This window comes from Rissa tridactyla, chromosome 2 (assembly GCF_028500815.1).
Source record: "Rissa tridactyla isolate bRisTri1 chromosome 2, bRisTri1.patW.cur.20221130, whole genome shotgun sequence".
Classification (NCBI taxonomy): domain Eukaryota; kingdom Metazoa; phylum Chordata; class Aves; order Charadriiformes; family Laridae; genus Rissa; species Rissa tridactyla.
In genome coordinates this window covers 43,538,079-43,682,257 of record NC_071467.1, presented here as the reverse complement: position 1 = coordinate 43,682,257, position 144,179 = coordinate 43,538,079, and the positions used below count along the sequence as shown (strand labels likewise).

The window sequence follows — 144,179 nt, the reverse complement described above, 5'->3', positions numbered from 1 at the left end:
GGTTATATACTGAGGGCTGGCGAATGGGATTTGTATTTGTAAACGGAAGTCTTCATAAGCTAACCATAGATAATACTACAACAAATAGAAATTGTGAGCAAGAAGATTCTGTAATGATTGGTACTTCTCATGATTTTTGCAATAGTATCTGCAATTGTTATTTTAACTTCAGCTTTTGTAGCCGTTATTGCGCTTACTGAATCTGTCCTGACTGCTAAGGTTGTAGGAGAAACTTTTTCTAATGTAACCAAAGAATTAGTTATGTTTAGTATGCTGTTTGCCGTGTTTAATAAGCATTATACGATCAGTTGTAGGTGCTGCTTTGCATCATACCCTTGTACAAGTTGTAGAATATGTTACTGTAAAAACTGTGTGTGTATCCATGAGAACCTGACCTTCAAAGAAGAAAATAACAAGAAGGGAGTACAACAAGGTAGTCACGTATCAGACAGCCGCTATTAGCAAAGCTGGATCATGAGTCTGGTGAGACTTGCTGCATACGCTGGCCACGCATGCAGCGACTCTAGCCTGTACTTCTCCACTCAATCCAATGCAGGATATAAGGGGGCTGTCTCGGGCTAGAGAGGGAGAGAGACATGAGCACGCTTCGAAGATACAGGGGATGCCCTGAAGCACTGTGACTGCCTCCCCCTCCCATAGGTATGACACTGATATGCATGAACGCATAGATGAAGAAATATTAACCAAATTACAAGCCTTAGAAGCAGCAGTAATATGGATAGGGGATGAGCAAAATGCGTTAAAAACATGTCTTTCTCTGTATTGTGTTTGGGAGTACAACTCTCAAAGACTTTGTGTTACATCTCTCCCCTGGAATGCATCGCTACATGGCTGGGAAATGGTTAAATACCATCTCCAAGGTGCTTTTGACATGTCATTGCAACAAAATATTCTTCCTTTACATGGTCACCTAAAAGCTCAAATACTAAAGATTCAAGACTTAATGAACCACAATGGATTTGAAACATTACAAAAGGATCTCTCGTAGGTAAATCCAAAAAAATTGGCTTTTTGGGCTGAATTTAGGAATCTGGGTATTTATTGCCCTGGCAGGGTTGTTTTTGATTCTGTTTTTAATTGTGTTTAGTATGATATATAACCTGCTAAGAGCGTCACGATGACTAGAAGCACAAGTCATGGCGGCCTTGTTAATAAATGGTCTGGTGTTAAACAAAAAAGGGGGAGATGTAGCAGATCTACGAGCAGAGGCCTGCGTACGGCCAAAGACCCAGTGAGCAGAGCACACAGAAACAGGAACACAGGTGTCGATACGGATGGAATGAAGAGGAACTGGTCCAATGTAAACATGGATCGAGAAAACAGCTTCGCGTGCTTATCTTAGTGGGACCTGAGTAAGGCGACTGGGTTAGTGATCTGAAATATGCGTTTACTTGCCTAGGAGGTGCGTGGAAAGTTTTAGAGCTTGGGTATAAAAGCCAAGGCTTGAGAAGCAATAAACTATTTCGTGCTTATCACAGCCGGAGTCTGTGCCCTCATACACCGCAGGGGTCAGCACCTGGATGTGCAGAAGGAGCACCTTTCTCTGTGAAATTGCTGCAGTACCAGGTGAAATAAAACCCACGCCTGACTTAAAATAAAAAATATAAAAAAATAAAAAAATCCTCTAACTTCATCCTTTCCAGCAAAAAAAGAGTAGGTCAGAGCAGTACCCTCTTGGAGGAAAAAGGAAGCACTGAACAGACAGTAAGCCTGGCCAAAGGACAGAAAAGAAGGTGGTTACCTAAACCCCAGCAGTAACTCTGCCAAAGTCAGACTTATTACCAGTGCTTATGCAACAGCATTCTTACTATACGATGACTTCTAGTGCTCATCAAGCCAAATGCTGGAAGAAAGCGTTCTCTCATTGTTCTTAATTTTTCTCCTCAGCACTTACTGGATTTCTCTGAAAAAAGACAGAGATGCAACCACAAGGTCACTCACAAGAGGTGCTATGGGGACAGATGATGTTATCCCTACCTTATATCTGCAATGCTGAATTGTCAAAACTTTTGACTCTTGGCAGAAAAAAAATGTTGGTTTAAACATATTGTTCAACTTGAAAAAAGACTTAAACTTTCAAAAGAGATAGAATATCCCATGAGACACTTTCAAAATGGAAACTTGTGTCTCGCCATTTATAGTAACATTTCATTGGACGTTTCAGCTAATTCTAATAAAAATACTAATTTAAAGTATAAAATTATTAAAACTGGTAGTATTTTAAAATGATTAATAAATTAAAACATTGATTTGTTTTGGTGAACACTAACATATGTATGAGCTTGACTTTCTGCTGTCTCCAGGATAAGATTTTTTAAAAGGCTCCCGAATGCTTTCCCACAGAAGGAACACTATTATTTGTCTAGCTCTCATTACAACAGCATTGCTAATGTCCAGAACTATAAACGATGTTTAAATAATTATTTGATTGGAAAGTTCACAATAATTTAATATTCCTCCTAATTTTTATGTGTTTCTCCCATCCCTATTTTGAAAAGCACAAAAAATAAGTAGTGCATGAATGTTGACAAACAGAAGGCAAAAGCCTGGCAGCCCTCTATAAAGTTAAGAGAAATAATCTATTAATAATCTACCTGGAGTCTTAGCCTTTATATTTAGCTTGTCTCTATCCGCAGACAGGGCTGCTGCTCGTGTGGTGTTTTCACTGGGGCTGGAAGGATTACCAGTAGACCATCTGTTCGGTCGGCGAGAAAAAACGTGATTGACAGGTGCCACTGACCTAAGGCAGACATCTCCATTTGGCGCTGCCTGCAGAGTATGACTACGTGCTGGGTTGCTTCTTCCTTCAAGTTGCAAGTGTAATACGTTCACTCTGAGGCGATAAAACGTGTTTCATGATTGTTACAGCCTGTCTCTCTGACATGTATTCTACCACTTCTTCCTCCTTTTCAACTTACTAAAACCTACAAAGTCGTAAATCTAATCTCTAAGCTGGCACGGTGCTGAGGGGATGAGGCACTGCGGATATTTGAGGGCAGATAATCCTGTTTGTCTCCAGAACTGTGGAGGCTGCAGGAGGAAGTGGCAAGCTGCAAGAGGCCCTGACATTTGCCCATCAGTGTAAGGACGAGCCATCTCTATGTTGTTGTCATTCAGCCCCATGTCTGGGATATGGTTTTGTTTCATCGTTAAATAAAAGCTGTGCTTTTCCAAGAAAGGTAATTTTAAAATTGGATTCAGGAACAGCCTTTTCATTTCTCGATGTGGAGGCAAGTTTTGCTCTACTTCAGGACGCACAGCTACCATGCAGACAACTGTCAAGCAAAGGAGACCCTCCAAAATGAAGATGAAGAGGATATTAAAGCACCACAGTGGATTTTCAAGGTAAGACAGAATCCCGGGTTATCCAAATGTCCTGAGGGAGGGGGGAAATGGTGTATCTGGAAAGAAGCAGAAAGAAAGCATTAATGCCATGTATAACAACCGTAGACTATTTGTCACCAAGACACCCATATTCATGTAGTTTTCCTTTATTCCTGAGCATCCTCCTCTGCTCTCTGTTCCTTGGTGTGTTACAACCACAGTGACAAAGGAGGTGGTGATCCGCCTTCCTGTTAAGTGTCTGTTTTCAAACAACGTATTAAACACTTGCATCTAACTCATAAAAATGATTCATATCTTGCGGAGCTCATCTGTGTTAAAAGGGTGAGGGAAAACATGTTACTTCATGGTGTTTAGACACTGAAGATGTCTCCATTTTTTACCGACGCTACCTCAGATTATTCTTATTGGTAGTTAACAAAAGAAGATATCCCAAAGAAATCAAACAGACCATAATACTAAAATCTATTAGGGTCATACAGTAAATCCCCTCTACTGAACCTACCTTCCTTAGTTGAAAACAGCAGTGATCTATTCTCTAGATTTGGTCAAAAGCCTGAAAGCTGCCTGAGGGGTGAACCAATGTTATTTATGGTGAGCAGCACTCTCCTGTGCAGCTCAACAGAGCAAGAGAGACAGGTGCAAGAAACCGTATCTTATGAACACTTTGGTGCAGAAGTGGTGCACGCTGGTGCATGGTACAGAAGAGAATGTGACAGCTGTCACGCACTCTTGGTTTGGGTTTTTTCGGACTAATTTAGCACCACAGTGGAGAAGGACTAAGGCAGGCAGTCAAGGTTGTTGGCAGGGTTGGGGGAAGAAGCCGTTCCCCATTCCACATCTGCCCTACAGACATTCAAGTTAAAGCAAGAATTGGCTTCTCCATCCCATCTCCTTAGTCAATGCACGTCCGTTTCCAGGAGGCCATTTCATTTGAATTACAGGAATATGCTTATCAGAAATCCTAAATCATTTTTGCTGAGAGAAAATAATCAGCCTGCTTTGCCACTATCAGGAGACTGTTTCTGGTAATGAACCAAGTACGATCCTTTCAGAATTTCATGTCATTCTGTCTCGTTATCTGTCCATTTAGCACACCAGCCTGGGGACTTCTTGGCCTTCTTGAAGGCAGAGGAGGTTTTGTCACAGGCATGATGGCTCCTGAATTTAACCCTTGGTATTCATACCTGATGGAACCCATATACCAAGTTCTTCATGAATCCATTCATCCCGGGTGAATTGTTCCTTTCAGCTTGGTGATTGCTTTTACAGCTCTCGCCTGAAATCGTAGCTTGTTGACAAGTCTCTGAGAACACGGTGCACAGGACTGAGTCAGGGCCTCACAGAGGACAACATATTGTTTCTCTGCTCTGTGAAAGGATTTATCTGCAGCGGGACCTAAATGACACTGCAAGGTTCAGGGCCACTTACTGTCCATAGTTCCTTAAACACCAGTGCTGCCAGCTTCCCTTCTGCTGGCTATCTGTCCCATTTACTTTGTTCTGTGCTTATGTTTCAAATTGCTGCTGCAGCTCTGCTGATGTGACTCTCATCTCTGGTAGCAGGGACAGCCCAGGAGATGCTCTGTAACCAATTCATGAGCTCAGCTGAGGTGAAATTGCTGATATGTGGAAGCTCTTGTATGAGGCTGTATGCTCTGGGGCAACGTGTCTCCAGAACTTCATAAACCCTACCAGCAAATGATCCTTTCACACATGTAACGTAAGCAATGTTACTGTTAATTAATGAGTATACAAGGACTGTGTTAGTGATAGGAAGTTAGAAAACTTACACATCTAGAAACGCGTACAGCTCTAAGGCTGGAGAACTAAAATAAATTGCAAGGTTTACTTCACATAGGAAAGACATACCTTTCTTTTTTACTGATAGGGAGCCACGGCACAGAGAGTTTACATGATTTCCCAGGTCTTAGGAAATAAACTTGAAGTTCACAACGTTAAGACCGGTTTGTCACTTACACTTCCAGAATAGACAAGATCATATTAAAACTTTTTTTTTTTCTGGTGACATTGAAGCCTGCAGAAATTCAGATTTTTTTCTTCTGCAGATCCCTGAAGAAGTTCAGATTTTTTCTGTTAGAATTTTTCTATGTGTGACACTGATTGCTATAGACAAACTATGTCTTTAGACCAGAAAATTTGCTTGACAGACAGAGACTTTGATCAGACTGATTTCCTGGTCCTTATTAATTCCCATGTTCCCTTCCACATTAGGTGAGGTTTTGAATTTGACGCTTCTGAATGTGAGTGGTGGCTGCTTCTGAGTTGCCATCTAATTGAACATGCCAAAGTTGAAATATTGAATAAAATAGGATTTAAAAAAGAAATCTTTTAACAGAACATTTGAATTAGGCTTATTTATCCTTGAACATGCTTTCAAAGAGAAACTGAACTATAAGAGAAATGTTTTTGAAAAGTGGTAGGCAGAATTTAAAGGCCTTTTAAATTCTCTTCATGACATTTAAATTAACTCAGTGAGTTGTTTATTTCTAATCTCCATTTGCATTACTTAAAAAGCATTTCCCTCTGACATGTTTGCACCTTGATTTATAAAAGTGTTAAAAAGCAAAAGTGAACAAACTTTTTGCAAGTCTCAACACAAAGATGCAAGGGCTTAACTGAGCCAGAGCTAACACAGACCCATTCCCATGTGCTCCCAATGTACTTTTTGTTAGTTAACAAAATAAACACCCCAGAAATGTTACACCGAGCAGGGAGGTAGTGAGAGGTTACACAGACATCACAATATTTTCCTAATGACAAAATTTGGCCAAAGTCCTGTTACACAGAGCTCACTGCCATCATTTCCTCAGAAGAGGATGAGAATGTTCTCCACAAAAATGCTCCATTTTAGTTCACACCCAGGTTAACATCTGAATAACTTCTATAACATAATTATGGTTTCTAAGCATACAAGCTCCAGATTTGATTGCTTTTGCATGAATAATACACCTACAGACAATAAGCAACTGGACAAGCACAGATATGACAGCAAAGTCAGGACTCTGAGGGCACTAATAACTGCTGGTCAGGTTAATGGCCCTGACCAGCCTCACCTGTGGCCTCCATGCTCACCCAAGGACTCAGCAGCTCTATTGAAGCTCAGCCCTGGTGACCTGCTCCTTCCCTGTCTGAGCTGTGCTGAAGGAGTGCTGATCTCAAGCTGAGGGACAGCCATGCCCCATTTGGTGATGGAGCCACCTGGTTGAGACCTCAACCCCCACCCTGGACTGACTTCCTGGCCTCATCTTGGCTGTCTGTTGTTGGTGTGAGCGTGCCTGGTGATTGGACCTGATCAGCAGGGGCGGGGGGGTTGCTTTCCACCTTGCTGTGATACTGCATTATGATCTAGACCTTGCTTGGGCCATCTGCATGTCTGTCCTGTTTGCCTTGCTCAAGTTCTGTAGGATGGGCTGTGGGATCCCCTTGGCTTCCAGTTCACCTTGCCTGAGGGAGTGGCCCTGTTTTTGCTGCTCCCTGGCAAGCAGAATGCTCTCCAACTCCTGTTGAGATTTGCCTTACCTGTAAGGGCTTTCTGTCCTCTGTTCCCTGAGGCATGGAGCAAAGAGGTGAAGAAAAGCATAGTGTGAAATGAGACATGTGCCAAGGAAAAGCAGAGAGCACCTGTTAGGCTTTCTTTAAAGTCAACCCATAAGCTGAGGCCTAACGAGACCCTGGTCATGCCAGCATTGCCTTTCTGCTTGCCAAGTCCTACCTGTTTGGGTTCTGTGTGGGAAACCAGGCAGAAACTGAAATGGCCACAAGCACACTGTCTGGAGGAGCAGCTCAGGGGAAGTATGGCATCCTTTTTCCTTCATCTACCTAATCTCTGCTCTGCAGAAATCCTTTGGGTTTGGAGATGTCAAACATTATTCCATGAACTGCATGTAATGCGGAAGTCACTCATGACCATGCATAGCTCATCTAAATTATTCGGCAACTGCTATGAATCATGAGTTGCTTGATAAAATAAGGATCCATTCACAAACAACTTGAGAAAGGTCAAAAAGATGTTATTTGCAAAGGACAGCATGCCAGTTGTATGGTGGCGCTGCTTTGCCAAGTGCTCTAGTGTCTTTAGGTCACGGGTGCTCTCAGTCATTAATTACTATTACTGTTAACAGTCCCTCTGAAGTCAGGTATTTTCTTTATCTTTTATAAGAGTAAGAAAAGTCCTGATATTAGTAAATATACTCACCCTTTTCAGTCAATATAATCTCTCCCAAGGACATTTTCATGTCAGGAGTGTTTATTTGGTGAAGTCTGTGTTTCATAGTTAGTCACGGTAGCATTTATTTGTCTTAAAGCTTGTGATTGTGTCATAGGGTGTCAGGAACAAACCAAGCAGTAACTTATACCAAGAACACATTCTTTCTGTTCTTTTGAACAGGTGTTGTGCTTAGTTAAATAGGCTGAAACATAGTTTAATAGTCACACTTTATCTAATTCTTATGATTGAGATGGGCAGGGGATGCAAACTGTATGGCTGTGGGTTGAATCACTTGGCAGCTAGCATTCTTTGTCTTTGCCAAGATAGTTATTCTTACACAGCAGATGTAAAATTTGAGACACATTTGATGCTCTGCTTTATTCGGGAGCAATGTTTCAAAGGGGACAGAATTCTGGGAGAGAAATAGGAGTATTACAGGGTATTTAGGACCACAAATTATGAGCATGTAGTCTTATTGACAGCTTCTTTGATGATGCAGGATGATTTCAGGTAGGAAAAAGAGTGTGTATTTTGCTGAATAGTTATAGGTTAAGATAATGAGGTAAAATCATATGCAGTTGGTTTTAAAGTTAAGCAAAATTATTTCTAGGACAAGCTGGAGAATGTTATCTCTCTGTGGTCTTCTATGCTAGTTAATTTTGTGTTCTTCACATGTATCCTTTAAAACAAGGGTTTATCTTGTCCGTGAAGTGTTTTTACAAGTTAAGAAAGGGCTACTCATGCATATTTTTTACAGACTGTATCAATCCTAAAGTATGAATCTTTTTGCTGCGGTGTCCAGCAAAATATTGGTGCGCATCTCATCAGCAGACCTATTAGGAGGATTAAGGCACGTCAGCCCCCAACCCTGCGAGAGGGGTCAGGTAGAAACTGGAAGTCGTTTCTCTTGTTTGCAAGAGAATTCCTCCAAGGAAAAGCTTGTTTTGTGTACTGTTGCTTTCAGAAGTCACAAAGCACTCCTGGGGCACAGGAGGCAATATTTCAGCATTACTCCATACCCAGATCTATAGCACTTAGTAGGCTCAGGTCATCCATGCTGTGAAAAAGATTGCACTAGTCATTTGGGGGGTTACAGTCCTCCCTTTCATCTGGTCATCCAAAGTAGGAGATGTTAGCTTAACTATAGTACTTGTGACTATGATAAAGACATTTTATCTTTGGAGGATTTACATTCATCAGGGTACGAATCTGCTGGTTGGGTAAAGCGCCTACAGTTTTCTGTATTGGGTGAGGGAAGTAAAACAAACAAAAGTTGAAAGCAAAAAGTACAGGACCAGAATCCAAAATAAATGTTAGTAGCTATTTAATAATTATTCTCACAGTTTAAAAAAAAAGGACAATCCACAACAGGCCACAGTTAGTCCAGTGACCAGCATCACTTAGTGCTGTGTTTGGGTGCACTGGTGTCCCCTAGAGCCCACGTGTTTGAGCTGGGGGCTAGGTGTCTGCGTATATATGAGCAGAACTGAGCGCCTAGGGATAGGATTCAAAAAGCCACCATTCTGGAGAGGTGGCCATCAGCAAAAACACCAAATGACATTAAAGATAGGCTTATCTTTCTATTTACGAATCACAGATCTGTACATACTACTGAAATTACACCTCCCTGTCCTGACACAGGACAGAGGAGTGCTTTCTCATTTGACAGCCCAGCACTTCCTGCTGTTGCCCAAATTACGGGAAGTTCAGGTTCAAAACCTTCCCCTGAGGTGACTTGAAACCACACACTCCAGATGAATAACCTAACTACTTACTGCAATGTGTCCGTGATAAGGACAGCAGGTGTCCCTTCCTTCCCTTATGTGGAAAGCATTCTTTGTTGTATAATACTTTAATATTCCTTGTATAGAAGGAGTGGTGATGCTTTACTGTGTTTAAGGCGCTTCCCACACAAGGGTCTGAGATTCAATAAGAAATACTTCCATTTTCCTTTTTAGCGGGTACTCAGTGAGGCCCAGACCAAAATCCACAGGTCCCTTGCAGCTAGATTGGAATGTCGTCCTCCTCCCCCTCCATCTGGTTAGCTGGGTCCAAGCCAAGGAAGGTACTTCTGAAAGCTGAGGCTGACAGACCACCTCCAGCGGCTGGTCCACCAGTCTGGGAGATCAACTCATGCAAATTCAGAGCCTGTATCTCCAACAAATATGCTAACAGTGGCATTCAGACATGTTTGTGGGTGGGGGCTGGGTGGTATCTGGGGCTGTGGCTCCCAAATGAAGGGTAGCGCACATAGAGCATCAAATCAGGCCCATAACTTTAAAGAAAGATGCAGCATAATTTTTTTTCTGCAATTGAGAGTTTTCTCTGTCCCCGTGAGGCAGCCCCCTGTGCAGTGTGTTGGCATTTTTTGGGTGGCGTCTTTAGATACCAGGTCTGTCCATGCAGGATGAGGGAGCAGGTGCTGGTGCCTAATTCAGCTCTGTGTGTCTGCTGGGAGCTGTGGAGAAACACAATGTGCTGTGAATGGCGCACCCTTTAGCAGGCCTAGCCCTGAAAGACATGCAACAAGCTAATATCAGTGGCTAGGACTCACTTTCATCCCTTGCTTGCTACCCCTGGGCAGCCTTGGAGAGACCTTGTATGTTTGGTTTGGGGTTTTCTTCTCCCCATGTCTCCTCTGAGTGTCCTTAATATACTACTCTGCCCCAGGCAGCTCAAACTGCTAAATACAACTCCTTTAGAACCTAATATGCTTTAATCTTTAGCATAATACTCGAATGTAAGAACAGATGAATGTGGCTTATGCAGGAATTGTTCTATCAGGCAGAAAAAGTTGTTTGTTTGTTTTTTTTACTGTGGGGGTGGTTGGACAGCGGGACAGGTTGCCCAGAGAGGTGGTGAAGTCTCCATCCTCAGAGGTATTCAAACCCTCCTTGGCACAGTCCTAGGGGCCTGAGAGCAGGAGGTTGACCTAGACAATCTGCAGAGGCCCCTTCCAACTTCAACTATTCTGTGAAAGAAAGAGCTCTTTGCAGCGTCTTTCTTTTTAAACTACTCTGTAATTACATGGCACAATAATATTTTTTTAATTCATAAAAGATTTTTCTTTTGCCTCCAGAAACACTTTTCTGAGAATAGCTAGCTGTGTTGCTCAGCGTTGTCTATGAGCCAATAATAGCTGTGCAGACAGCAATCAGAGGGCATTCTTTTGTAAAAGTTGTCAAAATAATAATGTAGTACACATTAATGGGTGGGTTACTTGCATACTAATGGCGTGCAAAGTTTCTAGTCTTCAGAGATAATTTGTACTCATTTGCAATCCTGTGTTTTTCCAATTTAGTGATTTACATATTTTACATTTGGAGTAGCCCTAGAACTTCCTCTTTAGCTGTCCACCTTTGAAATGGAAAAATGCGGAATCCTGGGCTGATTAGGACACTACTGTCAGAAAAAAATTAATGAATATAAAGACCAAAAGATAAACTGTTGTAACGCTAGTTCCAGAAATTTTTTAGCAAAACAATCCTAGACTGACCTGAATTACAGAGAATGTTTTCATTAATATAAGATGACCTTCTTTAAGTGGAACAAAATGTCATGCTGGTTAATAAGTAACCCACTCAGTCTAAATCTAAATCAACTAATTTGAGATATGGGCAACTTGAGATTTACAGATATAGTAATTTAGAATATCCTTCCACCAGCAAGAATCAACAGTTTAGATGAAGGATACTGGGAAAAAGCAATGTTTCTCTGAAGACCATGAAGGCCTTCTTAAAAAGGCATCTAGTTTGGGTGTCTGTGAGTCAGGAGGAATTGAATCGACCTTTATTCCATGATATGTCACCCCCAGATTGATGAAAGTAAATGATTTCCAGTAAAACCCAAACCAAAAATGAAGTACATTTGTTCATCACCAGCCTCAGAGTGATAAGATATAATACAGTCAGTGTTGCTCTGGTTTATGGTTTCTCCTACAGGCCATCATATGATAGAGATCACCTGAGCACAGTGTTCCCATCACACCCTGCTTTATTCCCAATACACCTCAAGGCCAATTGAAAGAGGAATTGTGTGGTTTTTTTCAGCTTGGATTTGTCAGGGATTTCTGAGTGCCAGAGGAATCCTTAAGTGCCAGAACAAGTTGTGCCCGGGTTGCAGGTATCAGGCAGTCCACTCTAATTATCAAATCCTTCCAGTGACCAGGAGAATGACGTGGGGTACAGTATCATCAAAGGCGGTTTGGGGTGGGAGCTTGAAAAAGTCATCTGACCTTTGCTGCTAGGATCAACCGTCCTGAAGTCCTTCCTCTCCTGCTCTTTAAAACCTCACTAACACAGACTCTACAGTTTAGGCAGCCTGCTCCAGTGCTTCACCATCCTACCATTAAAACCCCATATTTAACCTAAATATCCCTGCCTGCGGTTGAAATCCATTACTGCTTGCTGTCAGTGTAGTGGGCATGAAGAGTAATTCACTCCTTCCCCTTGCCTGTTTATATACGGCATAGACTACCTGATATGCCTTTCCCATGAGTGGTGCAAAGGCACAAGTCATGAATCACATACATGCTTTTTCACAGCAATTTCTTCCACAAGAAATTCAGGCTCTAGGGGAAAATAAATGTTTCTTTCAAGCCATTTAGAGCTTACTTAGTCCTACGTTTTGCTGGCCCCTTCTGTGCAATAACAGGACAAATTTTTACTCCCAGTTATTTGCATCTCTCTATAAATCAGCTTCATCCAGTCAAAAGAAAGATCCAAAGGGAGATCAGAATATCCTACCACAAAGCCCAGCTCCAGATTGCTAGGTGACAGCTAGGTGCATCCTCCTGACAGCAGGTCAAAGCCAAAGCCCCACCAAGCCAGGAAACACAAGGGAGAAACCATCACTTTTCTCCCAGGGGCCACACAGGGGATGAAAGCACCTTGTTTATGTACAATGTGAGTAACTATGTTTCATCACAAGCATTAAAAGTTAACAGTGAGGCAGGCAGCATGTTATTTTTCCATCAGCCACATCCAAAAGCTTTGCTGAAGGGTAGCACTTGGGAAATGTCAAGGATCTGTGAGCAGGCAAACTGGTGAAGCCTGGCTTGCAGTGGGTCTGTGCCTGCTTACAGACTGATTTTGATGTCTCAGGAGGCTTGGCCTTTCCCACGGCCCATCCCTACACTGGGCACTGACTCCAATTAAACTTTCAGGGACTTAGATGTTGAGATCTTTAACTTAACAGATCTTCAGTCTACCACCAGATGTGGTTGGAAACAGCTCAGGAGGCTCATTGTCCTCAATATTATACTTTTAGTGTTATTCTCAAAATAAAGCTAATATAAAATACCATATTGACGGTTAAAGGTAAGAACACACTACAACAAACCAGGAGCTGCCTGATGTTGTCATCCAAGCAGCAGCTGATGAGCTTACAAAATGTCACATCAGTTTTCCTGGTTCACTGCTGCAAGCACTTGATTATGCTCACAAGAAGGATGAAAATTATTCTCAGGAGTCAGGTGTAGGCTGAGGAATTCATACAGAAAAAGGGGAAGGTCTCAACTTTATTTCATTAATTATTCGGTTCTATCTGTGAACACAGCCTAATTTCAGAAAGTAGCTGTGATTTTTTCCTGTGACATCTTGGGTGATTTACTTTAGGTATCTATAAAAAACAAAACAGTTCTTACTGTTCTGTCGACTTCAGTTTCCTTTGAGGGTAGCCCAAGTTAAGAGCACAAACAGTGGATCAGATTTAGACCAAGACAGGGTAAAGTATTTTTTCTCAACTGCATAACGAATGACATTTATTATGAGAGGTAGGAGGATTATAATATTTTCAAGTATTAATTTGCATTGCAGTGCTTGATTTTGTAAAATCCATGGTCTTCTCTTTTTATTACCAAACTGATTTGTTTAAACACAAACATTCTTCTGGGAGGGATGTCTTTGGGCAAGAGAATCTCCTTCTAGGGATTTCTTGCCAATCCTGGAGTTCAGTATCCCAAATAAGCTTTGGCACTCACACCCTTTGTGCCTTCTGATACCTGGAACTTGTGCTGATTCACACGGGTGCTCAGACAGCACCAGGAGAGTGGACGAGTTGCTCCTCTCTGTCCCTTTGTCCTGTTTTTTCATTTGCAAATTCTTACTCCACTTACTGACCAGTGTTACCCAGAATTCTGCATGTCAATAAATGGGGCATCTATAATGTCCATTTATTTATAATGTCCATCTGTACTGTCCATTTGTAAAATTGTCATTTGTTCATTATAATGTAATGGACATCTATCCATGTTCATATGCAGACATCTATATCTATAGAGTCCATATATTTAATATGGACTTTAAATAAGAGGATTAAAGGGTGTTTGATCTTTTGGGTGGTTCGGCATGGAATAGTTGGATAGTTCTCCAGTCAGAAGACTGATAAAGTGAGTCACAGCCCGAAATGCCAGGGACGTTTCTTCAAACTAGCATATCTTTTATGTTCACTGAAATTTCTGATTCTGAAAGATGGTTGCTATTTTTATGACAGACTAGCCTTCCTCACTGCACTGTTTATTCCATTCATACAGACCCTGTGCAGATAAATGCATGCGCTTCGTTTAAGCACAGGAATAGCATCTGCTTGAATGATTTACCAGACAAACAGTGGCATACTCAGGCTATAAAATTGTGTCGGATTCATAAAAAAGCTGTGCTCTCTCAAGTATCATACTGGGTTGTAAGCAGACACACTTTAAATAAAAAGAAAAACCAAAGAAAAAGCCAAAGAAAAATCCAAAAAGAAAAGCTGGTTTCTTACCAGCCTTTCCAAAATATCAGGAGGAGCTAAAGGTACTACAGATCAGAGAAGAAAGTATAGGCTATTGCAGGCAGGACACTTTCAGTCCCATTTTGTCTTTTCTGTCAGGAGGAAGGTCAGGAGGCCAGGAGGAAGGTTTGAAAAGAAGTGCAGAAAGGAGATAGGGAGGGACGTTCCACCCACCCAGGAGGAGGACATGGTCTTTCAAAACAGTAGTGTAATGAGGGAAACCTCCACAAAAATAGTCTGTTAATGAGTTGTTTTGAACAACGGTGCATAAAGATGTGATATAAAAATAGGTTTGTCCAAATTTCTACCCATCTGGACTGCCATTCTCCCTCTCTCAGGACACTTCTAGAATCTGCAGCAAAGTGCAGTGTCTTTCCAATTGCCCGAAAACACGACAGACAGCCCCAGAGTGGCCAGAGGAAAAGGTCCAGCCTGCAGAAAGGAGTGTCAGTCTCTGAGTGTCATGGTTTGGGCTGGTCTGGCCACTAAAACGAAAGACAGATGCTCTCTTTTGCCTGAGCAAGCCAGAATCCATGACAGGAGAAACATGGTTTCACAAGAACACATCTAGTGCCTTTCCCAAAAGTTCAGTAGCTCTGAGCTTTTTTCTTCTTCTTTTTTTTCTCGAGGTCCTTTGTATCTATAACCTGTAACTTGGTATCTGTGGTGTCAAGGGAGACCTGGGAGCTGATACCATTTGTAAGTCTGCTCCTAAGCCTAAAGCAAGCCTGACATTTAGCCACTCATTTGTGCTATCTGTAATCACAGTGTCTCTAATCCGGCATGCACTTCTATATGGGTAAGAGCATGTAAGGCATCTCTGAGAAGATTAGTAAGAGATTCTGCACAGAAGCCCCAGACCTTTCCACTCACTTCCACGAAGGTATCTACATAACAGGGATAACCGGACCTCTCTAAATCAGTATTTGTTCAGTTCCACTGATAATTTAGTATGCTGGGGTAGACATCACCTGAAGTTTTCCCATTTCCCAAATATTTTCACACCTTCTCCTCCCCATCATTCTTATCAGATCAGCTCCACTTCCTCCCAACATTATTCAAAGGTCTTTTTAAGATGCTGGAGAAATACTCCTGGTCACCAGCTCAAACTGCTCTGTAATGAGACAAATACAGAGTTTGCTCTTCGCGCCAGCATCTATCAGCCTAGAGCATTCTCATTTCTGATACTATTCTTTTTAACCTCATACTCTTTAGCAATCTGTCATTGCCTGCTCTTTATTCTTTTGTTCTTATTTTTCAAAGGAATTATAGTGCATTTTAGCTCCGATGTCTTTTTGTGTTCTCCGCCACATCCTGTGAGTTGTATTTTCTCCCATCAGCCTTAAAACATGGCTGCATAATTCCCCCAATTCCTCCAGATTTTCTAAGGTCCAAAATCTGATCGAAAGTCAATGGCAGAAGTCACAGTGGCTTCCTCAAGAATCTTGTCAAGCTGGAATGTTACTGTGCAGCCACATTGTGCAACCGGGCTTTCAGATACACTTTGAACTACTCTGAAATCTCACACTGTTCGGGAACATCGATTCCAGATTGCCCCATTAATCTTCCTTTCCGAATCAGCTCTGGAATATAACTACAAACTACTTTGTATACCTAAAAATTGCAGTCTTATCATTTTTGGATTCTTCTTTAATTTAGTTATATTTATTACTTACCAAGCACCTATGTGGTAAGGATCCTGTGTAATAATTTATATGTGACCCAGAATATCAGGAATGTTCCTGCAGGTCATGGTGGGATCCACTCTTGACTGACATGGATACTATGAAGTTATTTTTCCTTTTCTAATCATGAAAAGAGGAAAATATTTGTGTCTCGTTTTAGTTAATTTAATTTCCATTATAAGCAGAGAAGAGGACTTCTGATAGCACAAGGAGGAATAGTGCTTTGGCACTTACCCTCAGCTGTTGAGGTTCCCCATTCAAATTGTAGGTGCACAGTGACACCTTCTGGAAGCTTGCAATGAGAGTTACTGAGCAGATTCCTTCCATCGTCTGGAAATTCACAATTTGTACATGTAGAATCTAATCTTTTTCCGGTCAACATTTTGCCCAGACCTTTGGTACAGGTTCTGTGATGTCATCGCGACATACACTAACACAACGTTTTTGTGAAGGGGGAATATTTTTTTTTTTTAAATCAACCCAAACCTGTAGGTTTTTTTAATGAGTCCAGATAATTTAAACTTCTATGAAAAAAAAAAATTAGAGGATAGAATTAGAGATGTATGTTAACCTCATGATTTTAAAAAAATGTAGTTGGCATTACATTTTTAACTATTTATTGGCATACGTAAGGTGAGATGTTCAGACAGAATATAGTGAGCCTTCAATTTGCCAAACATGGCAAATGAAATGAATGAGATAGTTTCTTAATGCAGTCCTCTTTCAGCAAAGATTTCATTTTTTGTATGTGTCATATTGCAATTTCTAATTAGACCTTCTTTGCCGCTTCCTGGGTAGTCTGTCAATCTGCCAGAAACTCTGAGTCACCGAGGACTTTAAGCACATGAGTTGTGCCACAGAACTCCATCCCAGGGCTCACGAACCCCGCAGTGCCTGCATGCATCAGCTGGACCGGGGCCAGAATGAGGAGCAGAGCCGTCACTGAGCTCACTCTGATGCTCTAAAACCCAGCATTCGGTCCTGTTACTGGAAAACATCTCCTTATTTCTAATATTTAATTCTATCTCAAAGATTATTTCTCTTTAAGCTTCCTCTTCCTTAGGAATAACAAAGAGGTGATACGTAGGAGCGGAAAAGGGTTGTGAGTGGAGACAGCAGAGGCTCGTTTCCAGACTTCCCGAGACTTCGGAGTAGAAGATGACTGATAGAAACACTGAGGCTGAAAGTTTTGGCAGAACTGGGGTTGGCCAACCCTGAGAAAGTACATCACCCTAGAAAATAATTTTACGGTGCTGAAATAATTAGCAAAGTACTAAGAGGAGCCATCCACAGCAAACAATTCTGGCTGTACTGAGATTTAAGCTGAGTCTAACCATAACAATAACTTTTCAAGCATTAGTCCTAACATAATGCAATCACGGGTTTTAGCAGAGGACCTTGAGGAAACTTAGTCCTCCAGCAAAAGACTGAGAGAAACCCTATGCTCTACCTACATGCTACTGAATGGTTACGTTTTGAGAGTATGAATGACATGGCATCGGGAGGAACTTCCCAGGGGCACTTTCACACTTGGGCTTATACAAAATAAATTCTACTGGTGACTTAACACAATGCTATTAATGTTTACGAAAAAATGAGAAACTAACAGGCATCCCCACACGTGGGATAAGTGAATGCTCTGTGGGCTACTCCATGCAGTTCTATGGCTAGTTTTACATGTTCGAAGACTCCCATGTTTATTCTGCCTCCCATCAACGTTGAACCTACATCTTCTATTTGAAATCAATTACTAATAGATCCATTAAGAAAAGTTTCTTACATCTGTACATAACTAACGTTGAAAGAATACAATTATTTAAAAGTTCAAGAAAGCTGTTTCCCGTAATATCACTGGCATTGTGTTCACTTCAAAATGGGGTTGCTTAAAATGCGTCTTTTAAATCTATATGTATTTACATTTTAAGTTTTTATTAAGGAATAATATAAAGCAAATACTAGAATACTGCTGATCTATATATTTAAAAAAAAAAAAAAAAACAAAAAACAAAAACAAAAAACAACTAAGTTCAACTGCAGTCCCTGGAAACTCGTTTTACTTCTGAAAATACCTCCTCTCCCAGAAAAGCCTATCAGTCTTCAAAGGGATTTGTAACAAAGGCACTTTCAGGTCAATGAAAATAGTCAAAAGTGGCTTCTTACTTTCTGTTTGAAAGTAAGAATTTACTTTTTACTAATTTACTATGAATCAGCTCCATTCAGTGGTCTAGAAACTCTCTATTTAACAGTCAAAGTGAGCGGGAAATGCTAAAATAGACTAGTGTCCATAAGCCACCATACAAATTGTATGACCTCTCCTTGGGCCAGGAGCAGAAGTTCAGGTGTGAGGCCCAGCAATCTGTCCTAACTCCTTAAAGCAAAACAGACCCCAAAAAGCTAATGTGTGCATTATGTCACCCACTGAAGTGTGATGGCAGGAATGTTGGAATATGACGTTATTAAAATACAGACACATGTTCTATATTGCCTTTCTTATAACCTGTTGTTAAAATTTTCGAATTTTACAAATAAAAAAATTACCATACATGTTTGTAGTAATAATAACAACAACAGCAATAACATGTTCCTTTATTCTCACAAAGACAAAATGAGGAAAATATATTAACTAGACAGATCTGCAGACAGAGAGAGGCTGGCGTCTAAGAAACATTCAAATATTAAACAGCAAGAGCACCCTCAGATAAAGTCACTCCTTTCTGACATAGAATAAAAGAAAACTACTTAGCTTATGTAGACATAATATGAAATGTTAGGGAAAGTCTAGTAAAAGATTTTTTTTTCTAATGCCTTATACAGTAGCAGCTAATATCAATATTTACATTGAGTTGCAATTTAATATTTACCTTGTACGTTACACACAAAAGTGCCGCTATATGGGATAATTGTATTAAATAAACAGTTCACGCATAAACACTCCATTTTCCATAATGTCTTTTTGGTACAGAACCAAGACCCAGGCCCAATACTCCCATGCCTAACTAGATTGTCAAGATGTACACATTTTCACTTACTCCCTGTCCTAGTGAAGTTGAATTAACCTGCACAAAGTGGGGCAGCAGTTGGGACTAAGAGTACGGTCACAGACATGCCCGCACAGGGCAAGCTACTCTGATGACTGAGGGAATTTTCTTCCACGCAAGAGAAATGCATGCTCAGATTCCTTTTAGGCAGAGGAAGGGATTCAATCTGTGTCTCTCAGCTGTTAAAGTCCCTCATCTTTAAACCTCATTTCAACGAATTCCAAGCACTTGTTTATGTAGTTCTGTATTATGCACCTGGACACTGGCCTGCATCTAATAGTCAGGGAGAAAGGAGAAGGTGCCTGTTTTACCAATTCTGAGAGGATTTTAGGCCTCCAAGCTGCTCAGTAGTTTCAGGATTTAGGTGGTTATGTACATATGCAATGATGCAGATGTACCTGCCTACAGAGCTAAGTAGAGTTGTCTACAAACATGAAGCACTGGGAGATTCTCAGCTTAGGTGGCATTTTTTGTCTAACACCATTCACACTAGCGAGAATGAGTACCATCTTTTTATACAATACTATGCACTATCACTGTGCATTATTAATGCTGAAAAAACTAGCCATCTAATAACGTGTTAGTTGATCATGACCCTCCTGAGAGAAATGCAAAGGATGGAGCAAGACCATACCTTCCAAAGGGGTTACACTGTGCCAGCATTTTAAACCTGCACTTGTTCAAGCATTCCTGCTAAGATTTAGAAAGCCACCTGGGACTGTAGTCTAGAGAAGGCATAGGGGGGAGAAGGCATCCACTCACTGGTCTGAGAAATGACTGCCCTTCCTGGCAGTGTGACTGGAGGAGCTGGATTCAAAGGCCAGTGGTGTTAACAGGTATTTTGATCTTGATCTCAGGACACGTGAAGAAGCACCTTCGTACACTTACTCTCCTTTTCTCTGCCAAGGAATGAGGCAGGATCATATAATCCTAATTGTCAAGCCTGTAATATCTCCATGGGTCCTATCTGGGACTTGACAATTGTAATCCAGCACAAAAGGGTATTTAACATCCCAGCCACGTGCTTTGTGCCACGACCAAAAGGGCAGAGATTTGCAGAAGGGCTCCTTGCCGCTGGCCAGGAGAAATACTAAGGTAGAGGAGGAGGAACCAACCTTTCTATTTTTTCTGCTCTCCTGGGAACATTGACCAGCTTCCACCCTAGTTCAACTCTCCATACAGACCTAGAACTCTCTGCTGCTAAGCAACAGCAAGCTCTCCTTATGTGCAGGAATGGCAGCTTTCCCTGCAGCTCTCAGCTCTAACGAGCACCTTCCCCTGGCACCAACAGCATCACAGCCTTGTTCTCTCCCTTGTTCTTCCCTGTGACTTTGGCCCTCAAGGGTGGCACCATCACAGTGGGAAAGGCCTTCTTCACACTGTGCAGACTTCCGTTCCTGTCTCTTTGATGTCAAGAGATTGGTTGTAGGCCAGAAATGGGGAAGATGTTTTGGGAAGGGCTGGGCCTCATGAAAAAACGGAGCCCTGAACAGGAACAGGCAGAAATCAGCTCTAGAGAAAAGGGAGGCAGAGCCCGAATGGCAGTGATTCCTGTCTATTCCTATTCCGGGCTCACACTCCAGTAGGGTGTATTCCTCTCCAGGACCATGAGACTCAGCAAAGAAGGGGAGGACCATGATACCCTGCCGCTTGCAGACCGGAGCGGGCTCGCCGAGCCGCCCGGCCAACACCGAACCGCGGAGCGGTTTCAGAACCCTGGACAGGGGCCGCCGGCAGCGGCGCGGGCGGGGGGCTGCGCTCAGCTCCGCGGGGACCCGCCCGCCGCCGCCGCTCCTCCCGCCGGCCATGGTTGTCTTTTTGGGTGGGTTTTGGGTTTTTCTGGGGGCGGGGGGAGGTTGCTCTTTGTGTGTAGTTTTGTAAGTGGTCAGCCTCGTCCCCGTGCTCGTCTGGCACTATGGCCAGCCCTGAACCCCAAGGGGTGCTGGCTCGGTACGGGAAGTCTCCTCCGCTCCGCACCTAAAAGGGGCGGCTTAGAAAAGTTGAAAACCCAGAGCGTGCCTGCGGGGGCGGGGGGGTGCTGAGGGGGCAGCCCCGAGCACCCAGGGACCGAGCGGTGGGGGTCCAAGGCGGACACCCCCCGGATTAGCACTGCGGTGGAGGGGCTCCGCTCGGGGCTGGGCTGCGCAGGGCTCCCGCCTGCCCCTCCGGTAATGCTTATTTTGTGTTTTTCTCTCTCTCTTTCTCTCTCCCCGCCCCGTCCCCCCGCTCCCACACCTCCCCCGCACGCCGCAGCCTCCGAGGCCTGCCGGGCCCCTCGCCCCGCTGTCAGCTCTGCTCGCCAGCCCCTTCCTGCGGCCGCAGCTCCCCGCCCGCCGGCCCTGCCCGCGCTTCGTCTCGGCGCCCCGTCGAGACGCCCCGGGGCCCCGCTTCGGCCCCGCGGGCTTGGCTGCACTGCTGGCCGGGAGCGGGGCGGCCGCCCGCTGCCCGCTCGCCGCCCTGCTGCGGGGCCGCTGGGCTGAGCAGCCGCCGGCCCCCGGCCCGGCCCCGGCGCCGCCGCCGCCCAGCCGCCTCCCCCCGGAGCGCCGGAGATGCCCGGCGTGCCACGGAGCCGAGCCGCCCGGCGCTGTGAGTACCGCTCGTGGGGCCGCGTCCGCAGCGGGGAAGTCGCTGTCCGCCCACGTCCCCCCAAGCCGGCACCGGCGTGGGAGCGTCGCGGGCGCTGGGTGAGCTCCCCCGGCTGAGAGCCCCGGGCTCCACAGGCAAAGCCCGCCGCTCCGCAGCTGCCATCCCCATCGCTCCCCGGGTCCGCTGGCTCCTGCCGCCGCCGTGCTCCGCACCCGGTGCGCAGGCGGGAAGGGAGCAGCCCCGACGGCAGGGCTGCCCGCCAGGTCACCCGGTAACCGGGAGCCCAGCTCCGGGAACCGGGAACGCGCAGGGCGTTCATGCACCGGCTCAGTCTCGGTTTCGCGGGAAGACCGTGCCGCTCTGCCCGGGGACGGCGGTGACACAAGCAGCGGAAGCCGTCCCGTTAACGGGCGCTGCACCGTCCCGGCAGACGGCGTTTGGGACTGCCCGGGGGGCCGCGGTGGCGGGACGTTATGGGTGAGGTAGTCCCCAAAACGCGGCGGCGTTGGTAAGGGCGCTGCTGAGAGGGTCGCACCGGAGGAGCGGGGTGAGGGCCGAGCCCGGCGGCTCCTGCCCGCCCGCCGCAGCCGCGTAACATCGTGCTCCGCTTTAACGGGAGACCTAGACCAGAGAGCCCGGCGGCGGTGAGCTGTGCGGCTCTGGAAGACGGGAGGCGGCTGGGGGGGAGGGAGGGAAGATCCATCCCTGCAGTTACTTAAAATGCAAGCGTGCTCCAGTCCCGGGTTTATAAGCACGGCGCTCATTTAAGGCATCTTTGAACATTAAAGCAGCAGTACCGAGCCCCGCGGGGGCATCGCCGCCTCTTCAAGCCCTTCCCACCCCCTCCCCCGGGCGCGCACGCACCCACACCTGCTCACTCCACACGCACGCTCTCACGCCGGTTTCTCCGGCATTTCTCCCCCCGGCGCCGGCCCCATGGCTCCCCCCACGCCCTCCCCAGCCCGCCGCCCCGCTGCGGGCGCTGCGGCGGCTGCTCCCCTTCCAAACCGCCCCTGAGCCGCGGCGGCCCCCGCTGCTGTTCTCGCCTGGCCGGGGGCGGCCCCGGCGGCAGCCCGCCCCGTCGTGCCGGGGCCGGGGCGAGGAGCGCTGGCTGCCGGCCTCGCTCCCCCCGGCTCCGGCCGCGGCGAGCGAAGCCCACCCGCGTCGGCGGCCGGCACCGTGAGACGAGCCCGCGAGGGCCGGGCGCATGCGCGGGGCCGCCGAGCCGCCGTCCCCGGGCGCCCAGCCCGCCGCCACCGGAGGGGAAGCGGGCGAGGACTCCCGGCGGGGCCCCGCCGCCGACACCGTAAGTACCGCTCGGTCCCGCCCGGCCACCGCGGCCCCGCGCTCCGGGCAGCCGTGACCCCCGACCCGCAGCCGGGGCCGCCCCGGGTGCCGCGGGACGGGACGGGCGGCGTTGCCGGCGGCGGCCCCGCGGCCGGGGTGGGCGAGGAGCCGCGTCCGCCCTTCCCGGGAGGAACCGGAGGGACCCGGCGCAAAATCGCTTCCCTCCCGCGTCCCCCAGAGGGTCGGTGGCCGCCGGCCGGGAGCGCCCCACGCCGGAGCTCGCAGCGCCCCGTCCCTCCCCGGGGGCTCCCGCCGCTCCCACCGGCTCGGCAGCGCAGGGCACGGGTAGCACCGGGATAACCCCCGGCTCCGGGATCCGGGGCACGACCCTTCCCCGCGGGCTCGGCCCCGCCGCTCCGCCGGCCGGGATCGCTCCGCGCCGCCTCCCTCGCCCCGGAGCGGGGAACACCTGGGCTCGGCTCCCGCCGCGCCCCCGGGGGCCCTTCCTCCTCTTTGTACGAGTAGGGATGAAGATCAGGGAGCATCCATCACCCCACCGCCCCTTCGTGAATGGAGTCCCCCGGGCCCTCGGCTGCCCTGCGAAGTTGGAGAGATGAGTAGCAACAAGCCAGTTGTTCCATATACACTCCCCAGTATCAGACTTCCTCGGGTGAGAGGAAAGCTCTCCCTGAGCTCTGTCATTAGCTAATGTCAGTAGGTAAGAAAAAGCAGGTAATGCAAATCAGACACAACTGCAGAAATTGAAATAAGATTATCCTTGTACATGCCAGTAGGAGCTACGGTAATTTAATACCGATGTAATTGACTTGGTGCAACCATTCCGTTATTTCATTTTTGCTGTTGAAAAACTTAAGATCAAAACTTTTTGTACCATGCCGCCGGTGTGATGTAAGGGGTAAGGAGTCTCCTTGTACCTCAGTGCTCGCTGCACAGTCAGAACATCAGCGTCAGCTCCAGCGCTCTGCGGAGCTGTTGTACCATGGTGCCAGTTATGCTGTCACTGTACTACAGGACCAAAAACCAGTAACCACTAGCTCAGCTAAACGAAGCACCACAATCGCTATCAGCTAGGAGAGTCCTGGTTGTGATCAGGTTAAAATTAGGAGCATCGTGTTAAAATTGGGAATGTCTTTCTAAGCTAAGAGCATGTTCACGCCAACCGAATATGAAGCTAGCGCTATCTTTTGTAAAATGCCCTAAGATGAGAGAATGGTTACTTTATTTCCCCTTTAATTTCTTATCTACCCATCGATATGTATTTTGATATCTTTCCTCTGGGTCCCAAATAATCCTGGAAGCATCCCCTTAGCTGTTACATACCTCTTTATCCCTTGGAAAGGACAGTGCACGTTTTTCAGAGTGAGTAGTGATTTTTAAGGGCTCAGCTTAAAGTACCAGGAAGGAGTTGTCAGAGTTCAAGGTTTGTGTGTCTCTTGGAGCCCAGGTCACAAGTTGATGAACCTGAAGCCTGGGAAACTACCAGTACTCGGTCACTTCGAAAAATTCATTCTCTCTTTGCGTCACTAAAAGTTACCCCAAGGAGGCAGCGGGTCTTGGAAACACTGCGGAGATCTCCTGGCATTCAGAAGCAACAGGGTATTCTTAGCTAGAGGCTTGTTACTCTTAACTTTCTGTCTATAGGCATGTTTCAAAATTTGTCAGAGCCAGGTGGAGCAAAGTCATCCAGGGAGCGTCACAACCGAAATGACAGCACGCTAAGTTGAATTCTGACCTTACTTCAGCTTTAAATCGACTTTGGTAGTACTCCGCTTGGCACTACAAAGGGCAGCTGCCCCAGAGCCCGGGCCCTGCCGGAGCAGCCTGGTGCTGGTGTAGTACAACGTGAAGTGAATCGCGACAATCGGAATCAATAGGAAACGGTACGTGAATCACTATTTAATGCACTCCAGGGTGAGTCATCCCGATTCAAACCAGCTTTCGGACCAGTACAATGTCAGTCAGCTCCTCGCACAGTTCGATGTGAGTCAGATCTCGGCACTGAGTACAATATGAAATGAGTCACCGCCTAACACAGCGCCATGTGACTCCGATACCCAGCGCGAGTTGTCAGAGCTCTGTGTGATATGAGTCACTTCATAGTACAGTAAAATGGGCTTTTTTGGAGACCATTCATAATTAAGCACGATGCAACCAAGCGCTCAGTCGGAGACGATGGGAGTGAGCAGAGCAATCTGCTGTGTGTACCACTTTCACTCTTTGCATAGTAAAGAGGTGTGTAAAATATTAGGCTGAATGAATTATTTTTATTTTTTTTTTTGTAAAGCGAGCTGCGTAAAAATAACTAGAAGCAAATACTTCCCCTGACAGTAAAGCCAGCCAGAGCAGGGCTGAATCAGTGGTAGAACTCCCGTGATTGGAGAAGCCTGGGGTTTATTTTGTTTAATTTTGCTTCTGAGACAGCCGATCAGCCAGTGTGAACTGACATCCATCCGCTGAGGCTGACTCCAGCTGCCACGGAAGACGAGGCAGGGGATGCCGCCAGTCTGTGCAGCGCAGAGGAGAAGGGCTTGACGCTGATTTAACTTAATTGCGGTTTGCAGTGACCTAGTTTGTGAAGGGACTCAGCATGGGATGAAGTTACATCCATACTCGCATTTTTACTGCTCCACTGTCACAGCACCCGCATAAATGGCTGGACCTGAGCGGCAGGTTGCTTTTGTTGCTTTTTCTATGCAACTGGTAAAAAATTCTCTCGTGTCTTTCCCATATTGCAGGAGAAATAATGACAGAGAGCGACCCTGCTAACTGCATGTTAGAATAACATTTTCGGTGAGGTCTCTTGTGATAAAATCCAAAGTAAAGAAATACTTTACAATACTACCAGAGGAGATACAGGGCATCCCTCTAAAAAAAAAAAAAATACAAAGAAATTCCACTGAAACCCCAAGTAACTACGTTTCTTAACAGGAAAGTCAGATTTTACTAAGAAAAATACTTCAGTGCAGGAGGTGTTTTTGCAGACAGCGGGCTGATCTGGCGGCCAAATGTGCAGCACTGAATAGCAAAGAAAAAGGAGCAGAAGACATCTAAGCCCTTGGGAGAAAAGGACCTCAGTTACAGGTGACATGATCAAGGCACCATTACCTGTTACTCTGGGGGTGTGATACCTTTTCAGCCTTTGCCTTTGAAATGTAAAGCAACGCGTTCACCTGAATAGATGAACCCAGCTCCTCTGAGCTGCTGCTCCTCTGGAAAAATAAATTAAATAAAACAGGTAAAGGCACTCAATTTCTGGACATTTTACACAAAAGCATCCCAGAGTTGTTATTTGAACTCGTGGAAGGATACTACTTTCTCTTGCAATTTTATCCACTTAAGCCTTTGATGGACTCAGGCGCAGCAGTGACATAAGAAGCTGCTTTATTCTGCGTGGCTGCCAGCCTCCTGGCTGCCAGCCTCTGTCTTGCATTTGTAAATCCTCAACCATTTCAGTCACCCCACTGCAAGATGCCAGGTCTCCAATAATAGAAAAACTCCGAGGAGCTCTTGCTCTTCACTCCCTAAGTGGGCAATCCGATAACTATGCCTAAAGCATGTGCAGATGTGTGGGTGAGTTCATTAACATATATTAATTCTTCGCTCTCCAAAATTGTACGTTGCTTGATGGCAGAAAGCCTGCGTGTCAAATTTGTCAATGAAGAGGGAGAAGCACGAGCATCAAGCTTCCCGTTCATATTTCAGTTGACAATAAGCTGCCACAGGCTTCAGTGGGAGTATGTTGCAGCTCCAAATATTTCGAAATTAATGAAATATAGGTCCAGAGGTTCACTTGGAGCTTGACCCCAGTTGCAAGCCTCTTATGACATTAGTAGACAACGACAGAATCTCTTTCTTCCAGCTCACTGGTGACCATTACTGGGGGGATCCGAGCAGCAATTGCGAGATTTACGTAACCTCACTTAAAGCCCGCTGAAACCAAGAGGCGGTTTCCATTGTTTTAATGGCGTTTGGATCAGGCCCAAAGCATTTACCAAAAAATATCTAGACTATGATGATCCACGTCCGTGCACTCACTCCGGTTGGCTGTCAGCTAGCATTAGAGCACAGGGCTTCACGTGGCGATTGGATGGTTACTGGGAAAGCTCCATGCTCTGGCCACGCACATCAGACCCCAGCACGAGTTCAGGTTTGCACACTTGCCTAACTGTAACGTGTACGAGGAGCACGCATCACGTTCAAGTAATAGTATCTTTGCACTTTGAGCTGAAAAAATGGCCATTATGCTTTAGCATAAGATGAGGATAAAAGTATAAAAGCTTAGTCTACAATCTTCTTCTCTATGTATTCTCGTATTTTGGTTTTGTTTTTTTTTTTTTTTTTATTTGGTGCGGGTCTTGTTTTTTAAATGTGACATTCGTGGCTCAGATTTTAAATATTCCTCCTTTGGGAAGGCTATTTTCTTGGTAGCCCACCTTTCTACTGAGAGATTAGCAAATACTATAAATGTTACAACTAAGCCAAATATGATCCGAGGTGCTTTTAACCGGGGAAATAACTTTCATTCCTGACCTTCACACTCATTTGCGTTCATAAGGTTACACAGAGAAATGCCTCATAATCTGAATGTCAGACGGGCATGCCTTGGAGTGGAACAGGTATGACAGATGTACTTATTCCAGTACTTCAACATTACTCTTAAGGCATAGAGTAGTTTTTCCACTATTTTCAAAAGTAGCTTTTCAGATGCTGGCTTAAATCCCTGGACTTTTTTTTCCTTCTTCTTCTTTTTTTTTTTTTTTTTTTAAGTATTTATTTAGTAATACGAGCATGTACTTTTTATATGAATCATAGGTGCTGTCTAGCTGGATAAGAAGCAAGAACATGTATGTGCCATTATTTTTCCTCTATTTTTGGTTCATTGCTTTTTAGGGACATTTTTGTAATGGACTAAATTTGTTGTTACCATTATATGGAGGAGGCCCCCAACTCCCTGGGAGATCCAGGAACTCTGCACTTAGGCATCTGCATAGATGCTACGTTAGGTTGGCTTGAAACAGTGAACCAACCAGACACAAGCTGATCAAGTCCTACTCCCCTTTCTCAATTAAGTCTTTAACTAATCGCTGCGCTCCATGTGGGATTTGGATAGTTCTGTGGATTCCTCCAGGCAGGACCCGCTGTGCCTAGACAGGTTTCTTTATGTTTCAATGTGCTGATTAACATCTGGAGTGGAGAATATGGTCCTTCCAGAGACTCCAAGGCTGCAGAGTTGATGCAGCTCTACACAGATTGCAGGCAGTCAGAGGAGACTTGTAAGTAGCCAGAAGAAACTTCCCGCGGATGCAGAAATGATCACGTAGGACAGCCTTTTGTACACAATTCAGGTAGTTAGGAGATGTTTTGTATGTAGCTCAAGATAATCACTAGGGATGGATCATGCCTGTGCTGGAGCGGTCCCAAGGAGCACGGGCCAGCTGGGTGTAAGAACTGCACAGCAAAGCACAATTCAGAGTCTCATCTGGTCCATACACACCACCACTACAAGGACTTTTGCAACGTAAGTTCTCAATACCATCTGGACACTGACTGACTGTCCTGTTCAAGGATTTGATTCCCCACAGTGACTTGATAGTAGCAAAATCAGATCCAATTGACTACTCAGAAACTGGCAGAATAGCACCTTTTAGTCCTTCCCTATCCACATGAACCAGAAAGTCATATTTTTTCTATCAAATTATGGCTACTCAAGCCCTCACCAAGCAGACGTAGGTGTCTTTGGCAGTGCTGTCATTACTTTGGGCAGTCAAACTGATCTAATCGGACAGAGGTACATTTCATTTTACATCCAGCAGCTGGCTAAAACTGTACCCAGGCTGGGGTTAAACAATGCTGGAGATGGTAGAGGTTAAAAGCCTTTGTTTAAAGGTATCTCACCTCATTCCATCACTCGTCTAAAAATACATTTGGATTCCTTAGAAAACAGGTACAAGATAGCGGTCCATCTCCAGTTTTTAAATCTCCTGTGTTTTCTTCTCAAACCCATTTTCAAGGAAGGCACGTATCTGCTCCAGATGGTGGAGACAGAGAAGGCAGACCCCAATTCTCAAAGCGCAGAGAGCATCCAGCACAGAGGGTTCTCGCACAGTTTGTTCGTTCTCATAGCACCTTCTGAGAGGTCTGGAAATCTGAGAAGATAAACGAGGCAGAGGGAGTTTAGAACAGTGAAATCTCCATTTTGGTGTGAGGGAGATAACGTAGAGAAAGAAAAGCAATTTTCGATTGGCTTATTCTTCCTCAGCAAGGCAAATTTTAGGGTATGGATCTCTTGTAGAACAGCATCCTAGTAAGGAAGTTTAAGGTGCTAGGGAATTAAACAAGAACGAGAGACCAGGAAGCATCCAAGGTTTTTGATATCCAGGTGTATTAGAGGATAAACGTGTCACAAACTAGGCTGATGAATCCCTCCATTTGGGCTCAGAGGTGAGGTCTCCTCCTGGACCTTCCTCTCTTACCTTGAAGAAGCAGCATAACCTTGCCTGAATACTAAACAGGGAAAGCACTAGAGCTCAATGTGACTACCAAAGTGACTCAAAAAAAAACCCAACCAAAACCAGAGCAGTAATTTGAGCTTGAAGCTGGGAGATGTCGGTCTTCCTGAACTTGTGAGGACCTCAATGAGAATAAGAGGAGAACTGCATCTCATAGGCCTGAATCTTTAACTAGTTAAAGAAACGTATCTAAAAATGTAAAACATACTTACACTACCTTGGAAAAAATAAAAAAGTCCATCTCTAAATTTACATTATAGTCAAAACAGTAAGAGTTCTCTCAAAGAATAAATACAAAGCTATCCAGAACAGAAATAGAGAACAGCAGTTTATGTGCACAGACACACATTCACCCTCTGCATTCTCTTAGTGAGATGGAAAAAGCCACTTTCAGCGATAAAACTCTCACTGTTTGTAACCATCTGTGTAAATGCACTCGGGAAGCAGAAGGAGGATTTTAAAACAAAACATTTATACAAATTTTGAAGAAAGGCATTTCAGACAATTCCTAACACCTCTGCTTAGCACTGCCTGGTATGAAGTCCAACCCGAGGTATCAAGTCACTTTTCTCTGTAGCATAAATACAAGTGCCAGATCAGATCCTCAGCTGGCATAAATCCCTTTCTCTTCACTGGCCAACTTTTCAGTAGCTGAAAATTTGACATACGCTACATGTAATCAGCATTAATACTTCAAAATTGAATGTATAAAAACTAGGATGGAATTTTCTCTCATCACAACGAGATCTTGATGTTCCTAAGAAAATACCCTCTTTGTTGATTGATGTACTTATATTTGATTGTCCAGGGAAACAAAACAGAAAATACTTGACACTGGCCAGTGTCAAAATTCATTTAAAACCAGATACTAATTGCATGCCATGCGAACTGAAAACCATAGAAAGAACACCTCCATCTTTTTTTTATTTCAGATTGTCACCTGACCAAATAAGCGACTGTGCTGGGAGGCTGGTGTGACAAGCAGCTCTATTTACCAATTGCCATTTTCTAAGTGCGCATCTAGGAATAAGGAACAGAATATTTTGGGCTGATGGAAGAACTGATGTTTATAGAAAATGCACCTAATTTATTCATTTTTTTCTAACTGCAGTATAAAATTTCTTTACGAGGAGAAATCTGTCCAGTTCAGTCACAGGTTCTTTCCCACTTCGATGCTTCCTGTCAGATTTGAGTGATCTGCTTGACAGCAGCAGGGGTAGGAGGACGGCTGTACGCCTTGTTTTCCTCAGGAATGCACCCTTTTGTTCTACAGCCGAATAATAGCTCTGAACTATCCCTCACCCTTGAATGCACTTTTATACAAACTTCAGCTCTCGGGGCTCCTCGAGCTCCAAAGTCTTCCAGCTACTGCTACAACTAATGCTTTCCCTGCCCAGCTCTGAACATGCATTTCTCTTGCAACATCATACTACTGGTGTAAGAAAACAGAGATCGTTATTTAAGCATCAGTGTCAGTTTGTGGGGACAAGTTTAGGCCACCTCTTACGCTATTTATGAAATGCATCAGCTGGCGGGGGAGCAATACCCACGTGCCTCTTACCCTGCTTCCCCACTCCACCACCTGTGGGTCTGCCGAATGTATTCTCAACTAGGACAGGGAAAGAAAAATATTTAGCTGTCAACATGTGTCATTCCCTTTAAGAACTTTAAGGTAAGCTATTAGTTAAAAATGCTGTTGCTGATTGAGATTTTTCATTATTGAAACAAACTGATCACCCACAGCATCAGTCTAGGAAAAAAAAGGAAAGCCCTCTTGCAAAATTAGCAGTCACACGTCTACTGGTTTTGATTACAGTTGTTTGAGGCTCTTTGACCTAATACTGTGGAATAATAAACTTGAAGAGGTCACCAGTCACTGGTACCATGTACTATAGCCGTAGGATCCACAGGTGAATAATCCTTCAACTAATACATACTGTTAGTCTCGTCACTGATGCAAAGAACAGAGGCACTAGATTCTCAAAGTGGTTTTACACCTACTGCATGACCCACTCAGACCATCTGATATCCCAAATTAACAACAATAACATTATATGAACAGAAAACCTTTTTACTGGGATGTCTAAAAAAAACCCCTCTCCTTTTTGCCCTGAGCACCTGAAGTCTACTGAAGGCAAAAAAATAGCGGCCTCCATCCCCACAGATCCACAAGTCAGTCAAGCAGTTGTTTAAATTGTTGCTAATGTGGGTTGTACTGTAAAGAAGCAAGGAATTTTATGAATTCCTACAAATAATATTCACTGGAGTTGCTGATAAATTTACTGTCCATTCCTGAATACAGCACAACTCAAACCAGTAACTGGAGCATTACACAGCTGTGGTGGCTGCAGCAAGAAGCAGCAAAGTGTGATGGAGAACTTTGAGGACCCATTGTGAAATTTTGGATATACTAAAGGTAGCAGAAAAACAACTGTGGACATAAAATAAGGCTTTTCTGTTTGCGCCCCATTAGTGGCTCTGTCATTATTAGCTCACTGCGTGATCTCAGACAACTTGCTTCACCTCTATGACTTTTTTCCCCATACACCTTCCAAGATTGTTATACTTCCCTGGGTACAGTCATACTCGGATAGTCTCGATGCTTTTCAAGGTACTTTTCTTTGAAAATGAATCCTTAGCTGACTCGCACAAACTCAGTGTCTGTGCCTTTGCCTCTATTCCAGCCAAGGAGGAGTTTATGGGAGTGTTAAAAACATCAGACAGGTAGCTTGTGGTGAACTTCTTACATCACCATGTACAGACAGGGTTTGTGTTTCCCTGGTTTACCTTTTTTTTTTTTAATTACATTTTTTTTTCAAAGCAAAGAAATCTATAAAGCCAGTGTTTATCCATGAATATACATACGAAATTATGACACATCCTTTAGGCAGCCTATGTGTGTTCAGGCCCCACGTCTGGCATTACACGGTCTCAGCACGGTCACAACTGGGATATAGCTTTGCAACAAATTGTTCCGCAAACATGAACATTTTTAATTTGTTTTGCAGTTCTGGTTAGAGGATGAACCACAAAAATCTGGACTTTTAATATGTAAGATACCAACTTCTCCTGCAGATTAATCATTCTTATGTAGCCATGGGGAGTTTGTCCAGGTAGAAGGGTGTATAGAACGATGTGCTTGACAACAGTTTGGTTTAGAGCCAGAGCTGCATTAAAAACAAACAAACAAACAAAAAAACCCCAACCAAAACCGGGAAGAATGAAGTTAGAAAAACCATGTTGGGATGGATCACTTACTCATTGCTTGTTCTCTGAACCTGCACCAGCCGGATACGTTTTTGTCTTTTGGGTCTTAATAATATCTGTGCCAAAGGAGTTTATACAACTTTGTAATAACCTGCATCGCTGCCCAGCTCTCCATCTTGCTATCTCATAAAATCGAGCCTAGATTTTATTTAGCCTAAGCTAAGTCATTATTTATCTCTGAAAGAAACAGAGAACAGTAGAACATCACAACCTTTTACTGACCAGAAGATCAACATGCTTCTCAGTTCCCCTTCCTAGATTAACAATCCAAACTCCTACAGTCTTTCTGCATAAACGTCTTGTTAGGTGATGAGACAGGTGTTCTATCTTTTTTAGAACATGATACCCATAGTACTTGCGCAGAGGAGGACATTACTTCCTGTATCTTGCCACAGTATTCCTGCTAATACACTGCTGAAAGTCCCATCCTGGTTAGTTTGCGATCCACTCCAGACCTCTATTTGAATGTACAATGTGACTGTCAAGGGCCACAGGAAATACATGCACGATAATCACTAGAGAGCTCTGTAATTCAAAAAGCTTGAGCCGTCTTTAAGCCAACAGATATATTCCAGTCCTCTTTCTCTTATTTCCCATTACTCTAATACAGCTCTGCTATCATGAAAGCATGCTTTATCTGCTAAAAATATCTTTCAAAGCAAATCTTCATCACGTAAATGACCAAAAACTACTTGCTTATTCAATGAGAAAGTTTGTATACATCTGCCAAACCGGAATGAACATGCATCATTTAATCTGAAAAAAACGCATCTCAAATTTTTGTGTTGCGCAATCCTTCATTTTCCATAAACTCTGTGAGAAATCATGCAATGATGAACATTCAAAAAAAACTATAGTGCCAGAAAACTTCTAAGGCATACGATTCACCAATGAAACACAGAACATAATGCTGCTGGGCAGTTTTTGCCATACAGCTACTTACGTACTCTTCCCTTGCATTTAAGATGTCAAAGAACCATTCTGAAGAAGAACCTGAAATGGTATAACAGTGGATCCAGAAAGGTTTTTTTTTTTTTTTCATTAAGTGGGATGAGATGGGGAGGAAGTATGTATTCTTTCTATTTCCACCGTCTTTACCTTTCTTCTTGGAAAAACAACAAACAGGAACCAGCTTTTCCACTCAGACCACCATCAGTTCAATTGTAATACGGATTAGAGGTAGGACCATGTGAACTAGCCACATAAAGCATCTCAAAAGTAAGACTGGATGGATTAGGCTCTATAAACTGGACGTATCTGAATCCAAGTTACACTTTTTTGATCAATAATAATTGTTTACTGTCCAAAGAAGCCTGAAATGTTGTTAGATATATTACCCTTCCAATAACGCTTTACTTGCTATCACTTTCTAACCAACATAAGAAGATGCTTTATTTTAATAAGTATAGGTATCCGAAAGGAAATTAATACTGAGGGGTTTGTTCTATTCCTATGAATTTGAAACCCTGAAGGAAAGAAACCCGAATCTGCAAATGTGTTCTACATTTCACATTTGTTCTTCCACATTTTGAAACGAGAAAGGTTGTGGGGTTTTGGAAGCTATGTTCTTTTTCCGGGCACTTCGGTATTACTTGTCAGATTAGGTCTGCAGTGTTACAAAATGGGTTATCGTTTCTATCATCTGTCCTGTTGTTCTTATATTTTATTCCTCCTGGAAAACAGGTGCATCTTCTGCCCAGCATGTCATGCATTCTTCTCTTGGGAGAGTGGGTGGTTCTCACAAAAACAAAAACTATTAAGCTCTATAGGAGAGGAAAAAATCCAGCAGAAAAAAAATCCAGCACAATTTAATGCTGCACTCTGCTAAAATAATCTCCTTTCTTCTCCTGACACTTCTGTCAAGTCTGTGACAACGTGCATTCTCCCCCAAGTTACAACAATAGTATTTCCTAAACCTGGCTAAACGTTGTAGAAAGGAAGGCAACTTTTAACCCTCCAGTATTCAGCTCATCAGATCTTTTTTATTGATTATTTAATACCAGACTTGAAACAAAGAACTCAAAATCTGTGGCAGCTAATTTTAGTTCCCCTGCAATCGTCATGGCCTCAAAAGAAGGTTTAGCAACATGGAAAAACCTACACACAAAGGGATCTCGTGATACAGGAGGAGGACTAGTTATGTATCCAAAAATCAGATACAATCAAAATGAAGAAAGACATACTCATCTTTGTACAAGCTGGCATTTCATCTGTAGAAGACATCTGTCACTTAGGTATGGCATTACCCTCAGCACAAGAGGGAGAGCGTTACCAAGTGCTGTAGAGCAAGTTTGAAGCTCATAGAAAGATAGGTCAGAAAAGGACAGGGACTTCAAGGGGACTTGTCCTTTCATTGACACCACTTCTTTGAACAATCTGCAGAATTCAGGCTCTCAAAAGGTTTCCTAGACCAGTGCAAAAACCACAACCAGTGCTTCCACCAAAAATTGTTTCATGCCATCTTCAGCTGGGGGAGGGCAACCAAAACCTGCATGTTAAATCTGAATGCTGTACTGTCATGTGTTTTCTCCACAAGTAATTCTTCATCTTCAAAGCAGCACTTGATTCCTTCTTGGGAGAAAAACATTTTTAAAAACTGTGGCAATTAGACTATAGTGGACAGATAAGTGTTGGCCTTTCCTCTTTGCTACAGGGCAACCAGCAGATTTGAGACATCCTCAACAGTCACCAAAGAACAGATTTTTAAGAGAGCTCAAGTGTCTCACTCAGGCATCACTAAGCCTTTGCACTGGCTAATCAACAGAAAGAAAGTAAAAAAAAAAAAAAGAGGCTCCAACTACCTCAATTCTGTAACATTTTCTTTAGGACCGACCTTGAAGTCAATACCTCAGGAAACCCTTTTCAACTCCGAGGTTTATATACCACTGTCCTAAGAGCTGCAGCTCTCTGAGACCCCTCACTTCCACCTTTTGCTCTCACCATCACCACTCTCTTTGTATTCCCACCCACGTGCAGAATTCATTAGCCACTTGCCTTCCATCACAGCACTTCAATAAAATGAGTGAATTTTCCAAAGGATTCAACACATAAGAGCTTTTGTGGGGGAAAACCAAACATTTAGCTTTTCAGTTTCTTTGGAGCTGTGGCCTTCGGCAGTTCTTGGTAAGACTTTTTAAAGGAAATAAAAGGAAAAGAAAAAAAAAATAAAGAAGAGAAATGTTTCTTACTTCCCCCTTCTCTTGCTGTCTTGCAGCCCATGGGATCAGAGCGGATGGAGATGCGCAAGCGGCAGATGTCTACGACCCAGGAGACCCCAGGCGCTGCACAGGCTCAGCACAGCACAGGAAATCGCGGGTCCAACGCCTGCTGCTTTTGTTGGTGCTGTTGCTGCAGCTGCTCATGGTAACCCCGCTCCTTCAAGCCTCTGGGGAACAGAATATTGGGGAGGGAGAGGGGAAAGGGGTAACAGCCAGTGCATAGGAAACAAACCAGTTGAGTAGTTATGAGAGTCTGGGACTAAGAGAGATGACTGTGCTCTACTACTAGACATAACCTTCTACTCCACTTCACACTCTTTTTTTTCTTTTCCCTGCCATTGAAATAACAGATTTAAAAAAAAAATAATCTGTACAGTATCTCTGTTGTACTTTTGTTGTCAGTACTGTGTAATGGAAGGTCTGTTTCGTGCAGGACTGGTTCTCCTCAGCCTTGAGCTTCACCAGAGCTTCCACTAAAAACTGAAAGCGATACCAGAATATGTAACAGCTTTAGATTTAGGACTGGGTATTAAGAAGGAGCACAGGCTGTGTTAAATGGAATTAGGAGAAGGCAAAAAAATGTGTAGGTCAGAAAATGAATAACCAGGTGCCCAGCACTGTTCTTTTGTTTCAAAAGCAACTGGATCTGTCACCATTAATTAGTGTTGGCAACTCATGTCACCTGCAATTCATATGAAGTTAACCCTTGGGATCAGAGACTTTAAACATTGTTGGTATCTGCTGAAGATGAGGAGTTAAGCAGAACATAATTCAGAAGAACTCCCATTACAAGGTGTTAAGGAGGAAAATTTATCAGGGAAGCAAAGCAAAAGAGGAAAAGGAATCACTTGATTCCTTAAATTAATGATGTGTTCACCTTCTTTCTCTTACCAGCTCCTCCAGATCCAAGTGATTTCATTCAAAATTGAAGTAAAGCTTCCCACACTCAAAAGACCTGTATCTGTTTGGGGCCAAGTGTTAATTAATGGGCAAGACCAGAACTTGCACTGAAATAAAGTCTTAAACGGGCATAGGAGTTCAACCAAAACACTGACAGAAAGTTGAGTGCTTATTATAGCACTATCCACCACATAAACACTTCAGAGCAAGCAGACCCTTCGCTGAGGTGAAGGGAAGAAGTTGTGAATAACCTGACATGTAGCAGAGTCTAGGAATCTATTCCACCATTATTTTTTTCCAACAGCAGCTGGTAGCAAACCCTTTGGAGAACACCTTTAGAAGGCAAGGGAAGAGCAGGCCGATGGTTCCTCTGCTGTTGGTACTCAGCTCATCAGAAGCTGAGATACCCAATTCTGCCTCTCTGATGCAAATAGTGAGTATTTTGCAAGGACAAGAGGCTACTTGGAATTTTTTTTTTTTTTTTTTTTTTTTTTTTTTTGCAAGATGCCAAGTACTCTGGCTCTGATCCTACCAAGCTTTTCAGCAGGTGCTCAGAGGTAAACTAAGGTAGAGTTTAAAGAGACGGCAAGTACTGTGCCTGCAGAGGATCAGAGTTTGCTCCCTTGCAGAACGGCATCTATGTTAAAGCATCCCATACAAATACCAACGTCACCTGAACAGTTGTCCAGTGCAATTGCAAACGGCTCAGTCCAGAGCTGCATTGCACAGACGTGCCTTTCCATAAAAGGAAAAAATAAGGCACATTCACCTACTAAGTCAGAGTACATAAAATCTGCATTATCTTTTAAATTGTTGATAAAGTGCTTTTTTTTTTTTACCGTTTTACCTGATGTTTTCCAGGATGCTCATTTTCTGTGCACCTCACTACTCCAACAGTTCCAAGAAAGCAATTTACTCAATAAGGTGTGTGAAAGTAGCCAAATTTCATGGTGCTTAAAATTCCTATTTGCATTTCAGAATCATCTGGGAAAACCAGTACAGGCTCCAAAACAGAGCAGCTTATTTTAGCTTTAAAATAATTTCTGATTTTTTTGAGAGCAATTGTTTTCTAGTAGCAAGAAATGCAAAACAAACCACAATTAAGCTATTTATATTCCCTATTCACAGAGCCTTTCCTCAAAATAGCTCGAGTACTTTGAACAGAAAAATTATGAATAGGAATAAAAATAACAGTCTACATGAGTCATGCAGCTGAGCTGCTGAACATCCAATATTCAGCATGCTCTTAATAGTAGATTTAGAATGAAGAAACAGTGAAATGAGTCTCTCAGCTGGATGCTCAGAGCCTGTGTTCATTCCTACAGCCAGAACTCAAGGCTCCAGCCTGTTACTCCTCCAGATCCTGAGAAGATGCAGTGTTGCACTAGTCTCTTCATTTACCTGTACATTTCCAGGGAAAGAGCTTTCCCACGAGTCATTTTTGAGGCACGTCATGTTCTCTTAAGGAAGCTTTTGTTATTTCTTTTGTCTTTCTCCCTTTTAGTGCACTATCCTCTGAAGATGTAATCCTTTCTGTTGGATCTGTTGGTTCCCCTCAATCCAGTAATAACTCTGACAGCCGTATCACTTCTTGTCTGTGTGAGAGGAGTACATAACGTATCACTTTTCATATTAAAAAAAAGGCCAGAATCACTGGTAAAAAGGGTAGTAAAGGATTGAGACCTATACACCCCAAAAGAATAGAGAACTAACATTAACTGCTTACTTTTTTGGGTTTGTGGGGTTTTTTTTCGGAAAAGGTGAATTGAAATAGTTCATTTGTTTGAATGTATGGTTCATACGTTGCAGAAAAAAAAAAATTATATGTGTTTGCAATATCTGCCCTCTGTCTTAACAGTAGGAAAGCTTCCCTACTGCTTCAGTGCATGGACTGCCTTGGCAAAGGGAAAAGCAGGTCTCTGCAGATTACGGACTAACAGTAGAGAAAGCAAAAGAAGGAGATAACCAGTAAACAGTGAGGCTGCAAATAAGCCAAAGCCATGAGTTTAGAAGGCAGAAAGGACAGAAAAATCAACTGGTTTAACAAAAAGCCTCACTAGGGATCAATGAGATTCTTACAGATTAAGGCAACAAAACAGTTACAACATTAGCATTAAAGAAAGGTAAGACACAAATGAAGAAATTATGTTTGGTATTTTCCTAGAAGTTTTAACAAAAATAACCGTATTGCTTTATTTCAGCTAGAGGACCCATTTCATACAAATTACAGGTTATAATTCATGGGACCTTTTCTCCTTGACAAATTTGAAGCCGCTTTACCGATGATATGAACGTATGTGTGTGTGCGCACATGCGTTTCTCACTAAACTATGATAGCCTGTGAACTGGAACGTAGTCTCCATTCCCTAAAAAGAAATATGTGTATTCTCAAATCCAGTCTCAAATGAAAAAGAATCATCTGCACCTACAAAATTAATTTTTTAAAAATAGAGTTATTTAAACTAACATCTGACCAAAGCAGCAGGAGTCGACAGCTACCCTTCCATGGGACGTGAAAAACTCTCTCTCAGTGATCATTAGCGATTGCAGCAAACATTTATCTTTTTTTGTAATTCTACAAACAAGTTAATACTTGTTTTCAGTCAGACATACTGAAAATGATATTCAGCCATGGTATATCTGCTCTTTGTGCTCCAGGCCTCACGTTTTGAAGCATATACTATCACTTTCTTGAAGTTGCAATCACTTACCACGCAATCTGGCTATATCTACATCTGAACTCTGAAAGATGCTTATACTTCCAACATCACATAGAGACGTGTCTAGCTTGCTTAAAACTTGTGCTCCAGCTTCTGAACTCTGGCTTTCTTGTAACATGGTATCACCATTCTAAACCAGAGTCTTGACTCTCATCAGGCCCTATGGATATGAAAAGTATCGAAGGAGAAAAAAAAAAAAAAAAACAAAAAAAAACCACAAACCACACAACAAAACCAAACACCAAAACAACCAACCGTGAAATCTAACTCACATAAAACCAGTGCATCAAGTCTAACTTAAGTAAAAACATTGCATTGAGCATACACAGTATAATAAGCCTCAATGGAGAACAGATTTCATATGTGATAAAGGGTACTCCCATATATGCAGGCAATTGGACTCGATGGTGCTTACGGGTCCCTTCCAACTTGAGATCTTCTACAAATCTCTGACCCCTGAATAGAAAGGTTATGTGATACAACATTGAACGGCACTGAGCTACATTAAAGTTTGCCAGGTTTATACAACTGTAAAATTCACGTCAGAGTATCACTAAGGGCAATGTGGCTATTGTTAGCTTCTGTCCTTTTAGATGATCTTTTTTTAAATATCGGAGGAAAAGCATCTGGTGTACGTTCAGCCTTTTCCTTTATAAAGTTGACTAAAATTTTGTTTGCTACCTTGCAGTCTTACTGTTAGAAATCAAGACGAAGAGAGAGCAAGGAGAACATCGCACGAACTCCAAACAGAGGGTATTCCAAACTGCGAGGAAAGGTACAGTCTTTATAAGTGTTCTGTCAAGCTAAAAGGAAACAAACCCAGCAAACCGTACTAAATAAAGTGAATTACCTGAAATATGCAAATAACTATTATTATTTATTTGTAATTTATGCTGAATTTGCAGTCACCTGTCTCTTACATCCTAAGGGAGCAAAGGTCTGATCTATAATCTTTTACATTATTTATATGCACCCTGTAAGCACATCCCCACTTCCATAACACGGCAGATCAAAACCAGCATTGTAACCACAGTCTCCCTTTTTTCTGAAATAATTTTTAAATACATCCTGTTCCCACCCAGCACCTATGTGATGAAGCTAACTGGCAGTGCTCGGCCATACAAAAATAGTAAATATAAAGAGGAGCTCAGATCCTCCCAAGAGTCAGGCTCCTCTTCAGAATTGCTTGAACAGGTAGCAGCACCTGTAAAGCACTAACAGACAGCAGGGTGCCTTTTATGGGGTTTGAATCATTGCTTCTTTCTACATATTTTCATTCAATTTTTAAGAAGATTCAACAAGGACTATTGGGTATAGGAAAAAAAATGCTTAGCTGTTGCAAAGGGACTTTGTTGCAATTACTCTGAGCACTAAACTGCAATTTCTGCATCAAAGTGGAAGCAGTAATCTGCATTTGAGGTTTTGATAAGCACACTTTCAAAAAGCATCTCATAAATATGTTTACTAGAGTTTGCACTTGGGTAGTTCTGGTGAGGAATTAAGAGCCCCATGAACCTTGCGATTTTGTTCCATCGTGATGCCAGATGCCTCCTGCCAGCTGCAAACAGCTTCAGTAACAATCATTCATTTCTCTCTTCTTGTCCTCTCCTTCCTCCTCAAGCCCTGCTCCTACTCTTGAAGAAGTAAATGCCTGGGCTCAATCATTTGACAAGTTGATGCTTACTCCAGCTGGCAGAAATGCTTTTCGTGAATTTCTACGAACAGAATTCAGTGAGGAAAACATGCTTTTCTGGATGGCCTGCGAGGAACTAAAACAAGAATCCAACAAAAGTGTCATTGAAGAAAAAGCAAGACTAATTTATGAAGATTATATTTCTATCCTTTCTCCAAAGGAGGTATATTACTTTCCCCACTACATTTTTTGATGCTGCTTTGCACAGTTATTTCTAACATGTGTTTAAAGCTACAAAAATACTCAGGGAGAACTCCCCCCCCCACCCCCCAGCATTCCACTGCCATCAAGTAGAGATTTAGGGGAAAAAGGCAGACCCATCACTGAGGTGAGATGGTCAAAACTACTTTCACTGGCTGTAAGAGCCAGTGCTACCCTGTGCTACCCTGGCATGCTGATGTGAAGTCTTTAGTTTGAGGCAGAAATACCCAGATGATCGCTTCATCCTCGCTAAACTTGTATTTTATTTGCTGGACAAATCAGTTTCTTTTTTCTTTGCACTGGGCAAGGGGGTGTGCGCGTCTCTCCCAAAGCACAGTAACCACAAATAAAGCGTTATTTGCAAAGCACAAATTGCTCAAAGAGCAGCTGCCAAAACACCGCATAGAACAAACACACCGACTTCCTGGAAATTTTCAAAACTACTTGTCACTTCACTGTTAACAAATATGTCGAGTTTTGAAGACACCCCAGTTCAGTTTGAACATAATCCTACCAAGTAGGATGAAATTTTAAACCTTCCAATGTCCTTGCAAAACGCAAACTTAGTTGTTTGTAGTGCAGGCTGTACTTACGTACTTTTAAAATGCTGTTTAAATCTAATCAGTCTATTCCAGTAATACTGACATCCTTCTACAGACACTACAGCCTTGCAGAAAACAATGAAAACATTAATTATATGCTGTATGGAACCATTATATAGCCGTACCTGTGGTTCGCATCAATTCAGCCTGCTTTTTAACAGGAATTTGATTAAGCAAGAGCTTCCCAGGTTACAGTTTCCGTCTGCGTCATATTGCTTACTCCAAATTCAGTCCCCTTCCAACAGCACTAACTCCCAAGGAAATGAACCGTCACAAAAAATTAAAAGTCCTCTCTACTACAGAGGAGGAAGTTGGTCTGGAGATAATCCGCCAGTCTCTCAGGTTTCAGTCATAACAAGATTGCAGGCCGCCTTGTTCAAAGTACGGTCACCTCAGTGAGAAAATTTCCCCGTCCGTACTCAAGAGATTACGTCTTCCAAATTTCAACACAGTAATTTTTTTTACGTACGTATATTTAGCAGTTTTTTCACACTCTTGAAGGACACCAGTTGAAACTGTTAAAAAAGACTGCTTTTTCAACCAATAAAACAAACCTAAAACCCCACACGTACTATTCACCACTATTATTTACGTGACTTTCTGTTTTAATATGCAGGTCAGTCTGGACTCCAGAGTAAGAGAAGTTATTAACCGAAATATGCTGGAACCCTCACAACACACCTTCGATGACGCACAGCTTCAAATTTATACCTTAATGCACAGAGACTCCTACCCACGGTTTATGAACTCTGCTATTTATAAGGACTTGCTTCGGTCCTTGTCTGAAAAATCCATTGAAGCATAGAATTTTTTCTTAAATGTATTTATTTTGAAGCAAAAGGAACTCTGGGCTACACCAATCCACAGGGAACTAAGAATTAATCAGATATTTACCTGATAATAACTCAGGCAAGTTCTACTACAGACTGAATGATTTAAACCCGCACAAGGCTCTGACACAATCAGCCAACTACAGTTTCTGATTAAATTCAGTGTTACTTTGCAAAAGAGAATGAAGAGAATGAAAATGTTGTCGTTCAAAAAAAAGCAGTATTTTTTCAAATGCAGCACGCAACTCAGATGCAAACCTGTTACAACCTATGGCCGAGGTACAAACGCCAACTGAGCACGAAAACTACATTTTAAAGTGGAGTGTTAGAATTTTCTTGAAAACCAAACCAGTTGTCCCATCCACACTGTGACCAAAGCAAAACCAGTACTGTCAGTATCTGGAGTTACACTAGACAAAGTTTCACATATTGTACGAATTGTACCTGGCACAGGCATACCACTTGTCTTGGTATATTTAATGGATATAATACAGTACGCTAATGGAAATCAGTATGGCAATCAAGTTTATGAAAGCTAATGGTTGAAATAATGCTGCCTATAAAAATCTTTTGCTGAAGAATTGTTATTTTACTACTAGAGTCTGCTGAAAGCATTTTTAAGTTCATATTGTTGATGTTTATAAAGTTAAATTATTTACTTAAGAGGAAGAAGAGTCTGGGCATTTAAATTCTGAAATAAAGCACAAGAGTTCTCACATGTTCTTCTCTTCCCTTGGTAGGTAGATGTAAAAAACATTTCAATATTTGCTCCTGAGAGGATAGCAGTATCAACCATCTTGGGTTTGTACATATTAAATTCTCCTGTTACCTCTTGTAAGGTTTCTATTACAGACATTCATACATTTAACTAACAAAAGGAGGAAGCTGGAACTATTCTGTTCTGATATAGCACTATTTCAGACTGTCCAAAAAGCAACAGCTCCATCTGCTAATCATCAACGTTCACTTACAGTATCCCCAAAACGTTACATTTGATTTCTGATCATATATCAAAATCAGTAATCACAGGAAGCACTAGGAAGAAAGTAAATTGAATCCGTGTAATCTACTTGTGGATCTGTTATTCTAACAGCTTCTTTATTTTAAATTGCAAAATTCACTACAATTCCACTATATTAAACTTTGGAGTTTATAATGGACTTCCATTAAATTGTATTTTTTCCCTACACATTTATTTAAATGAACCAAATGGCACATATAGGTAGGAACAGGACAGATGGGGAACAGGAAAAAAAAAAAAGATATCCCTAGAAGGGAAGAACCAGACAGGCATGGTTCAGTGACATTTACTGTAGCCCTTCTAAAACCTACTCTTTGCCTAGTTCCAGCACTACGAAAAACACAAAATGGGGACTTTCTCTGAAAAAGGAAACGGGAATAACAAGGCTGAATTTAGGAGATCAATTTAATTGTTTCCTCAATGCATTTGGCAAGAGACGTATTCTCCCCTTACTCCATTCCCATTATTAAACAAAAAATTATGAGATCTGTCATTACACAGCACCACAGGAGAAGACCCGATACGCAGTAAGTTAACAATAGCTATGGACCAGTTTCCATCATCTCCTTCCAAAAACAAAACACTATTCAACATGTCAGCACAGAAAAGTAAACCAGAAACCTTAGAAGAGGCAGCAAATCAAAGTGGTTTTGCCCTCTATAACACAACACTGGATGACTAAGTTAAGAGGAAGCCCTTTTATGTACCACTACTTAAGACACGGTGCAGTTAGCCGTTGCCACTGCTTAACATATCAACGCTGGTTATCTCAGCTGAGTTTGTAGTAAACATACCCAAAGCACTATCAATACCATTTCAGTTTACATTAAGTATTACGTGATAGGTAATAACTTCAATCAAACAAACTAGATATATCGGTAAGGCAGCATTCATGGGGAGCTTGCAGTCACACTTAGGATGCTGTGCTTGTTTTAATCAGGGTGGGGAAGAGTGCTCTAAAACTCGAAGTTGACAAAGTAAGTTTAACTAGGTCAAATTCAGCTTGCTGGAAAGATCAGACACACATCAAAAAAAGTTCAAAGTGTGTAATTTCATGAAATGGAGGATTTAATTTCTTTTAAATTATCTCTCTTCCCTGCAAAGATACCTCATTAAGAGCTGGAAGACAGACCAAACATTTGTGCTTTATAACAAACAATACATTCTATTATTCTGCAAGAAAAGGAGAGAAAAAAATCCAATGAAATTAGAGGGAAGAGAAAACCATATTAGTTCGGGCAGTTCGGTGTTTAACATCAGAATATTAAAAGAAGAAAATAATACTTTCTAAGCTTATTTTCCATGTGCCACAACTTCCAAGCAATTAAAATTCTCTAGGCAATTTTCATTTTACTTCTGCATTACAATAAGCTGACATTTGCAATGTGCACCTTTCCTGAAAAATCTTAACAAGTTTTAATGCTGTGTTTAAATTTACACCCAACACCAATGGCAGAATGCTGCTCCTTAGATAGCCTGAGAGTACCTCTTAAAAAAGTCCAAAAAACCAACCCACTCCCCTAAATATCTTGTTATTTTGAGGTTGTTTAACGCTGGATTTGATTGAAGGGGAGAGGAAAAAAGGAAAAAAAAAAAAGAAAAGAGGAAAACAAAACCCCACCTGCACAGAAGACAGGTTTTTAACTACATTTCATTACTATATACTTGCTCGTTGTGCGCAAACTTTTCTCAGGGCAAAAGTGAGTTGCACTGAAAAGTTACTCTACACAAGCCGTTACATGAATAGCAGGAGAAAAATAATCATATTGACACAAAATATTATTTATAATTCATCAAGTAAGAAATTATCACAAAATCAATTTATCCTAGCTTGAAAGTAAGCATGGTTGGTTTGTCTTGGCATTTATCTAACCGCAGGATATCATTAAGCTCTAACAGCTTTCCAGTCCACTGGTATTCTTTCTTCAGTCTCTGCACTTCACAAACCAGTAGCTCCCACAGAACGTGCATACTGTTAAGGATGCTCTTTTCACCAGCCCGCTAAGCAGTATTAAAATTGCATGGGCTCCTTCAGCCAACATATCGTGCTTTACAATGACCTTTAAATTCCAAAGTCATTAGCACAATACAAACAAAGAAAAAACCCCCATATATATCCTGAAGGGCTCTACTATATAAAGACAGATTAAAATTTATCACAAAATCATCAGGTACTTATGCGCTTTCTGATTGCAAAGGATATCTGAAAAAGATAAAACGATGAGAAAGGCTATCACAATGTGAAGTAATTTTTAAACAAGTTTGCTCTAAACTGTACTTAAGAACGTGTGTCTTCTGCCACGAAACATACAATGTCAATGACATTAATGAAAATCTACACTAATGATGTAACTAAATTAATCCCAAACCTTCTAAAATGGTAAAACAATTCAAGATTAGTGATGATCTAGTGAAACAGAAGCTAATATACAGCTGTGTGAAACTGAGGTGAAACTCATACGGATAACTACTAATGATCTATTTCAAAAGGCACGTGTTTGAAAGGTAATACAATCACTTTTTGCAGAATGAAGACTTAAATTCATCAACATGAAGTTCTACCTAAGCTGGTGTGGGTTGTAAGTTTCAATTTAAAATTCACATATGTGACCACAAGTGGAATCCTGAACTCTGGATAAAAACCAGGCATTTCCTTTGCAAAGCTTGGAAAGTGCAATAAAGGACTTCAAAGTGGGATTCACAAAAGCCAAGATCCTTGAGCAGATATTTACCTTCTGCTCAGTACTACTCAGAAAGAATCATTCAGTAACAGAGATTTTAAAACTCACTCTTTCTTCTGAGCAAGTTAGCAGAATTATATATGAGGAAATGCCTTTAACTAAGGATCTGAAAGATGCATTTTCTGAGCGGCAGAAACCTCTAGCCTTCCTTACGGAAGAAAGATGGCATCCTTAAAGATCTACATACACACACACACACTTTAAAAGAGCATGGCCCCCTCTTTTTCTCTACTGGATTAGTGTAAAAACTAGCTTAAGATGTAGGGCAACTACGTTCCAGTCTCTCTTTCGTCCGAGAGGATTCAAATGTCCATAAAGGTAATAAAAACAAACCTGCTACTCTTGGATGGGAGATTCGTCACCAGATCCATCACTGCACAAAATATCCGAATGTACTGGGGCAGCCGTAGCACGACTGCAGCTCAGTAGAGAGACCAGCCAGCTGGGAAGCGAGATACAGTCCCAGCCTCACCTCTACATCCTTCAGACTTCGCATCCTCTCCAATAGAGAAGGATAAAGGCAATTTCAGACAACAGGGAAAACCGAAGCACCTGTTGAACAGAGGTGCATCCAAAGCTCACAGCTGGGCAGTTTTATTTTTGGAAAATGAAGCATGAATAGAATTTAGGCACCTATGATCTTTTTTGCATCTAGTTCTTGGGCTTCATCTTTCACTGCGAGAAAGAAACTGTTCTTTTTACCCTGGGGACAGAAGAGAGAAAGAGTGAAGGCTGTTGCCAGAGCCATAAGGTAACACTAGGTGAAACCACGTTTTATTTGAACTCCTACGTGGATACACCTACAGCACAGAAAGCGCTATCACTGTTCTAGTTATTTTCATGAAGTTCAGATACAATTTGTTAAGTACAGAAAGACAATTACTATACTTTCTCAAAAGATTATTTTCTTAAGTGTCGCAGTCAGGCATAAAGATTAAAGGACACGTAGCATGAGGAAGGTTGTGCAAACCAACCTCTGCCTGCCCTCTTCGTATGCTGTGAACAGCGGTGGAAATTTAGGTCTACTTGGCATCCAATTTGCAACCATTTTTAACATAATTTTTTGGACTTTGGACAAAGCACAGCAATTCATATTAAACGTCTGTCATTAGTTTGTTGTTTTCTTACACAACTTGGAAAAAAAATAATCAATTATGCATCTTTAAGTAACTCTTAAGCAGCAATCCTGCCAGAAGACCTACATACAGGCTAAAATTAAACCCGTTCTGTTAGTAGAAAAAAGAATGTTTTCTGAATTAGGGCATCTATATCAAATAAACTGAGTTAAAAATGGTTTTATATAAAGCTATGCAACACAAAAAATGTTGGTTTTCCTTTACAGTCGAGGAATTTATTCTCCAGGAACCACATGCACTCTTCCCATCCTCCCATGAATCCTTTATACATTACCATGATAGACCTCCTCAGCCCCAGGCTTCGATAAATTAAATAATATAAACTTAGGTATAATGAAAGAATTTAATCTCTTCAAAAGATGTTGACGCATTTTTTTCTTGAAAGCGCATCTGAAAGTACTTCTAAACATGTGCACTGTTAAAAAGCAGGCTCTAACAAAGCAGTATTTATATCATTCCACATGTGGAAAAGACCATAAGTTTAATAATTTATTCTCACCTGAGGTCTATGATTGACATCAGATACTCTACATCTCAAAATCCAGTTCATGAACAAAATTAATGTCATTTATATGAATTTAATTTAATTTAATATTACCTCCCCAGCCAGTTCATATTGTGGTGAATTGGATAGCTGATGTTATTAGGACGGGCTACAACACAATGCCTTTGTTTATTTACAAAGTCTAAACCAAACTTGGCTGTCAAGCATGTTACGCAAAACTGAACACTCAAATCAGATTTAGCTGACTATTTTAAGACATTCCTAGAAATAATACCTACTGATATAATGTAAAATACATGCTTTGAGCAATAAAATTTATTGCATTGATCAAAGCTGGTTACATAAACAAGCTTAACCAACCACTGCAATAGAGGTCATCATCTCCACTAATAAATTTCCAAACCCCATGGCCATAAATATAGTCCTAATTCAGAAACAGTATGTACAAACTAGAGTTAACTAAATTGTGATTTAGTTAACAACTGAGTTTAACATAATTAGATAAGTTAGATACCTTTTCTCTTTGCAAAACTAGTGAACACAGCAGCAAGAAACAAATTCCATTCTTAGAACTGAACAAATATGGAGAGGTAAAATACATATGGGAGGAGCGTGTATGTTTCGGACTGCAAAAAATATAGCATATTATTCACATAGTTAGAAAAAAACAAGCCAATTACCAAAATGTTTAATTGGTAAAAGTTTAATGTCAACTTACTTATAAAAATGAAAAAATACTTTAACATTCACCATACAATTGAGCAACCTGGCCCTACCGACTATCAGCTATAAGGAAGGCATTTAAGGAAATGATGGTTGTGTCAAAACAAAGGCTAATTTCAGGCATGTATGCTGCTTTAAAAAAAAAAAAAAAAAAAAAGAAAACAAAAAAACAAAAATAAACCAAACCAAAAAAACCTCTTGTTTGCAGGAAGCTAGATGCTTAGCCTAATTTTTAAAGCTAATTACAAAATCCTCTTTCATACTGGTCCAGATGTCTTGACAATTTCTTCTTCTAACAGAACTGTCAAAAGAAAAGAATTTTTATGAGATCTTCATATAACTTATTCTAAATCTTTGCAAGAAGCAGAAATATGACACCATACTTAGGATATGGAATTTACTAGTTAAAGTATTTGCTCATATCATAACCATCTCTTCACTCAAGCATCTTTACATGGACACTCTTGTAACCGCCACCTTACAGAAAGTTTTAAGGACAAATGAACTTTTCTAGGTACAGCATCAAACAATTTCTAAGCTTTATAAATTATTTAGATATCTTGGGGTATAGATTTGAACAATATTCAGTAATAAGATATGTAAAATAAGATGTATAAAAGAACTTCTTTTTATGCAGTACTCAACATACGCTGCGCAACATGGTTCTGCAGAGCTGCAGCATTCTTAACACAGAAAAAACGGCACGAGGGTACCATGCTTCATATTGCACGCTATCATGTCTTAAGTTGTAAACTGTACAGGCCTTCATTTCAGTTTTTCTCCACTTTATCAGACTACCAGTGTTCCTCAGAAGCTTTTATAATTCCCATCTCCTGAACTTCAAAAAAGAATTTAAATGAAGTTATCACTGCCCTACACTTATCCTGACACAGGAATATGGCAGCAGTCATCTCTTTTTTTAATCCCCTCTTCTTTTCAGAGTAGAAAAAAAAACCCCAGATCCAAACAAAAACAGAAAAAACAACAAAAGGGCTAAAAAGGCCTATTCCACTCATCGAAGTAGAGATTAAAAATGGTGAAGAAAGAGAAAACACAGTGACTAAACTTGCCACTACTTTGTATGGCAAAGCAGCATTGTAACTAAATGTCACAAGGACTAAGTCAGTGTCCTGACTTCTCTCCCTCTGCCACCGCCCTACATGTGTGATATCACACCTTCAGTCAAAAATACTTTTCTATAATCTAAAGCTATTTTGCAATATTGTGCAAATTTTATGTTTGTAATATCATTAACGGGCTAAGAAATAACCAAAAGTCAACAGAAACTCATTTGCAATTTACTGTAAACCAAAATTAAGCACAGAGCCTGGCTGTCTGCTATCAAATATGTAGAGCAGTCTTACCTTCCATCTGTTTCCACATTCATTACAGACAACAAACGTTGTCATGGGTTCATCAGCACTGCGGGTTTGAACCTTTGGTAAAAGCAAGAGCCAGAGTGGGAAAAGGAAAATTACTATCTTCAATTTTGTTAGCATGTGTTCAATATAGAGGTTTAAAAATCAAAGTTTAACATTAAGGAAACACATTTGCATAAAAATACAAATGAACTTTCCATATCAATTGAAACTGTTTTTTTGTCTAGACTATAAAGCAATCATAAACTTATGTTTTGACAGATTTAGCAGCATTAAAATACCCATTTTGGCATAGAAACTGTGCACATACTTCTAGGAAAAGATTCTGCAGTAAAACTACGTGTTCAGCACAGCTTTATGTATATTTACTGATGCAAAGGCTTAAAAGTCTCATGATTCAAAACCAGCTTTCTACTTAAAACATTTGATATACAATATTAAATTATAAACCCAGCTGATCCTATGATCAAAATTACATGCCCTGAAGCACTGCTGAACAAATTAAAGCCCTTCTTCTTGCACATACTCCCTAATTAAAATAGAAAAGAGTTGTAACAATGATTGTAAGTCAGGGTCTAGTGTTAGTCAAATGGTATATTTTATATATATAAAAAAAATATATATGTGTATATATTTTATACATATGTATCATTATTTTCTGCTATTTATTCCTTCTGTAAAGAAAAGTTTACACACATTAAAAAGAGTAAATTAGATCTCCCCCACATAAAAACATATTAATAAGATGTAATAAGAAGAATTAGCAAAAACTCAGCAAAGAAACTAACGTTTCTTTGTATAGATACTCAGCTTGGATTTACATAAAATCTTTGGTAAATTGGTAAATCAATACAACAAACATTCTTTATGTAAGCATACCTAAGTAGGTCCAACTATCTTTGTGTATTTTGTAATTCGTTAGCATTCTGTTAAAAATTCAGTTTGTAATTAAAACCTTTTTCTCTGACAATCTGACAACAGGACTCTAAGCTTTGAAATAGGAAAACAAAGACTATGAATAACCACGTACCTGGGTGTATGTACAGTTCTTCTTTTTGCACTTGCCACATGTAAACAGATCAGTTTGGGTACCTCCTGTTTTAGCCATCTGGTGCTCTCTGATAGCTTCTTTGGTCAGATTTTTGCGCATTTCTTTCAGCTCATCACTTGCCATTTCCTATTAGGGACAAAGAGCAGACAGTTTACCAGAGAGTTTTAGTTTTAAATAACTTGGTACCACTGTGCAAGCCCATGCTATTTTTTATTTAGAATCCAGGAACAACTCCTCTAATGAAGGGCAAAGTAATTGTACATGTGTTTAATTTTACAAGACTTGAGGTATTTCACATCACAGAAGCTACAACAAGTTAAAAATGGGTGGTTTTTTTGGTTTGGTTGGGTTTTTTGGAGTTGGTGTTTGTTTTTCTTTTTTACACATCTGAAAAAAAAAAAAAATCAGTAAAAGTTACGATATTAGACACCTAGAAACATTTCCATGCAAAAGCATTTCTGAAGTTCAGAAATGTAACACAGAAACAAGGTAGAGGAGGACTTGAAAGTTCTCCAGAAAGGAGGAAAAAAGTCCATCCCCTATGTTAGATCCTTGCATAATTATCTCACTGATCTACAGAAGACTATTATAGGAAAAAATTACACTATTTTGATTATTTCTATATTTGTACTGAGAAATACAGTATAGCCATAATTTAACACATTACCAGAAGTCATATACACATAGTTTCAAAATACCAACCAGAGAGCTCAGATTCACTAATTTTCTTTTTCCTTGAAAACAGTTCGAGTGTGCAGGATCTCCACAGTGTTTAGCAATCAAGTGTGCACAGCAAAACCAAGTTGTTCCATTTTTCTTCAATAAAGTTTTACTCCACATCCCATGGAGATGCGGAACACAAATCTTGCATTAATGCTGTTTCACTTTAGAAGTAATCTTAACACTAAGGTGTTTTTTAGCCATTCTAATTTTAATCCAAGACATAAATTAAAACAAAGAATGGGCACTCGACAATACAAAACATATGTTTGTGCATTTGTATGTACATACACGTAAAATGAACAAACTCAAAATACACACCGAAGATACAATATATATTTCTTTACACATTCCTTTATCGACCTCTGTTTGCCCCAGCCTGCATGTAAAGCTACAGAACAAAAAAACCCAACCAACCAAACAAACACCACCAAACCTTTCCTTTAGAATAAAACTAAACATGATTTTCATTAGTTGATCGTAAATTTAATTTCTTTGTCTCCAAGATACTCTTTTATGCCTGATTTGGGGGGGAAGAATCAAACACATACACGCAGAACTACAAAACTGAAATGAAATGCTAACTGTGCTTTCATTTTTCTCTCCCACAAAACCTAACTTTTCCTTTGACTTCCTAGATTTATTTTGATTTGTAAAGACAGTGAGCATCTGAATGGGAATTTCTATTCAAGTGTCCAAAATGTTCTTTCAATAACATAAATTTAATTTGATACAAAGGGCAATTCTCCTAGCTGCTTTCCCCTTATCAATTATGGCTTTTTCCATTTATTGTGATGAGTTTGCTTCAAAATCATTTGAAGCATTCTGTCAAATTTGAGATAAGCTTTAAATGAACACTGAAAATGCCAACAGGAGAGGGACTCATCTTTAAAACCGCAGTGCTACACCTTGCACAGGTGTGTAACAGCAGAGGTCAGCATTTGAAAAGCAAATGGTAAGACAGGCTAACACTTACATACACAGAAAAGTGAATGGGTAAGGAACTTGGAGTCACTAGCTAGATATATTTACATCTTCTGAACTTAAAAAACTGTCACTGATACATCACGTGTCCTTTCAAAAATGGCACAACATAACTGTGCTTCAGGAAATTTGCATGCAACAGCTTACCTGCCTTCCGACTTAAGAGACCAAAATCAAATGTTTAAGAACCACTAAAAGACACCACTCTCATTCCCTCTGCTCCCAACACAGTCCTCACTGCGCAAGCCACAAACAAACCATAGTCTTTCAGACATGCGGACAGCTGACATAAATTCTTTTTATAGCTAATAAATACAAGCCAGGACATGAGTCCAGTAGGGAAATAGTTCAAGACCTGTGCTTTACTTACCTCTGCTGTCATTTTGGCAAACTTGTCAGGGGGAATGTTCCCACATAACACATTTTTCCTTAGGTTAGGATTCTTTGCATCCTTGAGATTTGCTATCCTACTTCGTACCCTATTTTTGTATTTCATATCGGTGTTTTTTAATTCTTGAAAAATAGGTGCTTTGGATTTAAGGAACAAAACATTAACAAGTAAAACAGAGCATTATAAAGGTTGCATTCTGGGGGGCAACTTTTCTAAAGCAATGTACTTCACTGCTGATTGAGTCCTTCCCCCAGTCCCAACCCTGAACCCAACCAACAGTTACTTTTCTGTTCTACACAGCAGACTTCACGTTCTTCTGAAGCCTAATCATAGTTCAGCACATGGTCAGTGAAAAATGAATTTTTGGGTAGTAGGACCTAAATTTAAATTGTGAAAAGTCACCCATAAATTTACGTCCAGTTCCTTGACCTCATCCTGAGGATTAATTGATTTCTAAACCAAATATTCAAACACTGGCAGACAGCTCACTAACATAATTTTAAAACAGGTTTGCAACAGAAACAGGAAATTCCTTAACAGGAAAGGTGGCTGACTGAAACTACCAGAGGACATCAGCAAGTTAGAATCATGAAGCTCAGACTATTTCTATGCTTAAGAACACCCCCCACAAAAAAAAGACCAACCTAAAATAAAAGACAATCCCAGACCTTTGCTCTGTAACTATTCAAACACTGCTACCAGAACAACCCTTTTGAAAATTCCAAAATCATTTAGAAATAAACTTGTAGAAATTAAAATAAAGACATTAGAAAAATATTAAATCTGTTAACAAGAAAAGATCTTAAAATAACAGAAAAGCCCAGCATTTTATGTCAGAATGCTTCAGTAAGATATAATGTTGCTGCTGCAAGGAAAACATACTGAACTGAAAAAAAACCCACACACACTCACCTACACAAATTCCTACATGTTTCAAGGCAAACCATTTAGGTTGTGCTTGTTTTTTAAACACTAAATTTCTGCACTGATGTGTTGAATGCAGTTTGCTATTTTTGTTTTAAATTAAATTTAAAAAGACTCGATATATAGATCAAGTTAATTATTTTTAAAATTATCAATGCTTTTAAAAAACAGTCTTGTTCTACAGCACATAGGTGTACAACAAAGGATATCTTCTTCAATCTGAGAACCCAGCTCTTCCTCATCAGCACCAATAGCAATGTAGTCATCTGAGGAAAACAAATATTAAAATATTAGCAACCTGACAATCTCATCAGTGTTCTATATTCCTGATGGCCCATTCGAAACTCTGAAACTCAGCAAATTATGAAACAACCACAGTGAATTTTCCTTTTGTACAGGAAATTGTGAAATTCCCTATATTGTATTCCTATTTACTGTATACTTATCCCTTTACTGTATACTTATCCCTTCAAAACTGTGTTAATGTTACTTGGAAGAGTAAAAATAAGTGAAATGAAGAGCAATGGAAGTTTAAAAGAGTAGAACAACCCTAAATCTTTCACAAAAACAAAAATTCTGACATCTAGTTGCAAACACAAGTAGAAACAAAAAACTCTGCTATACAGAAAAATTTTAAATATTCTAATAGACTTGACAAATACCCATATCCACAGCGTATCTGTACTTGGAACAGACTATTCGGAAAAAAAACCATTTTGTATTGTGTTTCATCAATTCTTTCAGTCCACACAATACAAGCATAAGCAATTAATGTTTTGCAAGCATGCAAGAGAGATCTGATTAGAAACATAGTAATTAAATAACACAAACAATATTATTAGATATTTATAAAAAATGCAAAGCAGAGATGTGTCACAAAACATGTAAATTAGAAGAAATAAATCACAGCAATCTCGAAGACAATGCAATACTTGTCCTAAGCTACCTTGGAAAGGGCAGCCATCTTTATGAGTAAGGGTTTCAGTCAGAAACAGTAAATAATTATCTTGAGACATTTTAGGTCAAATTAGACACATTATGTGTTTTTCTCCTTCTCCTTTTAACATGGGTGTACTTCAATAAGTAATCCAAACATTTCTCCTCCAATTTCATGCAGAAGGCCATAAAATAACATTTTTTGAGATTGGCATTAAATCCATGTAGCAAAAAGAGTTCTTGGAAAACTAGCTAAAATTAAGACTACATAGAATTATGAATAGTAAGATGCTAGATGCAACTTTCTGGTCACAAATTACTTTAGAAGTCTATGAACTACATATCCAAAGGACCACAAATTCATGGTCTTTAGTCAGTTTTGATTACTGCCTGTATCTGAATTCATGCAAATTAAAAGAAAGAATAAAAGAATGAAGAGGGTAAAACGGATGACTCAGAAGTCTGCTTACACTGGGTCATGTTACACTAAGCTAAGAACAGAGGAGCTGGGTTGTAAGTTCTGGTAGAAGAGAAGGACCCACAAGAAAAAAATCAGGTCATTCTGAGCAGCCCAACTTTTAGTTTGCTCCTTATCTAGTGTATCATTTAATTTGTCAGTTTAAAGACACCCAAATGCACATGAGGGGGAAAAGAAATAAAAAAACCAAACCCACAGTCAAGGAATTTACAGATGCCCAAAAGGTATGAAGATAGAGCAATGCAAGACTCTCTTATCACGAGTGAAACTAACTGTAAGTGAAATTCTTATTGCAATGAAACTTCCATGATTAAATCAAAACAGAAAGGCGGGCTTCAAAAAACAAAATCTGAAGGCCCACAGGAACTCTGGTGTAAGAAAGGCAGGCATCCATATAGTGGCACTCTCAGTCAGAGTTAAGACAAAAATCCAGCAGCTTCCACAAAATGATATAAATGAGGCTTTAAGGAGGCAACAACCTTCCTGAAAAGAAGTTCCACTCTAGGCAAGATATCAGATGAACAGAAGCCACAAAATGTTCTGTATCATCAGCAACAAAAATGTATTTCAATACATATATTCCCATGCTGTCAAGGTTACTCATTCCTTGCAACTTGGGTGAACTGGCTTGTGGGTATATGCACAAAAATAGACGTTAACAAGGTTTATTCTACCCTACGGAGCAGGAGAAAAACAGAGTGGGAAGGACTGAAATAGAGAAGAAGGAAATAGTTAAACTTGAAAATATAGTCTACAAAGCTCACCTCCTGTTCTGAGAGCCGCAGAGAGCATTTCTCTACATTTCACTCGTACAGAATCCGAAGTGCTTGGAGCCCGGGGAAAAGAAGGGATGAAAGAATTTGAGGGAGCACTACCCTCCTCCTTCCTGCTGCTGGAATTGCTACTTGAACTGCTAAAAAAAGGCAAAAAGGAAACTAATATTAATATTTTTCCCTCCCCTTCAAATAACTTTGTTCCAGGGCAAAACACAGGTCTTCTCCTACATCCATTTGATGGTATTCCAAAACAAAAGAACACAGGCCACTTTTCTAAAGCTACTTACTGCTCTAGAGTTAATACAATTTTAAAAGTGCCTTCAGAATATTCACCAGGGTATTCCATACAATAAAAATACAGCAGGTATTGGTTGGACTAGATGACCTTTAAAGGTCCCTTCCAACCCAACACATCCTATGATTCTATTCCATTCCATTATGTGGCATATAAGTTTTAATTCTCTGTTCTCTACATTAACCCCTCCCCAGAACTTTATTTTAAAAAACAGTGAAGATACATCACACTAACATTCAGTCTGCTTACTGTACTGAAGTGGTACCATGGTCACAAGCAAGCAATTAGTGTAGTTTTGCAAACTGTAAACCAAGAAGTTTTCAGCTTGCAACAGGACAAATGGTTAGAGGTTAAATTTCAACTTGAAAACGGTTGCTGGAAACAGATTCACTAAAACCAGAAACATATAGAAGGAATGGGCTTGCAAATACTATTTTGGAAATGTTTTCAGCTCCTATAGCGTCATTAACATGGGCTAACATGAGGTCATTTTTCTGATAACATGTATTTCATGTTTACCAAAAAACGTGCATGATGAGACTGTTCATTAAACGTAAAAGCTAGCATACAAAAGTAGTATTCTAAACCTCCAACATAGGCAATTACCACAAAGCTGTGACTGAAAGCTGTTTTACAGTTCTCAAAGCTCAGTGCTAGCATTGAGAGAGGAAGGAGTATTTGACAGATGAGACAGATGGAATAAACAATAACCAGTCTGGCCATTTCTTAACCTGCGGCTTTCATGGTTTTTTAATGTCAACAGCAGCAGGATTTACTTCCCTAATAACACACCATTTCTTGTACAGTTCTACGTATTTCAGAAAAGAATGTGGAAGCTGCCTCTACTATGACAAAATTGGACCAAATATTTTTAATGAATGAGGTTATTTGTATAGTCATAAAGAATTAAGCACCTTTCTTCTCTTGCTTCAGGGCTGTTTTGTGAGGAAGATGCAGGCTCCTTTTTCTTTTCTTCAGAATCTTTATCAGTTGAAGGTCCATCTGGAAATAGAAAACATGAGAAACTTTCTTTTACCCAGAAATAGCAATAGATTTAAACCAGTGGTAAAATATCTTTGATGATTTCTCCTGCACCAGTTGGAAATGCTAGCAGCTCCCACTCTCGACTTTGACCTTCTCTTGCAGTACAGCCTTCCACTCCCAACACCTTCCCCAGCCCAGCAAATGGAAAATATGACAACACTTCAGATCCTTTGAGTCAAGTCCAGCATCTGCTTAAACTGACAGTGAAGACATGATGAAAATGTAGACTTTTATGATTTATTTTTGCCAGCTCTGCTGCATGAGGTAGACAATAACTTCTCAAACTACTGTGTCAAATCTCTGGAGTTGCCTCCCGTGTTTTAAATATAAGTTCCTACTAAATACACGTCATTCTTTTTAATTATATTCACAGGATTTCTACCAAAGGACTGAACCAAATGAAACCGTAGTGTGAAAGTTACCATGGTTGCCAAAAAAAATATAATTTTCATATGCTTTTGAAGGAGTTTTCCAGACACACAAACAGTATTTTCTGCGATAGCTCTTAAATTATTTGTCTTAATGTTTATAAATATTTGAATTTTTCTTTACCATACAGGCCATGTTTAATGATGATTTTATAAAGAATAAAGCTGAAAGCCTCTATTAAAAAGGGCACTCACAATATTTAACTTTAGCCTACTGAGAACACATACACCCTTCTATTGTAAAGAGGAATTCAGAGTGGCTAAATCGAGCTCCTGCTTTGATTTGCTCTCTAAAAAGGCTGACTCTCCACTCCCTACAAGATTGGCATCACTCACTGACAGATTTTGTGAATTCCTCTCTCTAAGCCCTCATAAAGCTGCCATTACACTTCTAACTCCATAGACATATATTGCAAACTTTAAAAAGTACTAAAAACGATCAAGAAAAGGAGGGAAATCTGATCAAGCTCAAGTCTTTCCCACGAAGATGTCCTGAACTAAGGTACCTAAATCCTTGTTTAAGCATCTACAAGTATCCTCATTTCCAGGAGAGCCCCATCCCCACATTTCCCTGGGGGAACTTGGTGGTATGGAACATGTATTAACATGCACATTCACGTGACTACTCTCCATGGCAAGAAACGCTTATATGATATATAATTTAAAAAATATTCTAAAAAATATTCTAAATATGCACGTAATCTCATTTACCCTCATCATTTTTTAAGTACATGACCATTTTTGTCAGAGGTTTTACGACAAACTGATAGACAAAACAGGTATCTCGGGTACAGCTCAGGTTCTACAAAGCAGCATAGCTGCCTTAGAGCAGAGCTCTGCTTCAGCCCATTTCACGGAATCATGGAATCTTCAGAGTTGGAAGGGACCTCTAGAGATCATCTAGTCCAACTCCCCTGCTAGAGCAGGACTGCCTAAAGCACATCCCTCAGGGCTGCATCCAGGCGGGTCTTGAAAATCTCCAGAGAAGGGGACTCCACAACCTCCCTGGGCAGCCTGTTCCAGTGCTCTGTCACCCTCACTGTAAAGAAGTTTTTCCGTGTATTTGAACGGAACTTCCTATGTTCTAGCTTGTGCCCATTGCCCCTTGTCCTGTCGCTGGGAACCATTGAAAAGAGCCTGGCTCCGTCCTCCTTAAACCCACCCTTTAGATACTTGTAAACATTAATCAGGTCCCCCCTCAACCTTCTCTTCTCCAGGCTAAAGAGTCCCAGCTCTTTCAGCCTTTCCTCATAAGGGAGGTGCTCCAGTACCATAATCATCTTGGTTGCCCTACGCTGGACTCGCTCCAGTAGTTCCCTGTCCCTCTTGAACTGGGGAGCCCAAAACTGGACACAGTACTCCAGTTGTGGCCTCACCAGTGCAGAGTAGAGGGGAAGAATGACCTCCCTCGACCTACTGGCCACAGTCTTCCCTATGCAGCCCAGGATGCCATTGGCCTTCTTGGCGACAAGGGCACACTGCTGGCTCATGGATAATTTGCTGTCTACCAGGACCCCCAGGTCCTTCTCCTCAGAGCTGCTTCCCAGCATGTCCGCCCCTAACATATACTGGTGTTTGGCATTCTTCCTTCCCAGGTGCAGGACCCTACGCTTGCTTTTGTTGAACCTCATTAGGTTCTTCTCTGCCCAGCTCTCCAGCCTGTCCAGGTCACGCTGGATGGCAGCACGGCCCTCTGGAGTGTCGGCCACCCCTCCCAGCTTGGTATCATCAGCAAACTTGCTGAGGATACACTCTGTCCCCTCATCCAAGTCATTAATGTATATATTGAACAAAATTGGTCCAAGTATTGACCCCTGAGGGACACCACTCGTTACAGGCCTCCAACTGGACTCTGTGCCGCTGATCACAACCCTCTGAGTTCTGTCACTCAGCCAGCTCTCGATCCACCTCACTGTCACCTCGTCTAGCCCATACTTCCTCAGCTTCCTAATGAGGATGTTATGGGAGACAGTGTCAAAAGCCTTGCTAAGGTCAAGGTAGATGACATCTACGGCTCTCCCCTCATCCAGCCAACCCGTTATAACATCATAGAAAGCTATCAGATTGGTCAGGCAGGATTTGCCCTTGGTAAATCCATGCTGACCACTTCCAATAACTTCCTGTTCCTCTATGTGTTTGGAGACGACTTCCAGAATGAGTCGCTCCATTACCTTCCCAGGGACAGAGGTGAGACTAACCGGCCTGTAGTTCCCTGAGTCCTCCTTCTTGCCTTTTTTGAAGATTGGAGTGATGTCAGCCTTCCTCCAGTCCTCAGGCACCTCTCCTGTTCCCCATGACCTTGCAAAGACAATGGAGAGTGGTCTAGCGATAACATCTGCCAGCTCTATGATTTATAGAATCGTAGAATGGTTCGGGTTGGAAGGGACCTTAAAGATCACCTAGTTCCAACCCCCAACCATATTTAGCTCCATATTTTTTTCTGGCACACAAGTGGTCAAATTCAGCGCTGACATAGGTACCTCCTGCATATTTTGCATCAAATAGACCACTATGGTATAGCTGGTACCTAGTTTTAGTTTACCAAACACTTCCATTTAGCTCTGCACCATTTCATCAGAGAAGGCGGGCACCAGAGAACATCTGCCAACACCCCAATTGCTTCTTCCACTTATGGAGGGCAGGGTGTACGTGAGGCACGGGGATAAAGCAAGAGGTAAAAGCACAGCTCTTCAGACACCTGCAGACCAGTCTATGCAAGTATGTCTCAAACCAAGGTCAAACTTCAGCTGCTGAGACAACTGGACCATCTTCAGGCAAATATGTCTTCAAACCCACAATTTCTTTAATCGCTTAGAGGAGAATTTATAGACACTTTTGTTTAATCCGGTTTCAGAAATCTGAAAATAAAGTTAACAATACTTTCTGCTCAAAATATTCTCCTAAGCGTTTAAGTCATTCTCTCTTATGCATCACAAGTTGGAAAGCACTGAGAGGAGATCCAGTGCCAAGCAGTATTTATTCTTAAACTCACACATTAATAAGGATTTCTTATTTTATTAAAATACTGTATTGACAAACGAATGGAATGCAATTAAATTAACAGCCTGCTCAACACTATTTCAACTATCCTCTGGGGAAAAGGGGAAAAAAAAAAATTATCCTTGAGAAACTAGAAGTCCCTACTAATTAACTGTACTTTCAACAGCCAGACTCTAATGCAAAGGAAAAATGACAGCTAATGGGAACTACAAACAACCACAGAAATTCTAACAAAGTAAGATGGAAAAAACGTCCCTTCTATGAAAGATATTTAAAAATTTCAATGAGCAAGTGATTCACATCAGGAAGTCTACAGAACATCATAAATATTTATATAATATAAATTATAAGTTGCTTTAAAGAGGCACAATTACCTTTTCAACTTTGTACAGCTATTAAAACTTGACAGAACTTTTTTTCAGAAACAAAATGAAGTTGTCATCAATTTTAGGACTGAAAACTGTAACTTCACAGTTTTAGCTACTGCAGCTTCAGAATGCCATAAAAAAAATATAAGCGCTTTTTTTTTTTAAAAAAAATAAGGTAAGCATTAGCTTCTTTAAAATACAAAGAACAAGCTAGTAACACGAATTGACTATTGGCCATTGGAGTAAGACTATCAAATTCTGAATACCGCATTGAAGGTAAAACATGACATGACAGTGTTCTCTGTTACCAAAACAAAATTTTTGATCTAATAATATATGGTCAGAGATAACACAATTAATCTGAGTGTTAGAAGCCATTAATAGCTTCATTGTAGATTCTTCTAATTATAATTATATTACGGGTGAACTCAAGACATCTGCTAGTAAGAAGAAAAAAATTAGACAGTAAAAAGATGTAATGTGATTAATTTATAAGTTTAACTTTAAATTAAGAAACTTTTTCAAGTAAGAATTTTTCCGAAACGCTAAAAAAAGGTGGCTAGTCATCCCCCAGAAGCACATGAGAATTTAATTTAGTGGGTTATTTTATGTTACTGATTGAGATATCAGCACCAAAACTTTGAAAGTTTACTGAGCATTCCGTTTAAATACGTTAAAGGAAAGAGATATGAGAACAGGTAACGGATGGCATAGTTATTAATTTAACAATGACCCTCATATTTAATAATTTTTTAGGCCCCATTTTCCAGACCCTGACCAAAATAATCTTGAGATGCACAAGCAGCTACACTTGCCAGCAATTCCTCTGCAAGATGTAGTAAGACATGAAGGTAAGATCAGAGAAGCTTCTTCCTAGTAGCAGCACAGGGAGGAATAATATCTAAAGTCTATAAATAAAAAACAGAATTATGAACTGTTTGCCATTTTAAAAGATTTTTTTAATCCTAAGCGACAAAAGAGCATGACACACTAACTACTTTGCTATGCATGTTTTTTCCCCTATACAGTATGATGTAATTTGCCTCAAGTGTTATTATCTCTCCATTTATAATCCTAACAAATTATAGATCTACTAATTGTACACGGAACAGTTCCAAATATACATCTGATAGGAGGTGATTTCCACAGCTCATACTTGATATGGAAATGAAACTACTGAAATTATTTTTGCACTTGATTCTACTTGATATCTTATAAAGACATGTACTCTTCTTATCAATAGTAAACAATACTCTTAAAACACTATTAGACTGCAATTTAGGAATTTGTTTTGTCAGTAACAATTTTTTTGAGCAAAGCCAGTAGGTTATTTGATGTCCTTGAACAATTTTCTTACAGGTATGCTAATGCTGTCATTAAGTATAGTGCTAGACTGTACCAACTTGCTCCAGTAGAATCGAACTCGGGTTCGAAATAATAACGGACTGCGTGAACAAAGTAATCTACGTAAAACGCTTCTGTGAAGTCTGGCTGGTGTTATCTTCTCCTGACAACATTAAACACTTAATTATTCTTTTAAAATAAAATTACTCAGCCATGCATTTTTTTGAAATAGGCATTTCAAAATGCTTGTGGTTTCATTTTTGTTTTTTATTACTGCAATAGATGAATACACTTGCACTTAATGCCAAGATTATTGTCTAATCATTCTGCATTTCCAGTTCAGTACATAAACTTATTGGAGTTGAGCTTACTTAGAGGTTTGGACATTCTTTTTCACTGTATACCATTAGAATTCAGTAAGTAATTACTTGTGATGGGGAATGTTACATTTCTTAAAGATTTTTTTGTGTTGTTTTTTAATATAAATGAACACTTCTCATAACCTAAATGGATATGCATAGATTCATTATCTGCAAACCATACTCCATATACTTGGCAAAAAAATCATTATTTGAAAATCCCATGTTATAACTGAACGGTATTTTATTCTGAGACCAGAATTTGCTTCCTTATGTAAATTGTGACCAACTGGGCTGTGTGGTTTAACGTTTTTACAGCAACATCTAAAAGCGATCTTCCACTGTAGCTCACTCAGCAAATCACTTCAGACAAGGCTTGCAAGACCTCTGCTGGGCAGCTTCCGACCCCCCTGAAAAAACACTCGTAATCCAGCATGGCTCCGGTAAAGCCATCAATATCTGATAATTCACAACTTTTCTTTGTCTTCTTCTCATGTTTCCCATGCATTCTTAAAACCTAAGTTCCGATAGCATTGAAGTTAAACAGTACATGCAGCCTAAACAGTCAACAATTCTTGCCTAAATTCAAAATGTCATTTATAAAAATAACTCACAAAGACTTCAGATCTCTGAGTACAATGCTTGGTACGATTAACAGCTGTCCGCTTCTGTTGCCATCTTTGATCCATACCATTTTACATGCACTATAAACAGCATAATCGAAACTGATTTCTCAAGCAGCTCAACATACGGTATTCCGTATTCTTCTGAGAAAGTCAAAACTAATGATAAAACAGAATAAGAGTATTTTGTAAGATTCCCACCCATACTTCACACAGCCCAGATACCCTACCTTGCACAGTTATGAGATTTTAAGTTCTAATGAATCACTGAGCAGTGAGACGAGAGGTGAAACATTTGCCCTACTATGCTTTATTATAAGATCTACATGACAGTCAAGGGGATTTTAACTACATAAGTTTTGAATATAAGCAGTGCTATATTTTCAGGAATAATCTGATTTTATATAATAAGTGTACAACCACAACTATACTAGACGAGGCGTAATAACGTACACGCAATAATATCTGCCCTGTAACAAAAATTAGAGCATGAACAAAGGTCATATACCCACTGCCTCAAGAAGAAAGTATTCAGTTCTGATTAATGTCAAACATCTGCTATTTACTTTCCAGTTCCTCACACGTTTGGCTTCACCTGATGCAAGTAGCCTTAGGCAGAGTCTCCCAACTGTCTTAAAATAATCTGAATGTAGAAGCCATCAAAAGGGGAAGGTCCACCTTGCCCCAGCTGTATGTTACTGCCACAATCCCAGTGCAGGAAACAGTAACTGCAAACAGGCTGGGCCAAAAAAAACCTGATAGAGTTGAAATTTAAACCCAAAGAAAGGAACAGAACAATTAGTTTCCAACTGGTCAGTTCCCAGCTGTGGTCTCCTGGATAGCCACCTAAGCACTAGTTGTAGCTCAGGAGGAAGCAAGGAGTCACCTGTGCAGAAGGGAAGCCAGGACCACCCCTTTCAGCAGCAGCCTACACCCAGATTGACCTGCTGTGACCATCAGGCACCACGGTCTTATTCCAAACTTCTATGGCATGAACACCCTCTGGTCTGCAGGTCAGAATAATACTGCTCGTGTTTCACAACATTTGAACACTTACAGATCAGTCAGCTATAAGTAACAGTATAGTAAGACAAGTTTGACTGATTCAAGATATTGTGTTAAAAAAAAAAAACGGGACCGAAGACTATTTTTACTGTCTCAAGAAAAAAATAACAATTCCTTTGCTCAAAGGACAGTGGTACCCAGAAGAGTCAGCTCCCCTCCCAAGAAAAGCAGTATCCAAGGACACTCCCAGAAGTTGAGAATTCTTGGGGGGGAGGGAGACTATTTCTTCTACTTTGTTGCCTAAACTAAATTGCAGTATCAAAAATGTGAACTTTAGAGTAAAAAAACCAAACCAAACCCAAAAGTCTGACAGGGCCTTGCTGTTGCTTTTAGAAGTCTTTAGAGTAACTCAAGTTAATATGCAAGTCCATTTCTCCACTTATGTATCTTACCACTTTTATGCACTGGATATAACACAGTTGGACTTCCAAGTTGCAAGTGGAAATTTAAACATAAAAAGTGCATAATTTTCACTATTTACCAGTGAACTCTGATCAGATCCTCTATAAATATGCATTTAATTTATAATAAAAGTCAGTACCATGATTTAAAATTTATTTTATCAGCATATCTAGTATTATCTAAATTTAATTACTAAAACTAACCTAACTAGTATTATCTAACTTTTTAAAGGTAGGTTAAAAAAATACGTTCATTGTAGAGGTTGTTGCTTCTTATTAGAATATTGAAGTTGAAAGCTGTGACAAATTGTCCATTTCTACACAGATATACTGCCAGATGGATACAAAGTCATTTCTACATCATTTACAAGAGGGTAATAAAGTATCTGACAAAATACTACATAATTGATAAAAATGAGTCTGACTTCAAATGGCAGGGGACTCTAACACCTCATGGTATCTAGCATATTATTCTAGATTGAATGGGAAATATTTAAATCACTAGAAAATAACACAAACTGTTTTCTAGTTCAAAATTTTAAGCTTCCTAAATCTTAGTTTACCTAAAATTAGATACAAAAAAATAAAATAGAGTACAGCATAGTCTATGAACAAAAACAGCTGGACACAGTTTGAGACTTGAGTGTTTTCAAATGCATTAAGTACTACAAAATACCCTTGAATAAAACCCTGCTAACAGAAAGGTTCCATTAACTGCATTCATTGCTTTAAGAAAATTAAACAAAAAGTATTAACTCATTAACTAAGAAGTTGTTTAAAACTATGAAGGTTTTAGAAAGTGCGGATCTATTTTTTGCTACCTGTAAGTTCTAACAGATTTTTAACATCAGTTTTTTACTGTTTTTTTTCCTCTTCACAAATTACTTTATAACCAAACTTCAAAGCCTCCACACTCCCATATGAGATTCTGCACAAGTTCTTCAAAGTACCTGTTATATTTGACAAAGGAAATAGCCAAGAACAGGTTCGTTAGTGCTTAGTACTGCAGAACAGTCACTCTAGCTCAACAGCAGGCAACGAGACTTCAGAAATGAGTCATGTCACAGAAGCTGGCTTCCTACTGCTTGCCAGCCCCAATAAAAATACATTAACTTTTTCTCTGAATACACTTTCGCAGTAATGCACTGGTGCTCGTCAAAGAGTAAAAACCAACTACATCAGTGCAAAAAGTTTCAATACTTACACAGGACCACAAATATATCTAAAGCAAGACAGTGTCAAGGATTTGCACCAAGACTGAATATAGTTAAAACACGCAAGAGCAGGAGGTAAAAAAAAAAAAAAAAAAATTTGTGTCACCATACCTAACAGTTTTTTCCAAGACTTGATAAGAGATTTTGCTAAAGATGTAACTTCTTCATCTGTGCTTTGCTTGCGTATTGCATTCACTGACATTCCAATTCTGGTAGACTGCAACAGAAATAAAAATACACATGATAAAAGGCAACATGTAGACAATTTAACAAGCAAACACATATAAAGTTGTACTTTGACATCATTTTTTTTCTTTGTTTTTGTGGGATTTTTCTTTTAAGACTACCAGGATGAAACGCTGTAAGCCTTTACAAAACTTATTTTAACAACATCAACATTTTAAAAAGAAATACAACATTATTACCTTTTGTCTCCATCACAGAAGTTTTTTTAGGGGGGAGGGGGCACAATGGACAGCAGGGTTAAGGGGAGTCAATCAGAAGATTTTTGCTCCCAAACTGTTTCAAAAAGCTCTGCAGAACTACTTACCTAAACTAAGTACAACATCCAAAACATCTAACAATGTGGATGTCATATATACATCTTAGTGTTACATAAAATTTTTAGCAAAGGTTCTAGCCTCAAAACCTTATTTTTCTGTGAAGCAATGCTGCATTTATATTTTGGCATGATCAGAAGCTTGCCAACTGCTTCAATGACTTCATATCTTAGAATTCACATTTAGTGGCTGTGGAAGAAGCTGCAGCATCAGCTGTGATCGACCACTTTTTAGGTTCCTAATAAATTTGACAATACTGATATTCTTCAAAATCTTAAGTACAGAGGGTTCTGTTTTTATACGGAAACAGCAAGACTAGCCCTACCTCTCTCAAAAGGCCAAGATAGTGACAGGGTTTAAATTTTTGGCACTACTGCCACCTATAGAGTGAAGAGGAGATTAATTTACAATCCACTCTTAAGACTCAGAAGATGAGGACATAAATTTAGCTCAGCAGCAACAAGTTTCATTTTAGATTTCTGACTACCATGTTAATCTAATAAGTAGAACATTTTCCACAGTTTTAGTTTCATGAGAGAAGAAAAGCATTTAACAACACAAACAAGTATTTTATTATCATTTCATATTTTGATTGATGAACAATGTTTTTGAATTGTTCTTAAGATGTTTGGGTTTGTTGCATTTACTATTTATAGGACTCACTAAATATAATTTATTCTACTTACTTTTGCAGTAGTTCATCATAAATTTCCTTCATCTTTAAAAAAAAATTTAAATCTTTGTGGCTCGCTAAAAATGGAAATGATTTGTTCCTGTAAATTACTCCTTACAACCCACACAACAGTTTTTGGGGCACCATGGATATGCTAAATGACTGGAAATGTACTGAAATATTTCAGAGCTATTTCAGCAAAGGAAACACATCAAATAACCTCAGGTCTGAGCATCAGCTCTAAATGTGTATTTTGGATTAAAGAAAACAGATGGTTACTCACCTGTAACTAAAGTATTTCAGGACGGACTCTGTTCACTGAGACTAACAGTACCAGCCAACCCTCTTAACATGTTAAACACATACTCTGGACATTATGTGCAGACAATAAAAAATAACAAGTGCTTGGAAATACATAAAATACTCATGATACCTGAATGAGAAAAATGTATCTACAAAAAAAATAATCCTCCACTGATAACTGGGCACAACCATGGCCAACTCTCATCAGCAAAAAGGAAAGACACCAACTTAGAGACTTACTTAGGTAAGTAAAACTCAAAAACTCAAGTAAAACTCAAAATTAATTGGATAAATTCATTTCTTCCTCTGATCACATGCAAGAAACAGATTATGGTAACTATCTAAACTGCTGGCTTTCTTAAGGCAGGACACAAATATAGTTCATTTGTTTGTGTTTACAGAGCACCGGATCTGGACTGCCTAAAGATAGGGGAAGGAATGATCTACCAATTTATTTGCCTGCAAACTGACATAGGTAAATCACAAGATCAGTGTTATATTCTCAAAGTAACTGTGGTTTAATTACAAACTAGCTGTCAGCATTTGAAATTTCCTCAGACTTCCAGCTTATGGAGCTGCTGTTCCGAGAGCCATTTCAAGTGGAAAACTAGTATTTTTGCCTAAACCAGCGTAGCCTGTGGAATTGCTTTATCTCTGTGCCAGTTTGTGTGTGCAGGTATATGAAAACCTTCCTCAGCCTGTCCAAAATGCATATTTAACGGATCATTCTTCCCCACTTCAAATTCTAGAGCCCTTTTCATCTGCTTTCTGAAAGTAACGAGACTCAAGAGACAACACAAGGCAGCTGTTTTCCCCCCGAAGCATTCAAGCTGGAGGCCAAGCAGCCTTCAGTTGGTCTGAGCAAGTTAGCATGACCCATCTCAAAACAAAGCATACAGTGGCAGCTACTCTTCTCTAAACCAGACCAAATGAGACAACATAAAGAACATAGCTGGGGAAGAAAAGCAACCACTGAAGCAAGTACAGGTGTTACCAACTTTAAATTGCAAGAGAGTATGAGGACAGAGAACTGGTGACCAAATCAACCCCTGAAGAACAACCACCTCCAGGTTCCCAGGTCTCCCTGGCTCGCCAATGAACTGTCAAGAAGTCATTAACAAGGACTGCACATCACAGCCTAGTTCTGCATACATGTGTGTCTAATTTCCGGTAAAACCTGTTTGTGAAAATAAAGACCGTCTGTCTCACTCACTGTTTAGCTGCGCATTACCCACAATTAGCACCAGTGACACGATGCCTTTAATGCTGGGCGGCTGCTAAACAGATTTGCAACTCTGACCACCGGATAAGTCACGTGTGAGGAAGGCTACTGGCTCCCTGCCCAGCTGAGCAAGGATCAGCTTGCTTACATAAAACTCGTTGGGTATGACACAGTCGTATTATTGTCTGTAACTACTCCAGCTTTCTGGGACAAAAATCAGGCAAGAAAGACACAAAACACAAGCACAAGTCCAGACTACTGATGTGCACCTTCCTATTCCACACACCTGTAAGGTTTTCAGAGGACCTCACCAGCTCAGGCTGAAGTAACAGGCATGTTACAGGAAAAATCGTCACTTCTCTTATTACATAGGAATAACAAAACTATCATATCAATTAGCAGAGCTTTACTCCACGTAGCCGGCTTTCACAACTGCCTAAAAATGGGTGTGGAAGTATGCTTTTCACTTGTGTCCTGTGTTTCATGAGTTCAAACACATCCAATAGATATCTCAGTCTACACAGAGGAAGTTAGTGCTCCCACTCTCTCACAATCATCACCCTTCTTGACATTAGCACACTATTGATCCACTACCAGATTACTCTGCATTTCAAGTGTTGCTCTGAGTCCTCCATTGCGTAAGCCAATGTGGGAGACTAAGGTAAAAAATTTATGGCAGACTCTACATATTTACAAAACTCTCAACAAAAATATTGTCAATTTGAGTCCAAACATGTTGCAAAATGCAATCTTATGCAGACAAACTGTTTTGAATACAGCAGTGGATACTTACGAGGCTACTTAACTAATCTACAGTCAATCTATTACTATGCTAAAATGCCTGATCCCTTTAGACCTACTGTAACACAGAGAAATCTTCTGTACAAACTCATATGGTGCCCACCCCAACAAAGATTAAAAACAATCTTTTACTGCAAATATTCTTTCACTCTAAAACCAGGTACCTGTCATATGGACGGGAATAAACAAGCTTCTTTCAAGCAGGATAGAAAACTGGACAGAATTAATATGCAACCCTATATAAATTAAGTCAGGGTCACGCAAGTGCCCTAAAAGGCAGACAGTTGAGCTTGTTTGTACTTAGCAAGATTAAGAGTCCTCTTCTGTTGATAACACTACTAAGGTTTTCATTGCATCTGAAAAAAGAATGTACATTCTTCAGATCCTCATGGTTCAAGGGTAAAATTGTTCTGTGTAAAGTTTCTCCTTCTAGTCTCATTCTTCACACTAAGCAGAACAGGTCTGCATAGCAGCATTTACAGGATTTCCAGAGCACTTGCAGAGAGATTTTTCATTCCAAAGGCAAAAGCCCCACTATTACAGAAATACTTTGTATTAAGACCTGCACAAAGAAACTCAAAAGAATCAGGTTAAGAGGGTTTTTCTGGGTTTCGTTGTTGTTTTGAGTGGGGCTTGAGGGTTTTTTTTTCAGTGGGGTTTTGGTTTGGGTTTTTTTTAAAGGAAGGAGGTTGGACATAGGGGAGAAGGTTGCACCATGGTATCAGCCATGCTCATTCATGCATGAAGGTGACACTTTCAAATTCCTATTTTCTGTCACAAATGGTATTAGTAATAAGGTACTAAGTACATTCTGTAAATATATAGGATGCATACGTCAAGAATGGCATTGTTACTGACACTTAAGATTTGAACTTTATAACTAATTCTGTATCTGTGACCATTAACTGTCACTTAGAAAAAAGTGACTTTTCAGTCTCTTCCAATTTAAGTGGCAAGCACAGCAAATCAGGTCTTACATTTACCTCTGCCATTTGAAAATTTTCAGAGATAGGAAATATCTGGCAAATTTGATGGCTTCACCTTCATCATTATGGAATTAATATTTGCAACATAACAACAATAAGAAAGTCATACCTGTAACAACTCAAGGGTCATGGGAATATTCTTAAGCTCCTTCAATAAATCAAGAGCTCCAGCCTGCAAAAACAGAAAGAAAAAAAAAGAAAAAATTTAGTAGCAATCGGGTACTTCAAATATAATATCAATGACATACTCTTATCTACCTTTAAGGTCCCAGATTGAATTCAAGCCATCAGTTCCCAATTTATCCACAGACCAACTACAGGATAAAGAATGTTCCACTTCACAAACTCTAAGCATTAACAGGCCTTAACTCAGAAATCAAAGTATTCACTCAGAGACTAGGTAAGTTTTATCCCATATAATTCAAATGCCAGTTAAAGCATTCTGTCAATTACTACTTAACCATCACACATCCTCAAGAAAACAGCCTCAAGGGTACTTCACTTAACAGCATCAGAAACAAGCCAGACAACCACAATTTTCATCTCAGAACAACCTCACCTGTTTTAGCACAAGAACCTGGAGTTGATAAGCTCTGCACAGTCCATCAACAGTGCGCATATATATACATGCACATATAACTATATATATAAAACATATATAGCCAACATTCTTAACTGTATTTGCAGTTGTGTGGTAAAGACAGAAAAGTTTACTGGTTTAAAAACTGTGATCAGATTACGCTACTTCAGTTGACACAGCCGTAGCTCCCCCAATAGAAAAAGACAATTTTGTGAGTGTGTCTACCAACAAATGCCCAAATAAAAAATAAAAAAAAAAACTGAGCAAGACTTGCTTTCAAGACTTATTTTCAACTCCTAAGTTTAAATATTAATTCAATGAAATACATAGATTAGGCTGCATAGATTAATGCAGACAACGCTCTTCAGCCTATACCAGACTTGCCAAACATCAACATGTTCCAAACTAGAAGCCAGAGCCCATCCCAAGGTGCTATAACATCTGAGCTAATGCACTTGTTTATTATTCAGCTGTCATAGGTTTTTCTTTTTTTCCTTTTCCCCTGCTAAGGCCATAAGGAAAAAAAAGGTACAAACTAATACTGTGTAAGCAGCAACTTTCTAGATAGATGAGTTAATTTCAGAGATTGTACTGTTAGGCTTTAATAAACTCCATACACAGCTACTCTGACTGACAATTCATTCCTTGGCAATGTTGGCCTTACTTAAATAAAAAAAAAAAATATTCATAAATGTGATCTCCATAATTTACTTTAACCTCTACATCCTTGAGGATTTACTGCCTATACTTAAGCAAAGTTCTGCACCATCCACTTCTTAAGGTGCACACGGGTTGCCAGACTATAGCAACCTCCTAAAGGTTGAGAGGTTTTGCTGTTAATCAAGTGCGTATGGTTCTGAACCTGTGACCTCTAAACCCCAAGAAGGTAACTGCCTTCACATTCAAGAGGTCACTCTACCTAGGCTAAGCACACTACCTTCCCATTTTTTTTTTTTATTTTTTTTTTTTAATTCATGAAGTTTGGAAACAAACCCCACAAAATTTTCAACTTGCAGATATTTGAAATTTGATTCCTTTCTCTTTCCTTACCACTCTCTTAGCTCATCATATTTTGTTTACTTTAATATGCTTTTTGCTCATCTTTATTTTTAAATTCTCCCTAATCAGCTTCTCATATGACACCTGTTGCAATGAAACTCTTGTAATCTCCTGCTGCATCTGCAGGTCTTACAATTTAACCACTAAAGATAGCGCATAAAATAACCACCGAGTGGCTGAGAAAGATGAAAGTGGAACTTGTATGTCACACCCAAACAGGTACAGCTTTGGACGCTTTCAAATGTCTGCTACAACCTGCTTTTTAAACACATCTGACAGCAAAAAAGCCTTGTCCCACTATGTCCCTCCCACCTTACACAAACCCAATACATTTATAAAACAAAAGTTTCACTATTTTGCCGTCATAGCAAAAAGTCTTATTCATGATATACAAAACTTCTCCAATTTCAACCGTAGAATTTTAGCAGCAATGATGCAAGACTGGGAAATGTCATGCTGTTTTCAGATGCTAAATTGAGTTAGCGCACTAAAGCATTTCTTTCTCTGAAGAGCCATAAGCGTGGTTTCTACTGTGCAAACATAGATCCAAGTAAAGCAAGTTAATTATCTTCACTGCTACAAACCAAAATCAAATTCAAGAAAACTTTTCTTAGCCAAAACAAAATGAACAACAAAAGTCAATATGCCATTTTCAAAAATATAATCCAGTAACACTTACCTCCAAATCAATTAACTTACTAGCAAAATGTACATGGTACATGATTTCAAAATAAACACGGGTTATTGTAGTCCGCAATTTCAGCATAACAATGATACTGTAATGCAAAGTAGGAATTATAGAACATTCTTCACCTCATCTTAGAAACACGGTCTAATCAGAATTTCTTTGTCTCTGTAAAATCTTTTTTCCAATTGTAGGTGTCTAAACAACTTTAGTATTCCCAGTCTAAACATTTTCTAAAACTAGTAACTTGATATATAGAAGGTTAACAAACCATGCAACAAGTAAAAAAAAACAGGGACTCTCTCCACAGAAGGTGTTACCTACATTTCATGCTGTTTTCTGTACCAAATTACCAAAATTTCTAACGCGCTAATGCTTTCTAAGCCTTCACTCTTCTCTAATCAATTATATTAGGTGTACCAAGAATGAGATGCCTTAAATTTAAACTGAGTTTAAACTCATAGCAACTGAAGTTTTTCTTAACTACTTTTCTTTGCATAAAATCAAATGCTCTCTTTTCCTCCAAACCAGAGTGAAAATTGCACAGTAAAACTTGTAATTCCTATTTTTCTAATGTAAGACTTCTCTGTTTAAAAAAACCCAGCCATTAAGAACATAATTATAAATCTTCTTTTAAAGGCATTGCTATAATTTTATAGAAAATGAAAGGCAATGCCCCATTTGACTAGGCTGGTTGGCTTCCAGTTTACCTTGTTACTTGAAATAACAGAAGTCAGCTTCATACAGATTTAGTAGATTACTCTTCTCAGCTTCTCTTGGTTGATCAGATCATAACACCAGAACAATGTTCTATATAACGCTATGCTTCAGGCAATAGAAAATGGAGTATGCTTCTGAAGACAGCAGAGCTATCCAGTTACAATTCTGTTCTACTTAAGGGAACAAACATTTAATAAAATGGACAGTTTTACATTTTCTTCCCTAAACTTACTCAACTGTTCTTGATTTTTTAATCCATGGGTGCAACCTTATTTTTCATACCTATTCATTACAGCAGCTTAATGAAAGAAAAGTGTACTCACGTACAATAAAAGCTACAAGGCACTGCATGTGTTTTAATTCAATCACAGTTATTCTGAAGGAGAATTAATATCTATTTCAAACATGCAAGCAATAGTTGAAGTAACAGCAGAAATATGTAGCTCACATTATTATTTTGTCCTTCAAAACAAAAGAACTTCACTAAAATAGTGATGAAATCTGCACAGTTGCAATTAAATCCTTAGTCAAGGCAAATCACCAAGAGTCTGACTCAGGAAGGGTGTCTGCACAGCCTGCCTTTTCAACTGATCAAAAGAAATGCCAAACAGCACTTTGTCACAAGCCACAGAGTCGCCTTTTGTATGAGAGATGAAGCGTCTCTTGCCATCTGAGTCTTGACAACTTCAGAGTGAAAAGGTCTCAAAGCTTTTTTTTTTTCCCCTTTTATTGATGGGTTTCATCAAATCATTCTCACTCAAAGACATACAGCAAACACCTGTTCTTCTTCAGTAAAAATGGAGAAATTAATACAAGAGGTTGTCAGGAGCATCATTATCCAGAGGTACTTAAGTAAGAGTGCATTTCTCAATTCAGCTTCATCTTTGTGAGACAATAAAGTACCTCTTCATAGAAATGATCTTAATAATTTCACTAAAGTTCGCATTTTAACTGCAAGGCAGGATTAGGTAGGAAATCACACTGTACAATGAGAGAAAGAGCCTCCTACTAGACTAGTAAGAGAAATACAGAGGCATCTCAAGTTAAATAGTGATGTACTTCCTCTCCTCGCATACAGCTAAAGGTTTTTATCATGGTATACACACATGCTTCAGATAAACGGTCAGATCTCAACTATCAGCTATATAGGCAGCTCAGGTCCTCAGAGTTAAAAGGTTTTTGAGACAGCGTCAAACTAATGACAGAGCCACTTGTGTGCAGTAACAAGCTGGAACGAACGAGCTCCGTTCCAACAAAGTACAAAAGCAAAACTGTTTCTGGTGCTGCGCATGGTCTCACTCCTGGGACAGGGGTGAAGATGAAGACTCCGCCGCTGGCTCTGGCCGGGCACAGCTGCCCGCGCTGCCTTTGGCCACATCAGACATAGGCTGACCCCAGCAAAGACACCACACCGCTCCCTGGAGCTTTGAAAGTTAATTAGGTTACACACGCTAGAGCGTGAATACACATCCCCAGCTGCTACTAAGAAGTACAGCCAAACTCCTAAGCCTTACAGGTCACAGAGAAATACGCTGTGGTCACTAGCAGGATCTCTGGTATCACTGCAGCGATGCTACCCAGCATCAACAGTCCTTCCCATATTACCTGGGAGTTGCCGTTTTCTTTCTGTTGTCAGAAGTCTTCCAAATAAAATTGAATTGACTGCACTTTGTCATTCGCATTACCACGACATTTAAACTTTTCACAGTCAGTACACTTTCACCCTTTCCACATCTCACAGCAAAGAGCCACTACTTCAACTTTAGAGTCAGGAAAGTGAGACAGTGAATTCTTTTATGCTGAAAAGCACGGGGAATAGAAATAAAAAGAAGGAGGGAGGGGACAAAAAGGCAAAAAATTATCAAATGAGTAAACATTGGTTGTAAAAAATTCTTTCCACTAGACCTGTATCATTAGAAGGTTAAAACGTATCAGAGCTAAACCATACAACATTATGGAACATCAAGGATTTTGAAACACAGCAAAGCATGGCCTGTGTGTACTTGCAATGAATTTGCTTGGATTCTGAACCAAACACATTTCATTGGCTTAATACAATCAGTATGTCTATAAATATCCAAATATTATTAAAAATGTTATTTATAATTATAATTTCCTTAAATAGGAAAAAAAAAGACTTCTATAAACTGAAATTCCACACTGCTCAGTTCTGAACTACCACTAAAATTACGCACTTAGTGCACTATTATACTCAGTGTATTAAAACAGCAGTTTGCAGGAAGAGCAGCAACCACAAATATACACATTACAAGAGCACAACAATGTGCCCACTGGATAAAGAGGTAGTAAACAGAGTTTACAATTCACTTGTACGCTATTTTATGTGTAACTATAATCAGGTATTTGACTGTTGCTGCATGTTCTGATTTTACTTACTTTGCTGGTTTTATAAGAATAGTATAGATGTTATGCATTAACTAGAAAAAGTTCTATATCAAGGGCGTGCATGAGAATAACACTTGAAGTAAACTAACTGAATTCTACCCAACCATATTTCACTGCCAATCTAAGGCAGAAATCATTCCCTGAATGAATAAACACAGTTAAAGTGATATTTATACATTGTTTCAGCTTTAAGAGAGGAAAATAAATCCCAAATGAAAGTGGCTCACATCCCCCAACTGCTTCATAAGTTTGCCCACACACCTCTGGCCACCCTGCCGAAGAAGCATTAGGGTTTTTCATTCGTATTTTAGTTTGCACGCCCCGCACAGAACTCCCGATTTCACACTTGAAAGCGAAAACAACCCATCCGAAGGAGGACACCGCCTCTGCAGGCGTTCTCCTCGACCTGACCGGGCTTCCTCCGGCACTGTCGAGCCAGGCCAATATCGCGATTTTAATGAATGGGCAGCGGAGGGAAGCCCCGTTCGAGCCAGGGCCGGTGCCCGGGGGCAGGAACCCCCCCAGAGCTGGACACCGCCCTGGGGCGGGGGGAGGCCCCGCTCCCTCCCCGCCCGCCCGGCGCTGCAGAGGGCGGCCGGGGACAATCCGCCGTGGTGGGGAGGAGGAAGGGCTGACAAGGCCCGGGACCCCCGCAGCGGGCAGGCCGCGCCGGCCGGCGGCTCCACGTCCTCCCGCGGCGGGGGAAGCGGCGAGGAAGGCGCGAGGCCGCCGGACAGCGGGGGAAGAAGCGGGGGTGGGTGAAAGGCCGCGGCGGGAAGGAGGAAGGCCCCCGGGCCCGCTCCGAGGGGGGAGCGCGGGGCCGGCCGGGGCTGCGCCGGGCCCTGCGGCGGCGGCTCCCGTCCCGCCCCCGCTCACCGCGTTCTTCTTCTGCACCATCTTGTCCATCTTCTTGGCGATGCGGATGATCTCGTCCTCCGTGGTCATGGCGGCTGCGGCGGCCGGAGCGCGGCCTGACGCGGCGTGCGGGAGCTGAAGCCGGCGGAGCGGACCCCGCTGCCCTGCCCTGCCCTGCCCTGCTCTCCGCTCCCCGCGGTGCCGCCGCCGAGCTCTGCGGACAGAAGCCGAGCCAGGCCGCGGCGCAGCGCCACGACCCAACAGCCAGAGCGGCGGCGCCAGGCAGCGCGCGTCGAGCGCCGGCGCCAAGAGCCAGGCAGCGCTGCCGAAGGCCGAGAGCGGGGGCGGGAGGGGAGCGGCGGTGCGTGTGTCGTCCCCCTCCCCTCCCCTCCCCTCCCCTCCCTCCCCCAAAAACCGACAGCAGGGCTGTGAAATGCCGTGAGCCCTTACGGTGTGTCATTCTCTCCTCACAGCATCGCTGGTAACGAAGGGCTGCAGGCAGCAAGCACCGCCAGCCGGCCGCGGTGCGCCGTCCCCGTCCCAGGCAGCCCCCGCGGCAAATCACGGCACCGGGAACTCGGGTCCCGTATCCCAGCCTCTTGCTCGGCTGTCAAAAGGGTCAGAATTGCAGCAGACACTCGCTTTTGTTAGCTTCAAACGGATTCCCTCTTCCCTGTAACTGAAAAGTTGGGAGTTTGTTGGGTTTTGGTTTTTGGAGGTTTTTTTGTTTGTTTTTTAAAGTCTATCCCTAAAGAGTTAATTTTGTATAAAATGGAGTGAGGATTTCAAATGGCAATTTTGTAAGTAAATTCTGGATTTACAAGTTCTGAGTCATGACAACAAGGACAGAGATAAACTTCTACATTGGCCAAGTGTCCCACTGCGATGCGCTGCAGCACTTCCAAGTCTTAAAACTCGTCTAAATCTTGTACACATTCCAGTGGGAAGAACCACACTGATAAAAGTTCAACAAATTTATATTCTGTCCCATCAATTAAATTCTGTTCATGAATTGAGTTGTATGCCACGTGACTGGGATTTTTTGTTGAAAGGAACAGCATCATTAAACCATTTTTGCTGTAAAATGGAAGCGTGTACTTGAAGAAGACGGTAAGCATATCTGAAGGTTACAGGAAGATTGCACAAAGATTATCCCCTGCTAAGATCCAGGAGGTGCTTATACGCGCTGCTCAAATCTATTATTAGCAAGCAGTTTAATGCTGCGGATGGCCGAGTTGTAGACTGAGGACTGTCAAATATGTACAGTTTGGAGAAGAGGCAAGATGGGCATTTTCACTGAAATGACCCTCAAGGGAACTATCAGAGGAAGAGCTGCCACCGCGCTCCCGTGTCAGGTACTTCACGGCAAGATTGTCACGGAATCACGGAATCTTCAGAGTTGGAAGGGACCTCTAGAGATCATCTAGTCCAACTCCCAACAACTGTCTCACGTTCTGAAGCCATAGAATGGTTTGGGTTGGAAGGGACCTTAAAGATCATCTTGTTCCAGCCCCCACATAGAGAGAGGTGGTTTTCAGTCTCTTCTAGGCGGTGCTCAATGCACACAGTGGTCGCAGCATCTGCCAGCTGACAGGCCAGCACGTACACAGGCATATTAGGAGGAGTTACAACTATTTGGGAGCTAGATAGGATCTTCCCACGGGCTCGATCTGGGCCCTGGACTGGAAAAGCATACAGAAACTTCGCAGCTCTTTCGCTTGTTCTGCCCAAGGGAAAAAAAAAAAAAAAAAAAACCAAAACAAAACAAAGGAATGATTTCTTAAGGAAAATAATACCTTTTCTTTCATGGACAGATTTTGGGGAGAAAAAAAAATAATAAAGTAGCAGTGCTCACCACAACATTTAAGACATCGTGCCAGTTCAGGTTAAATTCCATTTTGTCTAGATGCAGCAACCTAGTACCTGTAATAATCAACTCAGGTGTGAACCTCAAATGAAATTTATCATTGTTTTCCCCACAACCACATCAATGATACACAGTGAGAGAGCTATTGCTACACGATACGGTAAACAAGCTGGTACGTGCTCTACAGTAGGTGCAAGTAAGGTCAGGGATAACACTATCAGAAAACTAGAAATCTCAAATCAGTTGGCATGGTTTGTTTGAACACATTTAAATTCTGGAATAAAATCTTCCAGTATTAATTTCTTTTAAAAATACAATTCAATACCTTCTTCATTGAAAATGCATGGAAAGAGTTAAAAAATTCAAATGAAACCTACCGACATCCAAAACGTATCATGTAAAGAAATGATAATTGTAAATTAAATGCTACAGAGCACTTACAAAAGGCCTGCTGCACGTCACATTTGTTTAACATCTAAACTAATAAAAGTAGCATCAGAGAAATATTTCAGTAAAGAAATCAAAGACTAACCAGATGGTAACGTACATCCTTTTTTGCAAGTGGATGCATTAAAAGAAAACAAAATACAGCTCACATTATTTGTACTGTATGCTACAGTATCAGAATTATACTCAGTTGATGGAACCAGTACTAACCAGATTCTTTATATTAGCTGCTCTATCATCCTTGGGACAGCAATTCTTTATTGCAAAGAAACACACAGCATTCTCCATGCCTGTTCTCTCTTAGCTTGTTCTAAACCAAGCAGCTTTGTACAGCATCGATCTCTTCTATAAGTCCAAGGAACAGTAGGAGAGGGAAGAGACCAAACAGAAGTTAAAACTATGCAACATTTTCCTTTCAGTTTAGCTTCTTTCTCCTAAATAATCCCATTAGAAAAAAGAAATAACACAGTCCTCGTTCCAGCTGGGATAGGGTTAGTTGTTTTTTTTCTAGTACCTGCTGTGTTTTGGATTTAGTATGAGAATAATGTTGATAACACATTGTTTTAGTAATTGCTATGCGATGTTTACACTAGTCAAGGACTTCTTCAGTTTCCAGTGGAAGCTGAGAGGGAGCATGACAGGACAAGCTGGCCAAAGGAATGCTCCATACCATAGAGGTCATGCTCAGTATATACCTGTGGGTTGGCCGCGGGACAGGGATCTGCAATTGCTGCTCAGGATGGGCTGGCTGGTCAACCCATCAGCAGATGGTGAGAGCAACCTGTGTTGTATCACTATATTTTATATGTTCTTTTACCTTTCTCCCCCTCTCCCCATTCTATTAAACTGTCTTTATCTCAACGCAGGAGTTTTGGGGTTTTTTTCCCCTCACCTCCTCTGCTCCTTGCCCTGTTGGCAGGGGGTGGGGGAGTGGGCGAGCAGCTGCATGGTCCTAGTTGCCAGCTGGGGTTAAACCATGACACGCTTTATTTGTTGCACTACATTTACCTGTTACAGCATATTCTCACCATTCTTTTGCAACATTCTCTAGAAGGCATCATCCACCTGCTGCTGCAAAGAGCCTGGGTCTAACTCGCTAGAGCCTGTCATCTGCTGGACCGCAGGGCCTTTCACAATATTCAGACTTAATAGGCAGAGATGGCTCTCCTAAACAGGCTCCCATGCAAAATGTTGTAGATTTTTGCTAACTAATTTCATTTGATACGAGACAGCATCTTGAGAAGTTGGAGGGAGGGCAAACAGTAGCACACACAAAATTCGTAGTGAAGGATCTCTGAATTCATATCAAGGCATTTAAAATATTCCATTTTCAGGACTAACATTCCGCATGGAAAAAGCTCTTCTCATCAAGCGTTAACACAACTATGCAAAATATAAAATTCACAGCATTCCAAAAGGTTTTATGTAACCATGTGTTATACCCATTATGCCCCTCCTCTTTATCTGAGCCCTCAGTGTAAGAGTGACTTAGCTCTACTAAAACAGAATTTCAAGTGGTCCAACTGATCCCCTATCTTTGCAGAAGAGACGAGTCCAACCGCAGATACATTCTGATTCCTCTTAATAGCAAGATTTTCCTCAGAAATTTCTGAAACAGTAACATGCATCTTGATTATTTGTTTCTATTGTTCTTCAATGGATAGGCCTTTTCTTTTTTTTTTTAAATTTCCTCAGACTAGCTTTAGATTATAATGGTACAACCTGAAGTTAGGCCAAGTATAATTTCCAAATTCTAACATTTGCAGTATGTTATTAAGCTCATTTTCAAAATGTCTTAACTTTTTTTTTTTTTTTCAACTTAGAAGCAGTAACTGAAGGCAGTTAAACACACAAAAAAATTAAGAAAAAGTTTTGGGGTTTTTTTTGAGTCATATTATTAGACTGTCACCTAGATAAGCCACGTTGTCTATTCTGGGGCAACCTCTACTTATTTTTTGTACATAGACTGAAAATATTTAAGCCTTTTAAAGATCTCCCCCAAGTAATTTTAAATACTATGACATGCTTTTGTGTAGAAGCTACTTTAAGAGTTCGCTCGTATTTACAATCAGGGAACATTCAAACTCCAACTTTTAGACTCCATCTCCTCCACCTGTTCATGCAGACAAATAGACTTTTTAAAAAAGAACCTTGAACAAGCTCTGAGGGAAGTCTACCTTCTCCACACGGAGAGGCCAAACCTCCCACTCAGATGCCTGAAGCAAAGTTGACTACACCTCAGCAAACTGGCTAGTAGTTCTAAGTTTTACAAGTTGTGCAGAGAAAAAGGAGGCAAGAGGTTGCTTTTTTCTAGCAATTGGAACTCAGAGAAAACCATTATCTACTGATTCACTTTGTGGATGCCCATTAAATTATACAAGTACTTTGTTTAAATCAGCTACATCAAAGGCACTTGTTTCACTCAAGGAGAATTAATAAAACCTGTTATCCCAAAGGCATACGGTGGTAACATGAGAGTGGAAAGCAATGAAAAGAAAAAAGGAAAAAAAAGGAATAAAATAATCTGTTCTACAGCTGTTATTCTTCAAAGAATCCCATTTCCAAGTTAACAAACAGACACTTTGAAAACTTTTTGAGAGTCACCTTCCTCACTTACACCAGTGGTCTTACACTGTATTTGATAAAGTTTAATATAATAGTACATTGTAATTTTGTGCTACACTAATTCAGGCAACGTTTCTCCTCAGTTATCTCCTCAGGGATGACAGGGCTGAAAATAAGTAGAAACTGAAGGTGGCTCAAAAAGTTTTTCATAAAACATAAACTGACAAATTACTCTGTATAGTATTGTATTAAATATATATTAGTCTGTATAGTATCAAAGATATAGTATATCTTTACTGTTACTAGCTATTCTTATATCCTTAAGTTGCCACAATATATTCACATACAGCACTCCATCTGATGTGCATTTCCACACGTTCATGAACTTCCTAACTGTACTCCACGCTGACTTTTAGACTTCACAGTCTACAGAGCCTTTAGTTGCCTTTTAGTTGCTTTAAACTGCCTGAGGGGAAAGATCTACTTTTACTACACATTCACCCCATTCCCTCTCAAATTTTCTCTGGAGTGCCCCACACTAGGTATTACCCCTGATCAGCCTCAAATATTACAGTTAACCTAAAGAGCACACGTAACCCGTGACCTGAAAACTGCTTCTCTAACAAATGTGTTAAGTGGTATGTATGCGAAATCTAATATAACTTCTCATATAACTTCCTGACACTGCAGAACCCCCAGAGAAAGGTGTAGTAGTACACAGTGAGAAGACTTTGTCTCTTTAGTGTCCTGGAATAAGGCTACTAGAAAATATTTTAATTTCTTCTACCTTTCAAAACGACTGCAGATTCCAAGAAACAAGTTAAAATAAAATTAACCCAGAATATGAAAAAAAATAATCAAATCATACTTAGCATTCTCCCAATAAGGCAGCAAAACACAAACTGGTAAGTGGTCTTGTCTTTTCAGCGACTACAAATCATCATTTTGTTGTATTATGGCATCATGCACACATTACCATGTAATATATTTCAAGAAGCCTCTAAAGCGCCTGTGTCACAGCACATGAAAGCTTCACTTCCTTCAGGTAAGTATGGAATTTATTTCACAATGATAAAAATTGAAAGATTTTACATTTTCCCTACTACAGAAATAATTTCCAAAGTTAAGATTTCTCATCATAAATAAAATGAGTAAACTAAGTAAATTACATCTTGGATGTTTATATTAAATATAAATGGCTTATACTTCATAACACAAAAAGTGTTCAGTATTTCTTTATAAAATTTAAGATACACAGGCCTTGTACATATGGCTTCATCGACATCTTATACAGTTTGTTATCAGTCATATCCATCAACACAAATAGCATCTCTACATAAAAGATGCATCCTAATTATTTCAATGAAGTGCAGTATACTCCATTAGAGAGAACATGTTTTAATTAACAGTTCTAATACCAGTTACAGTGTACAGTACTTTTACCAATCTACTGTGTTGTAATTATACAAGATCGGAGGAAGAGACCAAATCATACAGCCCTCACAACAGTACAGACCCCAGTACAGGTTTTCTTCAAGAATGGCTGGAAGATTTAGCTTATAATACATAATTCAACATGTTTATTAAAAAGTGGGCAACATATTCCAACAAGGTCAGACTTGTGACTGCACAAAACTGCAGTCAAATTGAAGTACCATTTTGAAATTAAAAACACATTAGAGAATTAGATACCCATTGAAACAAACCAATCTGCAAGCAAGTTATTTTCTTATCAATGCTATCGCAGGTTTAACAGACATCATCCTCTTTTGGGGAAAGTCTAACATTATAAAAAAAACAACTTTCTTATTGGACAGTTTCAAATTGTAGTTTATAAGGATAGGACATTCACATTTAGAACACTGACAGTCCAACTTCTCCATTTTAATCGAATATTATGAAAACCCCCACACCACACTGAGCTATCATTCAGCCTAAAAATACATGCAATTATGACAATAATCCCAGCATCAGATCACTTCAGGTAGTGAAGAAGTTCAGCTATAAGATCACACACACAGCTTTCTAACCAGCTGGGAAGTTACGAAAGACAGGAGCTCAAGGTACACACTGTAATATGGGAGGCAACAGGAGAGGCTTCAAATACGTCCTTGAAGTTTCCTCTAGCTCCTGGGCTCTTTAACAACCCCCAACTACAACATACACATACACCCCTTTAAAAAAAAAAAAAAAAAAAACAAAACTTGAGGGGAAGAATTCTTCCTAGAATACAGAAATTCAGAGTAAGTCACAACATTTACTTTGGTAACACAGCTCTTTGTAGAAAAAGCAACATGCAAAACAACAGTATGAAAAAAATCTTGTTATGATAGCTGAATATTTGAACAAAGTCAGCACATAAAGCATTTCTAGAACAACATTTGAAACCATCATGGAGATGACAGTTGAAGCTGACTTGGATTAAAACACGTAAGTACTGGAAACCGATCACAAGCTGTGGACACAGTTCACCAAAATGAAGAAAGTGTTATTAAGCTAACTTCATAAAGCTAGGACTGATCTCATTTTAACATTTTAGAAATATTTTTTAAACTCATTCTAACAGAGTAAAAAAAAAAAAAATATGTGAAATGAGCAGAGTCAAATAGAAGTTGAACAAGACAGCTCAACAGCATTATCCAACAATTTGCAAACAGAGTAAGAAAATAATAAAGAAAAAAATAGAACCTTGTGCAGAACTTTGGAAAACAGGCCAATATTCAGGGAATTACTTAGACAACAGTGGAACAACGATATATCTAAAAACTAGGAGAAATAACATATAGTTTGCTTACCAAGTTTGCAATTCAGCAGGACTGCAAAATTAGCTAATGCAATTTGGGAATGACTCCAAGCTAGAACACACTGTTTTCTCAATAGAACTTTGGCACAACTACAGTCAGAATATTCTGGTTTCTTCTGTGAACTAAATTAACTGAAAGACAAATTGGCAGATCTATAGAACAGAGTGACTGAGGGAAAAGACTAATTAAACTTCAAAGTTAATAGACATGCCCTCTCAACCACACAGATGGAATATCTAAAAGTGTTACAATACCACTTAGAAAAATACTCCTTTTCAATTTTACATATTGAGTTGTTTAATAATCCAGAGGCAAGTGGATTAGAAAAGCAAAACAGCTTCCTAAAAATGAAGTGTGATACATATAAAAAAAAGCACTGAAAACTGAGAACTCGCACTAGGTGAACAAGTCAGATTTCCAGCAGTAGCTGTGTTAAAGAAGGGATATAAAGGGGTAATTCCCCATTTATGCATTTGTACTGACAGATGCCTTAGATGTAAATCCATATACACTGTAAGAGGACCACTGGAACAAACTGGGAGAGGAGAAGGTACCTTAAATGCAGCTATGAAGCACAACGCTGACATGACAGATGCATCCAAAAATAGGAATATTCTTTGCTTGCAAACATATTACAGTATAGAACATTGTTATGCATCATATTATGTAATAAAAACTGTAGTGTATTTTTTAAATGTTCGGTGACAGCCCCCAAACTCTACAGAACAGCAGCTGTTTCCAGAAGTAAATTATGGCTCTTAACTGGAAAAAGCTCTTCAGTGTGCATCAATTTCTGTAACCAAATTCATTCTAGAATTTTAAGCTTCTGAAAGAAGCAACATTCCATATCTTGCAGATTTATTTTTTTCCCATAGTAGGTCTTCATATTCCTAAGCTATACTGATCTAGAGAAATGTAGAATGATATATTTGAAAATAAAATTATTTGTTCTTTTTCAGAAGAAACTCATTTCTCAATATGCACTTAAAGAAAGTACTAGATGATATCAATTTGAAGTTTAAGTTATATCCCAACTGGACTTATATTTCTATTAAAGAAAAATAATTCAAATTAGTCAATGCCTGTGTTACAGATGAGACTTCAACAATATCCAAAACTACACAGCTGCATTGTTTTCAATTAGTTACTCCAAAGCAGACAGAAAAATCAAAACTACATGCTGGAATTGCTCACGTGAAATACCTCAACATTTCTACACAAATGAGAGCTACACAGACCAAAGCACAAGATAAATACTCAGTACGAAAACAGGCATTTTTAAATGAAACTCGAAGTAAATGAAACTATGTGCTTCTTCAGAATTCTGTTCCAAGTCAGCATTGACGTGAGTTTATAGTAATTAAAAAAAAAAAAAGACGATGAACAACAAATGACAATCTAACAAGGAATGAGTCCCTTTAGAATTTCCACATTATCTACCTATATGAAAACAGTTAAAAATTGAGGTGATTTAAATTTAAGAAATATCTTTGCTGACTTCTAGTCATTCTAGGAGAACAACCCTCCTTATCTGTAGTAACAATAAACATTTCATATTTAAAGCTTGGTAACATCTATTCTACCATCATATGCCCACTATATTACATGTTGTGTACTTTATGCATCCATTACATAAAGGAAATGCTTCAATGAGTATGAAGAATAAACCATGTTTCAAGTATAACTAAACTGGTCACATTTATGTTGCTCGCTTAAATTGAGTTTTTAATTACTTATACAAATAGTTTAAAATTCTGCAATCAAAAAAAAAAAAATCAGACGTCTTAAAACAGTATGCTTAGGTTACATTGTCATTGTTACCTAGCTGCCTCATTCATATAGTCCCACCAGTGGATGATTAATACTAAAAAGATTATCGTTTCCTGTACATGTGTATTATTTAATCCTCGTCCTAAGTATAAATTTGCAACACAGTAGTAACACTGCAGGTATAGAAATAATGCTTCCTATCAGGCATATGAAAAGATTAACACTCTACCACAGTTGATGCTGGTGCATTTATATAGAAGGTTTCTCACATATCGTTTCAGTCTACGGGAGGTAGATGTTTGTCTATGAACTGTTTTACATCCATCATCTCCTGTTTAAAGATAAAAGTATGTATTAGTTGAAGTTCCCTACTGATACATATTCAGTTACACTAAATCATGTTTCAACATTTCAGTTATAACGAGCAGCTGGGCTACAAATATTGACTAATGGTTATTTATAAAATCATACCACTTTGCACACAAGTCAAGGCTGATAACTGCAAGGCACTATGCACTCGTAAGAGGCTAAAATACAAGAAAACCATCAAAAACTACTTTTTTGCTCTCTCTCTGGAGTTGAGCAGGCAAGCTACACATTAATCATCAAATTATCTGAAGAGCACTAGGCTGAGCACAGATAGGATTTGAATGTAGCTAAAGCCGCAGCTTCCCATATGCTTTAAACTTTTGCAAGTTAGCAGCAGTGTGAAAAGCCAGCAGCTCCTCCTCCTAACCATTCAGTTTCAAATTCATGATGCTTCCTTCCTTAAGGAAAAGCAATACAGCAAACTAGACTGGGAAAAAAATCCATGTTAAAAATAATTATAATTTTTTTTTGTAAGAAAGAGCACATTGTTAATATATTCGTGTGACAACTCAATGCTGTTACTGTCTAAACACAATACGATTGTGTAAATGTCACAAAGAGGTTGTCCAAAAGTACAGTTCCGACAAGATGCAGCAATCCAAATTAACAAAGTTTCTGCTGCTGACAAATGGCAGATGTGTTCCTTGCCTCCTCTTATGTTTCTTGTTGCTACCACACACTTTGTGTAAGTTCTGACGCTTCAACTCACTACAGCTGCAAAAACTGAAGCCAGCAGCTTTTGCCATTTTAGTAGTTCAAATGGTTCAAAGAAGTTTCTGATCAGCTCCAGAGCTAGTGCAAGGAAAAGAGGGCCACAAGGTCACGAGCAGAGGGAACTAGTCCACCCCTTTCTGGCAGCAGCAAACCATTACATCAGCTCAGCTGCCTGCTGAGCCAGAACCATAAATATAAGTTCTGAGGCTGTCTCTTCTGTAACGTCAACCCTCCCTTCCTATCCTTCGATGTCTCCATCCACAGAACTAACAGGATTCTTCTCTCCAAAATACCAAGTTGGATTTATGCTCTGAGAATCTGCCTTCCAATTCAGTGATATTTTTTTTTAATAATCAAAGAATAAAAATTCAGAAAAAAGAGTATTTTATAGACCAACTAGCCTAGTCCCAAAAATACAACCTTATGAGGAACTTCCCACTAGTCATACAAACTTCTGCCTTGAATGTTTTTTTAGCCAGGCATTCGTTTACTCACTGAAATCAGTCAGTAGCATCAAGCATTTGTTACTAAAAAAAAAAAATCCAAAACCAACAAAAAAATCCTGACCCAAAAAAAACCCCCACCCAATACATATTTGTTTCAAGGAGAAAAAATTAACCATACCCAGCTAAAACACTCTGTTAAGAAAATTACCTCAATACATGAACTATGCATCATGCCAGAGTAAGTCCTGAAGGTTACGTTGGCTGGATTTATCATACTCTTTAGCTTTTCAACAGTGAGAGAACCAAACATTAAAGGAACCAATGGGTCACAGTCCCCATGGCACTGAAGAACAGCAATCTCCTTGTTGACACCAGTGATAGGGCCCTATTAGGGGTGGAATTAGAGGAGAGAAGAGACAGTAAGTGAAGGTAAGGCTAGTATCTTTGAGATAAAATAACTCCATGCCACTATGCCCTGTGTCATGACAAATAAGTTGAATTCTGAAAAAAAACCAAACCCCAAAACACCACAAACACAACGTATAACCAGCAAGCTCCTTATGAAGTAAGCGCTGTGCCTGAGAACATATTAAGTTCAAAAACCTGCACATAAAATTTTGTCGCTAATTTCAGAACAGAATAACATGATTCCTGCCCAAGTAAAAAAAAAAAAAAAAAAAATGGTACTTTATTTAAATATCTAGTCTCTAATAAGATACTGCCTTGCAGATGGAACACATGGCAAATAGAAAATTACTCTTCAAAGAAAATTTGCTGTATCCTTTAAGTTTCCTAGGAATGTCATTTTAAGCAGAGATAGCTACTGAGTATTTCCTCATTTTCCCTACTTGACAAACTCTAAAATTCCAGGGCCCTATTTTAAAAACCTTTCGGTTATCAAAAAACAGTCAATATTCAGTAATAATGATGGCTACTAATTCCTGCACAAGGTACAATCTTCAGATATACTCGTTACCCAAGTGCAAATTAGCTTAGGAAAGAAACAAATACCTGAGGAAAAGAAGCCCGTAGGGGAAGCCAACAGCTGAGGGCTACAACACCTGCTAATTTTTGGTGTGTTGTAAGAGCTGTATACAATGACAAAGCACCTCCCTAAGATAAAGAGATATAAGTATTAGAATGGCAACAGTAATGTTCCTCTTAATGCTTGTTTCAAGATCTCTGGTTTCTCCTTTAAAGGTCTTCTTCCATTCCAACCTATTCTTCCTTAGAACCAATACTGAAACCAGTATTCCTATACAACATTTATTTTGCTTTTTACCCCCGCTCCAAGCCCACGAGATCAATTCAGAAGTAAAGCAAGACATTTACCATAACTAACAGCTAGGAAAAAAAAACAAAACACCAAAACCCAAAGCATGAAGTAAAGCACCATCACTCACGACAGTATTATTACTACTTTAATATTTTAATTTACTTGCATGCAGATTGGTGAGTTGGTGTATGGACTAATCAATCTACTAACCTACCTACCGCAGGTGTCTTACAAGTATGAAGGAAAGAATTTCCCAAATAAATCCAGACCATCAAATATCTACTAGTTAAATTAAAAATACTAGTAAGATCGTCACGCAAAGCTATGTATGTTACATCCATAAAGACTTTAAATAGACTATTAATTTTAGTACCTTTTTTCTACATGTATGCTCATTTTCCAGTGAATAGTAACTATTTGCATAAAACTGGAAGACTTAATTTGTTAAGACAAAGGAAAGTTGCTACTTTAAAATTTTAGAAGCATCTAACGTCAGCTCTTCTCCAGTCAAGTGTCTGGATTTCCCACCTTAGGAAAGCTAGGTTACTTCCCTAGAAAAAGACACAGTTCTTTCCAACCGTACCTTACCTGAGAAAAGCCTCCCAGAATAATTCGATTAGAAGGAATTCCATTTTTTACTTCTTGATCTATCAGTGCTTTAACTGCAATATAAATAAAGCCCAGTAGTTAAAACACACTCCATTCTGTAGAAAGTCTAGAAAAGGAAAGAGGCCTTCTCCATGATGTCAACAGAAAGCTAGTGAAAGGAAAATCTAATCTGCTATACATTAAAAACTATCAAAAGATCTAGAGCATGATCAGAAATTCCAATGCCACTATACCATTTCCAAAACGAAAACCACACAAGTAAGTCTCACAAAAGCCCCACTACCAGGAAGATGGTATCCTCTTCTAACTATCCAGCATCACAAGTGGATGCTTGTGCAGCCCTGATGTGCCATGCCACCCAGAAGCTCTTAAAAAAACAAACAAGAAAAACCCAAACCCAAATACACTGGCTCCCATGTACATTCCATATTTGAGAGTATGAAGTCTTTGTACTGGTGAATTACTCTACTTACTCATGAAGTTTAAAAAAACAAAACAAAACAAACTATGCACTTAGGTAAACTTTGATCAGCAATAATACAATATATACATATTACTTTCCCTAACCATTTTGTCTTTGGAAAATATGTTTCAAACTGATAATTCATTTTTAAGAATACATGGAAGTACTTTTAAGACATACAAAGTACTCCTAAGCATACCATTCTCTGCTGCCTGCTTGATCCCAGCTTCATCTTCTTGTGAATCTGGAGAAAGTCCAATGATATCAAACCTTACAAAAATATCAACAAGACCATTACTCATTAAAGCATCCATGCCACTTCCTTAAAAGACAAATAATAAAACTGGGATATTTTCCAGACAATAGTGTTAGCTGACATATTCGTTTCTACCAACTACCATAGTTTACAAGAAATAGTGAACAATCTGTGAATGTGGCTAAAAAGCTACATCTAGCCAACAAAGCTTTTCTGAGTTTCACTATCTTCTGTAATTTACTGCAGCTTAAGCAGCTCAGTTTTGATAGTTGCTCCAAAAATTATCAGCAGGAATTTCAATTTATCATGCACATACAAAATCAAAATACTGTTTGAAGAAACATAGGAAAAACAAATACACATTACTTGAGGGGAAAAAAAACTGAAGAGAACTGGTTTAAGACCACTGAAATCTACCATATTTTTCTTGCTTTTTATTCAGAACAGGTGTTCTAAAGAACAGTTTCTAGATATCTTACTGACCCACCAAATATTACTCACTAGCAGCAATTATGTTTCCATTCCAACTCTCTACTGCTACTGCCTATGAATTCACACACTATACATACTATACTTGTAAAATAAATCGGGTTTCGTATTTTGAGACATATTTTAAGATTAGTCCTGAGAAATAACCATTACCTTAGGTACAAAAAGGGAGTTCGAGCATACCTGTGAGAGCCCTTTTAGAAGAACAGAACTAAAGTAAAAAGGTTTTTATACTTACATCTGATTAAAACTAGCTATTCAGGTTGTTCATTATTTTTAATTAAGAACAATGAGTTCAAACCCCTAGATATCTTTTGATTAGAATCATCTGTAATTGAACAAATACTTACCATGATGGCATAGCCATGTTCATGTTCAAAGAAACTGGCATAACTGGCCTAGGAATAAGAATGAACAACACTGATGTAAGATACATACTGAAATTTAATAATGCAGATGCAGTTATGTCATAAAATTACATATCCTTAATTCTTACTTTTAAATCATAGTTAACATTGTCTACTTTGTAGCATCTCTTCAAGAAATCTCCTTAGAAATCTGCCAGCCCAAACACAATTAATATTCAGAGCTCAATTACCATTCTCTATGGAGAGCAAGCAAAACATTAACAGGCTGCTTTATAAAAATATATGTGAATGTGTGTGCGCGCATATACAGCATATACATATGAAAGATGTATCTATCACACACATATATGTACCTCATTTAGTTATTTCTGTGGAGCAGTCATTTATCACAACTCTATACACACGCCCAGTGGATGAAGGCACCTTACACAGCAGCATCAGCAAACCTAAGGAAGGAGCCAAATGCAGCATAGTGGCGGATACCAGTCTGGCCACACTCAGTGCTTCTCTCAACAGCAGAATGTGCTTAAGTAGTGCCTCCCTTCATTGCAGGACTCATTCCCACCCTTATGCTGCTGTATGTATGGCATCTTTTCAGATATACCAAGACAATTCCAATGGACCATGCCATGGATCAAATCTGCCTGTAGTTTTAATCTACTGACACTGAAGAACACAAATTCTGCAGGGAAACACTGAAAGAGGACAAAGGGCAAACCAAAAGAACAGCAGATATCACTAAACTCTTTTTGAGTGGTTCAGCAAAGTGTGGCCATGTGGTAAAATAAATAAATAATCACAGCCCAGTAACCAGTAATACACCAAAACACTGCTTATAATACACCAAAACATTGATTACTTATCTCCCTATCATCCCTGTTCTATGTCTCCCAAGACTGCTGGAGCAAAAAAGCAATCTGAATTTTGTGTTAAAATAAATTAAGCTTATACTTAATTAGTTTTTCTATCATTAAGTAAATGCTAGATAGATCTTAATGCTTTATTTACTGACTTCCTCACCCTGCTCAGAAGTATTTAATTTCTCAAATTGCACAAAGATAGCTCAAATTGCATTATTTGCTGAAAATATGATATTCTGTGAATCTTCGAAATTTGACATAGGTAACAGGAAAACTTCATCTACTATACATGCACCTGAGTTTAAGAAGTACATGTATCTAATACAAAGTATATTTAATGGTCAGTAAAATAAAAAAAAAAAATACTACTTCTTGTTAAGACTGGCTTTTAACAAATGACTGTTGGGGGAAAAAAAGCAACAAACAATTCAATGAAAATATAAAGTCAAAACAATCTAACTTTGCACATAACTTTCCAAATACGTTTTCAGTCTGAATGAGTAAAAAAAAAAAAGGCAAAATATGAATAAAAATTCAATTTTGCCATAAAGTAAATCACAGACCAGTTCCTAAAAACAACAAAATATTTAATAGCATCAACATTATTTTAGCACGGTGCAGAGACACACAAATCCCACTCGACTTCATCATCTGTTCAAGTGTCTTAATAAGTAACTCTACAGAAAAATGTAAAGCAAGAAAAGTTACAAACTTACGCATGTGGGCATATGTATTTTACATGCGGGCTTTTGATACCTGCAAGCGCTTCTGACCATCCATGCCTGTTAACAAAACATATTTTAAATGGCATTTATGTTTTGTCTTAGCTCCTGTATCTATGTCGATGCAACAGCACAGAGCAAGTATGAAATATGCTGAATTAGATCAATATAAACACATTTCTAGAAAATTTTTACATCAACTGCAGTATGCTACAAATACAGTACTAAACTTAAAAGGTTTGTTCTGCCTCTGAATATTTGTTGCATATATACAGTCAAGGACACTTCATCTAAATTGACTAGAATAGTTGCAGCACAGCTGCAGAAATACCACCTTGGCTCTAGGCAAAGCCTGCTCTGTATCTGGCTGGGTTTATTAACTTGGGTGACATCTGAACACGGGCATCCTGCTTCCAGGCAGCTCTAGCCCAGAGGCTGCTTTGCTGCTCCTGTAGAGTTAAGGCAGCTTCTTTCACAGCCAACTTTGCTTTTTCTGAACCAAATTTCTTGATGTGGGAGAGCAGCGAACTGACATCTGAGCTAACTCCACATGGAGCCAACCTAATCAATCAGACTCATTAACTTTGGCTCAGCTCGAATGCTCTCAGATTTAGGCAGTCCTGAACAACACTCCACATTGCAGGTATTTTTTTTAGTCTCAAGCTTGTGCTGTATGAATGCACAGAACGATGCGAGATCTGCACAGCAGATGAGTTATCAAGCTTCCTACAGACCAGGAAACTGGAAAGCATAATTTAAATGAACAGCTCTGAAAGACTCATTCCGGGGCTCATTTATACATGAGTCGAGCTGGACCCAAATCTGAACCTGTACAAAACCACTGCATGTGTCCTCACTTTGCTTTCCAGAACACTCAAAGGCACCTGTATTTCCTGATTTTTCTCATTATTCAGCACTCCTAATTCACCCACTGAACTGAATACTGGGAAGTTGATTCTAAGCAGAAAACACCTGTAACAAATTAATCAGTGACACAGCAAAACTAATCACACCAACAGCAGACAAGCGATAAAAGCATGCATGGTTTAGTTTTAATATCATCCTGAAAAGTTAATGTATGCTAAACATAATGTATACCTCAAGCTAATGTATACCTAAAGTTAAACATGTTTCAAACACACAGACAGCACAGACATTTCAAACACTGACTGTGTATCTCAGCCTGTTTCCTACCAATACTTTTACATACACAATTAACAAATCATGGGTGATATTACTTGCATAATATTTGCAGTACCACAGAAGGCCAAATAAGAATCTAAAGGAGAAATAAGACTGACAAAAACTAGTTTGATAGAAATTTGGGGATGTTTTTTAGCTGACTATAAAGATTAATTTGACAAATTTGGAAAGCAACATCATATACACGTTTATGCAGACTCTTTAGAACAATCCTCTATGTTCAGATTTTGAAAGTAGGTACCAATCTTTAAGTGCCATTTATATAGGAGCTAAGACAGAAAAAGAACATAACCTCTGTTAGACACTTCTCAGAGTGAGCAATTTAAACGTTCATGTGAAGTAGAACTGTGGAAAATTATAAAATTGTTAATTAGTTCTCTTCAGACAATTCTTTTTTGGGTCACTACTACAGCTTTCTGGGGAAAAAAATGGCAGTTTTAGTTAATCTGATGTGCAATGGACTAGAGGAACAAATACAGTTAAATCACTCTATTTCCACAGAGGTGTTACGACTTGTTAATGCATGTATTCCAGTATGCTCAGTGCATCTGCAACTTGAGGACTGTGCGTCAGCTTTGTCACCAAAATGGAAATAGCACATTTGTATAAGGATTACAATTTATGTTAAAGAGTAAGTCCTTTTTTTTTTTTTTTTTCCACTTCACAAAACCAACATCGACCCAATTTGCAACGACTCAAATTCTGAAGACTCAAAAGATTCTGCAATCACTTGCTGAACATTTGGTGCCAAGATGCAGGAAGCACTGCTGCCTCAGCTGCCTCCTACCAGCAGAAAGGAAGAAGGATAATGCAAACAAGGTGGTGTGTCAGCACACCAAATAAGAGCACATCTCCACTTGTAGAATACTGCCAAGTGCATGGACTTGACTCTTTTTAACTTGTTAAGTGTCCAGGTTACACAAGCTTCAATTTTGACAGCAGACTTTTTTTTTTAGTTCTTCAGAAAAAGTTTATATGTTAAACATTGTAAGTTTCAACCTTGCATTGTTGCAAGGTTAAACATTCAAGTTCCAGGTAACAAAATCAGAGTTCTTAAAAAAAAAAAAAAAAATATGTAATTTTGCCCATAAGGGAGCACAACAGACAAAGCATTCATACCACTTATTTTCAAGTATCCAAGTGCCAATTCCTTTAAAGTCATCTACCAAAAAAAAGGTTTCAACACACTCCTAACTTGTTAATTCAATGGCTTTAATGAATTTATACTTATATCTCAGCACACACAAGCTTTAAATGGAAACATTACACCACACCTAGAACACCTGCCAGAAATTCCCTATCTTTCCATTTCTGCTCAAACGTGGAAATAACAGGAAGAAGGCAAACACGTTATTTCACAGCTTGTTTGAGGTTGTTTTTTTTTTTAATTCTGAAGACCATATTTCAGACAGAGAAATCTGTAGCATGAGGTGACTACTTAGGAGTTTGCTTAGATGTATCAAGTAAACCTGGATTTTAACATATGCATGACACACTGAAGTGTGAAATGTGACATGGCCTAACTGCACCTACTATCAAACCAGCAATCCACAAGTCCGGAAAAAAGAGAACTCTAAATTTAGACAAGCAGAGGAATAACTAGGAACCCACTCTCAGGAAAGCGAACGATCAGAAACCCACAGGCTTCTTTTTCCACCCAGTTTGACTCAAGAACAAAAGAGAGATCACATTCAGACCAAATTAGGTAAGTGATTGAAAAGAGAGAAGAAAAACCTTTTCAGGAGTTATACTGGGAAATTTTAAATAAATAGATGTCACCATTATTTCAGCATATATGAAGTTTCATCTGTCGTTAGCCACTGCAGTCAACTAAGGGCAAAATAAGAAGCTTAAGTAACTGTCAATTGTTCATGTCTTTAAAACACACAGCCTTACATTTGAAACTATAACTGTTAAGTCTGTAATAGATCAGAATACACACCCGGTATCTCCCAATCCATGAAGAAAAATGACCTAAAGGGGGAAAAAAAGAAAAAAACAACAAACCAAGACAGTGGTGTAAGATCACTACACTATAAACGCACCTACCCCACGTACCACAGACACCCACACAAGATCGCACCCCGTCCGGAGCACGGCAAGACTTTCTCAGAAGAAAACTCTGCTCTGCTCCGTTCCCTTCCTGCCCCGGGCCTCCCCGCCGCCATCAGCGGGCGCACCCCGCCCGCGGCCGCCGCACGGCGCCGCCGGCCCCCACCGACACCCGTGACCTTCCCCTGCCCGGCGCCGACTCCAGCAGCCGCCAAGAAAGAGGGTCCCCGCTCCGGCTCTGACAGGAAAATAACGGGACAGACCTGTCAACCATCCCGGGCCGGGCCGACACACCATTCCCCCTCACACCGAGCGGGCGCCTGCCCTCAACCGGGCCTGACGGCGGCATCGCCCCCAGCCCGCGGGGCCGCCCCCCGCCCAGGGCCGAGGCCGCAGCGGAGAACAAAGCGGGGCGCGGGGCCACCGCCCGCCAAGAGCGGACCCCCTTGCCCCGCCGGTGACTGCCCGCGGCTCGCCCCCCGCCCGCACTCACGGCAGCCGTCGCCTTCCTGGCGGCCGGGACGATGGCGGGAAGCGGCGCCGACATGTTGTTGCCGCACATACACCGGGCTGCGAGGCGGCCAGAGGGACACCGGCCAGGAGCGGGGGAGGCGGGACGGGCGCCGGGCCAAGAGGGCGGGAGAAGGTGGGAGGGGCGCGGGTGGGCGGGCGGCAGCCGGGGCCGCTGCGGCAGCCGGGGGCGGGAGAGCGGACTTGGCACCCCACAGCCCCCCACGCCGCTCCGCCGCGCCCCGCTCCCGGGCAGCCCCCCGCGCGCGCACCGGGGGCCATCCCCGGAGCTGATTGGCTGCCGCCGGGGCGCGAGGTGGGGGCGGGGCCCGAGGCGGCCGCGCGACTGAGGGAAGCCGTTGGCGCCCGCCCGCCCCGCCCTGAGGTAAAAGATTATCGTGGCCTCCGGGGAGCCGGAGCAGCGACCCTTGGTTCCTCTTTCGGCCTTGTACGTGCCTTCCCGGGGCGGCCTGCTGCGTGTAAAAGGCGGCGGCGTGGTGAACTGCGGCCTGGGCAGGTGTGTGGGCGCTGCAGGCCTGTGGGGTGTTCCGGCAGGCAGCTAAGGCCTGCAAGGGAAACCCCCTCAGGGGAAGCCCAGCAGAAGCCTGGTGTATGACGGGGTGGCAAGTCTGCATGTACTGTTTAAAAGGCGGGCTCTCCAAAGCTGCTTCTGTCTTTGGCTTTCCAGTGGTTTCAAAGAGTTTGAACAGTTTTTCACCTTTAAAACTACGCTTCAGATGTCCATATATATCTGCCAGATGATACCGCACTTTTCTAGTATAATTTGTACATGTCTATGGTTTTGAATATTTCCTGTAAAAATCATGCTGTATTATAAAGCTTAGCGGAAATGGGAAATTACAGTATTCTTAAATAGGTAAATATTAAAATAGTAAGTCATGGGAAACAGGAAAACCAGCAAAGAGCATTGTTAGACAGAACTCATTTGTCCTCATCAGATCAGATGCCTTCATCACCAAATTAAATCTCTTGGCTTACACCCCAAGAGTCAGTGGTTCTCATTCATCTTGATATGTATTGGGCTATTCAGGCACTCTGTATTGAAATTACTGGATCATTCCAGTCCATCCCGAATACTTAGACCAGCTCTGAGTAAGCATGGCAAACACATTGCTATCAAAATGAAATACTTTGTTCTTTGTCTTCTATTCCATATATCTTTGTCAGACATTTCCTCCCAGAAAGTCAATCTACTCATTGTATTTGCCGGGTGGTATCTGGCTAACACGGATGCTTTTTTGGCAGCTCAAACAGCAGCTGAATGCAGGCTATACTTCTTTCACATCCTTCCCCCTGGCATGTTCCATACCAGGCAGGGATGGTTTTTTTTTTCGCAAAGCTTTTGCTCAACAACGTTAATATTTTTATCAGCATGGCTGCATAAAATTTATTGGAGAAGCCTTTGCGCCAACTACGTGACATTAAACATGCAGGCCCTTTTGCTGTGATTGTTATGCTGCTTTGATACATAGTATTTATGCTGGGGGATCCCTGTTATTGTTAAAATCAGTTCTCACAGGTAGCTTTTTGTGTTTTGGTATCTATTATACGAGTGATGTTTTTCTACCTAAATTCAAAGTTCTGCTTCAAGTAGTGAGAGCTTTACAAGGCAAAGCATGCTCTAAACTATGTATTTTTCCCTATCCTAGTGGCTGAAATGGATTTAGATAAGATGGTTGTCCATATCAGCAATTAATGTGCATTGTTACATCATTTTTTATTAGCTTTTCTGAAGGGGGTAAGAAGCTTGAGAGGTGGTCCCATGACAAACTCATGAAGTTCAGCAAATCCAAGTGCAAGGTCCTGCACTTGGTCTGAGGCAATCCCAAGCACAAATATAGGCTGGGTGGAGAATAGATTGACAGCAGCCCCGAAGAGAAGGACTTGGGGGCGTTGGTTGATGAGAAGCTCAACAGTGTTGTTGCACTGTGTGCTCGCAGCCCAGAAAGCCAACTGCATCCTGGGCTGCAGCAAAAGCAGCGTGGCCAGCAGGGTGAGGGAGGTGACTCTGCCCCTCTACTCTGCTCTGGTGAGATCCCACCTGGAGTACTGTGTCCAGCTCTGGGGCCCTCAGCACAGGAAGGACATGGACTTGTTGGAGCAGGTCCAGAGGAGGGCCACGAAGATGATCAAAGGGCTGGAGCATCTCTCCTATGAGGACAGGCTGAGGGAGTTGGGGTTGTTCAGCCTCGAGAAGGCTGCAGGGAGACCTTATAGCAGCCTTCCAGTACCTAGAGGGGGCCTACGGGGGAGATGGCGAGGGACTTTTTACAAGGGCATGTAGTGATAGGATGAGGGGTAGTGGCTTCAAAATGGAAAAGAGTAGATTTAGATGAGATATTGGGAAGAAATTCTTTATTGTGAGGGTGGTGAGGCACTGGAACAGGTTGCCCAGAAAACTTGTGGATGCCTCAGGCTGGATGGGGCTTTGAGCAACCTGGTCTATTGGAAGGTGTCCCTGCCCATGGCAGGAGGGTTGTGAGTGGGTGATCTTTAAGGTCCCTTCCAACCTAAACCATTCTGTGGCTCTAAGCTCTACATATTTTATACTGAAAGTCACAAATGTCTTAATTCCATTTCACCCTTTTTTACTCTCAGAACAGGCAGAGCCATTGCGTGACCATTTCTCCAAGATGAAATCTGCAGCAGACGTTCAACGTGGAAGGTGGATCTGGTCAAACAGACGTTTGAAGATATGACACCGAGAAGCACCGGGTGACTTTCACAGCGGGAACTGGCCTTTCTGCTCCGTGATGTCTCCGCGGCTGCTTACCTCACGCCGTTCGTCACTCCGGTGAGACTACACCCTGCCCCGCCCCGCGCCAGACCCACATGCCGATTGAAACTGCTGTACGATTTTCCAGTAGGTCCGCTTTTTAGATTAAAATAATAAAAGTGATCAAGTACCGCAGCGCTACAAGGGAAGTCTCCAATAATAACGCACGTTCCCGCCCCGCCGGCGGGGGAGGCCGCGCGACACTGTTGGGAAGGCAGGGGAGGCGCGGTTTACGGTTCTGCCGTAAAGCAGCTCTCCCAGGCGAGCGCCGCTGCTGCCCTTGGGAAGTGAGGGGACATGAGCGGGAACGGAGGGACTAGGGCCCTGGAGCTGCTGCGGTCGCTGCCCAGGGTCAGTCTGGCCAACCTAAGGCCCAGCCCAGGCTCCAAAAAGCGGGTGAGTGCCTGCAGCTTGTCGGGTGTATCGTGGGCATGCTTTCCGTCCGGCGGCAGGGCTTTGCTTCTGCAACGGGCACGCCCGGCCCTCTTGGCGATTGCCTCGAGGGCTGTCAGAAGGTCTTTGGGGAGGCTGCGGCAGGCTCAAGAGAACGGCCTCGCCGAATACGTGCGGGAAGGCTGAGAATGCGTGGCAGTGTTGTGTGTGTTGTCCCTGTTTCTGTCTTGTATATGTCTTGTAGCTGGTGTGTTTGGCCATCTCCACAGAGAACTAGCTGATGAGTGCCCCTAGCTAAACCCCAGGGCCATCGTTGGGGGATAGGCAGAAACAGTAAAAAAGTATGGAATACCAAGTGTTTATGGGATAATACGTTTGAAAAGGGGAGGTTCAAAGGCTTAAAAGAAAAGCAATGTGATGCCAGCCAGCGCTTCTTGTTACTGTTGCTTGCTGTCTCCTTGTGAAGTGATAGAGGAGTAAAGAAAAGAAACCAGGAAGAAACCCACCTCATTTGGGGGAAATATCAGTGAACAGGGGGATGAGCTTCAAAAGCTAAACTCATACGAATAGAGAACTGACAGGGAGCACCAAGCAGCACTTTCCTATCAGTGCTCAAAGCTCCTTAAAGATGTCTGCAGAGCTGGTGAGTGCTGCAGAGTTTTAACCCCTTAGACCTGTGACAATATAAGACAATGGAAATTTTTCCCTACTGCAGCTGTTGGGGTTGTCTGTTACCCTGACTGTCAAGTTACTTCACTCGGACCTGTGAATGCCCAGCTTGGCCAGAGTCAAGCAGAGCTGAAAGAAGCAGCCCTGTGCAGGACTGGAGTGGTGATTCTTAAGGTTTTTTAAAGTAATCCATGCTTCAAAACGTTTTTTTCCAGGCTTAGCATACAGAAGTTGTGAGATAGTCTGCACTTGAGGTTTACTAGAACCGATGCTTTCCTGACCGTGTTTGGCCTCGGGATTTTTTGTTTTTCGAGGTAGCTATTGGGTTTAGGAAGACACTTTTTTTTTAATCTTGAAAGTAGAGATTTTTGTATGCTCACTGGGTCTTTAGCAAGTAACTTGCAACTCCATCTAGGAAATGAACATATTTTTCCCCATGTTACTGCTAACTCTTTGCCTTCAGTTAGAGTTTGTACAAGTGATCTCATCTCTGTTTCTCTGGTATTTCTCTTTTGGTGTCTGATAACCTTATTCTGTGTTTAATGAAGTTCTCAAATAAACAGATGTAAGAGCATTTGACCTCACGAACAGAAGTTGTGGGGGAAAAAAAAAAGTTTTGATTGGTTCCTGATTGATCCTCTGACAATCTAAAGCCTGGTCAATGTACTGATTACATTCTGTTTGTGACCAGTTATTGTTGGTGTATTTGTATTAACTAAAGTCATCGCGTAATCTGGTGTGTGTATGGGCAACTATCAGAAAGAGTGAGACAGCTGTACCCTCCCTCTGCCTCCAGGTGCTCACACCTGCTGTTTATGTTTAGTACTGCTGATAGAGGTTGTACGGTGAGCCAGAGCAAGGAACTAAACCACCTGCAAACTGGTTAGACAAAAATTAGTTCTCATCTAGTTTAATTCCCTGACCTGTCCAACATAGAGCCACACAACTTCTTGTGTCGGCACAAGAGGCACTGTAAAGAAGCATAACGTGTGGGCTGGGGACAAGTCATCTGCCTTTGGTGGCAGGGATAGTTGTCTAGCATAAAACTGCACTTGAAGTCTACACTATTTAGTATTAATACAGGTAAGTTGTGCATCTTAGGTTAGACGATGTTTGAAATACATTAATGCATTTATTTGTTTTATATACGTCTGTACTGACTTTTATACTGATATTTCAGTGCACATTAAGTGCTCCATAACTTTGAAAAACTTACAGGCACATTAAAGAGCAGAAAACATCAAATTTTATGTCGTTATGGTGTTAGGCTAATAATCAAGTACCATGATGTAATGAGCAGTTTTCAGACTGAGTATTCTGTGCTGCAGTCTAACTGCATAGGGTGATTTGTAGGATTAGGTGTGCTCGAAGTTTAGCTATCTGAGTGTTGAATACAAAAAATGAGAAATTGAAGAGGCTTACTGTATTCTCTTTAATAATTAATTATTTATATCATTATTGATCCAGCAGTGAACTATGCTGTGACTTAACCAAAGTTAGTTTATAAGCAGTACAAATACCGTTTAGAATGTGTTGCTTGAATGCCTCCCAGCGTGACTGAGTCACATTGAGGAACACAATGGAAAATAACAAACTTGTGAATTGTGTGTTGTGCAGAGATATGAGACTAGTTAGCAACATGACATTGCTCCTTCCATGTTCGTTCACACTCCAGTGAATGTTAGTTTAAATGAGAAAAACTTTTTAAGATCAAATGGATCCATCAAAGCGATGCGCAGATGCAATCATGACTCGTCAAGCTGAACACTGAACTCTACCCCATGCAGCACGGCGGTAAGGATTCTGAAGCGTTTGGCTCTGTCTTATCCCTTACAAAGCGTGAAAGACTCGGAAGTGAGCCTTAGTGCTGCAAATTGTTCAGTATATGAATTAAATGAAGTCACCTTACACAGAAAATTCTGTTAGTTAGGTCAGAGTGAACTGGCACCACTTCATTTAATAGCAGTCACCCCCAGCTGCTCATTTCCACCCTTGCTTACTGCCTGTTTTGTAATCCTGTAGATGTTTGCATACCCATGAATTGCACTGATGAGTGCAACTGACCTGGATTTTAAATTGAAAAAAAAAAGAAACAAGTTTTATCTTTGCTTATCACTTTGAGTGCAAGAAGATTGCTCAACTGCTACTTATGGCTGCAGTGCTAATTTAAAGTGCTCAGGAAACTAACAGCTTAGTGTTACAGTCTTAATTCAAAAAAATAATAAAGATTTAAACTACAGTCTTCTCTTTTGATTTGTAGTCAGTAGAAATTGCAATGGTTGCAGACTCTTCAGAAAGTCTGAGTCCATGAAAAGAATTACATGTGTGCATAGCATATATAGTCTGTTCCTCTGCCCCTTGAAGTGGAATTGATTATTTTTTGCCTTTTTTTTAAATTTCTTATTTTGTTGTCAGTGTTCGGAAACTTCTGAGCACTGAGCAGCTTTCTCATGAAATAGGAGGAAATATCATTAGTTAGTTCAGGAAAATTCTCTAACTTGAGTGCAAAGTGTAGGAGGTAGGATTAAATACTAGTATTCCTTTTATTGCAATATGTATTCATGTAACTTTCAGACTATTTGTGGTGCCTGCCTAGAGCTGTCCTCTGCAAAAATCACATTAACTGCTTTTCAGACTATTTCTATCCTTAGAAAAGATCTATCTCTTATTTTTTCTCAAGAATCAGCATTTTGCACAGTTGTTTATGTCTCTGAAACCTTATGTTTTATAGATACTTATTTCCAAAGTAGTTGACTAAATGTATCATTGATTGTTTTCAAGGAGAAAAGACGTGGCCGTGGAAGATATGGAGGTAGGAAGTGTGGTCGAGGTCACAAAGGAGAAAGACAAAGAGGAAATCGCCCCCGATTAGGCTTTGAGGGTGGCCAAACTCCATTTTATTTGGCCATACCAAAATACGGGTTTAATGATGGACATAGGTAAGTGTCTTCATGTTTCCTCAGAGATTAATCGTTGTCTGCTTCTCTTGATCTTTCTCCTGAAGCCAGAATCTAATATGCCAAAACAGGCCTAAATGAAAATGAGACATTCCTCTCAGATTGTTAGCTTCCTTACCAGCAGAATCTCCCATTTCTTGTGAGATTATTTTTCTAATTTACTGCTGTTTTTCATCTCTGCTTATTTGTTCTTTTCTTTGCATGATCCCTCATATGTAGCAGTTACCATTCCCTCCTGCAGCTGAGTGCGTTTCTCCTCTCAGACCACTCCTCCATACATGCTTGTTTCGCTCTTTGCCTGTCTGCACAGCAGATAACTGTTGAACCGACTGGGAACAGTCCCATTGACTTGAGTGAGGGTGTTAAGCATGGAAGTGTAATCCAAAGCTTTGCTTTGTTATTTCTCTTTGCTTTATTCACCTGAAGCTCTGATCTGCTGTCAGCCAAACAATTCTGCTTCTCTTCATGACTCTACTTTTTTAGCCCTGCAACACTGCAGTCTTTGCATTTCATCTGTTCCACCTAGGATCTCAACAAGCTCTTCAATATCATATCTCTTGGATGAAGCCATTACGTCATCTTTCACAATTGTTATTCTCAGACACCCTGCCTTGTTTGACACTTCTGTGCCCTTTGCACATTGTGCTTGTTTGTGCTATGTCCTTCTTTCACCTTTTTAGTGTTTAAAATGATTCTTCTAACCAGTTGCTGTTCTTAGCTGGAGGTCTGTATGCCAGTGTTTTATTCATTTCCTTCACTATATCGACAATTACAAATTTTGTTGTTTAAAGCTGGTTTTGTTTGCTAAAAGGCATGTTTGTTACCTTTGTCACTGACTATTTTGTTGCTTTTAGGTATGGTTATGAAAGCATTGTATGAATACAGATGTTATTATAGGCAGTAGTAACAAAAATGTGCCACACCTAGCAGTTAGTTTAAGAATGAAAGGACTTATGTGAATTTATTTGTGAATTGTTAAACTTACAGTTTGTTTTATGTTTAATTTGCTGTTACAACTTCATCAAATAGCTGTGCAATTTTTATATTGCCGTTCTTTATGCATGCAGTATAACCTACAGACCTGTTCTTATTATCAAACGTTTTCTCTGTCAGACTTGCTAGTTTTGAAGTGTGATTCAAACTGTATTTCCAAGTACTGTAATTTCCTCCTGTTTGTTTAACTAATTTATAGTAAATGAGAAGCACTTTTGATAGCTAAAGACACGGTGTAGATCCACAGTTCCACAAAAGAAATGTAGCAGAATGCAGGCACTGAGCTTCTTATGTTAACGGTTGTCACAAATTCACGAATACCCAACAGTAAGAATCCAAGTTTCTGCAGAGACAAGAAATTGATAGGGTCTTGCTGTTCTTAACCACATCTGACAGCACGTGGAAAAAAAAAAATAGTCTGTAATTTCTTTTCTATATTGTTGGCAAAATTTCTCATTGTTTTGTTTTGTGTTTTGTTTTGGTTTGTTTTCCTCTCTCCAGCCTCAGACGTCAGTATCAACCGCTCAGTCTTCAGAGGCTGCAGTACCTTATTGATTTGGGTAGAGTTGACCCCACACAACCAATTGACTTAACACAGCTCACTAATGCCAGAGGTGTAACAGTGCAACCTCTCAAAAGGGATTATGGTGTCCAGCTGGTGGAGGAGGTATGCGTACAAGACACTTATTAATTCAGGCAGTAAAAAGCCTTGGGTTTTGGAACTTTGGAAGCAGTTATAAAGCTTTGGGTTTTATCAGGCTGTTTTGGAAGCATCCTAGCTTTTCTGTTTGCTGCGGTATTTTTGTGGTAATAAATCCACTAGAGGGCACTGTGTGTTAGGAAAAAAAAACAACAAGGATGGAGTTTTAAGACCTGGGAGACTACGAAAATAACAGTTAAGGAGCACATAACAAGAGGTCGAACAAGTATTTTACAACAGAAGACTAGAATGTACTGAAAGAATATCTTGGACGGGCAAACTTTTTTCATTCAACCGAGGTGACTCAGAGAGAGCAATTTGGTTACCCATCTTGGTGCAGGGAACAGATGAATCATAATATTTTGTGGGATTTAATGTTTCTTACAACTTTGTAGAGAAGAATACATGTATGTCCTAAAATACGCATTTTCATGTTACTCTAATATGTGTTGAAATTTACAGGGTGCTGATATCTTTTCAGCAAAAGTGAATATTGAAGTGCAGAGGGCATCTGAATTAGCAATTGCAACCATAGAAAAAAATGGTGGTGTTGTAACAACATCATTCTACGATCCAAGGAGTTTGGGTAAGAATTTCTTTTCATTTCTGACTTTTTGGGGTTTTTTTGAATGTGCAAAGATTAAATGATCCAAATCTTCAAACATAGTTCTTACTGGAAAATCATCCACGTCTTCTATTCTAAAAGATTCAACAACACATTGTTATACAAATGCTGAACTGGAATGCATCCTCAGTTTTGCTTTTCTTAACCGTTCACCTTTTTAGCCCTGTCAATGTTAGTAGTCACTTAATAATCAGCCAGTTAAAGAAATCCAAGTAGCTTTGTAAATAGAGGAACTAATAAAAGATTGTTTCTTTGAATTTTTGTCTTCTAACTTTCTCATGTGTTTAATAACCCTAAGAAAATTCAGGAAAGAACTAGATTTAAAAAACACTGTGGATGTTTATATTTTTAATTTAAAATATTTTTCCAGTTAAAGTGAGGAAATAACTAAGTTACAGAAGCTCAGAATCGTTCCAGTCAAAATGGCTATTGTTTTCAGAACACTTTCACTGGAGAATGAGGCTTTGCTTTGCTTGAGGCTGCATCCTGCCTAATATTCATTCATGCAGTTTTTATTGACAATAATGGAGCTTTCATGTGTGAATGAGGCTCAGAACAAGAGGAATAGACGTTTTTAGTGTGGAAAATATCTTACCCTGGAGTGATACAATTTATTTTTTTCCAATCCAGAAAATAATCAAGATATTAAGGTTAAAAGGATCTGGAATGTAATTTGCCAAACTCAGTAAAACTTGAGGAGGAGAGGGTAGTCTCACAAATGGTTAGTAGGTGCACATGCCATTGATTCTTTATTTAAAATACTTACAGAAACACTAAATTTGACATTTGTTGGTACACTGTGAATATCCATGCAAATGCATTGCTTCTAACCTGGAAGCCAGGCCTTTAAATAAAGGGTGGTATCTAGCTTAGTTGCTGTATCTTTCCAAAGTAGGTATTCTAAATGTATTATAAGTAATGATTCATTCAGACTGTCACTATAAATATCAGTTAAAACGGAATTGCTTGTTTAGTTAAGTGAAACTTGTAGAACACTATCTCGTTCTGAGCAAGAATATTCTTGAGATGTTTATTTTGCTTGATATTTTTTAATAAGAGTTTAATTATTTATTTAGTACAAAGTACTAAATAAGAAGGTGTCATTTAATGTCTTTGAATATGTATTATAAAGGATAGTGTCTGATTTTCTCTTGTGTTTGCCCACAGAAATTTTATGTAAGCCAGTAGTATTTTTCCTGCGTGGCCAGCCTATTCCAAAGCGAATGCTTCCACCCGAAGATCTAGTCCGTTACTACACCGATGCCAGGAATCGTGGGTACCTGGCAGATCCATCCAAGGTTGCAGAAGCCAGGCTTGAACTTGCCAAGAAATACGGTTATGTCTTACCAGACATAACTAAGGATGAACTCTTCAAAATGTTAAGTGCACGCAAGGATCCTAGACAGATATTTTTTGGTCTTGCTCCAGGATGGATCGTAAACATGGCAGACAAGAAAATTCTCAAACCAACTGACGAGAGGCTGTTAAAATACTATAGTTCATGAATTCAGAACTGGAGACAACTGCAGGTGCACAGGAAACATCTGGGTATGAAATAATGGATACGAAGTGGTGTTTGTTTTTTTTAAGACTCCTGTTATACTAGACAAAACATAAATTTTTGTTTATGTAATCTTCTGGTGTAGCCCTCAACTTTTTTTATTGTCATAATACTGTGTATGAAAGGTCTTAACATTTGGAAACAGTGTAGAGTCTGACATAAAGTGTGTGATCGGGCACTTTCTCTTGCAATGATTTGCCAGTTATTTTTGCAGACAAAATGTTTTTATGCCACATTATTTCAGAGGATGATTCCAAAGAGTAACTTGACCTAATAATTAGTTTATATTCCCCCCCCTCAATTCTAAATTGGAAACATGGCTGTACAAAACTAATATTAGTTTTACAATCATATTACATAGCATTATATTTCATATTTTAGAAAATTGTGTCTTGAATACCTCCAAGAGGTAGACCATCTATTTTTGGATGGGGGAAAAATAAAAACAACCAGAAATAATAAAGTACAGAAGAATTCATTAACCTCTTCAATTCCATAGCAATGTTTTGGATTTTGCCAATGTCATCAGTAGCGCTAGAGCTTGAGAGGTCTTGATCTTTGTCTTATTCCTTCAGATGGAATTGAGAAAGACAGGATATGCAGTTTAAAAGAACTTTCTAGCTAACTTTTTTTTTTTAAAAGCTAGCTATCTCAAATCAATGGCTTTTATTATTCAGACAGAGTTTACAACTTGTCCAGACACAAATGTAATGTCATTAATCAAAATGCATAGCAGAATCCAGAAGCAATGAATATTAGACAGTGACAGTAGATCGTGAGGGATGGGGATGTGATGAACAAAGTACACGATCAGGGTTCAGTTTTCAGCTTGATCACAGATTGCATATGTGACAGTGGACAAATGAATTTAGGTGACGTGAAAAGTTATGAACAAATTATTTTTATGGGAAACAGTATTTTAATCACACCAACTTGATGTAATCTTGAAAAATATTTTCCAGCAAATGTTTCTTTCATCAGTCTCTCCAGAATACTATGCAAGAGTATTCTAGGCTTCATACAGAAGCTGGGATGATGAACCAAACAGTAAATTGAAAGATGAGAGAGGAGACCAAGTTAATCTATCAGAACTTGACCTGACTCCTCAGAAGTTAATGAGATGCTTCATAATTACATGAACTTTAATGGAAGCTAATATGGCTTTAAAATAGGGATAATTTTGTTATTAGGATACCGGAAGCAGTCCGTAAGGCCAGAACACAAGAATAAGTCTTGCTTTCCAATTTTCATGTGCCTTTGGAAATGCTACTTACAGTTTCCTGTAGCTGACAAACCATCCCATCTCCTAGGGGAAGCCCTCTGAATGCCAGAATCTCCTGCTTCTCTTGTGTATACACCTGTATTTCACTTTAATGCCTTGGGGGGGCAGAGAAAAAAAAATTTAAAAATATCTTCTTTTTCTTTCAGAGGATAACAAGAAGCGGATTAATTTTTTTGGTGGTGTTTGTCAACGATGCCAGATTTTTGCTTTACTCAACAAACTGCCTTGTAAATTAATATGAGCATCTGTAATCACAAAACAAAATAAAACAATTCTTCTATTCTCATGCTGATTAAATAATATGAAATCCAGAGATTAACAATGGAAAGTCACTAATTTTTGACAACTTACTCTCCAGCTTCTATTGTCCGTTGTTAACGTGTGTTAGATGCTATCAGTAATGGTCATTCTCCTGACTTGTGGTTTAAGCATAGGTGAAACATAGCAAAACACCACCAATATAAAACTGGATTGTGAATAGCAGGAATTTGCTCTTAGTGGTGTTAACATTCATGTTTTATAAGGTGCACAACACTTCTTTGGCACATTAAGAATAATACTGTGTGCCAAAAAAAGTATAGCTAGTGTTAACTTGAATGTGAAGTAAATAACTTTCTCACTTTAGATGTATCCTGTTCTGCATCCTGATGATTGTTGGTTTGGAAACTTAAATGACAAGCAATACTTTTTTTTTTTTTAAACATTTTTTTTTTCTTTTTGTTACTACAATACTACTGCCTCCATTTGGGAAGGAGTTGGAGGGGGGGAAGAGTATTTATTGCCTTCCCTTATTTGTGCCATAATGTTTCTGTTTTTATGAATCGATTCACAATTGTATTTTGTGGAGGTGGTGGTACTCAACAGGAAAGCTACTTAACTGGAAGCGAAGAAGGAAGTTAGTCATATTAGTGAAGACCAGAAGACAAAAGTGTTTATGTATCATTGTGTATTTTGGGGAGGAGAAGGGGGGGGAAGGGAACTTTGTTTCCACTCCTGCTCTTTGTATTAAAATGAACAAACTGCTCTCAGCAGGTTTTTTTTCTAAATCAACTTCTTTGATATACACACGCGTGCACGCGCTGGTTTCTGTAGGTTTCTAAATGATTTTCAGGTGAAAGGGTAACTTGGATAAAATGATAACAGTGAAAGAAAGAATGAAAACAGGAAACAGATGTCTGGTGACGTCGAGGGATTGGATAGCTCTTATTCAGTGAACGATGTCTTAGTCACAAGGCAGCTGTATCCTGGCTCTGATACTATAACGCTACAAATACATTGGAGCCAAAACAGCCACGTTCCACAGAATCCGGTCATTCTACTTTATAAAGGTGATCTTTTATCATCTTAAAATGGACAGGGCAAAAAGGGCTGTGTGTTGCTTTATTTAAAATATGCAATGCTTGTCGTCTTTTCTCTCATCTGTTTACAGTAGCTAGTATTTTATAACAGTTGTTCTGATTTTTATTTACTAGTGAAAAAAGTGACCAAGGCTATAGAGGATTTCCTGTTCATTTTATCTCGTCAGGAACACAAGTATCCTGGCAACTGAATACAGAATTATCAAAAGCACAAGTAAGTTATTGACAGGGTTTCTAATAAATCTGTAATAAACAGCCTCCCAATGGATTGATGTTTAAATGAGGGTCAGGCTCACTGATGCAAGACTGTAAGCTAGCACTTGCATCTAGGGCCATTCTCTTTACTTAGGCACATGTACCATGTTTTCATGTTCATAGGATAAATGATTGCCTTGGATATCCTGTTTTGATAGGGATTTTTCATATACAACAATGTATTACACAGCAAGAAGCACCCAATCTGCTGTAACCGGAAAAGCACTATTAAGTAGTTGGGGAAAAGAAATGTTATTTGTGCCATAAAATACTGAAAGCCGTGTCAATTTTTATCAACAACATCATGCTTTTGAATGGTTCCTTGATAAAACTGATTACGTATGTGAGACTGAAATCAAAATAAAGGCCTCTGAATGAGTACATACCTTCTTATATCATACTTTGATAACTAGAAATCACCATTTCTTATGAGATTGACTGGCTGGTGTTGGTAGTCTCTACCACCTCTACAGGTGGCTGGCTGCAGGCTCAAACCGAAGCAAATTAAAATAAATGTATTTTTCCTTTTACTTATATGTACAACAAAGACACGTTGTCTTTTAATTCATTATACTTCATAGTATAGTATTTATGTTTAACAACCAAAAGTTAACTACCATTCCCTGATTTCCAAAAAGGAATAAATGAATAAATCAGTGGCCCTGATCTGAATCTTCACTGGCAATGTGCCAACATTGTTTTGACATACAAGCATAATTGATGTAGTGCTCCAGGAAGTCATATAAAAGTGATCAGTTATGAAGATAGCTTCCCATTGCTATTTTATTATTTTCTATTTTACTGCTAAAATTTAAAATGCTAGTGTAAAGCTAATTTTGCACTGTGGAACCCTCACAAGTTCTGTAAAAATTTGTCTCTAGTTTGAAATTGTTGCATGAGTTTTGTATTTTAAATATTTAAGTATTATATTTACATATATCTAAAGTAAGAAAGATGATTTGGATGACCCAAATGGCCAGTTTAATATTTCATATGCAGATTTATTTCTTAGAACTTCTTGATCGGTGATCAGATGGCAATAGTTTTACGTAACTTGCAGTCTGTACTTCAGTTTATTATGTTACGGTTTAGTCTATGAAAAGATGTAGTTACAAGTCCTGGTGTGACAGAATTCTTACCCATTAGGAAAATTATGAACTTCTTAAGCTTTTTCATCTCCTAGCCCAGGTGTCCCATCTTGAGCTTTGGTAGCAGAAATATATGGCATTGTCTAAAGAATTACTGGTTTCTCAGTGGAAGCAAACTATGCTCAGATCTATTCTGTCTCCTTTGGTTAATATTCCCTCTGTTGCATCTGCATCTTCCCAAGGTCTCTTCTCACTTCTCCTGTTGTAGTGGTGGGAACTACAGGGCTCAATCATTCTCACAGTGTCATCCTGTCTGGCCCACTCTGGGTTTGAAAATCTGGTTGTTTTATGTGCCTCTGGAGCAGGAAAAGTGTTGATCATTCCTGCATCTGTTTATACGAGGAGGTTTTTCGTGGCTTGAGTTTCCTGGACTGGTGTTGCTTTTGTTGTTAAAAATGTCAACAGCAATGTTGTTTACTTGTTAACCTTGTAGATCCCAAGACACGTGCTGACTGAGTTGAGGGGCCTTTGAGCAATGGATTCGGAGTTTATTCAGAGACAAGGAACACTCCTAGTACGGTGTCTGTGCACTTAACTCAGAATTACACACACCAGATACAAGTCTTAATGGACAGGCAATTTTGCGTTCGATGCATCAATGCCCAAATCAGCCTCTCCTTGCACCTTTGGAAATCCAGCCTCTGTAAGGTTCATTCTAATTTTCATGATAGGATTGTCTTGTCTGCTCTTTAATCTATAAATAAGGGCAAGTTAGCCTGAAAGTCTGCCATTTCTTGGTGGTTTTATTTTTATTGTTATTCCTTGGGCAGGTAATGACAGCTAGAGGTTTATGTACATAAAGCAGTCTATGAAAAATAAGTTGATGTGTAAATTTACAATAAATTCTCTGTGGACTTTTTTTTGTCATGCTAGTGTAGTTTGTCTTACAGTGTGCCTTAAATTAAGAAAATATTAATATTTTAACATATGTTAAATATTTTAGCTCTTAGTATCTGACAAGGGAGATGCTTTCTTTATTGAATGTAGCTGTGGTCCAGAGCTTCAAAAGTTGGAATCCAAGTTCCCTATAAATTTAGTATAGTGAGATATTAACTTAATTTCAAAATTAATGCAAGTCTAAATTTACATTAGTCATATGTAGACAGTTCACTTCATAGTCAGTAAAAATCTGATTGATACAGACAGTGGATCCTGGAGAATCACTGCATTTAGCCTGTAGCAGGCATCTGGGCAACTAAATTGCACTTTAGGCTCCACTGGCTCTGACTGTAGTTTTAACATATAGTGCACCTGTATATACCTAAAACATAAGTATCTGGAACTGATTCTCACTCTGCGTTTTCAGTGAGCCAAGATGCTTGAAGGTAATGGTGGGAAGATCTTGCAGATCATGAGTCACCAGTGTGGATTGCCTAGCTCAGCACTGGGAACTTCTGAAGTTTGATGTACTTGATTGTGTTTGTCTTTGAAAATAAGCATGCTAATTTAATAAAAAAAACCAAGTCGGAGGGCATCTTGGTGCCACAAGGGGTGAAATGCTGGCAATTAGATGATCTGTGTTATTTTACAACTGTTGGAGAGCGCAGCTTTTCCAGGATACAGAAATTGGTGGCATTCTCACCTAGAAGCCTCTGAGTCTTTCAAGGTGGATGACTCCCAGTTCACAGCTCTGCACTCGTATTGCCATTCAAAATTTGTTTACCTACCTTCTTTGGCCCTCGTGTAATACATCGATGATGTTTGTGCTAACTCTATGCATTTACTCTGTAAGCAAAACATGGAAGTTAAAGTCACCTGAACTTGCAAATGAGAAAAAAGGGGAGAGGATAGTGTCCCTCTGAGGTGTCTGTTTCAGCAAGTGGTGCTTGTAATGGTCAGGGAAGGTGACTGAGCTACTTAAACACAGATGTTGTCTTGCAGCTCTCTGAGAACACGCGGTCCAGTGTGTCTCTTAGGGCCCTTCCTACAACTGCTGTGATTAATTGTATGTGGATAAAAGAGAGATTTGGGACTGATCCTTCTACAGATTTTGACTTGCCATTTCTCCTCTTTTCAGTGATTCTGGGTCCCTGATACCTCATAGGCATATTTGGGGTTTTTTTTGTGTAGGCAATCATTTATCTCTTCCTTTTTGGTTGTGGTTTTGGGTTTTTTTGTTGTTTTTGTTTTGTTTTGGCAAGGCAATTGCACTAATCACCAGTCTGGGTATGGGCCATGTACTAGGCTTGAGTCTGTTCCAGTCAAAATATTATTCTACTTGGTTTATGTTGGGCTTGGCTGGCTTGCCATTGCTGCTGCCCTGACGTCTAGGACTTGTGAAATGTCTGGGCTAATTGTGACTTTGTTGTTGGGTGTTGTTATTGTTGTTACTGGAAGGCTCCAGCCCTTCCAGGTTCATCATTAAAGACAGGTGTTTACTGTGTGATCATGAAACAAATTATCATAGGGACGATGTGAATGTGCTGCAAAATTCTACTTGAGTTAGTTTTTGTGCACTCATCTGTAAGTATTTGAGGGAATGGAAACACTGGGGTGCTATGATTTTGTCTTTAGTTACTGTGGAAAAGCTTATCTGCCCATTAGGAGAACCTAAGAGGAAAACAGAGGGTAAAAAGCTGTCAAGTCATTTTTTGCTGCGTCTTGTGAAAAGTGCACGTTTTCCCCGTATGAACTGTTACTCTCAGCTGAGCTGGATGACTTTGCTTGCAGCATATTAGGAAACCACAATGTCAGGAGACCACTATGGGCAGTGACATGCAGCTGTGGTACTGTAGTTGGCCCTATCAAAAGAAAATATAATCTGTGCAGGCTTGGGAACGTGAGAATCAAGGTATGAAAGTTTCCATCTGAAGAGATTCCAAAATCAGAAACATACGAGCATTCTGCAAACACCACTGACACTCTGCTGCATGTTTAATGAGTCTTTGTTTTTGCTGACTGTACTGTTATGAACTGTAAGTATTCAAGAAATCATTTAAAGAATACATTTTAGGTTTTCTTTGTTGTCCTTAGAGTTTTCAGCCCTGCGGGGATCTTGTTTCCAAGCATTGTTCCTGTATCCAGCGAGGCTAGAAGCAAATTTAAGGAGTGGGAGCCAGCATTTTCATGTGATGGCATTATTCCAGGAACTGGTGCTTTAGGATAAACAGTAAATGTTGTGAGGCTCGCAAAACAGTTACTGATTCATTGCTTATACCCTGCTGATTTCTTCATTGTTTGAGAGCATAACTCCTCTGCTGTCTCTGCAGTTGACCTCCAGTCACGTCTTCTTGGCATGCAAGAAACATGCTGTGGTTTCCAGCATCCAAACCTGAGGGTAACAGATGTTACGTTACCGCGTACATAAGCATTCCACACAAACAACATCCTCCTGCTCCTTTCCCCAAATTACAAGACTGCTACCATCATTTGTAGAGATGCTGAGCGTTGCATCTGCTCACTGGGATAGGGAGAAGGTCCAGTGTCCTGGTACAGGCAAGACTGACATCTAGTGACCAGAAGGATTTGTTCCTATGGGAATTCACTGAAGTCGGGTTCAGAGATTATTCGCTCTTTTCTAAGTCTGGAAGGTTTAAACTTCAAAATGAATGGTTCATTTATTTCATCATCACTTTTGGCCTCTTTTTTTTTTTCAGTGTTTCTAGCGTACTCTTCTAAAGGTGAAGTTAAGGTAGCTTGAAAGCTTGTTCAAGCTTAATATTGGAGCCATGAAGGTTTTGCGTGTAGTCTCCTGGGAGCTGTGCCTTGCAGCTGCTCTGAGCAAACTGTGAGTTGGCTGATAGCAATCAGCGGTAAGTTCAGAGTGTAGTCTTTTTGTGGTTTTTCCTTAACAAAGTCATGGCTGACCTTGCCCTTTGGATTCTCTCTGCTCATCCTATTTTAAAGAATACAAAATCAAACTTAATGGGATATTATCCGAGCTGGAGATTTTTTTGTCTACTAATGTCTGCTGACCAGGGGTAACATCTTACAATGATGCTGCCACCTGGAAAGCGCTACCTGCTCCATCATCATTGCAGATCCTGCTGGAAATGCTTTGAGTTCCGTGCCTTAGTGAACTGCGTATTTAAGAGGAAGAGTAAAACAGCTAAAAGAGTCACCCAGAATGCTTCTGATTTTTCTTTGGTTATCAAGATTAATATTTCAAGGCTATAACATACTGCTGAGTATTGTGTGTGACCTTTATCAAAAGGAGTAGCCACGTAAGTTTGGGGAAACAGCCCCCCCAGCATGAATCAAAGCAGTCTTCTCCTTGTAAGAATAATCACTGACTCCAAAAGTAGACTGCAGAGGTCCTTGGTGTTTCCCAGTGTCAGTGGGTTTCACATGAAACCCTATACTAGAGCCCTAAAGAAGCCGTCTTGGAGCAATCCTTGGGAAGGAATTTTTTGTCTTTTAAATGTCTTTTGTCATGTGAATATTTTTTGAAATACTGGAAATAAACATTTTGGTTGATTCGGCATGAGTCTCTGCTACTAGCACTGGGTTTAGCTACACAAAGAGTCAGAGCTCAATGTTTTTCTGTAGCTGAAAGGAAACTTTGATTCTTCCTGAATGAAATAACTAGGAACTTGCACAAGCCCTGTGTTGTTGAACGGAAAAGGCAGGCTTTTTTTCCTTCAGATAATCTTTTATATCTGACTCAGAACTTTACGTGTGGCTCAAGTTCTGTATCTGTGACATGTTTCTAATTAGCCCATGAAAAAATAAAGGTTCTGTATTTTAAAATCCACTGATTTTTTTCATCTGCTAATCGTCTCTGATAGGATGTGCCTCTGGAGAGAGGGCTAACAAATTCCCAAGGCAAAAATCTCCATCAAAGGCAGCAGATTCCAGCCTCTGAAAAATATGTACCTCCAAATAGCCATCGTCTTTCTGTAAAGTCTGGGATTCAGGTGCTCTGACGTTGTGTATGCAAAACTTTTTTTTTTTTTTTTTTATGCAGAGTAGTCCACATCGTCATGGACTATTTTTTTTAATTTTTTTTCATCATTGTTGCTTGCACAGTTTTGTTCCAGGGCTGCAAGGGCACCACCAAGCCTGAGTGACCATCCTTGCCTGAACTGCCAGCCAGTGTACTGGTCCCCTCCCCAGGGGCTGGGGCTGCCCTGGTGCCCCCAGCTGCCCTGCTCCTGGCTGGGGAGGTGGGACAGGCTGCCAGCCCCTGCCCTGCTGCCCCCTCACCGTGCTGTGGCACTAGGAATGAGAATAGCAGAACTATCTAAAACCATGCATGCGACACAGTTCTTTTCCCTGTCAGAAAAACTGATGGTACAATTTGGTGAGTGACTCAAGACTGTCACCTGGTAACGTCTGGCTGAAGGGAAGGCGGTGTTTTCTCACTCATGTTTGCAGCTGTCCTTGGTGTCTCTCCAGAAGGAGCTCACAAACAAGGTTAAAGGATAATTAATTTGCATAGTCAATATGAATAATCATTTTAAAAATTTCACAAAAAGTGACTTCTAAACTTAAAGATCATTTCATTCACACTGGAAAGCTAATGATCAGTTATGAACAAGAGTCACAGAACAGGTAAATGTGAGTTTGACCAGGTATAAGTAATAACAAGACTTCAAATTCTTCATTTTAAAAGCTAAATATTGGAGACACTGAAGGCCTTGGATGTGCTCTTTGAGTTTATAAGGAATGTAGTATGTAATTATTCCCTTTTTTGTTTGTTTGCTTTTTGAGGTAATGGGAGTTTTGTTAATCAGTCAGACTAAGACAATTGTTTTCATTATTTCAGGCCACAAGTGTGGGATTCCTGCCTTTGTTCAAAGCAGCATCGTGGGGAAAAATAAAGCTCTCCAGTATCAAAGTAACTTCTTATACCTACAGGGAATAAAGCAGGGCATCTATTATGGCTCCGTCTCTGTGGCCAGGTAGACATCACTTCTGGAAAACCTACTCGGAGCCTCAGGCAACCTGTGTAGTCTTTGTCAGTCCTGTGCTGCTCTACTTGCACTGGCAGCAGTAGTACCCAAGCAGCAGGTGCCCTAGGGTAGAGCTAGGTCCATACGTCTGCTCCGAAATAACGCGTGGTATGGAGCTCCAGCAGTGCAGGCATGGGAACACGTGTGGGCAGAGCCAGGGGAAATCACTTGGAGTGACCCCCTGTGCTCAAAACTCCCCCTGAAATCTCCCACCTTGTGTGGTGGCTACGCTCCTCCAGCAACGTCCCAGCCTGGAGATGATGGCACATGGAGAGCCCCATGACCCAGGCAGGTACTGCCACCTCCTCCTCTCCAGTGCCGGGACCTGGATGGGGAGCAGCTTGTGTGCCACCCCCTGCCCTGGATCACTGAGTTGGAAGCCACAGCGGTGGCCTGTTCCCTCATCTAGCAAGGGGTTTGGGAGGAGTTTTTTTCTCCTCTGATGGAGCTCACCTGCAAGGCCCCTGTGATAGCTGCCACCTGGTAACATGGAAAGAATTATATTTCCTTTTTTTGAATAACGGCAAACCCAGCCAGGACAGTCACAGGCCTAACTCTGCCTGCTCATACAACCGCCATCATACTAAAGAAGGGGTTGATCTTTCAGACTCATGTGCCTTTGTCAGCACTGTGCATGCGGTATTGTAGGAGTCAACAAGTAAGGCATGCAGCTCTGCGGCTTTTCATTTTATTGTATCCAAAATTGCAGGAGCTTTAGTGATACTTCTGACTACCCAAGAAGTCAGGACACTTATACTTCCTTTTTTATATTGCAAGCTTTTCTGCCAGTTCACTTGGATTTTACCAGGGTTTTATCCATAATGTAACTGTAACTTGCAAATATGAAGTACAAAGGCATTTCCAAATTTCAGTCACAGCAAAAGTTAAATGAAAGTTAAAGCTAAATAAACATCTTTGATTTTAGTTCTCATAACGTCTGGCCACTGCACATTCACTTGAATTTTACACAACTGTGTTCTAATAAGACCAATTGATGAAACTTTAAAATTTTACGCTGATAGAGGTTGTTTGTTGGAGTTTTGTTTTTGACACGAAACCACAAGGAAATGCATGATTCAGCATTGAAACACTGCAGGGGAGAGACCTTTGAGATTATATCTCTGTCCACTAATATTCTTTATCAGAAGTCAACTGTTTGTGATCATTTCTGCTTATAGTGTTATTGACTCCTTTTTCAAACAGGGATTCTTGAAAATTCCATTTTCCTATAAAAGCTTATCAGCTGGTTAAATAAAGAGAACATGGTGAAGTATAGGCTCATGCATTAACCTATGCAGTACAATGCCATTTAAATACTGATGTATCTTTTTGGTTGAATTTCTGAGCGATTTGTTCAAACAATTAACATGAACAGAAAACACTTACTAAAAGAGAGGTGAAAGGGAGAATGTAAAGGTCTCTCATGAATGAAAAAGTTAGGACATGGAAGAAACTTTAAAGGCTATTTTTTGGGATTCAAATGTTTTCTCTCTTTTCTTTGCCCATTTCAACCTCTTCTGTGCCATCCTTCCTAGGATGCTAAAGCCTCTGACTACATCAACAACATGTCTGTGGGGCCCACAGGACACGGGTCATCCAGACTTATGACACAGTTCTGTTCTGGTTAACCCCTCTGTACTAATTTGTTTGGATCGATTAGATTACGTATATTCTTTGGTTTTTTCACATCCAATCCAATTTGTTTTCATCCAATGAAACCTATACCAAGGTCCCTTATTTACTATGAATATACCACAGTTTGTTACCCCTTGACTGATCACAGAATTTTCTAGGTTGGAAGGGACCTTTCAGGTCATTGAGTCCAAAAGTCTGGACTTTGATGATCAAAGTCCAGTCAGCGAGCTACTCCCTGGCTTTTTTTTTTTTTTTTGGTAAAAGTATAGCGCACATAAACCACTGATTTTTGTCAAAATACAGCCTGGAGGCCAAAAATACACCATCCCTGTATATAATCTTTAGAGAGTTTTCAAGTAAAACTTGAAACCTGGATGCATGAGGATAGTCTGCATTGTTTCTGGAAGACCGGTAGTAGTAGTCCCTTGGTCACAAAGTTTGGGAGGCACAGACAGAGCAAGGGCTGGTGATGGTGGCATAGACACTTCTGCAATAGATAGCAGAGCTCTTAGCTGTGGGTCCACCCAGAAAGGAAAGGGAACACACTTCAATACCCAACAGTAATGCCAGATGACATTCCTAGGATATGATAGCGTCCTATCATAACCTTGTACAGTCAGAAGCTGATTCCCTTAATCAGATTCAGGGAGCGCTACGGTCAAGTTTTCCTGTGTTTTAGTCTGATTTCCTAAGAAAAGGAGGAGTGTGCAACAGCACACACTTGTCCATTGGTGTATCCAGCTGCTCCCTTGCCATTTCTTTTGAAACTTTTTGAACTGTTTCAGCTCTGCTTGGTGGAGGAGTAGAAGTGTCAAAGAGAGAAAGGTCCCACAAGCCCTGTGAAGACAAGCAGCTGGGCTGGGAGAAGAGGCTTATATGTCCCCACTGATAGACGAGCTTAAATGTGAATTCCTCTTATCAGACATCAGCAAATGTTGCTCCCAGACTTCAGCTAGAGAAGCCAGGCTTCAGCAAGGCTGCTGCTCATGGGTGAGGGCATCTGTATCCTGCCCCTGGTGCTGTTCGAAAGATGCACACAAAGGTGATGACTGGAGAGGGAAATGATGAAATTGAATCCACAAAAATTCCTGTCAAAAGTAAAATACAAACATTTTTTCCCCAAATATTTTTCAGTCACAACAGTTTTAATTTTGCTTGTAACAGTAGTAAGAACAACACTTTCAATTGTGGTGTGATTTATACAAAGTTGACAGCCCTTTAAGGTCAGAAAAAATGATAATTAGAACCTTCTGTTTTCACGTCAACAGGTTTAAAACTTTCAAAACTATTCAAAGTACATGTAATGCAAATTCAGTTCAGTAAGTTGAATTTTTACATACTGCTTTTCTCCATTTACACTCTGCTTTGTTTTTTTTTTTCACTTGCCACTCCTGAACAAGAGAGACAGATTTTCTTGAGCAGTGTCAGAAACAGATAGCTGTAGAGCACAAACAATGCAGAGAATAAGAAAGTTTGGGAGCTGCTATTAGCCTAGGAGAAGATTTTTACTAACAAAGTAACATCCTAATTTTCTGTGAGAAGAACATTTGCCCTTATGCCATGCCTAACTTGGTGGTGACTTGTTGGTCACTCTGACAGACATAAAGAATGTTTTGTATAAACTTATTTTGCAGATGCAAATTTTCAACCTGCCTAAAAAAATTCTTTCTTTGCTATTAGTTTACTTTGGGAGAGGAACCAGCTCCTTTTCTGCCCTGGCTGGAGCTGGGAGAATGCACCTGCCTGCGTGACTCAGTGAGAAACGAGGAGGTAACTCAGCTATGCGTGGGGCCAGCGGGGCCACTCTGTGTTTCACTGCTCAAGAAGGAGGCCGGCTGGTACTTCCTGGCATCTCCCAAGGGGATTTGGCCACCAAAATATGCTTATTGCTAAAATACCAGCAAAAACAAGGTGGGGCAGCCGGCTGCCCTGCGAGGGCTGGGGTCTGAGGCCAGGGGTAAGGAGGGGGGCTCCAGTCTGTGGCCATGTTTTTCAGCTGTGTGGGTTTTGTACCACTGGTGAATAAAGTGGTTGATGCGTGTTTCTTTCTGATCAACAAAATCTGTCTCTCTTGGTTTAGGAGTGGTAAGCGGGGAGAAAAAAAAAAAAAGCAGAGCGTAAGCGGAGACCGGGTACAAAGCTGGAACAAAGCAGCGTGCAAAAATTCAATTTACAGGACTGAATTTGCGTTTAATCCACTTGGAATAGTTTTGCCGGTCTGAGTGGTAATCCGCAGAGCTCTGTGAGTACAGCAGCATCCGCCGCTAAGCAGCAGGAAGGTGCATACGGAGTTACACAGCGAGAGGTACGCCCATCGCCTCCACCGCCTTACGAGAAATTAGAATTAAGGCTGAAGTGTGTGGCGGGGGATATGGGGGTTTTTTCCCCCCCCAAATTAACGTACAAAAACTCGGGAGGACGGCAGCAGGGTAGTGGCCGCTGGGGGGAGATCTTACCCCGGCCAGCCCGGCCCGGGGGCGAGCACGGCTCCCGAGCGGCGGGGCGAGCTGTCTGGCTGCATTTCGGGTCAGGTATTGAGTTTAAAAGTCCCTTAATTCGGGAGGAGAAGTCTCGGGGGTGTTCTGAAACAGGAGTACGTCAAAATGTGCTTTGTGCCAAAACAGAGAGTGGTGTTTAAAACGATGGGAAACATCCCCCAGACGTCTTTTTGTAATTAATTGGTCATGAAAGCTTTTAACGCTTTCAGTGGCGCGTGGAGATTAATGAGGCAACAACTTTTGGGGGAAGGAAAGGAGGGTTTTGAAAGATAATGGTTAGTAAATGGGAAAGCTGCTACGCTCTTACCTCTACGTTTCCAGGTGTTAAAAACTGCAATCTTTGAGGATATCTGTAAGTCAGAAATGCAAAGATGTATGCTCTGGTTACGCTGAAATAATGAAGCGGTGGTGAACCCTTTAAGATTGTTAAGAAAAGAAGTACTAACAATACAATAAGCAAAGGTCTCTTGCAAAGACACTTTTTCTTTCTCTTAATAGATTTAAACAGTGATGGAAAGTATTCAGTAAGCATGATAAGTATGAGGGTGGTGAGACACTGGAACAGGTTGCCCAGGGAAGTTGTTGAGGCTCCCTCCCTGGAGGTGTTCAGGACCAGGCTGGATGGGGCTTTGAGCAACCTGGTCTTGTGGGAGGTGTCCCTGCCCATGGCCGGGGAGTTGGAACTAGATGATCTTTAAGGTCGCTGCCAACCCAAACCATCTTATGATTCTATCATATGTTTGGACCAGTTTTCAAGAGGTTTAGAATTACATTATGCTACATCACTCTACAAACAGCCCTACTGACGTGCTTATGAAGTTACTGTTTAGTGGGAGTAAACTTATTCCTCTAGCGCTCTGCTTACAAGTTAAAGACCTGAAGGCATGCTGAGATTTAGTCTTCCAGGTGGGAAAACAGCACCAAGCAGTCAAATACTGGAACGAGTATCCTTGGGAAATCAGAGACAATACAAATACACACCATTTTCATGTTCTTTTCTATAACCAAAATGTTATGGGAAACCAATTTTGTGATGTGCAGTCCATGTTCATAACATGGCAAGAGGCACTGTAAGTGCCCTACTGGAAGGGAAAAAGGTATCTATTCTCCTTTTCACGCTAAAATCAAGCAATGTACCTTTCTGTAGGCCCAAGCACAAAGCGGCTTATTCCAGGATCCTCTGTATCACAAAAAAATTAGAGCACTATATTTCTGGATTGTAGCTGTGTCACCTCCTGGTTGTCAATAAGCAATGTTAAGCTAAGACATAAAGCAAACTATCTTGCTTTTACCATTAGTGAGTCATCTAATTCTTCTTCATCTTGTATTCAGGGAAGATGTGAATGTATAGTGAAGTAAGATCTTCAGATTTCCTCAAGCCTAGGAAATTTTTAGCACAGTCTTGCAAGATAAGTGCATTGGAGAAGGACTGTCTTGTTTTTATCTCTGCTGAGGACAAGGGTTTGGGGTTTGTCAACTTAGTGGCTTTATAAACTCAGCTACTTTCCCGAAGTCCTCTACTGTCAGATGCTTTGTTAGATCGAAAATACACTACTGACTTTGGGAAGTTTTCTGTTTTCTTCCATAAAGCACAGCAAGGGCTTCAAAAACCGGTTGTCCTCAACTCCTCTGGTTACAGCCTGAGAAAACAGGACAAATGTGAAGAAGAAAAACAACCTGTGTAAGATCAGACAATCACTGTTGTCTTCCTCTCATGCCCTAACACAATGTAACATCTCCTGTGACATGTTAGAGACCTCTCACAAAAGAGATCTTCCACCCACAACAAAACCAGACTGAGTTTACTAACTTCAAAAATGTTCAAAAGCAAGATCCATTTCGTTTGTCTTCAGTCTTTCTCCATATGTGCACCAAGTGTTGTAGATGCAGTGATCAAAAGGATCATATAGTGAAGTCTACTCCTTTTTGACGTAAATAGTCATTTCCCAAAGTCAATGGATTTTCTCCCATGATGTACCCATGGAGTGATGAGCCCAGCTCCAACCCAAGACCTCTTTCCTACACATTTGCTGAATGAAAGCTTTTTCCCTAAGTTTATCTTGAATTTTCAGTGGATGTTTTGTGCTTACATTTTGCTAGTACAAGCAGGGAATCAGTATCAATGGGTTTCCTCTCCTGCATGGCACGAAGAACAGACTCCTTAAACTTTCTGTCATGTGCAAATGCAAAAATCACTGAGATCACTGAGAGGTTTGTTGACTGCTTGCATCTTATGAATTGCATTGACCTTCAGGAGACAAGAAGCCATCTTGGAGCATTCTGGAATAACATGAACTAAATTGCTCAAGAAGCCCCTTTGACCTCTGTGCCTCTTAATTGTGAAACTCAAGTGCACAGCTAAGTCTGGATGATTTTATTTCTTATGGATGATAGCTCTAATTTACACAACAAAGGCATAAGCAATATCAGCTAGAAACTGCTGTCCTTCAGAACACTCAGAAGATCAGATTCTGCCCAGCTTAAATCCAGTTTGTGCTAAAGTCAAAGAGCAAGGGAAGTGTCCACCTTGAAGAGCCTTTTCCATTCCTGTTAATCTTAAATGTCTGTGGAAGAGAAGAAGAGAAAGGTCTCCTGGCATGTAGAAATGTATAAACCCACTCTCCAACATGGTAGAACTGGGTAGCCATAGGAAATATAATGTACTTTGCCTTTTTGTCATGAGTGATGTATGAGATTTTTGAGGTAGAGTTCAATAAATGCAATTTATTGTTTTGGAAAGTAAAAATGATTCTTGCAGTTTCTGTCATCATCTCTTCGACGAAAAGATTAATCAGAATAAAATGCTGAGCAGACTAATAAAGGACTTTTTAAGCTCTCCCACTACCTGATGAATTTTTTATAGTTTTGAGGTAAAACTATGGATCAGCATGTGAGACGTGGCCCACGTTCAAAGAGGAATTCTCAGATACCAGCGAACGTGTTCCATGAACTAAGCTGAGATCTTACTGGTCAACTGCTCTCCTCAAGTGTGGACAAGAAAATAAAATCCTGTTTATTTGAGAGCTTTCCGCAGCATTTCCACAGGTTTTGCGATACTTCACAATGGATGGAGATTCAGAACAAAAGCACAAGGGCAGGTTCAGCTCCTTCTGAATTTAAACCTTCTTCTATGCAGAGTCTCTTGTAATATAAAGAAAATCCCTGCTGAGGCAATCTTCTACTTATTTATTTCAGGATCACATGAACTGGCAGAGAATGTCCTAAGCTTTGTTCCTAGCTTCCAGTTTGACAAGCTGTCCAGAGTCAGAATAACCCTGGCCTCATACTTCTTCCTAGAGTCTCCTGCTGAGTGTAAAATATGGCTGTCTTGTAGTTTGAATAAGGCTTTTAATGTGCCATGGGATGTCACGGTCCACAGAAATGGAATACAGTGTTCTGCTTGCTGAGAAACAGAAAAAAAAGCTAACCAAACTGGTTTCTTCCTCCTGAGTACATAGCGACTGACTGGATGTTCAGTCACTGCGACTAAAAATATCAGCCTTGATCACAAAAAAAAAGAAGTATTTGACAGATGGATTTAGTCTTCCCTCAGCACCAACATCTATTTGCCACTAAAAGTTTGGTGAGTACACTGAGGCCAAATAATGTGGTCTGGTCTCCCAATGCATCATTAACAGACTGTGGGGTAAGGCGGATGTTATTTCTTTGAATTAAGCCCTCCAAGAGGGAATGGTCAGAGCTCTTGCAGAAATCATGCCGTTTTAAAGGTTGTACATGGTGGGGGGGAAAAGAAAAGTTTATCGAAGACTATAAGGAGAAATAACTTTTAAAAGCCGGGCTTTTTTCCTCCCTGCTGCTATGCTTAAAGGAGCTGAAGCGCTGACCCCCTGGTCCTCACACGTATGCGCGCAGGCACAGACTGCTCTGACCAGGCTGGTCAGTCATTTCTGTGGCGGTGCAAATGTCAATGAGTGTAGGAGCACTTCAGGAACAGCAAACAAGGAGTGCAGCATCAAACATCTCCAGTGCTGCTGAGTATTCCTGCAGGTTTCTTACTGCCTCTTTCTCCTTTCTTCTTCCTGATGCGGTGCCATTAGTTGCAGCGCAAGGCAAGATATGAGACAGATCTGTTCTGTCCAGCCCTGATGAAGACTCACCTGCGGAAATAGCCACTAGCTGATGATGAGATTTCAGAAGCAGAATAAATCAGCGTTGCTTTGGGTCAAATTTTGTCCAGTGGACAGGAAACTGGCTCAGAAAGCGCATGGTGAAGGCCATGGCTGCAGGCTTTGTGCATAAGTGCTGGAGTATGTGGAAGAGTTGGTGAGCAGCTTAAAGATACCTTCTGGAAATCTTTGCTCTCTCTCACTGGCTCTGCGTTGGAAGACCCTGGCACAGGCCTGATTCTGAGGGTAATATTACTTTTCAGCATTTTTTTACGTCCAAGCCAACACTGAGCTGTGTTTTCTTCCAAGCTTTACAGCGTGTTGGACTCAACTAAGGCTAGTCTCCATTTTAATAGATGTATTTTCCACAGGAAATTAATGTATTGTTTCCCCAAAGCTATTTCGGTCTGTAAACTTCACTGCAGTCTGCCCAGTTGCACGTTATTTCAGCCAGTCAAACGAATCTAGTGCCCCCGACAGTCCTCTTGGTAGTTTTAGCCAAGGGAATTGTGTCAGCCTCATATTTACTACTTGGATCCTTCAAATGACTCTGGTGGCTGAATATCCCTGTGGTTTTTCCCAAGGCAACCCTCCTTACAGAGAGAGTACGGTGTTTTAATAATTGTCGTATTAGTTCTTTGACTGTATGTGTATTGTGGTACCTATAGATACCAGGATATTTGGTATATATGAACTGCATGCGTATCATGATACCTATAGATACCAATATACTCTGTTTCTGACTGCGGATTTGTATATTTTTTCAAGTCTTTTCAGTCAAGATGCTTGGGGGTTTTTTTAATTAGCACGGGAGGTTTGAGTTTTTCCTTTTCTCAGGAGGCATTAATGAAATGGCAGCAGGGGCACAGCTTCACTTTTAAGTTGACAAACCCTTGCAAATGACAACGATCCCTTCCCTGAGCCATTCTCTGTCGAGATGACAAGTAGCTGGCGGCTGTCAGGTCTGCGTAGGAAATCTCCACAGTGGCGCTGAGAATGTTTATTGTAGGGAGAGAACTTTTGCCCTGTGAAGTCACCTCCTACTAGTCACCAGTAGGTTTCTGATATTCTATCACAGGAAATTCCTGGTGGACCACAAAAGCAATCCCCTGAGTCCAGCTGCTGGGGGGGGAGAAGCGGTGCACCGCGCCGCCGGGTTGAGCCTCAGCCTCCAGCGTGGGGCAGAGCACCTGTGCCCTGCAAAATGCGAGCTCCGTGCTCCTCAAACAATGTTAAAATGAACTATACAGGGGGGCAAAGGTCAAGTGAACCGTTATTGTGCTGCATTTTATGCAAACAAAAAAAATGTATTAGAGGATGTGCTTTGTATTGTAACAAGGTACTGTAAGATTATATTTAGGCTTCATGTCTTTGAAGCCCTTGGTAACACAACTGTATAATCACAGCTCTTGATGTTAATGAGGAAGTTATATTATAAGGCACTCCATCTAACTGGGAACAGTGTAGGAAGAATTAATAACCTTTAGGAGAGCGTATAAAACCAGCTATCAAGACCTCGAAAGCTAGCTCTGTCAGATGAATATATACACATTTCTGCAAAGGAAAAAGAAGAAAGATAGTAATTGGCAATTACTTTTCTCACCTTTGAATGCAAAGGTCTTGCTTTTCAGAAGCTAGTTCTTTTTCCTGTGCACCTCAGAGGGCACAGCCCTCATTGACACTCCATTTTCCTCTGCTGTCCTGCCAGAGCTTCAGCTATTCCATTACAGTAGCTACCTCAGTGAGCAAGACTGGATGAACCTTCATCTGCATGAGTTAGTGCACAACAGGGAAACTGCCTTGGAAAGGTGAGCACCATGTGTGTGCTTGGATGCTACGGGGCCCTGTGTCCTTTAACTAAAAGGCATCAAACTCTTCCTTTCTTTTAAAGACAGGCATGCTGTGGAAGCGAAATACTGACCCCTGCTAAAGATAGAGGACATACTTCCAGCGAGCTGCTATTAGCTCCTAACCAATGGCTGATTTCATCTGCCTGCAACCCCAGGACGTGTAAGTCTTGTGGAAAGGGCGCTCTCTGGGGCTTGGAGGATGCCACACTACTTGTTCGATGCTCCTCAAGTGCTCCTCATTGACATTGCAAGTTCATTGACTTTTGCATCGCCGCAGCATCGCTGAGGAGCCTCGTCAGAGCAATCTGTGCCAGTGTGCGTAGGTGCGCGCAGCAAGGAGCCAGCACTTTAGGTGTCGGCTCCTCTAACCAGAGCAGTGCAGCAGAACAAAATCATGCTTTGTTGTGTGTATTTCGAGGCTTTGGTGGGGGTGGGTTTTTTTGAGTTAATGAGTGTGGCTATCTCCTCCTCTTTTTTGCAGAGAATATTTTTGGGAGGGGGAAACTAGTTGTAGCTGATCGTAATTACTCTGGTAGCCTGCAGCAGCTGCACCAGGTTCTTGCAGTCCCAGAGCACGTAGTCTCTAGACCTTTCTCCAAAAGCGTCCCTGTGACTTAGAAGCATATGCACCACTTTTTAAAAGTGACTTGCTGAGAAGTGATGGGCTGGGTAGGGCCTGTAGAGAAGTCAGATGGGCATTTTTGAAAACTGTACCCCTTATTTTAAAAGAAAGGAAAACGTGAGGCAATCGCAGCTGATTCAGCATCCGGCAGTCTCAGCCAAGTCATATTTTACCTCTTCCCTTCCCTCCCCGCACAAAACTTCCAGGAAAACCTGCAAAGAAAAGGCATATGTGGGTAGGAGGAGACCTGCTTTTAATTTCTGTACCTCCTATTCAACACAATGCCACACAATGCACAGGATGCGAATATCCCAAGGCACCTTATACAATACAAGTAACAAAAGCACACACACATGCACAAGAAAAGGGGGAGCAGCAGCATGATGACAGGGTTATAAAACAAAATGCAGGTAAAGCTGTCTGCAAAATGCCTATGTAAAGGAGACTCATGCAAAGATAATCTTTAGAAAGGAGAAAGTGCGTGTGTGGGGGAGGGCTGAAAAAATATTCAGATGATCATGAGAATTTGATTTCCATTTCAGAGCAGGATTTATCTGATCTTCTCTATTGTGTTGAACATAGCGGCCAGATCTTCATTATCAACAGAGGAGGAGTCTGGTGAAATTCATCCTCAGTGAAACATCTAACTGATGCTCCTATGATACTATCTATGGAGCAACCTGGAGCCCACACTGAGTCATACAATGGCTGTAGTGATAGCAAGCAGCAATTGCTGTGGTTAGAAGCATATCATGGCTATCCCTTGTTTTCCCTTCTTTTGGCTGCAGAGAGAAGAGTGAGTGTAGGAGCTGCTGACTCCCAGAGGGACCCACCACCTCATCTGCTTAGATTATTCAGGGGACAGGACCAAAACCACCATTCTGATGAAATGGTGCAAAGTATTTGGAGAAACACCTAGCATTAAGGCTACTGTCAGTACTAGATGAGTGCATCAGAGCCTGATCAAAGAAATCTAAGTTTTCTTCAACCCTTTTGCTGATGCATTGCTCTACATTTCCATTAGAAAGACAGCGTTGTGGCTGAAGAACGTGGAGCCTTGTGTGACCTGCTCCTGCTTGCAGGCTCATGCACGAGTTACTGGTAAACGAGCTCACAAAATCCACAAAAAACCCCATGTAGCCTCAAGAGGTTTGCAGCAAGAATGTATTCTGTGTTTTTGAACAGGAATAAAAGCAAAAAATTTTAAATAAAAAGTGACATACTTTATTAAAAGGACCCTTTTTTAATTTAGAGAGCTTCATACATAGGTAGGAAACACTAGATGACTTTTAGTCACAAGAATGTTAGCTGGAGCATCAAAATCAAGTGTGAACATACAGAGGCAGGAGAAACTGCAGGAAATTTAAGTGGGATATAGCCATGAATTACTGCTGCCTACGGAATGTGGTCACTGGAGTAACTTACTACACATTTCTTCTGTGTTCATGAAACAATGAAGTTGTCACTTTTTTATTACATTTGCATGTTGAAGGACAGTTGCTCTCAGTATAGTGTAATTATAGTGGATAAATAGGATCATTTTCAATACTTTAGCTGCCTAATTCTGAATCAAAAAAATGAGCAATACAGAAATCTCCCATAATAGAGGCTCGGTTACCACATCAAATCCATATTTGGTGTAGTGTTACTGGTAAATTCACTAGGAAGGAGGAAGAAGAACAATAAAAATACCAGAGAAATATTTTTTTTCATTATACAGTGAGGCAAGGCAGAGATTTTGTGTAATGGCTCTTGAAATTGTGACCAGTGGGACCAGATGGCCCAGACCCATCAGCAGTCATGGTATGACTGTGCCTTCGGTGGGCTGTAGAGCTGCAAATGCTGCGCTACTTAAAACTACATTAAAGTTTTCTGTAAATGACGTGCTTATTATATAATATTGTACATCACTACTCCTTGCATTGCACTCCGGGTTTCGATTTCGTTTTTCTAGGAAAAAAAAGAAAAAGAGGAACAAAGAAAAGGTTATCTTAGCTGTGTGTAGTAGTATCTTTTACAGAAAGAAGATATTTAGGGTTTTTGGAAGGTATGTATAAAAACGATTTTGTACTAGGTAAGTAAACGTTACTTAAATAATTAGCTTATCTTTTGTGTGTGTTTGTGCGTTGTAACCAAAGTTTTGTGTTTTAATGAGACATTGGATAAATAAATAGTCCCTCCTTCAGCAGGGTCCAGCCCAACTCCCCAGCGAGGTCCTCATCTACTGCTTGTGTCCTGTTCCCACGCAGCTCTGCAGAACCTGGCCTTGGCTGGTACCTCCTAATCCCTGCCAGCTCAGGAAAAGGAGTCATTTGTTGCCTGGACATTGGACTAAGTGGTAAAAGTGACCAAAAGTGAATCAGTAGGTTAGTTCCAGTAAGTGATTTCATTTTTCTTGTGTATAAAAAAATTTACTTGTCTCAATGCCAGTGATTTGCCTAGAAAGACGCTGAACACAAACGGTGCCTGCTCTGTGAAAGCTAGCCTGTACCATGCACCCATATCCTTTTAGCGTGTTCTAGTATCTATAAGCATGCAATTATAAATCTATCTTTTTACAGTAAAATAGCTCCCAAAGCTTATCCCATTGATACTCTGCACATAGGGTTTTTTTGCAGAAGACAGAGCTCTTATCTGTGTGTGAAATCTGTCGATATATTTCCAGTCATCCAGAATCCAAATTCCCGTGCGAACAAGTGGTTAGATGAAGAGTCAATTTTTGTAGTGTCTTGGGTCTTGGATGGGGATTGGATGGACTGAATGAAAAATTATGTTTGCTTACCACTAAACTTTTCTGCCGTTCAAAATTGTTCCTGTTCTGCACTGATGAAACCAAGACCTTGTGAGGAGACTGGAGTTGTTAGGTTTTGTGTATGTAAAAACAGAAAGACTGAACCACCGCAAAGTAGCCTGAGACATGAGGCCAGGAATTTAAGGAATATTCCAAGAGTCTGGCCTAATCAACAGAGTTTTGTCTGCTCTGTAGGGAAGCTGTAGAATCATAGAATCATAGAATCATTCAGGTTGGAAAAGACCCTTGGGATCATCGAGTCCAACCATCATCTCCACTCTACAAAGTTCTCCCCTACACCATATCCCCTAACACCACATCTAAATGACTCTTAAACACATTCAGGGATGGAGACTCCACCACCCCCCTGGGCAGCCTATTCCAGTGTCTGACCACTCTCTCTGTGAAGAATTTTTTCCTAATGTCCAGCCTAAACCTACCCTGCTGCAGCTTGAACCCATTCCCTCTCGTTCTATCGCTAATTACCTGTGAGAAGAGACCAGCACCAACCTCTCTACAATGTCCTTTCAAGTAGTTGTAGAGAGTGATGAGGTCTCCCCTCAGCCTCCTCTTCCTCAAACTAAACAGTCCCAGCTCCTTCAATCGCTCCTCATGAGATTTATTCTCCAGGCCCTTCACCAGCTTCGTTGACCTCCTCTGCACTCGCTCCAGCACCTTGATATCTCTCTCATATTGAGGTGCCCAAAACTGGACACAATACTCAAGGTGTGGCCTCACCAGTGCTGAGTACAGGGGGACAATCACCCCCCTCCTTCTGCTGGTCACACTATTTCTAACACAAGCCAGGATGCCATTGGCTTTCTTGGCCACCTGGGCACACTGCTGGCTCATGTTCAGCTGCTTGTCAATTAGAATCCCCAGGTCCTTTTCTGCCAGGCAGCTCTCCAGCCACACTTCCCCAAGCCTGTAGTGATGCATGGGGTTGTTGTGGCCCAAGTGCAGGACCTGGCGCTTGGCCTTGTTGAAGCTCCTACCGTTAGCATTGGCCCATCGGTCCAATCTATCCAAGTCTCTCTGTACAGCCTCCCTATCCTCAGGGGATACTTCTATACCTTGGGATACTCAGGGATCCTCCTATACCTCTTACTCGTGGGCCACAATACCAGTAAACTAGTTTAAGCAAAAATGTACTTTGTTGAGCAATTAATCCTGTTATTTTCCATAGATCTACTTTTGAATGGCAAGATAGCCTTACTTTGCACAGAGTACTAGCTAAATTGTATCTGCTATCCTGTGATTCCAAATTTCCTCCATCAGATTCTGTGGCAAAAGAAAAAAAAGAGAAAGAACAAGCTGTAAAAAGCTGAATAAAATATCTAAAACCTACATAATGACAAGCTGACACATTTAGTTAATCTTGAAGGGAAAAAAGTTTTTCTATTGGGGTGATATGCATAGAAAAGAGGAAGCTTCATGTGAGCAAAGGTACAAAGAGAACCCTGCTGAGATCTTTGGAGTGTAATAAAGCATAACCCAATCACGGGTAACTATTTCCCACCATGAAACGGTTTTGACACCCCAGTGTTTCTCCGGTGCATGCAGAGCTCTGATACTCTCCCTGATTAGATGCTGTCTCATAACCCAGATGGACAATAAACACCACTATGGACAACCTCAGCCTTGCAGGGCAGGGGGAAATGGGTCCAAACCCCAAACCCTAATGTTGTGGTTAAGACTTCTCTTTCATTTCAGTTTGCTCCAGAACCACAAATGCAAACATCTCAGGTTCCGTGGGTTGTTAATACACAGAACCTGAACTCAAGATCAGAGCCACCTCCTTCCCCTCCTCTTCTTGTCCGCACTGGGTTCCACCAGACTCTCACCTAAGAGTGACAACAGTGATAACAGTGATATTTGCTTTCTACTATCTCTAATAATGTCTTCAGAGTAGAAATGCAACTTTGGCAGCTTGTGACCCATATTCAGTTTTGACTCATGTTTGCATTTCCAACTAATCACCTCAAAAAACCAAAAAAACCCCAAACCTAAAAAACCCCCACCCCAAATCAAACCTTTCTACTTTTACCCCATCAGTGCAGCACAAACATGTCAGACAAGATGACGTGTTCTTCTAAAGCTGCTGGTAAAGGATCATGTGGTCTTATGCTTAGGAACAAGACATGACACAACAGAGTTTTGTGCTTGTGCTGGTTGCTACTTGGAGGAATGAGCAGGTTATTGACTCCTGCATGTTCCAGGACCAAAATTTATTTTAATAGCTATGCTGTGAATTTGAATCCCCTTCCTTGAATAATTAATCTTGGGAAGGTGCGATAAAAACAACAAAGTATGTCTGCAGGTGGTGAGCACGGGCTACTCTGTTTTTAATACAGGTTTTGGCCAGGAAGCTTCATATCCAATGGACATTCTCATATTTATATCATGAGAAAAAAATCACAGTATTTATCTATGTGTGTTTGAACAAGACTTGTATGTTATTGTCTCGGTTATAAAGTGACTCAGTGCAGCAGGAATGCCAGCTATGAGGAGAGGAATCCTTTACATCCCACCCAAGGGAGTAAGAGGGAATCTCTGGCACATCCCTGCACACGGTCCAATGCAAGACAGCTTCCAGCTGTTGGACACGGCAGGACTTAAAAGTCAACTACAAAGTAGGAGGGAGCGTGGGTGTGTGTTTTGCTTTGACTGTGCTGTAGTGCACAAAGGAGAGCTGGTTTTCCTCTTGATTTTTTTTTTTTCATCTCTGTTTGTGTTTCTTTAGTCTGTTTATTTGTTTTTTGTTGTTTTTTTTTTTTAAATTAACTTGTTTGCCTGTTCCTGGAAGACTCTGTGACTAAGCTGAAATAATAATAATACAGGAGTGAAAGCTGAGAAATCAAATGGAAGGATTTACTGGTGGACTTGGCAGCATTAGGTTAATGGTTGGACTTGATGGTCTTAAAGGTCTTTTCCAACCTAAATGATTCTGTGATTCTATGATTTCTGCAACTGGGGCAATGTCAGCATTCCTCAAAAGGTACAGCATATAACCCAGCCATCTCTGCCATCGTTAACATGGCACTGACAGCTGAATGCTAAGTTTCTTGTCCATGTAGCTGTAGGGTGCAGGGGTGGTTAGTTCTGCATACTGACAGCCATTAAGTACCTTGTGCTGGATCTGTAAGACATTTTTCATTCATGCATCCTGGTGCTGGACAAAAGAGATGAGCTCTTGGGGTAGACTTATAAGGATCTACTTCCACTTTCAAAGTTCTTATAGTCGGGTGTACTTGATTTTTCCCACTCTGTTGCTTCCCCTGCACTAGAAATGCTAGATTGCATTTAGGGAAGCGGCAGAGACCTCTATATGCAAAGTCTTCTGCATTGAGCCTGCCACTGCAAAGCTTGACTTTTCTGTGAGGCACACCACTGTTTTGTGGGGGTTAGACACCATCTCCCATTCCCTCTGTATTTATCCAGCCCCAGAAAGAGGACGGCCCCAACTATGATGTCCAGCTGCAGGTCCTCACTAGAGGAATAGAAGCAGGGAGCGCTGGCATCCATGGTGTCCCTGCTAACTCCTGGTGTGCTGAGCACAGGGCTGTGTGAGCGGGCCCATCACAAGGGCTCTGGGGGCAGTTGGTTGAAAGGGGCAGTGCAGTCCCACCCCATAACAGCTGCCCCCCAGCCCAGGTGGACCACGGGTGGAGCATGCAACTGTAGGTGTCCAGGCACATGCTCTTCTTGTTGGCTCTTTGTGGACATGCCAATGGGTGTGTCTGTTCCCCGGGACCCAGTTTGTCTCCATGAGAAGGAGGTGTGGATGTGGGTGTTCTGGGGAGCATCGGTCACCACCTCCAGGTTACTGGGGGGAAGAAAGCCCAGACAGGTGACATTGGAAAGGGACATCTCCCAGCGTTTTCCTTCCTGCAGCTGTGGATTGGTGAATGCCATCAGGTGAGTGGTGATGGGCTTCTGCTGCAGGTCAGTGAGCTGCTGCTGGGAGAGATTTAGAAGGTTATCTGGATAAATGCGTGTGTGCCAGAGCAGCAGGAGCAAGTGGCCCTCTTGTGGGTGCTGGACACCTTCACGCAAAGAACAAATTCCTTGGACAGACCCTGGGGCAGCTGGTAGGGGCGCATTACATCCTGGGGTAAACACCAGAGCAGGATAGCAGAACATCAGCCATTGGTATTGAGTAAGTGACATGGATTTGTCTTGTATGTGGGTTTTGAAGCCAGACTCGGTGCATGTGCCAGTGGGGACGTCTTCTGACAGTTCTCTGTTCCTCTTTTAGGGCCATCACTATTGCTTCACCCCTTGAATTATACACTAAGTGCTCAGGGCAGAGGTGACACCTTTGTTCTTTGCAGTATTGTCTGGCAAGGCGATGGAAGGTAAGAACATCAATATACAAACAGATTTGGAAGGTACTTCTTTGGCCTTCATTTCAGGCCCACGATCTCCCAGGTATTCATACTGTAAAACCTCTTTCCGGCTGATGTTCACTTTCTCTGGGGGGACATTTAAGCCGTAATGAAAACAGAGGCATTTTGGTGATCCACTTTCTACACCAAAAGAGGATAGACAAAAAGATTATACAAGCTCACTTTAAAGAAAAAACCATCAAGAGGGCTAATCAATCTCTGTAGCCTTAGAAGTGATTATTAGACATAATAATTTAGTTTCTGTTTCTGTGTCACTAATTGTAGATCACAGCAGTACCCTTAAGGATAAATCTGGCCACAAAACCCTGAAAAGCATCTCACAGCAGGGATGGCAGATTTTGGAATCCATGGATGAGCAGCGGTTGAACTGGCTCAGCAATTTCATGAGCTAGGATTGATTAATACTTCTTTCTAATGCTACCTGTACAAAACAAATAGGCCTTTGCCATTTAATGTGGTGGCTGTTCACTTGCTATTGGTTTAATAGCAAGTTTAAGCTCTCCCATTTCACAAGTACTGCCTTTATTTTTTGTTGTCTGTCTCTGGGTTTTGCTCTTTTGTGTACCTCCAGATACAATGCATCATATCTGAATTATTTTCTTAAACAGTGCTTTGGGGAAACTTACAGATCAACTAGAGGCCTATTGTAGAATCCCCAAACTTTCAAAATCCTTGTATCTAACCACTGTTTGAGCTTTCAGTGTATTGGCCATGAGATTCTTCAGAGTATTAGCCTTGCTCCTTCTGAAGTTACTTGTTAGTGTCTTCTACCTGGAGTGAGATAATCATATGATTTTTCTCCTGCTAATTTAATGTCTGACATAATACGAAGCCCTGAATACCAGTGGTGTCTCATACATAGATTTTTTTCCCTACCCGTACCTTGATTTGAGCTTAGATCTGGTAACTGTGCGCGACTGCCTCTGATGAACGAATTGTCTGTCCGTAGTACCGGTTGCCAGATTCAACTGACAATGTATTTTTTTAAGATGTTAATCAGTTGTATGGTCACTGATGACATTTATGACTGAAAAAGTTAGGGCTAGAGTGATGAGGTAAAGGACACACTTCCTAGTGTCATGTTGCTTTTCAGTGCTTAAACTTATCATTAAGGCTATCAAACCCATTATTTCTTCCAGGTATACAGCATTACGCAGTTGAAGGGAGTTTTCTAGTTTAATAAAAATTATTTATTAGCAGCATCCAGAAGGAAGTTATTGAACGGATGGGTGTCTGCTCTGCATGGTGGAGAAAGAATCACGTCCCCAAGTGAGAATGACCTTAATTTATTGAAATCCAAAATATATCACTCTGCCATATCCCTTTGAATTTGATTCGGTGGTTTCTGTCTTTATTTAATTTGCAGCCATATTACCTCATTCCAAGCTGGCAAGGCTGGGCCACCTGGGAGCTCGTGGGCGCTCTGGGAAGCGCTGGTGATTCAGTGCGGTTAGGTGGCACTCTGCCCTCTGAGTCACCGTGGAGAAGTCCTTCACCACCACACGATGAGCACCGTCCACAGAAGGAGGCATCTTTCAGAGGAGGTATGAAACCGATCCTCGGAAACTCAAGTGTGTTTTCTTACTGGAGAGAAAAAAAATGTTCTACCTAAGGAGTGTTTCTCTGCATATTTCAGCATTTCTCTTGAACTACTGAAATATATTCCAGCGTGTTGTTTGGTACCTTTCCTGTTCTAGCTTGAGTTAAAGGCAGTCGTGAAGGGTGAAGTGATTCACAAATGTGCAAGACTCCTGCGGGTGCATTTACTTGCAAAGCTTTTGAGGGTTTAGCACTATTCCAATAAGTATTGTTTAAGTTGTGAGGATATATAGGGTAAAAAGCTTTGTCTTTGAGCTAGGTTTGACTGATATACTAATAATGCCCAAACAAAATTCCTCTCTTTTAATCGAGGCAATACCAAGGGCTTAGATTTTAAAATGTGGCTCCTAATTGGGCTGCTGTGAACAAATGTCATAAATAGGTAACGGGGCTCCTTTCTGTGCATATTCAGTAGTGACCATGTGCCGAAAATGTGAATGTCCACAGCATCTCTCAAAGTGACTGTCACAGCTTACTCTCCAGTTAGCTTTTGCAAAAAGCATCATTTTCAGTAGAATTTTTCTTTCTTTTCTCGCAAAGATTTTTGGTTCCTTGACACGCTCTGCCGAGGTGAGAAGCAGGCTCTGCCTGCTGCACCGCTGTCCTCCGTCCCCCACGGGCTGGCTGGCACAGGGCGGTGTGGCAGCAGGGAGGAAGCGGGCAGGGGGGTCAGTGGCAGCCCAGAGGGGAGAAGCATCCCGGAGGAGAGGCAGCCTCTACAGCCGCCTGAATCCTTCCCTTCTCCAGGGAGAGCTGCTGGCAGGAGCTGAGGGGACAAGACGGGCAGGAGAGGGCAGCTGAGGGAACAGCTTCAGTTGTCTGACCACCCTGGCTCTGCTCCTTCTCACTGCTGACTCTATACACGAGTTTGGAAGAGCTTCTGCGCGATGGTAGACACAGAAACGTGGGGGGCCCGGCTACAGGGGCAGCTTCTGTAGGAGAGAGTGGTACTCTGCATGAGTCAACAGAGAAAAGCAGGAAAGTCCTGTCCCCTACGTAATGTGGGCGCTTTTCAGGATGTTTCTGAAGTGCACACATTCAAAAGTTGTAATTAGAGCTCAAAAGCTAGAATAAAGATAAAAAAGATAAAAATTCAAACTTTACATGTGGCAAAGGGGTTTGTGGGTTTTACTCAAGTCTTTGAAGGGCCATCAGCTCTGCTGCGCAAATGCAATGAGCTGATAGATATAAAACACCTAAAATGGCAGAATCTGGTTAATCATATATTTGAGACAGACTCTTCTCTCTTTTATCTGAACTCTGCTTATCTGAGCCTGATGACTCCAGTGGAAATAGTCCTCTGGACATCAATCTAAAGTGAAAGAGAGTTGGTCCTGATGCCTCTGTGCCACTGATAGATACGAGCACGGCTTCTGAACTGGAGTCTGGCAGTCGTATTGTGGATAATACACCTTTAACCCTACCTCCGCAGAAGGGGTTTGCATTATTCATTATTACTTGTCTCTATCCAGTTCAAGTTCATGGTGATAAATCTAGCTTATAAGGCAGTTACAAAGATGGGTGTGGTGCGCTGATAGCATTCATGATTAAGTGCTTTCCTGTGTCAAATATAGCCTGTAATATACTACAAACAGGCAGTCGATTTTTATACAAACTGATCTGGCTGCTATCAGACTCTGACATTTTATACTAATACTTAAAATAAATCTAGAAACAGGAAAGAAAGTACAGAATTATTGTTTTAAGCTAACTGTGAGGGCTTATCTTCAAAGTGGCAGAGTTTCTATTGTATTTAAAGAAACTGCGCAGTATACTGGCATAAAGGTTAGAAGTACGCATGAAGCTGGAGTTGAGTTTCAGCCTCAGTTTTCACTTTTGATATAGAGCCTCTAACATGCTTTTTGTTCTAACATGAAGATTTAAAAATACTTCTGCTTTATTTTATTTTTTTCCAAGCTTGCCAACTTTGCGTTAAAATCTACTCCTATTGAAATCTCTGGGAATTTTGCCATGCATTGCAAAAGGGCTGGGATGTGGCAGCATGCATTACAGTCTGTGTGATTTGCTGGACACTGGAGTCTACTTAGGCAAGAGCTGGGGGCATGAGAGCTAACTTTAGCAGTCTTTGCTTTCCATTTCTTATCTCATGTAACGTTTGCATGTCTTTTTGAGTTACCATTTTTAAAGGCTAAGAAAATGCTAAGAGTTGGGTCCCCTTGGAAACGAAGACGACAATTTTCTGTCTGAAAGTGCTCACCTTAACCTATTTCAGAGAGCAGACACTTGACTATAAGAAAATCGTGTAAGGTCTAGAGTGAGGAACTGAACCCAAATCAAGCTGAAAACAAAAACGATTTAGTAGAAAAGATTTTAATGAATTCATAAAATTGTTGTCTGCTGAACAGAGCATTTCCTAATTCTGCTGGAGATTTTGATCAGCTTGAGGCTACTTCCGCTGCCAGGTAAGGCTGTTCCCATGAGCCTACCTGAGACTCAGCTTGTCAGCCATCCGTGCGATGCATGCCCACGTTCAAACTGGATGTAGGCTTGGTTTCAGCTCTGGTGTGCTAAGGGGAAAGGCGCATCACACTCGCACTGTGGTGTGATCTGAGCTTCCTTTCCCCTTTCCCACAGTCTGGACAGATCAGGTGTGACACTACAGTCCCCGGAAGATATCTTGAGTCTGCCTCATCATAAGCACAATATGAGTGTTCGGAGTTTGAGCTCCGCCTGGACTAAAAGGCAGCGGTTCAGGCTGAATGAGGACCAGGATGGTGGAGTTTCCCATTGTGAGCCTGTTCTCAGGGCTGCTGATAATTTTATAGTGTAGATGTTTCTCTTAATTTTTTTTTTCCTACAAGAAAAAATTACTAAGTAAGTGTGGCATGCCAATGCTAAATTATGGATGTAAGGAAATGCAAGACTTTAACACAAAATGGCATTTCTACAATGGAGAGATTAAAATGAGAAGCTTCTTCGAAATGTGAAAATTTCGGGACTTTAAACAATGGAATGACAGCCTGTTCATGAAACACACACGATTCTAAAAAGTCTATTGAATTTATTGGTCATAGCCTTTTGTTGTCACTGTTGCCACAGATTGTTACTCTTCTCATAGGTCCCAACCCTATGAAACATGAGCAGAGAACAACTTAAACCCAAGAGAAGCCACATTACTAGAACTTCTTGCATGTAAAAGGTTGCTCAAGATGTACATGTCCTTACTTAGGCAAGAAAATCCAAACTCCGATACTTTTTGCTATGAAAAGACAGATTTATTAGTCTGTTGGGCAGGTATTATCAGATTAAAATGTTTTTTGACTCCAACTGACTAGTCTGAAAATCAAACTCAGTATTTTATTTTATTGTTTTTTAAATAAGTGTAAAATGTTTTGGTTCAATACAGGTAAGGAGGGTTGTGTGTGTCAGGTGAGTGGCTGATAGTGGAGCAAAACTTTTCTAAGGAGCGCATCAGAACTTTTCTTTTAGTGGTTATTAGAGTATACATTCCACCAGTTTACCCGACATGAAAAATGTCACTCCAGCCTATTCCTTTCTGAAGTCATCTGAATAACTAAATATATGGCTCTTTATTTATCTTAAGTAGAATATTTTTAGCCAAAAGAAAGAGAGGAGAATACCTCTAGTCCAAGCCTATTTGCTTCTTCTTTCTGACTGTTGTTCTAATTCAGGTTAGAAATAGGAATTTCTGTGTAATCGGTACATTTTACTCGTGCAACACTTGTGCCATCAAAGGTTTTAATTAATTCCCAAGAAATTAAAATCGTATTAAAAAAATTTAAAATTATTGCAAAAAACACACTCCTGTTTTTGTAGTGTGGCAGTTTGGTGAGTCCTTTGAACAGGCTGGGTTTAACGCGCTGTAATGGCAAGGGGTGAGGCAAAATTGAAGGAAAAAATGCCTGACTGACAGCACTCCACCCAGATAAGGCCACTGCTTAGAGAAACTTGGGAATGGCTCAATGCAAGCGCTGTGCCAGGAACACACGCTCCGCTGCATCCAGGAGTGATTTTCAATCATCCAGCCCTTGAGAGGTCAACAGTAGCAACAGCCTGCAGGCTTGTTCTCTCCTCTCAACACAGGAAAGACTCATGCCACTCCTGAGTCTGATTTAGGTCCTTTTCCTTGCAACCTTTACCTTATTTATAGAACCACAGAATAATTTAGATTGGAAAGGACCCCTGGAGGTCATCTAGTCCAGCCCTGTGCTCCAGGCAGGGCTAACTCAAAAGCCAGATGAGGTTGTTCATGGCCTTGTCTAATCAAGTTTTGAAAGTATCTGAGGGTGGAGATTCCCCAACCTAACTGGCTGGGTTTAACCACTCTTACCTGATTTTTTTTCCTTCTTATACTTGCTGAGAATTTCCCTGGATGCAGCTTGTGGCCATTGCCTCTTGCCCGTTCCTCTGAGAGAAGCCTGGCTCCATCTTGTCTGTAGCGCCACTCTAAGCAGTTGAAGATCACAATCAGATCACAATTCCACTCCCAGCCTTTTCTTCTCCAGGCTGGGCAAACCTGGTTTCCTCAGTCCCTCCTTGAATGTCATGCCCCGCAGTCTTGGTGGCCCTCCATTGGACTTGGTCTAGACATGTTAGTGTCTTTTACTAGGAAACCCAAGAGTGGACATGACAGGGGACTCCAAATGTGGGCTCACAAGTGTCAATTGGAAGGGAACAGCCTCTTCCCTCTAGCTGCTAGCTGCTCTCTTGCTAGTGCAGCTTGGCACGTGCTTTAGCTTTCACTGCCTCAAGGGCGCACTGCTGACTCATGTTCAACAACAACTCCACCCCTGGTCCTGCTCTGCTGAGCTGCTCCCTCCCCAGTCAGTCTCCAGCTTGCAGGGGCTTCTGAATTTCACCAAGTTTCTGTCAGCCAGAAAATACAGTGCATGCAACATCAGCAAATCCATCATCCCTTCCTCCAGGGGAAGGTCTCTTCTATGTCTCCGAGTTTTAACTTTCTGACTTCTGCCAGAAGCCCGTAGACAAGAAACTAGCCTGCATCCCATAACTTTGGCTCTCTGACAGCTCTGCATAGCAGAATCTCTGCTTTATAATCAACCTGTGTATGAGCAGTAGTCTCAGATAGGATTTATCTCATGCTTTACAGGTGAGGTGAGGTCTAACTCCTTTAGAAGAACCAGCTGTTCTGTGTTAGGCCAAAAGACATGAGAGAGAATTGCAAGTGGTTGTCCCACTGGGAAAAATGAAGAAACCACCAGTGAGTAAAAAGGACATAACCATAATTAAATTATTTTCAGGCCTCTGGAGAAAGTATTTAATAATTAGGGAAGATTTACAGAAGAAATACAAGTAAAAATACAAGAAATGTCATAGAAGAATTTTCATATAAGAAAATGTCATACAAGAAATAGTCACTGTAAGGGGAGGTCATCCTAACCTTTCTGATATCATCCCATGGACACTATTTCAGCTCTTGAAAGTGAGAAAGGGTGCAATAACAGCTCCTTCTCCTGCTGTTGGAAAACAAGAGAAATTTCTGGACATATGTGCATGAGAAATTAGGAAACATTCATTATCTGGAAGTACTTTATTTTAAGCACAGGTGGCAGAAAAAACCCAGAAGTCTGAATTTTGTACTGAATGCCGTGTGTCCTTTTCTGTTGATAGTATTCAGTAGAACGCTAACTGAGTCTATTGAGAAGGCAGGACTTTGAGGAAAACGAGGATGTTTAAACTTCACCTGATGGAAGCTCTTCCAGGCTTCTCCCTGGAGAATAGAGAGTGGTTGGCCATAGGTTTTCTATCAAATGGCTGAATACACAGACCACGGTCTCTGGAAAACTTAGTTTAGGTCCTAAACTTTTAAGAAAATCTTGTATAATTTGTGGAAAACTCTTAGCTTTTCACTTGAAATGCTGGAATGTCCCTTACTGTCTTTTTACTTGTGACTTATGTATATTCTCTATACATACCTTATTTGTATACAATATGTAAAAAAATGGGAGATTTTTTTGAAAAGCTTTTTAAAAGGCTAGATCATCAGCTGTTGTGTCAGCAATGTATGATTACCATTCTAATTAGAAAAGGCCTGATATTCTTATTAAAATCTGTGCGAGTTCTGCTGTTGAATTCAGCTGGGACAGATTCAGTGTCTAAATCACAACTAAACTGCTGCAAGGTCAAATAAGAGAGGCGAGCAGAGATAAATGGTTCCTTCCATTGTAATTATATCAATGATTGTGTGTTCATCCTGCAGAATGGGAATACCTTAGAGCAGGAGATGAACATGGGAAGCGCGCCAAATCTTGATGTCCTTTGTTCATGTCACTCTGAGGAGGAAATTAGGGAAACCCTCAGCGTCTGACTCATGGCAGACCACCAGTGGCATCAAGTTTGGAGTGAAGAGAAAAATGTAGCTGCCGAAGGCAGTAAAGAGAAATCATGGCCAAAGGCATTGGTGGGGCTGACCTCAAGGATCAGACTTGATGGTGACAGACTGATCTAATTTCTTGGATTTGACAAAACCAACACATCTGGATTAAAAAAAAAAAAAAAGAAAGAAAAACTTATGTGAGGAAAAAAAAGATAGCTCAAAGTATCTGA

The 144,179-nt window shown here is 40.8% G+C and overlaps 4 protein-coding genes and 1 long non-coding RNA gene across 6 annotated transcripts; 3 read left to right on the top strand and 2 right to left on the bottom strand.

Moving 5' to 3' along the window:
- Window positions 1-35,950: 35,950 nt before the first annotated feature.
- On the top strand, window positions 35,951-42,896 carry RGS20 (regulator of G protein signaling 20). Its single transcript, XM_054190294.1, has 4 exons — window positions 35,951-36,120; window positions 40,284-40,370; window positions 41,217-41,451; window positions 42,708-42,896. The coding sequence occupies exons 1-4, from the start codon at window positions 35,975-35,977 to the stop codon at window positions 42,894-42,896; spliced, it is 657 nt and encodes a 218-aa protein (XP_054046269.1). The 5' UTR covers window positions 35,951-35,974.
- A 5,252-nt stretch (window positions 42,897-48,148) lies between these two features.
- Window positions 48,149-77,932, bottom strand: TCEA1 (transcription elongation factor A1). The gene is made up of 10 exons (XM_054190293.1): window positions 77,699-77,932; window positions 71,482-71,544; window positions 66,939-67,044; window positions 57,896-57,983; window positions 56,675-56,823; window positions 54,706-54,762; window positions 53,552-53,706; window positions 51,457-51,603; window positions 50,412-50,483; window positions 48,149-49,348 (listed from the first exon to the last, which is right to left on the bottom strand). The coding sequence occupies exons 1-10, from the start codon at window positions 77,765-77,767 to the stop codon at window positions 49,340-49,342; spliced, it is 915 nt and encodes a 304-aa protein (XP_054046268.1). The 5' UTR covers window positions 77,768-77,932; the 3' UTR covers window positions 48,149-49,339.
- LOC128905008 (uncharacterized) lies at window positions 77,904-78,689 on the top strand. Its single transcript, XR_008464720.1, has 2 exons — window positions 77,904-78,038; window positions 78,151-78,689. It is a non-coding gene; the product is annotated as an uncharacterized LOC128905008 (long non-coding RNA).
- A 5,249-nt stretch (window positions 78,690-83,938) lies between these two features.
- Window positions 83,939-97,598, bottom strand: LYPLA1 (lysophospholipase 1). 2 transcript variants are annotated; one of them, XM_054190291.1, is made up of 9 exons: window positions 97,451-97,598; window positions 96,848-96,879; window positions 93,697-93,762; window positions 92,103-92,150; window positions 91,207-91,277; window positions 90,524-90,597; window positions 89,671-89,772; window positions 88,868-89,044; window positions 83,939-87,461 (listed from the first exon to the last, which is right to left on the bottom strand). In XM_054190291.1, the coding sequence occupies exons 1-9, from the start codon at window positions 97,517-97,519 to the stop codon at window positions 87,408-87,410; spliced, it is 693 nt and encodes a 230-aa protein (XP_054046266.1). In that variant the 5' UTR covers window positions 97,520-97,598; the 3' UTR covers window positions 83,939-87,407. The 2 variants fall into 2 exon arrangements, with proteins under 2 accessions (XP_054046266.1, XP_054046267.1); XM_054190292.1 differs by lacking the exons at window positions 93,697-93,762; window positions 96,848-96,879; window positions 97,451-97,598 and adding an exon at window positions 92,474-93,158.
- A 2,880-nt stretch (window positions 97,599-100,478) lies between these two features.
- Window positions 100,479-109,730, top strand: MRPL15 (mitochondrial ribosomal protein L15). The gene is made up of 6 exons (XM_054191707.1): window positions 100,479-100,660; window positions 104,108-104,265; window positions 105,778-105,943; window positions 106,439-106,562; window positions 107,769-108,149; window positions 109,591-109,730. Exons 1-5 carry the CDS (start codon window positions 100,562-100,564, stop codon window positions 108,104-108,106), a joined length of 885 nt encoding a protein of 294 aa, XP_054047682.1. The 5' UTR covers window positions 100,479-100,561; the 3' UTR covers window positions 108,107-108,149; window positions 109,591-109,730.
- Window positions 109,731-144,179: the final 34,449 nt, after the last annotated feature.

Bases quoted from the DNA above. Each gene is read 5' to 3' on its own strand.
- MRPL15 (XM_054191707.1), top strand. From the start codon at position 100,562: ATGAGCGGGAACGGAGGGACTAGGGCCCTGGAGCTGCTGCGGTCGCTG. The intron at 100,661-104,107 runs GTGAGTGCCTGC...ATTGTTTTCAAG, and splicing joins GCCCAGGCTCCAAAAAGCGG to GAGAAAAGACGTGGCCGTGG. The intron at 105,944-106,438 runs GTATGCGTACAA...TGAAATTTACAG, and splicing joins GTGTCCAGCTGGTGGAGGAG to GGTGCTGATATCTTTTCAGC.
- RGS20 (XM_054190294.1), top strand. From the start codon at position 35,975: ATGGGATCAGAGCGGATGGAGATGCGCAAGCGGCAGATGTCTACGACC. The intron at 40,371-41,216 runs GTACAGTCTTTA...TTCCTCCTCAAG, and splicing joins ATTCCAAACTGCGAGGAAAG to CCCTGCTCCTACTCTTGAAG. The intron at 41,452-42,707 runs GTATATTACTTT...TTTAATATGCAG, and splicing joins CTATCCTTTCTCCAAAGGAG to GTCAGTCTGGACTCCAGAGT.
- LYPLA1 (XM_054190291.1), bottom strand. From the start codon at position 97,519: ATGTGCGGCAACAACATGTCGGCGCCGCTTCCCGCCATCGTCCCGGCC. The intron at 93,763-96,847 runs GTGTGTATTCTG...TTTTGTTAACAG, and splicing joins CATGGATTGGGAGATACCGG to GCATGGATGGTCAGAAGCGC. The intron at 90,598-91,206 runs GTATGCTTAGGA...TTTATATTGCAG, and splicing joins CAAGCAGGCAGCAGAGAATG to TTAAAGCACTGATAGATCAA.
- TCEA1 (XM_054190293.1), bottom strand. From the start codon at position 77,767: ATGACCACGGAGGACGAGATCATCCGCATCGCCAAGAAGATGGACAAG. The intron at 56,824-57,895 runs GTGCTTAATTCT...GCCTTTTTTTAG, and splicing joins CCTGAAGCAAGAGAAGAAAG to CAGTTCAAGTAGCAATTCCA. The intron at 53,707-54,705 runs ATATCCTTTGTT...AATCCAAAGCAC, and splicing joins GGGTTCTCAGATTGAAGAAG to CTATTTTTCAAGAATTAAAA.